We start from the raw sequence: 121,268 nt of genomic DNA on the forward strand, positions 1-121,268 counted from the left end.
AGCTGCTTCAGATACTGTTGCAGAAAGCTGCTTGGAAGGGGAGAGGGAGAAAGGGGAGATAATCATGAATAGTCTAATGCTGGCAAATGCACAGGCACTGGGAAGATGCTTCAGCAGCGAAGGAATGGAGGAGATGCAGAGAACTGCACCCTTTGGTTTGACCACCAGAGGGCTTCCCTGAACCAACATCTCCCGTGACTCAGATGCCACAAAAATTCGATCGTCTGGTTTTAAGTGCCAAAGGACGTCTCTTTGTAGTGTTTGCTACAACAGACTAAGATGGCTACCCCTGTCTTGGAAACTTCCCCAGCGAAAACCTAGAAGAAGATAGGAAGTAAACCTCACAGAGGAGGTAGGTTCTATCAAGACAAGTTGAATTAGCATCCTAGGCAGGATGACCATTGCTTTATCAGCCCTGCTTCTGTGCAGATCCTGCTGCTGCGTTTGAAGTCTCTGTAATCATCCTCAGGACTGGCAGATTAGATGTTTGTCTTGCAAATGTCCAGGAAGGGGGGTCAAAACAAAATACCAACCATCAATAAATCATATTTCAACTATCAGCAGATGAAATATATAAGAAAACTATGTTATGTGGTCTTTCTCCATGGAGTTTTCTTGGCAGGGATACCGGAGTGGCTTGCCAGTTCCTGCTCCAGGTGGATCACATTTGGTCAAAACTCTCCACTGTGACCTGTCCATCTTGGGTGGCCCTGCATGGCATAGCTCATAGCTTCTCTGAGTTATTCAAACCCCTTTGCCACAGCAAGGCAGTGAGACTCTTGAGAGTCCCATGGACTGCAAGAAGATCAAACCGATCCATTCTGAAGGAAATCAGCCCTGAGTGCTCACTGGAAGGACAGATCCTGAAGCTGAGGCTCCAAGACTTTGGCCACCTCATGAGAAGAGAAGACTCCCTGGAAAAGACCCTGATGTTGGGAAAGATTGAGGGCACAAAGAGAAGGGGACAACAGAGGACAAGATGGTTGGACAGTGTTCTCGAAGCTACCAGCATGAGTTTGACCAAACTGCGGGAGGCAGTGGAAGACAGGAATGCCTGGTGTGCTCTGGTCCATGGGGTCACGAAGAGTTGGACACAACTAAATGACTAAACAACAACAACATGTTATGTCATCAACCTCTAAATAGCAGTCATCATGAATTCCTTACCAATTAAGAGACAGGAGGCAGATTGCATCGCAAATGGGGTTTGGGTAGGACAGTGGTTCTCAGTGGCGTAGCGTGGGGGGTGCAGGGGGGGCCGGCCGCACCAGGCGCAACATCTGGGGGGTAGGGTTAGGGGGCGCAAATCCACGGGTTAGGGGGTGCAAATTACTTGCCTTGCCCCGGGTGCTGACAACCCACGCTACGCCACTGGTGGTTCTGCTTCATAACTTGCCTCGCAACAAGCATGCATGGCAGGAAGTCAAAAGAGGGGAAAGGGTTAGTGACCTCTCTTGATTTTTCAAGTGTTGGGGAGTTAACACACCACATACAACATCTAGTTTGGACTTTAGACCGTGACCAATGAAAACTTGTTTTGTACACTATTTGTTTTCGTTTGTTTACAGCATGTTGCCATAGTTAGCATTTCACAGATGTGGAAACTGAGGTACACACAGAGAGAGAGAGACTCAGTGAGTCAGATGCTGAGCACAGTATCGGGATTGCAGGCCTGTCAGCAGTTTCCTTTCATGTTCCTGTAGAAGTATTTATATTCCACCCACTCACATGAAGTATAAAACCAATGCCCAATGATATATGAAATTACAATAAAATCAGAAGAAATTGATGAGTTCGGCCCCAACATGCACCAAGTGTACAGTACATGTACCAAATGTACTTTTTCCCAAGAGTGGCGGCAAAAAGTGGTACAGCCACACTAATTTTATTTTTGCATCCTTGGTGCTTTGCATCAAAGCAGCTTGCACTGGCAATATGACATTTTGAGAATTCTTTGCGGTTGGCCATTATCAAAAAGTTAAGAAGTCCTCAGCCAACAATATTTTTGGGCGTGCCAGTGGAAGTGGGCAGTCAGAAAGGCCTGTGCTCTGTACTAGAGCTGCACTCAAAGAGGGGGCTCTGTCATGAGGCAGGTCCAACCACTGGACCATCACATTATTTAGGGTTGCCATATTTCAAACAGTGAAAATCCGGACAGAAAAGTTGTTGCTGCCAACATCAGCCTGCCTAGGATGTTGGCCTAGAGGGACCTTTTGTGCAATCTAGAACGAAATTCTTTATGAAAGAGAAATAATTGTGTTTTTCTAAAATAAAAAAAGGAATGTGCTGTGAAGCTCCCAATATATGAATCTGCCTTACACCTAGGCAGACCGTTGGTCCACCACGTTCAGTATTATCTACAGCAGGCAGGGACGTACTTAGAGGTTGGGAGCCAAGGGCGCAAGACCAAATGGCACAAAATTGCGCCTCTCCACTCTGGCTCAGAGTAGCTAGGAGCCTGCCCACTGGTGCATTCCCCTGGCCGCTCTTTGCCAAGGGCACAAGGAAATCTTCTGACACCAGGAGTTTCCAGACTGTGGTCCATGACGCGCCAGTGGTCCGTGATCTTCATGCTAGGAGTCCGCAGGATACCGACATTCAGTATAAGCCACCCTGCTTTTGAATGGCACCTTCCTGTTTCTTTCACTTCTCACGTTGTGCTTTCTTGTGCAACATTCACAATAGACTAGATGCCCGTGGTTCCCAACATGGGGTGCACAGGGGGGCAATTTGATTTTTTTGGGGGGGCAATTCGAGAATGAGTTATTCACAGTTAATGGCCTTTTAGGCTTCCTCCACATGAATAGGAGACCACTTTTTAAATCATAAGAATTAAATGTCACAGGCAGAGGAGGAGCTAGCTGCTCTGGCACCCAGAGTGGCGCACATGATGTGCACCTCGGGGTGGGGTGAGCATCCCACGGTGGCGTGTCTGCAAGCACGGGGGCGCCGCCGCCCGTGGCGAGTGTCCCAGGGAGGCAGGGGGCGATGTCAACCCCCCTCGGGGATGACACCCAGGGCAGACTGTACCCCCCACATCTCCCTTGCTCCGCTCAGGATTTTAGAGATGCTTAGGTGGTGCATGGCCAAAAAAACGATTGGAAACCACTGGACTAGAGCATGGGAAGGCAAACTAAGGCCCGGGGGGCAGAACTGGCCCAATCACCTTCTAAATCCGGCCCGTGAATGGTCCAGGAATCAGCATGTTTTTACATGAGTAGAATGTGTCCTTTTATTTAAAATGCATCTCTGGGTTACTTGTGGGGCATAGGAATTCGTTCAATTCCCCACCCCCCCAAAAAATATAGTGCGGGCCCCCCACAAGCTCTGAGGGACAGTGGACCGGCCCCCTGCTGAAAACGTTTGCTGACCCCTGGACTAGAGGATGCAATAAAAACACAATGAAGGGGAATGCACCAGTGGGCAGGCTCCTAGCTACTTTTGTGCCATTTGGGCTTGAGCCCTTGGCTCCCAAACTCTAGGTACGTCCCTGCCTGCTGTAGATAACACTGAACATGGTGGACCAATGGTCTGCCTAGGTGTAAGGCACAGCATCGGAAGGAAATCATTAAGCGGATGCCAAGACCCTTAGAAATTGGTTTTGGGAGTCTTCCCACGCTGGCAGCGACCTTGCCTGGGATCGAACCCGCGCAAAGCAGACGCTCTCTGCCACTGAGTCGAGGGGAGAGCGCGAGGTCCTTTCCGCTGTCCTTTAGCCGTTCCCATGCCCGGCGGCGCACACATGAAGGCTGGGGGGGGGGGGAATTCAGCCCCCCAACACCCGCCGCGTCCCCGCGCCTGCCAGCCTGGCTCTCCCGGAGGAAAGAGCCGTCCCCGCTCGCGCGCTCTGCCCGGACGGACTCGGTCACGAGCCCTCCGCCGAAGGGGCTTCCTGGCGCCAATGGCTCCTCCAGCCCCGTCGAGGGAAAGCGCCTTTCTCCCCGAGGCGCCTCCCGTCCCCCTCAGTTTCTCGCGCGCACCTTTTGGGGCAGGCGCCTCCGAGCGCGCGCGCGCGCGGCGGGCCAAAACGGGGTTGAGGGGAGCTGGGGAGGCCGCCTCGCGCCCCCCGCCGCCCGCGCACCCGTCCCCATTGCACAGAGGCGCACGTCCCCACTCCACCCACCCCTCTCGCCAGCGAATGGTCGCTTCCAACCGGGTGGCCATGTTTGCCGCTTATAATCGCGAGCGCAGGCGAAGCCAGAGGCTGCTTTTCATGCGAGCGGGGAGGGCGCTCGGGAGGAGGGGCAGCGGCAGCAGCAGCAGCCGCGTCAGGCGCCGGGGAAGAAGGCGAGCAGCAGCAGCGGCCGGAGCCTCGTCGTCGTCGCCCTCGCCCCCCTCAGCAGCAGCAGCATGGCCGTGGCGGTGGGGAGACCCTCGGTGAGTGAGGAGGGGAGAGGAGCCTTTCCCGCTGGAGCGGCCGCGGGGTGTGTGGAGCTCCCCGGTTGGGCGGGCGTGCAGCCCATGTGCGCAGCGCCCAGGCTCTGATAACGGGGATGGGGAAGAGCGCGCCCGAGCCTCCCTTCCCGGCGGCTGAGGCGGGAGAGCTAGCGAGGCGGCGGCGGCGGCCGCTTGTTGCTTCCCGGGAAGGCGAGCCAGAGAGATCCCGCCTGGGGTCCGCGGCATTCCCCCCGCCTTCCCGCCTTTCTTCCATCTCTCTCCTTCTCCATTCATTGCAAAGGGGATCGCCGGAGGTGGGCGCCTAGGGGGTGAGAGGCTGAGTGTGGGTCGGGTTGGCGGGGGATGGGACGCGTTCAGACGTTACGTGCCCGGAGGAGGGCCCGGACCCCGGTTTCTTTTCCCGTGTACCAAGCTTCTAAAAAAAGAGCGGCGGGGGGGGGGGAGAGAGAATTAAAGAAAAGAAAGCTGGGAAAGGGGTGTGTTTGTTTGTGTGTGGTAGCAAAATATGGAGCTGGTTGTCTTCTTATCTAAAAATAGGGCACACCAGACGAAAATCGGAGGGAGTGGGCAGTGGAGACGGAAACACGAATAGGCCGCCCTCCCTGGCGATTCTGAAAAGGTGCCCGGGATCAGTGTCAGTCAATGGAAGGAAGGTGTGTGGCTTCAGGGGAAAGAAATAAAGGAAAGGAAACGTGCCTGAGGTTGCGGGTGGGGAAGGCGGCAAAGTTGTCCTCTAGGGCAGAGGCGCATGCTTGTGTTGTGGGGAAGGCATGGGGAGCATAACGGGATGGCCGCCTCCCCAAACCCTTGTGAGATTTTGTTAGCTGGCTGAGCAGCCCGGTGATATACAGTTGCAACCCCACAACCTCTCGGAGCAGCGCATCTCTCCAGGCCAAGGCATCATTCATCTTCTAGGACATGCAAGCATGCACCAGCCCTCGCCAACGTGGTGCCCGCCTCCAGATGTGCTGGACAACAATTCCCACCAGCCCAAGTCAGCACATCTAGGCGAAGACTAGCATATGCAATTTTTTAAGATTGCAATTCTATACATGTCTGCTTGGGAGGAAATCCTCTTTCAGGGGACTTGCTGTGACGTGGCCGAGTAGGGTTGCAGCTCTGCTGTTGATCTCAGGGTCTTGAGTTTGAGCCCCACTTTGGGTAAAATATCCCTTGTGGTCTCTTCCAACTCTACAGTTCTATGATTCTAAGACTCTCTTTGCTTTTCCATGATGCAGAAAGGGGTGGTGTTAGAGCTGTCACTTTGAATCTTTTCATACGATAGACCAGAAAAAAATATGGGGCATCCTTCCTTCCTCCCAAAGCCTGCCTTTTACCTTCTCTATCTTTCTGGCTTTTCGTCTTACCTTCTTTTGCATCTTCTCCCCCACCCCCTCTTTCATTGGGGACAACAACAGCACCCCAGAACAAAAGAGAGAGACACATGTGATTCTATGAAGTTGCAAGCCCTGAGTTGGAATCTCACCTCTGCCATGGCAAACCCTTTGGCGTGCTGCATGGGAGAGCATCTGTGGGGCAAGCAGAAGGTTGCAGGACCATAGCTCAGTGCATCTGCATCCTGAAGATCCTGGGTTCAACCCCTGGCTGCTCCCAAGTAGGGCTGCTGAACACCCCTGCTGGAAACCCTGCAGACTGCTGCCAACCAGTGTACACAACACTGAGCTAGATGGAACAGTGGTTTGATTCAGTTCGAGGCAGCTTCCTAATGTTTCATCTTCTGCAAGGGGACAGTGGTAGTGATCTACCTTACAGGCTTGTTGTAAGTGTGCAAAACACCTCAAGCACTTTAAAAGTCAAGCCACAAGTGCGTACGTTGCTAGTATTTATATTAGTAGATTGGGGTGTGACTTTCCCTGCAGATCATGACCCAAGAATAGAAAATTAAAGTGCTATAAAGAATGCAGGCTTGCAACACCCGTGTGTGGTTTCCGATTAGAGAACTTCATCTTTTAGTCAGCATTGGAAAGGGAAACAAGCTGTAGGTATATAGGGTTGTATATATTGTATCCTGGTGGCCTGTTAACCGCATTTCAAACAGGGCAAGGCAAACGGGCTGCGTATAGTAGGATGTCTGTCTTTCAGTACTGCATTCTTGGGAGGTTTTCAAACATCCTCTGTTCAAGCAGCAGCAGTGGTAATGGGAGTACTGGATAGAGATGCCTTAACTTAGCCTTCGCCTTCCTTTCCCAACTCCCCGCACCCCCAGGAAAAAAAATCACTTGGGCAAAGAGTTGCAGTATCCTCTGGGATCAGAAGCAGAGCTGTGTGGAAAAGCAATAGAGGCAACTAGAAGTTTGGCATTTGTATAAACTTTAACTCGCTTAGCATCCCCTCTGTCTTCTCTCTCTCTGTCTCTCTGGTTCCCCAAAGAATAGACACAGAAATGATGCTGGCGACTCAGTTTATTTGTTTGACTCTTAATGGCTTCTCAAGCAGTTTCCCACACGCTGAAGCATCCAGCTGCTGCCCCTCCACTGTACAATTCTGTTTTTTGTTAAGGTGGGGAGTTGAGAAATGTCAACTCGATCGGACGCAGTAGTTTGCCACAAGAAACCTCTGCAAGGCCTATAGCACCTTAAGGGTTTCTCATACATCCTGTGGCAAAAGCCCGAAGCAGATAAGAGAAGGTGTCAGTTTGTATACACCTATAGGTGTGCGTTGGGGTTGTGAACGAAAGATTTATACAAATGGAGGCTAAAAAAATATTAAGGGACATATGCTTTCAAGGTTGAAGATTTAGGCTTGAGGATCTTCTTAGCCATTAAAAATAGGAAGAATACCCTGGAGAGATGTTGGGATGAAATTAGATCTCTGAAGGAGTCTCTCCTCCTTGGTAGGGGTTCTTTCCTTTTTGATAAACCCATAATGTCTGAGAAACTTTGTTTCACAGACTTGCCAGGCAGCTTCACATAAAGAGATCCTTACCGAAAGAGAGACACAGAGATCCTTTTTATTATGTCTATAACTTAGAGAGATGTTGGTGAAAGTAAATGCTGGCCATATGAAAGGACTCTTATACATCTTGAGGAGGTGGGGAGGGGAGGAAGGTGGGGGGAGGGAGGGAGAAGGGGACTTGATTGACTTTTTCCTGTTCGATGTTTTTTTTTTTTTAAGTGCATGCCAGTAAAACAGATGTTGCGAGTGAGCAAATGACTTCAGTGTGGCTACTTTCAGAATGTGAAAAATGGTGTCTGCATTCAAGATGTGACCTGGCTCCCTTGCTTAGTTTCTGTTACCGTTTTATAATACAATTTGTGGCTCCAGTAGGGTAACGGGACTGCATTGTGTTTTGGCAATTGCATCATGCCCCACCCCACTTTTTTTTTTTTTAAAAAAAAGCACATTGTTCATGTAAATGGTGTTTTTTTAATCATTTTAAATGAACAAAAATTACACTCTTCCCACCATTTCCTCAGTGTGACTGGTAACAATTACGTTTCAGTTTGGATTTGGATTTGTTGCTTTCTGAAAGGGTCCAGGGCAAAATGGGTGCTGCCACACGGGAGCCCAAATAAAAGGTATTGTGGTCGATTCACAGGGCCCCAGCATGAGGCAGTGAGATATACGAGCTGAGAGTAGCTTTGTGAAAAAGCCACTCTCCTATGGTGAGTTGAAATAACCTCCAGGCAATTGAGCAGGTAAGCTTCTGTAAGATGGAAGAGAATGATGGTGTTTTCCCTTTCCTTTCAAGGTAACAAGAGTGCCACATATGACTGACATGTACTTGTGGGCAGACACATTAGTAACATTTGTGTACTTGTTTTTGAGGCTGGTGTTGTGGACGGCAATGAGAGTTTTAGCACTAAAATTCCAGCTTCTACATCAAACAATGGCGTAAAGTATCTCAACTATCTTCCCCATAATGGTCCAGTTTGCATGTCATGTCTACTGAGTAGGATTATACCAAGACAGGCCATTGGTCCATCTAGTCTAGTATGGTCTACACCAGGGGTAGTCAACCTTTTTATACCTACCACCCACTAATGCATATTTTTGGTGGTAAAATTTCCTTCTCACCCACCATTGCTCCATGGAAGGAGGATTCAACTTGTGCCATAGAACCCCTTACCACCCACTTAGAATCCTGAAACGCCCACTAGTGGGCAGTAGGGACCAGGTTGACAACCCCTGGTCTATACTGATGGGCAGTGGATCTCTGCAGGGTTTCAGACAGGGTCCTTTTCCAGCTCCACCTGGAGATGCCAGAGTCTGAAACTCTTCATTGATGATTACCTCCTCTCTTGAGTTTTTTTCTCCGTGCATGCGGAATAGAAAGGGGGGGGGGTGGATATCCCTGAGCATGTACAGAGTATAATGTCATTAACTCATCCCAGCAAACCATCACATCTCTGGAAATGGGGACTATTCAAAAAGCACGTTAGACTTTAAAAACTCCTTTTAGCGCGCACACACACCCAAGTCATACTTGTGCCTCCTTTCCAACCTATCCCAAATCCTTTTCTTGCAGCTCCTCTATTCTTCCCATGAAGTGTGACGTATTTAATGGATGGTCTCTAGAGAGCATGGAGTCTTAGGCACAGAGCCCCCCCCCCCCTCTTGTTTTAGCATGACAGCAAATGGCATAGCTGTCAACTTTCCCCTTTTCTTGCGAGGAATCCTATTCGGAATAAGGGAATTTCCCTTTTAAAAAGGGAAACGTTGACAGCTATGCAACTGTGGCCTTGCATAAACTCTGGGGGTCCAGTTTCCTATTACCTAACACTTCCTTTCCATATCTTTGCAGGAATCTGCCTATTGTACTACTGCTCTGATGAGCAGGTTAATTGGGTTAATCATTAATAAAACTGCTGGGCATGGAGAGAGAAAGAGGGCACATTTGGCTTGTGTGTAGGATGTGGGGAGAGGAACTGAAAGAAAGATCAGTCTGGCTTGATTTAACAGAACCAAGATAGCATTATTGAGTCACGGAATTTGCCCACTGAGATGTACTGGGGAAATGACACCGCGCCGATTATAAAATAATGCACATAAAGTAACAAGGGCAGACGTTATCGTGCAAACCACTCTGTTTGGTGGTTTGCTCTAGCTACTTGTATGAGTAACATTATCTAAAGTATAAAGTATATCCACATTTGTAACAGAACAGCTACTGTCAGACTCCAGCCTGCAGCAGGGATCTATCTATGAAGACAAAAGTTTCACTATTATTAATTAAAGCTTTAGTCTTCTACCTTTACAGACCCAAGACCCGCCTTTAATCTTAGCCTGCAACAGGGCACCCAGTTAATATTTTTGCCATATTGTCTATCTTTCTCCCTCACACCTGGTATCTGCTTCTTTCATCCCTCTTCTCCTAATTTTATTCCTCCCCTCCTTTCCCCCTCCTAAGCATTCCTTGGCTTCACATTACTGATCTTGAGAGCTTCAACTTCCACCGATGTTATAAACAGGTTTCTAGATCTCATGTCTCTCGGAATTCTTGGGAATGCAAATGCAATAGGTCCGAACGGACTGCTGTCCCCAGAAGGCAAGTGAGGAGCTTTCCATTTTTATTATAGTTCAATTCATCATAATTTGAATAATTTGGAACTGGCACCAGGACCTTGCTTACCACTGCTGTTTATTCAGACTCTGGTTGTTAGTACCTGATTTGCCCGTTGCCAATAGTTCCTCCTTTAAAAGTGTGCCAGTTCCATGCAAGCTGCTAGTTATGTAAAAATAGGCTATGCAAAGCAGCTGCTTCAGCAGTGAGGTGCTTTGCAGAAGCTGTTAGCATAAGATTGTAAGAAAAGCTCTTGTGCACCATAGGGGAGGCTTCCATCCAATCCCACATGAAATTTAAACATGAAATTTATTACGGTCAGAGACCAGCTTGAGAAACACAAATGGAACTACAATCCCAATAGCAAAACAAACATTTAAAACAATATACAACAATGGATTTTAAGTTTAAAAGTGTGATAGGCATATAAACACATAAAAACTTTAAAATAGACTACCTTAGAGGATTCGGGTTTGGGAATTTTCTTAAGCAAACTAGATTGAATCAGGGGATGGTCTGCGCCTACAAATCTGTGCACAGAATCTGGTGACAATCCGGGTCGTCTTGTGGTCTTTACCTAACAGGAGAAGATCAAATTTTTGCTTTACCGGAGGTCAGCAAGCCTCACCAGCAAGCCTCACCAGCAATGGTTTCTCATCTAAAAAATATGTGTTCAGGGCTTTCTATATCCCCCAAAGGACAGGCGCAAATTCTCTGGTCATATGGGACTTTTAAAGGATCCTTCCAAGACCGGCGAGCCGAGCTTCTGGCAAGTGTAAAAGCCCTTCTTGCATTTTTGGATACAAGAAAAAAGAGATATGCTTCTGGTGCAGCTATATCTCTCTCGATTTCTACAATTTTGTACTCGGGGGAATCCCACATCTTATTGTCACTTGTGGGCACTTAAATGCCTCTAGGAAACACACAAGCAGGACATGAGGGCCGTGCCTTCCCCCCACCCCCTCCAATTACCGTACTTATGCACATGGGAAGCTGCTTTATACTGAACCAGACCTTTGGCCCATCTGACTCAGTATTGTCTGCACTGACTGGCAGCAGCCCTCCAGGGTTTCAAGCAGGCAGCACCTCCCAATCCTTCAGCATGCAAGGCATGTGTTCTGCTGCTGAACCACTGAGCTGTATGCATCAGTGTTATACCACCTGTGAACAAAGAGCCATAGAATAGGGAGGCACTTCAGATGTCACGTAGTCCAGCCCTCTGCTGAGGACGGAGACCCTGCTTGCTCTATTTAGATGTCATTGCTAATTTTCTCCGGTGGCTCTTTCCTAAGACCCCTCTAATCCAGTGGCAGAGAGTCCCAACGGTTGTTAAAAATGGCACTTTTGCTCGTTGTGAACTGACAACCTTCTTTGGATTGCAGCTGGCTTCCAGTGTTATATGGAGAACATGTCTGACCGCTTCTCTCTCTGTGTGTGTGTGTGTGTGTGTGTGTGCGCCATTTGTGGAATTGTTTTGTTGTGTATTTGAGTTACGTATTGATTTTGTACTTGTAAGCCGCTTAGGGGCCATTAGTAACTCTGTAGGCTTCTGTTGAGTCCCTGCCACTTTAAAAAGAAATCCACTAAACAGTCACAAATGTTTTAGTCTTTCCATGTAGATGCCACGAGTCCTATGGTGGTGTCATACATGGTCTGATCCTGAGTAGTAATGGGAGGAGCTCTCAACAAGTTTGAGCTGGCGACCCTTGGGAAGGCCCAAGTGAGATGGGGGGAGTTGGTATGATCCAGAGTCCAGGGAAGGGCTGAGAGCGTGGAGGATGGACTACTGGAGGTCTTTGGTCTGCTTTGGATTTCACCATGCTGAATGTCAATGGGGGTTATGGGAAGAAATACTGTAATTTTTGCTCTATAAGACTCACTTTTTCCCTCCTAAAAGGTAAGGGAAAATGTGTGTGCGTCTTATGGAGCGAATGCAGGCTGCGCAGCTATCCCAGAAGCCAGAACAGCAAGAGGGATTGCTGCTTTCACTGTGCAGTGATCCCTCTTGCTGTTCTGGCTTCTGAGATTCAGAATATTTTCTTTTCTTGTTTTCCTCCTCCAAAGACTAGGTGCGTCTTGTAGTCTGGTGCGTCTTATAGAGCGAAAAATACGGTAGTTTCTCCCCCCCCCTGTGATATTTCTTTCATTTACTTATTTCCCGACTTCCCCAAACCTCCCTCCACTGTATTCCAAATCATATATTCAATCAGCAAATCCCTACCTTCTATCTTAATTAATCCTTGTCTTAATTTTAATATCTTAATATAACCTAGTCTCCTTAATATCTTAAAATATTAAATCTTTTAGTTTTACAACTTTTTTACTAAAGACCTTTTAGATTCAATCTGATGTCATTTTAACATTCATTAATCTTATAATATTTCTGTAAATAATCTTTAAATTTCTTCCAGTCTTCCTCCACCGTCTCTTCTCTCTGGTCTCTGATTCTGCCAGTCATTTCGGCCAATTCCATATAGTCCATCACTTTCATCTGCCATTCTTCCAGCGTAGGTAGCTCTTGTGTCTTCCAATACTGTGCAATGAGTATTCTTGCTGCTGTTGTGGTGTACATAAAGAAAGTTCTATCCTTCTTTCGCACCTGTTGGCCAACCATGCCAAGAAATAGTTTCTGCCCAAGCATCCCTCTCCCATGGCAACATCAAAACAAACTTATGGGGTAGGTGAGGCTGAGACAGAGCCTTCAGTGACCACTCTGGCTGACTGAAGATTTGAACCTGGGTTTCTCTTGGGTAAGAGTCCTCCATTATAATACTCTGCCTTTTTGTAGTTAAAAGGCACAGAAAGAGTCGGCAGCCCTATTCGTGGCAAATTAGCAGTGACAACAGTGTTGGTTCCATGCAGAGAAGGTCCTCATTTTAGTACAGTCATACATCAGGTTACAGCTGCTTCAGGTTGTGTTTTTTCGGGTTACGGACTGCCGAAACCTGGAAGTACGGGTTACTTCCGGGTTTCAGCGGCCGCGCATGCGCAGAAGCACTAAATTGCAACCCGCGCAGACGTGGGTTGCGAATGCTGTGGGTTGCAAATGTGCATCCTGCACGGATCACGTGCGCAACGTGAGCGTCCACTGTAGAGTCTCATTGCCCTTGTTCAGAGCAATTCCACGGGCGGGTTCAGACATGCATTACTTGGTGGCTTAGTGACTTGGAAAGCTTTCGATGTGACCTGAAGTTCTGCCTTTTGAGGGCATGTTCATACATGCTAGCATTGCTGGATGGACATGCCTATGTGAACCAGTGATATAGGTGCACCCAGATAACCGTATTCCCAAGAGCCTTGAGTTCAGTGCTTGTAAGAGGAAATGTCAATGTAGGAATCAAAACTGCACCACCTTTTAGGGGGTGGTGGTCTTGTGGACTCATTCTGAAATCACTGCCTTTGGCAGTCTGATTTTGCTCCCAGATTAGCCGCTCATGCTAGTCTTTGATGAAATGGTGCAGGATGAGGGCAAGGGGACTGACAGCCTTCTATCCCCTCTCCCCCAAAGACTAGGAAGCATTGCCATAAGTAAGGAATGCCCTGTGTCATAATCACAGTGAGTATTGCCTTAAGAAACAAAAGGGGGCAGAGCTGAAAACTGTTGACCGGCTGCCCTCATGCCCTCCTCATGTGTTTCCCCAAATCATCTGGATGCTAAGCAAAACTGGGGACTTCTATTCTGACCTTACACAAGTCTTCGTTCCTCATAGTGCATCTTCACTAGCACTTTTCAGTATGGCTGCAAATTGGTGAAATAAATGTTAGTTGACGAAAACTAACTTAGAAATTGATTTTTAAATTCACATAGTGGTGAAAACAATGGTTTTGAAGCAAGAAGCTTACATGTTGTTGTCTTTAGGTGATGCACACGTGTGTTGTAGTGGTTGAAAGTTATTTTCAGTTCTCCATCAAACCTTGCAGCCTGTTTTTTTTAGATGGAGAATTTTAGTTGGTTCCTGAGTACACAAGTTGCTGCTTCTCCTTCTATCAGACGATATCTTTTTGTGTGGCTATTACCAAAGAGCACAGATTGGGAATATGATATGCTTTGTTCTTACTTGCAAAAAAAAGAAAAATAAAGACTCCTGTTCTGTAACAGCTTTCTCCCAATATGCACCGGACTTGCAATGTATGCTGCCCTTTTAGAATAAAATGGCTGGTATCTGGTTTCTAGCAAGCCTGTGGCTTTGCTGATTTCTTTCAGTTGCTAACCCCAGAGAAGCTGTGTGAGTGTCAAGGAGCGTGGGAAGTTCTTGAACATCTTCCTTAGCACAAGCTGGGGGAAATGCCAGAGAGCCTGAATTACTAAGACCCTTTAAATGCTGAGAGTTTCTGAGCTGCCTGGCTCTTCGCAAACAAGCATACCTTTAATTTCAACAGCAATTTAGTCTCTTCCTGGGTTTGTAAGCCTTTTCTTCTCCAGAGCAAGATTTTCCTGGCTCAGGGCCTGCACCTGAAGGAATGTGGTGGGTTTTGTATTCCTGTTTTGTTTTGTTTTCTTCGCCTCACTCGCTGCAATTTCTTTTCCTTCCCTTTTTTAGAAGTTGCAAGTTCAGGAGGGTCTCTTTTGGAAGTGGGTGGGCAAAGAACACACAGTCTGAGGATTGCAGGGAACCCGGAACCCTACACTGTCTCTTGTGAATCTGCAAATAATTTGGTAGTACTAGATTATTATTAGGAATGCTGCTGTTAGCTTTTACTGTTGGGCCAGGCCCTGGGCTCCAATAATTGAGCTCTCGCGCCTCTGAGCTATGGAGGCCAGTGGTTCTCAAAGGGTGTGGCAGGAGAGGATGACAAATGTGGCAGGAAGATTCAAGGATAATCAAACGTTTAAACATTTCAGTGCAGTATAGTATAGCATAGTATCGAAATATATTTTAATATATACATCCAGAAAAACAGTATCTTCGCCTCTCTTCAAGAACACTGGCTGCAGTTCTGCACCCCATATTGTTGTCAACCGGGATTTTCAATTCTGAGAAATAAGAAAGATCAGAAAAGAGAACGTCTTGCGTTGATGAGGAAATGAGAATTTGTTTGTCTCAAATCAGACCTAATATAATTGAGATTACCCAGCAAAAGCAAGCTCACACCTCTCATTGAGTTTGTAGGCATACTAAAGGTACATATGTAAAAGGCTCGCTTAGAATTATATTTTGGGAATGAGTCATGATCTTATGTAGCTGCGTTGTTTTATACTTCCTGGGTGCCCCATGATCAAAGTAGTTGTGTTCCGTGTTATGAACCAAGCACTGCTAGGAGTTCTTTCCTTTTGTTTTCCAATGTATTTTTTGTCAATAAAAAATTCGGTTCGGTGCAAGCAAATTTTTATTCTGAAACCGTGGCCCAGAGAAAAAAGTTTGAGGGCTGCTGCCTTAGGCTTTCATGTAGAGATTGAGTTGATCCTTATCCTTCGACCCTCTGCCCAACACATTTTACTAAACTCTTAGAATTTCTCCTAGCTGGTTTATTTCTCCTCTGCTCTCTCCTAACATGCTTTTATTTAAAAAAAACAAAAGCAGACATTTTGGGGACTTCATTTGCTTCTCTGTGATTGGGGCAGGTCCCCTTTCACATCATTCTGGCCATTGTGACTTGATCTGCCTAGCGGGCTATGGGTTTAAATGATGAGAGGGGGAATTGAATGAAGCAGGAGTGCCTGCACATATTGGCTTGGCTGCTAACTAGCCAGCCATTCTTTGTGATTGCTGCAGGTCCACACCTCGCCTCTTGAGTCCTGTGGCATGTGCAGAGAGCTAGGTGGGATGGAGGGGCATTTTTTTCTCTGGCCTCGCAGAGCACTTTTGCAGGCAGCGCAATGGATGTCTTGGCTTCTCTCACCTCCTGCAAACAAGCACCCAAGAGCAAGGGCAAGAAGCCAGGCTACTTCGCTCTCCCAAGTTCTGCAGACTTGGTGTGTTGTGGCTGTGTGTTCTCCTTTGCCTTCTCCTTCCCTTCCCGTGAGTCCAGTGCAGGGCATGAACGCTCAGAAGAGAAGGGATCTTCTATTTATTTCCTCATTTATAAACGTTCACTTTACAGCCCTCTCCTAAACTTGTCAGTGAAGCGTACACCAATGTGTATTCAATAAAACAAGGCCCCATTAAAAACAACACAGCACAAAACCATCATTAAAATGACTGGATAATCAAGAAAGTTTTGAACAGCTGCATCGGCCTGCCAGCACAAAAACGGGTCCTGAAAGTTGGAAGCGAGAAGGATGTCATGCTGAATCTCTGCTGGAAGAGTGTTCTGCAGCCTGGGATCAGCAGCACTAAATGCCTGACATCTAGCTGGGGCTAGCTGGGCCTCTGTAAGATGGTGTGCAAGTCACAGGGCTTCTCTGTCCCGTGCAAGGCTGGACCAAGACATTTTGCTGCCTGAGGCAATGAACAAGATGCATCCCTGCCCCCTATTCCATGCACAAGGCACCAACTAAACTGGCAGTAGACTCTCACTTTGATACTAGCAACAGGATAGCACTCTGTGGCACACTTGGAAGAGGCAGCAGCCTTATTTAGGGGGTCCAGAACAATTTGTGTGGCATACACAGCGATATCCGCTAGCAGAGGGCAAATGGCCTGGGGCTGAGGAAGATTAGTCAGGGGGCTGTTGCCTCACTCTGCCCAATGGTAGGGCCAGCCCCAGTCCTGGGTATGTGGCATGAGGCACTCGCCAGCGGTACATGGATACTGGCCAGTGATGACATTTATAGACTCCTGATCAGATTGCTTGGAAACTTCCCGCCAACTTCTGGTCTGCACGCCATGGTCGAAATTCAAAGTTCAAAATTCAGCTACTGGAAAAAGCGGGGGGCAGTGATCACTTTTGCTGTTCCACTTGGAGCACACAGTGTATTGCCATAGAGTTTCCAGCAGTTGGAGTTATTACAGGGAGACACTTATCTGCAAATCCAAATGGATGATGGGATGATTCTCTTTTGGCTATATATGGACCAGCACTCGAGCGTAAACTTGGGAAGCTGCCTCATTCAGAACACTGAGCCATCTAACTCTGTGCTGTCTGCACTGACTGGCAGCATCTCTCCAGGATTTTAGGCAGGCCTCTCCCAGCCCTGCCTGGAGATGCCAGGAGTTGGACCTGGAACTTTATGCATGCAGAGCAGATGCTGAGTATGAGTTTGCTGTGATGGTGCCAGAACACCCCACTGAACTTACCAGTATAATTGTTCTGTATGTGCCAACCACTAACTCCTCATCCTGCTTTCTGTGCTCATGTCCCTTGCTTGCTTAGGGCTGAGAAGGGAAAAAGCACCAGAGAGTTCGGCTGGGAGTGGATCCAAACCATTGACCTTTCACTAAAGCAGTTACTGCAGTCTTTCAACTGGGCGGAAGTTGGTCGGCCCTGAGATTTTCTGCGTTTGGTGAACTTGTTTTTAAAAATGAAATAAACCCAAGAGACTCAGGCCACGATCCCAAAACTGCTGCTGCACCATCTTAAATTACATTCACTTTAGTGGAATGCAATATTTAGCAGAATATTTAGCAGGTGTCTTGATTTCTTTTCTGTAAGTTTTCATATTCTGGGACTAGCCGCATGCAAACTTTCATTAATCAAACTTATGGAACTGTTTGCCACAGGAATTTGTGACAGTCAGCAACTCAGTTGTCTTAAAATGTGGGTTAGAGGGGAATTCTGTTCAGGAGCTGTCAGCTTGGCTGGGTGGGACCTCTGTGTTCAAAGACTGGGCGTAGCAGAGGCTGGGGAGAAAGCCAGAAACTTGTCTCCACTGTGCCTTGCTCATAACCTTCCTAGAGGCCTCTGGCTGGCCACTGTTAAGCCTTGGACTGGAGACAGAATTTTGTTCCTGTCCAATATGGCAGTTGCAATGTTTGATTTGATGGAAGAGTTCATTTCAGTTTGCTTTAAAAAAGAAAGAAAGAAAGCTTTTCTCAAGAGCCGGAGGGTGAAGAGCTGTGTTTCCCCATTTGGTATCATCCATATGTTGTTGTGATACAAGTTCCACCACCTTGGACCATTGGCTGTGCTGCCTGGGACTGATAGGAGCTGGAGTCCAAACAAATCGGGAGGACACCATGTTTGGGAAGAGATCTTTATTAGGCAGATCACTGACAGAAGGAACGGGGGTTGTTCTGGACTGAAGAACCTGACTCAGATGCCTCCTGGTTTTTAGAGAATTGCTCATACTCCCAATATTATTATTGCCTACTCTAGTGAGAGGAGGCCATATTTCAAGGATACTTATTGAGGTACCTTCCAGAGGTTATGGATAAGAACTCCCGTTAGACCTAGCCAGCATGGCCAGTGGTCAGGGATGATGGGAGCTGTAGTCCAGCAGCATCTGAACTAGTGAAACGGTCTCCTTGGGAATTGGTGGTGGACTCTCCTTCCTTGGAGGTTTTTAAGCAGAGGTTGAACTCTGTCATGGATGCATTAGCTGAGATTCCTGCATTGCAGGGGGTTGGACTAGATGATCATTGGGTCCCTTCCAACTCTACACTTCTATGGTTCTAAGATGCCATGTTGCCCTCTCACTGGCCCAGTGGGCTTTGTGGTTGTTATACCGAAGAATTGAAGCTTTTGAATTATGGTGCTGGAGGAGACTCTTGAGCAACCTTTTTCAGACACATTCTACTCATGTAAAAACATGCTGATTCCCGGACTGTCTGCAGGCCGGATTGAGAAGGCAGTTGGGCCGCATCCGGCCCCCAGGTCTTAGGTTGCCTACCCCTGCTCTTGAGAGTCCCATGGACTACAAGAAGATCAAACCTATCCATTCAGAAGGACATCAGCCCTGAGTGCTCACTGGAAGGACAGATCCTGAAGCTGAGGCTCCAATACTTTGGCCACCTCATGAGAAGAGAAGACTCCCTGGAAAAGACCCTGATGTTGGGAAAGATGGAGGGCACAAGGAGAAGGGACAACATAGGACGAGATGGTTGGACAGTGTTCTCGAAGCTACCAGCATGAGTTTGACCAAACTGCGGGAGGCAGTGGAAGACAGGAGTGCCTGGCATGCTTTGGTCCATGGGGTCATGAAGAGTTGGACACAACTAAACAAACAACAAAATACCTTCTTTGATTCACTGAATCATAGAAGAGTTAGAAGGGACCACGAGGGTCATTTAGTCCCAACCCCCATGCAATGCTAGAATCTTTCATCCAACCTGGGGCTTGAAGCCATGACCATGAGATTAAGAGTCTCATGCTCTACTGACTGAGCTTCATTGGATGCCTGCTAGTGTTATAAGAGAAGGAGAAGAAGTTTTCTCTGCCCACTTTATCCATGCCATGTGTAATTTTATAAACTTTTATTAGGTCGCCTTTTCTCTAAACTAAAAAGTCTCAAATGCTGCAGCCATTGCTCCATCCCCTTGGTCACTTTGGTTGCCCTTTTCTGAACCTTCTCCAACTCTACAGTACCCTTTTGGAGGTTAGGCCACCAGAACTCTACAAAGTATTCACTTAGAGCAGGCATGGCCAAACTTGGTCATCCAGATGTTTTTTGGGACTACAACTCCCATCATCCCTAGCTAACAGGACCAATGGTCAGGGATGATGGGAATTGTAGTCCCAAAAACTTCTGGATGGCCAAGTTTGACCATGCCCTGACTTTAGAGCACTGGGCGTCTCTCTACACTGGAGCCCAATGTTCCTCCCAACTTAGGGTTGCCAGTGCATATTTGTCCCGCTTCCCCCAATTTAGAATTGGAGTTTTATTTTCAGAATGTGTTAGAATTACACACCTTCAGAAGAGCTCAGCCCACTGCATTTCTATTGTGAGTCTCTTGTGAGTCACAGGTCCTCCAAGGACTGGGAGTTCTGCCTTGGAAGCCATGGAATCATCCCTTGAATCATTGCTGGGATAGCTCAGTCGGTAGAGCATGAGACTTATCTCAGGGTCATGGGTTTGAGCCCCCCACGTTGGGGGTTGGACTAGGAGACCCTGGTGGGCCATTCCAACTCTACGATTCTGTGCGTCTACGGTTTTAAGGCAGAAATGCCTACTTAACCCCAGCAGAGGCTGAATGAAAGACCAGAACAGGAACTCATGCACAGATGCTGCAAATAGCTTCATATCCAGCTCTTGGGGACTTTTGAAATACTTCTATTTCTTGTGGCATAGTAACAGTTCTTTCACCCTGGCCCACAATTTGGGCATTGCTGCTGTAGAGGAACTGAACTCCTAGAGGTTCCCAGCATCCTCCCTGCTCTCTCTCTCTATAAATATGGGCTACTGTGGTCACACCGCATCCCCTCTCTTGCTGCAAAGTGTTGTTATTGCAGCAGAAACAATAGTGTGAGTTTTGAAGCGGGGGGTGGACGGACGTTGTTCATTCTTGAGCAATGAGTAAACCACATCCTGTGCAGATCTGCAGTGGTCAGTTGCTCTAACCTAGAGATTTCCTTGCTTTGCCTCCTTTACACCAAAAAAAAAAAAAAAGTTGGGGTGTGTCTCCAAGGGCAACTCACTGATAGCAAAAGTAAAGACGAGACTGCTTTAGGCACATAAGAAGCTTCCTCATACTGAGTCAGTCCAATGACACATCGAGCTCAGTATTGTCTACGTCCCATGTCTCAAACTCGGATCCCCAGCTGTTGTTGAACTTCTTCTTTGGCGATCACTCGTAGCCAAGTAAGATTGTCTTCCATAAACATGGTTTTAACAATGAGTCCGTAAGTGACTGTGGAGGCCAATTCTGGATCCACATGTCCTTCCACAGTGGGGACATTGGTTTCCAGGCGGGAGTTGATCACGGTGTGGATTTGGCAAGCGTGCCTTCCTCTTAGCACTTTTCTCCCTTACGTCCTGAGTTCGAGTGTCCTCAAAGCTTATGACACCTTTGGTAAAGGCTGTTCTCCAACTGGAGCGCTCACAGGCCAGTGTTTCCCAGTTGTTGGTGTTTATACTACATTTTTTATATTTGCCTTGAGACCATCTTTAAACCTCTTTTGTTGACTACAGCGCCCATCATCCTTGGTCACTGGTCCTTCTAGCTAGGAATGATGGGAGTTGTAGTTCAACAACAGCTGGGGACCCAAGTTTGGGAAACCCTATCTATCTACCTAGAGATGCCAGGGATTGAACCTGCGACCTTCTGAACACAGAACAGATGCTCTACCACTGAGCTACAGCCCGACTCAGAGCAGTGTTGTTATTTGAACTTGACCAATGGAACTTGGTATGAAAAGTCCTCCTTGGCTTATAATTGATTGGGCAATCTTGAGTCAGCAGTTCAACCTATCCCTTCACAGGATTGCTGTGAGGGCACCATGAATGGAAAACAACCTATGCTGTCCTGAGATCCTTTGAGTCTCTTTTTGACCACGATACATGGATCCAATATATACGCAGCAGTTGCTGACCAGTTTGCGTAGGAACAGGGAAGAGGAATCGTTGGCTCTTCACGTGTAGCTGGACTACATCTCCCATCATCTATTGGCTTGGGATGATGGGAGCTGGAGTCGAACATCAAGCTTTCCTAGCCCTGGCATACAGGCTGCAGCTTGGCCAACTAGTCAAGAATGCTATATTCATGTATTGAGTGATGCATGTCTTTTAAAAGGGAGCCTCCCACATGATAGTGCTGAATTAGAATTTACCGAGAAGTGTGATAGCTTTCCTTTAGCAATGCAGGTGTAAATTAACTTTAACAGAGTTAAGACCAATTGTGTTATCGGCAATTACTACTGTTTTGATGGCTCACAATGCTTCTTTCCCAAGGCCTTTGAATGAGTTGAGTTGTCTTGGTTTTAACCAGTGTCAGGTTTTTAGTCCGGAGGTTCCATCTGCTCTTGTTTGCTGTTTGATATCATATTACATCAACTTACTTTAAACTGTTAGTGTTTTGATGTATTGCAGTTCACTTTTGTTACATGTTGGAAGCCACTCTGGAATTACAGTGTAGTGAAAGGTGGTTTATAGAATCGGCAAATAAATAAAACAAATGCATTTAATTGATCTCTCACAAGCTATCCATTTCTCCACCATTTCATTCCATTTCTCCACCATTTCATTCTTCTTTGACCACACTGTCCTCACCCATCCTGCCAACCGGTCTTGCCAACCATCCATGGGTAACACTTAACACATTTGATGAACTGGGCTTTAGCCCATGAAGACTTGTGCTATCATAAAACTTGTTTGTCTGGTGCCACAAAACACTTTAGGCCGGCTAGCCTGTAACATTTAACTATAGTTAAAGAATAACCATGGTTTAATTAAAATGAGCAGCATGCTTGTACATGCAGCTCAAAAGTCCCAATTTCGACTTGTCTCCGACTTCTGGTTTTGCTGCACCAGGGAGGAAAACAAACCAGCGCTTGTTGTTTCTCTTCAAATACCATTAATATATGAAGCAAAAGTTTGTTCTCTGCTTACCACTTGTGGTTTCTTTTGGGGGAAGCTAACCGCTTTGCTTAGGGGACGCGGGTGGCGCTGTGGGTAAAAGCCTCAGCGCCTAGGGCTTGCCGATCGAAAGGTCAGCGGTTCGAATCCCCACGGCGGGGTGCACTCCCGTTGCTCATTCCCAGCGCCTGCCAACCTAGCAGTTCGAAAGCACCTCCGGGTGCAAGTAGATAAATAGGGACCGCTTACTGGCGGGAAGGTAAACGGCGTTTCCGTGTGCTGCGCTGGATCACCAGATGCGGCTTTGTCACGCTGGCCACATGACCCGGAAGTGTCTCCGGACAGCGCTGGCCCCTGGCCTCTTAAGTGAGATGGGCGCACAACCCTAGAGTCTGTCAAGACTAGCCCGTACGGGCAGGGGTACCTTTACCTTTACCTAACCTCTTTGCTAACCACATAATGCAAAGCCAGACTCTGGCTTGTTCCCTCCCTGGTGCAGCAAAGTCAGAGTGAGGAAAACGGAGCAATGTTGAACAGTGCACATCAGCACTGTTTGCGTTCAGCCATAGTTTAATTTTTAAACTAGGGTTTGGTATTATGTGCGAACGGGGCCTTTGTGTTTCTCATCCTTTGTTTAGTATTTGAAATAGAGGTTCATCTGTATGTCAGGCAAAATGAATTACAGAATCGTAGAGTTGGAAAGGGACCACAGGGGCCATCTAGTCCAACCCCCTGCAATGCAGGAATTTTCTGCCCAATGTGCGGCTTGAATCCACGATCCTAAAATTAGTCCTGATCCTGAAATGGTAGTCGCATCCTCTACCAATTGACCTATCTCCTTTCTTCCAAGCCCAATGATGAGAAGCTTAGGTAAAGGTAAAGGTACCCCTGCCCGTACGGGCCAGTCTTGACAGACTCTAGGGTTGTGCGCCCATCTCACTCAAAGAGGCCAAGGGCCAGCGCTGTCCAAAGACACTTCCGGGGCACGTGGCCAGCGTGACATCGCTGCTCTGGCGAGCCAGAGCCGCACATGGAAACGCCGTTTACCTTCCCGCTAGTAAGCGGTCCCTATTTATCTACTTGCACCCAGGGGTGCTTTCGAACTGCTAGGTTGGCAGGCGCTGGGACCGAACAGCGGGAGCGCACCCCGCTGCGGGGATTCGAACCGCCGACCTTTCGATTGGCAAGCCCTAGGCGCTGAGGCTTTTACCCACAGCACCACCCGCGTCCCTTGTCACTTATTATGGGCTTCTTTACTCAACTTTTTTCTTTAAAACAAACCCAGTGGTGGTATTACTGTTATTATTATCCTATCCTGAGGTCCCAGGGTGGGTTGCAACAATTAAAACAATATTAAAAACAGTTTAAAACAACTCAGAATCACAGAAATAAGGTGGGTCCTGAAAGTACACATTGCAAGTTTCAAAAGCCAGGGCAAAAAAAGGGGAAAACCCCTGTAGACCTACCTGGAGCTTCCTCAAGTCTGGATTTGGGCGTGCTCATTTGCAAAATCGAATAATAAGCTATTCAGTCACATAATATTGGAAATGGCTCTTAAAATGCCTTGAGTTAAGAACCATAAATTCCCTACCTACACCCACTCTTTAACAATCCAAAATACCATGGTGTCTTTGAAATTTGGCATTCTTCACACAGCCTTTCCTCTGCTTACGTATACTTTCAAGATAATTTCCAAAATATTGTATGCAATGTGAAACCAAGAAAAGGCTGCCAACATTGTGCATGTTAAAGGATGTCGTGTTTTTGCCACAGAGTGACTTTCCACATTTTTCCGTGTATCAGACGAGGTGTTGTTTTTTTACCAAAAAATTAGGTTTTAAATTGGGGCTCGTCTTATTATACATGGGTAGTGCTCAGGGGGTGTTTTCTTAATTTGGAGTCCCCCCAAATAGGGGGTGTCTTATACATGGGGGCGTCTTATACACGGAAAAATACAGTATATGATAAGATGCCGGCGAACCCCGCTGTTCTTCTTCAGCCTCATTAATATTGAATACATGTCACTTTCATATGGCAGTTGATGAAAAGCAGGAGTTTTCTGCAAATATCTTGACAACTGTGGGTGTAGAATTACCCATCATTCTGGAGCGAGCAGGCACCATGTATAGAAATAATTGGCATTTTTTCTTGCAAGTGACCTGATTTTCTTTTACCTTTCTTCAGCTGTGTGTTGCTGTTGTTTTAATCGGAGTCTGGGTTATTAGGACAAACAATACATGCAGATTTTATTGTCTGGTTTCTCAAGATGTAGAAAACCAACACGATCCTAAATATGTTTTAAGTGTGCATGGAATCACTGCACTGGTTGCCATTGGTTTTTCGAGCAGGTGTTGTGCACAGGTAAACATCTGCATAACTTTTAACAAGCAATTGCACACTTAACAATTAATTGGTTTCATTGTATGGTGGCCTGAGGACTGGCAGGAATGGTTTATTGCAGATACTTTCAGTAACTGTGTCCTTGGTAACTTGGTATTTACGGTAACTGTATATTTATTTATTTAGTATGATTTATATGTACCGCTTAAACCAACAGAAACCTCCAAGCAGGTTACATAAAGCAATATAAAACGGTCGATTTAAAAATAACCGGTAAAATCAAACATTAAAAACAAAATAGATCAAACAAAAATAAATAATTGCAGCAGTTCTAAAATCAATATACACAATACAATTGCATGTCTGAATAGACTTCAGAAAAAAAATGTTTTAGCAGGCCCTGAAAACAGCACAGCTGCTGCTTAATATCAATGGGCAGGGAGTTCCAAAGAGCAGATACAGTGGTACCTCAGGTTACATACGCTTCAGGTTACAGACTCCGCTAACCCAGAAATAGTACCTCAGGTTAAGAACTTTGCTTCAGGATGAGAACAGAAATCGTGCTCCGGTGGCGCGGCGGCAGCAGGAGGCCCCATTAGCTAAAGCGGTGCTTCAGGTTAAGAACCGTTTCAGGTTAAGAACAGACCTCCAGAACGAATTAAGTTCTTAACCCAAGGTACCACTGTACTGCCATACTGAAGGATCGACTCCTTGTACGTGCGTAACACGGCTCTTGTGGAAATACTAGTTCTGCATATCAAAATGAATGACTTGGCACATACAGGGTAAGGCCGGTACAGTGGTACCTCGGGTTACAGACGCTTCAGGTTACAGACTCCGCTAACCCAGAAATAGTACCTCGGGTTAAAAACTTTGCTTCAGGATGAGAACAGAAATCGTGCTCTGGCAGCGCGGTGGCAGCAGGAGGCCCCCTTAGCTAAAGTGGTACCTCAGGTTAAGAACAGACCTCCAGAATGAATTAAGTTCTTAACCTGAGGTACCACTGTATGTCTCATGCTGCTGAGGGCTTTATATGCTAATAGTAATACCTGAAATTTGGCTCAGCAGCAAATCAGCAGGTGGAGCAGATCTCTCAACACGAATGTGGATTGATGTGCAATTTTGTTACGTGAATGAAATGTTACACATGTCCGATTTAGTTTTATTTTTGCTTTTATACCCCCTGCCTCCAGCAGTCGAGGTAGACCATGACTTACGGCATATTCTTGAATTTGTCTTAGCCTCTTTTACAGCCATCCAGATTGGTGGTCCTCGAAACATCTTGAGGGAGCAAATCCCATAATTTTAACTGTGCGCCATGTGCAAAAGTACTTTATGTTTTTTCAGCCTGTTGTCCCTGATTCCAAGGGCTACACAACTGACTCCAAGGGAGCGTCGGACTTCAGTTTTGTACAGCAGCAGTCCTCTCTCCCACCTCTGTCTGAAGCAGAATGCTTTGGAAATGCAGAGCAGTTCCAAAAGCAATTTGTGGTACAGTGTAGTGGTACATTCAAGTGGATAGAAAAACAAAAACAAATTAAGAATCCTACTTCAAGCAGTGTTTCAAAACTTGGTCTTTGGTGAATTCTTCTGCTTTTGATTCTGGGTCATTCCCAAAGTATGCGGAGGACCTTAAGGTCCATAAATAGCAACACCCTAGAGGTCCCGGGCCCTAAAGAAGTCAGATTAGCCTCAACCAGGGCCAGGGCCTTTTCAGCACTGGCTCCAGCCTGGTGGAACGCTCTGTCTCATGAGATCAGGGCCATGCAAGATCGGATTTCTTTCCGCAGGGCCTGTAAGACAGAGTTGTTCCACCTGGCCTTTGGCTTGGAATCAACTTGATCCCCTCCTCCTCTTTCCTTTTTCCTTCTGTGAGAAGGACTTGTATTTGGGGACTTCCGTGGTTTTTCCTGACCCACGTAGGACCAGTCTGGATAGTTGGCCTTAGTGAAGATTTGACGTTTTCATCCCCAAAAAGTTTTTGATTTGAGTTTCTACTGAAATGAGGCTGCATTTTAATGTTGTATTTTAATCTTGTTTTTAAGTTGTATTTTAATCAATTGTATACTTGGTGTTAGCCGCCCTAAACCCGGCCTTGGCTGGGGAGGGCAGGGTATAAATAAAATTTATTATTATTATTATTATTATTATTATTACTTTCAAATGTGGCTTGTATGTTTTCCCAAACTGCTTGCATGGTTCAAGGATTCGGGGCCCCTGTTCCTCTCAACTGCTAAGTAACCTTCTATATCCTTTTTAACTGCTGTTTCAAAAGCTACTCTTGATTCCTCCCCAAACCTCTTCCACCGCTTCCCATCTGTTCTCATTGCGGGGAGAAGATGGCAGATCAGATGGTGTGGAGGCAGATCAGAGGTGGCTTTGAAAAACAGAGCTGTTTGTGAGCTGCACCTTCTAACAGCAACTGCTCTAGAGCAGACAAAACTCCAGTTGCAAACTGAGTCCCAGGTCCCTTGGTTCCTCTCACTCCTACTAGATGTTGGAAATGTTAGCTGCTGGGAAACTTCCTTTTCTCCAGCAACAGTTAATAAAGCCATTTGGGTTGTAGGGAAAATGCAGCTTCCCAGGAAACTGATATGCTAAGTAATGACAATTACCATAGGAACCCCCACTCACATTTAGGGAAGATAACACATTCCCTGCACATAGACATAGCTGCCCCCAGTTTTTTTGGTGCATGTGTACACTCTTATCCGAGACTATAAGAAGCAATCCAGTGGATTTATTCCCTGGATGCAGTGGCGTAGCGTGGGGGGTGCAGGGGGGGCCGGCCGCACCAGGCGCAACATCTGGGGGGGGGGGGCGCTCGCACTTGCTGCTCTCTGCCCCTACCCGGCTCACTCTCTCTCTCTCACTGCAGTGCTGGCTGTGCGAATCCAATCCGAGCCGCCGGGTCGCCGCCCACTGTGGAGGGGAGGGTGCCAGGCGTGCGGTGCGGTGCGGAGAGAGAGCGAGGGACTATCTGGGGGAGGGACAGTGCAGCGGGGGGGCGCAAATTACTTGCCTTGCCCCGGGTTAGGGGGCGCAAATTACTTGCCTTGCCCCGGGTGCTGACAACCCACGCTACGCCACTGCCTGGATGAGAGCTGGGTTTGAAAATTCTGTGCCAAAGCAACACAGATTCTGCATGCTGGCCATCAGTTCAAATGCGTGCGCATTGCATAATTGGTTTTGGTTCTGCTAGGGAGTGAAAGTCATGCTCAAGCCTTCAAAACATTTGTATTTCTTCTTTCCTCAGAAGAGCTGAAAGTGGCTGTCAATAAGGATTGGAACCAGGTATCTTACCAAGTATTGTCACATTTTTGTCAACCCAGTCATAAGGTCTAGAAACTTGTTTCTGTTTGCTTTTGAAGAGAAAAAAAAGTTCAGGCTTTTTGACTGTTTAATTCTGTGCCAATACCAATTTCACAGTTCAGTTGCGATGTGCATACAGCCCTACCTTAGATGGATGCCATGATTAACGGTAACTTTGCAGCCGTTTTGGTATCTAGGCGCAATCAGAGATTCCTGTTCTGCAAATGGGCCCTGCATACAGAACACAAACAAACCTTTTTAGTTTGATCCTATCCCAAGGATGAAGACCACTGTGGTTCCTGGGCTTGCTTCCCTGCTGAGCCTTGGGGCTGTTCCAGTAAAGGCTTGAATCTTTGGCTTCAAGTGTGCAGTAGCGATTCAATACCACAGCTGTTCTGAATTCAACAGGAAGCATGGATCGAGGGATGAAATAAAACCATTTCCCCTCAGATAATCAGATGCCTTCCAGGACACATGCTGATGGCACACACAGGCTGGAGATGAGCGAGTGGCGGTTATTGATGCATACCTCAGCCAAAAAAAGGTACTGCAGCCCACCTCCAGGAATCCAGATATTGTTTTCCCCTTAGAGCCTCATGTTCAGGTCAGTTGAAGTAACTCTGTGTAATCTGTGTAATGCTTACTGAGAGAATGCATTATGGGAACTTTTCTTTCTTTCTTTCTTTCTTTCTTTCTTTCTTTCTTTCTTTCTTTCTTTCTCTCTCTCTCTCTGTGTGTGTGTGTGTGTGTGTGTGTATTACTAGAGAACATTCTTTATCCTTTTGTTGTATTGTACTGACTTAAGGAATAAGCAAACACTAGGGACCGGGACTTGCCGATCAGAAGGTCGGCGGTTCCTGCGACGGGGTGAGCTCCCGTTGCTCGGTCCGAGCTCCTGCCAACCTAGCAGTTCGAAAGCACGTCAAAGTGCAAGTAGATAAATAGGTACCGCTCCAGCGGGAAGGTAAACAGCGTTTCCGTGCGCTGCTCTGGTTCGCCAGAAGCGGCTTAGTCATGCTGGCCACATGACCCGGAAGCTGTACGCCGGCTCCCTCGGCCAATAAAGCGAGATGAGCGCTGAAACCCCAGAGTCGTCCGCGACTGGACCTAATGGTTAGGGGTCCCTTTACCTTTACCTTAGTTCTATATTGAGCCAATTAGAATTAAACTCTGATTTGGCCTTGGTTCTTGACCTGCTGTAAGCAAGGAGGAACAACAGGTTTCAAAGCACTGAAAGGAAGATTTAGGATAAATATTGGTGGTCTGACAGGTGGGGGTGCCATGCTCTACACAGTCTACAGAACATCTGTAGGGGGCACGAGGTTGGAGACTGAACTGGAGGAACAATTCCTAAAAGCCTCGTTTAAATTACCGCAGGAGCGTTATTTGGAGGAAGTCAAACCTGCCAAACGAATTGTGTGGTTTGCCGTTAAACGAATTGTGAGCGTTTTTGGGATGACACTCACATGCCTGCCTATGTTTTGTGTTATGTAACTTTATTCCTAATCTAATTTAAAATAACAATTATTTGAGCACTGGCAAAACCACATGTTTTCTTCTAAACCAAGTCAGCCAGAAACTTGAAGGGTAAATCCAGGAGGACTAAATTTAATTCCCACTTTAAACACTGGCTTGTTCATAGTTCTTTGTTGCAGGAAAAAATGTCTCTTTCCTTGCACCATTTAAGTTGCTGCATTTAAGTTGCATGGTTTTTTAAAATAGTCTATGAACTGAGAGTGCAGTCCTCAGAAGTAGGTTGAATGGGGTTTACTTCAAAGTCATTGTGTAGGACTGCAGTTGAAACTAAACACAATAGAAGGTGTAGCTTTAACAGGTGCAGTGCTGGCTGTCTTGCAGTCTGAGCCCAAACATTCTTACTCAAAAGTAAGCTGGTTAAGTACAGTGGGATTTGCTTCCCAGTAAGTCTGGACTGTGCTCTGCTTATTCTTTGTACTAGGCTAGGGCCAATTTAATATGTCGTGTGCATCTGACCTCAACAGAGACAGTTAACAGTATTTCTAATTGAGCAAGAATTACTAATTTATGGGTATTTCCTAGTGAAATGAGAAGGACAGGTTGGTTGTGACTTAAGGCCCATTCCACTGCTTTCAACACAAAGTTGGGACTCCCCCCCCCCCAACCCAGATTGCATATTTACTCTCCAGTAGATCCAAGGTGCTTTTTTTGGCATAAATTTTGCTATCAATAATAGTGCAGTGTAGTGTGTTTTTGGCATAGGCGAGGAGTGTTTTAAAGTTAACTCCTTTAGTGTTACAAACCTGCTTTCGACTCTCCTTTTCAAATACCACATATGCAGGCCAAATCAAAGCAGGGAATAGCAGTCACTTGCATGGATGAGGGCTATAATTTAACCTGCGCTGTGTAGCAGCAGATTGTTGGCAGCTGGCGGTGGAGGCCGCAGCAGACTTGGGTGGGTGGGAATGATTTGGTTCTGGAAAGTTGCTGTTTGATAATGCCATGAATACCCGCGGTCTGTAAACCCTCAGCAAATGATTTTTTAAATCCGGCAAACTGTTAACTTCTCAAATAAATTAGTAGGACTAGCAAAGCCTTCTGTGAAGTATTCCCCATGGTCCCAAGCAGTGAGGCATTCCAGGGTGGGTTCTGCTGGGTGGACCCCGGTGCTTCTCTCATATTTGTGTTGTTTCCAAATACACAAGCAGAACACACTGGCGGCAAAAATACGCAGCTGCTCACCCAGGCATGTCCAAAGTCCGTTTTGGGGGCCTGTGGCAGTATATGTCCTGGGGTAAAATCCTAAAAAAAGCTGAGCAACTTCAATCCTGAAAAAAGCTCAGCAGCTTTGGAGCTAAATCCTTCATCAAATCTGGACCACTTTGGAAAAAGGTTTGGGCACCCCTGTGCTAACGTATCTCATATTGGACAAACAGGCCGAACCCTGTGCCAAAGGATAAATGGACATAAATCTGATATCGGGAATCACAAGACAGAGAAACCAGTAGGAGAACACTTCAATCTCCCAGGACATTCTATACAAGATGTCAAAGTAGCTGTCTTATTACAAAAGAATTTCAGAAATAGACTGGAAAGAGAAGTTGCTGAATTGCAACTTATTACCAAACTTAAAACCATGGCGAGACCTGGTCAATAGAGACATTGGATTCTTATCTCATTATATATAATAGCTATTTTTAGCCATCTCACCCCTTGCTTTTTCCTGTAAGACCAATTGCAGCTGTTAACAGGTTTACCACACCTATCAGCCAATCACCCATCCCCACCACCCTTCTGAGTAGTACCCCTCCCCACCCTCTCACTATATATTGTATAAGGGTCTGTATACAGTCTTATACTGTATAAGACTTCTGTTTCAGTGTATCTGAAGAAGTGTGCATGCACACGAAAGCTCATACCAATAACGAACTTAGTAAAAGGTAAAGGTACCCCTGCCCATACGGGCCAGTCGTGTCCGACTCTAGGGTTGTGCGCCCATCTCACTTAAGAGGCCTTAAGTACCTATTTATCTACTTGCACTTAAGGGTGCTTTCGAACTGCTAGGTGGGCAGGAGCTGGGACCGAACGACGGGAGCTCACCCCGCCGCGGGGATTCGAACCGCTGACCATACGATCGGCAAGTCCTAGGCGCTAACAAACTTAGTTGGTCCCTAAGATGCTACTGGAAGGATTTTGTTTATTTTGCATCTCATTGGGTTGCCTAAAGCTCAGCCAGCCCTATCAGTAGGCAGAGTGGGGGCTGGCAGATCCTGGGTGGAGGGGCAGCCCTGGGAATCCTCTGCCCATTCCTCTCTGTTGGAGATCAGGGCCACGTGTGACGCACATTCTAAACTAGAGTGCAGTGGAGAAGACTATCCCACTGCTATTGCTGATGGGAGATGCAACTTCCAGAGTGGTCAATTTCTGTAGGTGAATTTGGAGGAGTGCTTATTTGCTTTGGGCAGCAAAAATTCTTGGGATAGCCCTGCTCATAACTTGTACTTCAAAGTTCTTCCAATTTAAAGCGCAAATGGCCCTCTTTTTCTGCCCTCCCAGCCCCCCACCCTTTGTACCGCACTGGCTTCAGTCCCTACCCCCTGCAGTTAGATTGCTCTGTAAAGGGGAGAAACACCCCCTAAAACCATTAGCCTCCACTATCAGCTTGTCCTTTCTGTCTATTAGCTAGTTAATCAGCATTACAAAGTCTGGCCTCTCCCCCACAGTGATCAAGGCTGCCAAACTTAACAGCAGTGCTTTCACCAAGGCTTATAGCTACTTCCTTGGGGTTGTGCAGGGCACAAACTGGGACGTTGACAGCAGCAGGCCCTACTGCTCTTCCTGTTTCCCTGCAGCCCGAGCTGCTGGAGGTTCAGTCACAGAATCTTAGAACCTTAGAGCTGGGGAAGGAACTTGAGCACTTGTCCCTCTAAGGAACTTACATGCGGGATGAGAAATCGGCAATTTGAATGCACTTCCTCTTGATCAGTTCGACTGACTGAATGGATCCCGGGATATACCTTCACTAAGATTCCAACCCACCCGCTTGACATCATTCTCCAGATTACATTTGGATATTCATTCCATGAACTTGTGATATGAGCCCTCCTAACCGCGTGATTTCACATTGATTGGATTTTTGCATACTTTGAGGTTAAGCTATAACCGAGGTATGATTCTGTTTTGCTATGATTTCATTGTATGCAGGCTCTGTGTGTGTGTGTGCATTTAAAAATAAAACCCAATCACGTTGTCTTATCTGTAGGGGCACACCTGGCTCTAATTTAAGTGTGGCTGCAGTCCTGGGATCAACCGTCTGAATGCATGGATAGATTTTTCCAAGCAGGGAAGCAATCCTGCTATCTTGTGCATGATGGGGCCCCAATTCTTTGGCCCAATGGGTGATTGCCCAGTGATGCAGATGCCCAGCCCTTACCTTGCCAGATGTGAAAAAACTCTTAGATGTGTCAGGCAGCATCTTCATCTCTGCCTCTTAGCTTTTCCTGCCTTTGTTTTCTTTTACTCGCACCCCCCAATATATCTCAAGCCTGCTATTTTTTGCTGATACTTAGCTATTGGGGCTTTTCACAACACAAGGGTAGTACATTATGTGCAGGATGCAGAATACATAGGACTTGGCTTTCTCTGCAATATATTGAAAAAATAAACATTGCAAACAATAGTAGTTTGGGCTTTTTGTTGCTGCTTGGGCCCTGTACAATGCCACATTAATTGCATAGCTGTCAGGCAAAAGCCTCTGCTAGCTTTCTGACATTTGCAAGGCAGTTCAGTGAGCAGCTGTTTCGAGGCCTCTCGTATTCATGTCACTTGAGGGCATCTGTAAGGTAGCCTCCATCAGTGCTTCGGTGTGTAGCAATTTAAAGCATAGTGCTTTGCGTCAACAAATGCCTTTTAGGATAACAGTTCCAGGGTGAGTGGTTGTTTTGGGATTACTGTGTGTGTTTTAAAGTCTCAAGCCTACTATCTTTAAAGCCATTCATTCCAGATTGCTCCCGTTAAATTCAGGGTGGTGCTGTGGGTTAAATCTCAGAGCCTAGGACTTGCCAATCAGAAGGTACGCGGTTCATATCCCCACAATGGGGTGAACTGCCGTTGCTCGGTCCCTGCTCCTGCCAACCTAGCAGTTTGAAAGCACGTCAAAGTGCAAGTATATAAATAGGTACTGCTCTGGCGGGAAGGTAAACAGCGTTTCCATGCGCTGCTCTGGTTCACCAGAAGTGGCTTAGTCATGCTGGCCACATGACCCAAAAGCTGTATGCCGGCTCCCTCAGCCAATAAAGCGAGATGAGTGCCGCAACCCCAGAGTCGGTCACGACTGGAACTAATGGTTACCTTTACCTTTACTCCATAGTAATCACAGTTCCGTGGATTCAAAACAACTCTTTTGAATTGCAAGAGGGGTGTCATCAAAACTAGAGGCTGCTGTGCAGGTATCGGGGCTGGAATCAGGCATAGCTCAGCAGCAAAAGCAATAAATCACTAGAGGCCAGTGAAGTTAAATTTTTATTCAAGGAAACAAACCACAACTCAGGCCTAGTGCTTTCAGCAATATTTCCAGGAGGAAAGTGAGGACTAAATTGCAATTAGCTGGCCTTGCCTGTCATTGACTCTGCAGATCATTGGCTCTGGGGCTTCGCTTGTCATCAACCTCTCTTTTTCCCATCCTGACAGTCCCAAAAGGCACCAGCCCAGGTGGGTCATGTTCATTGGTTGGCAATGCAAGATAAAAGAGCCTTGTCTGTGGTGGCACCCTTTTGAGGCAGCTCCCAGTCTATTACAATGTGTCAGGATTCATCTGCAGTTCAGTTTTGTCATCTACTTAAGACGCACCTGTACATCTGAGTGTTCAGAACCTCCTGTATGAACTTTTTGGGTGAGCAGCCCGTGGCATATACCAAATGTATATCCACTAACTGCTATATTGATCACAGGTTGCATTGTTTGGGCTTTAATGGATCCACTTTAAATCGTTTGGTCGTCGTCGTATTTCGCTCATTCGTTGTGTGAACCACTCTTGATTGACGCAAGACCAAGTAATCACAACTTTGAAATCTGCCAAGCTTGTATTGACATTCGTTCATTGCTCCCAATGATCTGAGTCAAACAACACATATTTAGGAACAGGCAATTTTCCACGGAAAACACAAAGCACAGGACTCTTCTCCCACCCCCCCCAAAGGAAAATGTCCTGCCCCACCTCACTCTTGTAGGTGTGGAGCAGGTGTTCCAAGATCCTTGAAGCCTGGATATCACAGATAGCTAGTTACCCAGGTTTTAGAGCAGAGTGTTTGTTTATTTGAGGAGCAATGAAAACAAATTCACAGCAAACTGAAGTCTGGGATGAATAGGATTAGAACTAGTAATCCCCATCTAAACCATTCCCACCCAGCTAATCCCCTCCACTCTCAGCTCTCTTCCAACTGCACACAGACCAAATTTCTACCCCACCCCACAAGTGCCATTCCTTCAAACCCCTGGCTTTTACTTGCCTGTGTTCCTCATACTCCCAACCTCTTTCCTCCCCACATGAGGTCTGCATGATTGAATTCTGGACTTAAACCAGAGTTTAAACTCCACATCAGCCATGAATTTACTACCTCTGTGTGGAAAAGGAGATAGGAATGCTCACATTTCCTTATGTTTGGCTTTCGTGTGTGTGTGTGTGTGTGTGTGTGTGTGTGTGTGTGTGTGTCAGAATTGGGATGTACAAATGTCTGATAGTGAAGGGTAGAAATATCTTTGGATCCTTCCTTTTGTCTTTAATAATAATAATAATAATAATAATAATTTGTATTTATACCCCACCCTCCCCAGCCAAGACCGGGCTCAGGGCGGCTAACACCAAGTATAAAAACAATTGATTAAAATACAACTTAAAAACAAGATTAAAATACAACATTAAAATGCAGCCTCGTATCAGTAGAAACTCAAATTGAAAACTTTTTGGGGATGAAAACGTCAAATCTTTACAAGGCAAGAGTTTATTGACTTTGGAATAAAAAGTCCCAGTTCTTTTCAAATGCAGAAATTGTTGATGTAGTGTTTTTTTTAAACACATGGATATGTTTTTAAAAGGCCTAAGCAGCTTAGATGTACAAATTACCTTGTTACTTGGGAGCAGTGAAATTTGAAGCCACTTGTAAGTAGAAATGAGAAGAGGTGTGTGGGGTGAAGACAGTGTTGGGGAGAAGTGGAGGAAGTCTGTAAAACCCATGGACAAAGATGCTATTTTGGGGGTGGCCCCCCCCATTAAAAGAAAAACTCCATGCAAGAAGAAAGCTAGCATGTCAGGGGGTAAGATTCAGGAACAGCCCTTTCCCTGCTGTGCTCATTTTCTCCATCCAGGGTCCCTTAAAAAAAATGTAGAGGAGCATTAAAATGTGATTTTCCCGTCCTCTCCACCCTGCCTTGCTGTTTGTGCAGCTAATTCTACCACCTTGTTTCTGTGGCATGTGTTGATAAGGCCAAAGGATTCAATTTTGCCTCTGCTGTAGATGTTTAATTATCAGCCTCATTATAATTCCTTTATGAGCCTCTTAACACTCTGGGATGTCTCATGAGCTTCTATACAGCTGATTTTGGAAAGTTGTTTATGACCTAAAATATTGATGTGGTACTTAAGAGTAGAATAATCAGATGCATGCATGCATGTTGTAGTCCCCTGTGGGCACAGAATGCGAAGGAACTGTGAGAACATTCCTTTCTCTGTTCGCCTATGTAAAGAATGTTTGGGTTTTATGTTATTTGGTGTGGGTTTTTTCTACGTAGACTTAGATTAATGCAGCAGCAAGGGGAGGAGTCGTCCCCTCGCCACCACTGCTTAAGTATTTATTATGACTCTGCATCACACATGAGTGAGATCCACAGCTGGGAGAGCTCTCTGAGGCACAGCTAATATATTTTTCTCCCTCTGTCTGCAAAAAGAAAGAAGAAAAAAAGCTGAGCGTTTTGGCTTCAAAACCTTAAACACAATTTGGTGCTCAATCAAAGATTTTAGCTAAGGCTGACAGATTGCTCCAGCACATAATAGCATTTTGCATATACATACATACATACATACATACATAAGATGTCACTGTGATTATGGCAGGAGTTTTTAAAATAGCCACTCGCCCAGGATGAATATGAAATGCCTGCAGGCGATCAAGCTTCCTTTGTAAGCTGGAAGACGGCTGGAGTTATTTTGTGTGTGTGTCTCCCAAGTCACTGAAATAACACAAGAGTCTTATCCGGCAGCTTTTCTCAACCTGTGGGTCCCCAGATGTTGTTGAACTACAACTCCCATCACCCCTAGCTAGCGAGGCCAGAGCTCAGGGATGATGGGAGTTGTAGTCCAACAACATCTGGGGACCCACAGGTTGAGAACCACTGGTTATGGCACCTTAAAAGATGGACAGGTATGCTCTTTTTTCATGTCGTCAGCATAAAATGAATTATGAATTATGGTGCTGGAGGAGACTCTTGAGAGTCCCATGGACTGCAAGAAGATCAAACGTATCCATTCTGAAGGAAAGCAGCCCTGAGTGCTCACTGGAAGGACAGATCGTGAAGCTGAGGCGCCAATGCTTTGGCCACCTCATGAGAAGAGAAGACTCCCTGGAAAAGACCCTGATGCTGGGAAAGATTGAGGGCACAAGGAGAAGGGGATGACAGAGGACGAGATGGTTGGACAGTGTTCTCGAAGCTACAAACATGAATTTGACCAAACTGCGGGAGTCAGTGGAAGACAGGAGTGCCTGGCGTGCTCTGGTCCATGGGGTCACAGAAAGTCGGACATGACTAAACGACTAAACAACAACAACAACAGCGTAAAATCACTGGCATGGGCATGGTGGCTGCCACACCTGGGCAAAGGTGATTTACCTCTGTCACACCTGTCCATACACAACCTTGATGTAGTACAGGCATGCCAAACTCTCACCTTTTTGCACTATGCAGAATGGCATTCTCTCTCTCTCTCTCTCTCTCTCTCTCTCTGCCTTCCTCCTCAGAGGGAAGGAAGCTAGCATGGACTCTGCAGCAGCCTCAAGCTGAAAGCTCTCTTCCTGTCAAAGCACAGGTCATGCAGATCGCCTTGCGCCCTGTGGGTGGCGCATGCATGGCAACTGGGAACGTCCATAGCTCAGTGAGAGAGCATCTGTTTTGCATGCAGAAGGTCCCACTTTCAGTCCCCAGCATCTCCAGGTAGGGCTGGGAGAGACTCGTAGTGTAGTCCATCAGTGCAGACAATACTGAGCTAAATGGACCAGTGGTCTGTTTCAGTATAAGACAGTGTTCGAAATTAGCCAGGCGCCAGGCGCATTTTGCACCTGGCTTTTGACCGCTTGCGACCAAGCGTGGATGCCAGGAGGGCACCTGACATTTCCACCACCTGGAGGTGGAATTCTATCTGTTATATTTTATCTGCACAATCAGAACAAATTTCTGGAACCAAAATGCTTTTGCTGTGCAGCCTGAGCAGGAGCAGCCAACTTTAAGAAAAAGAGGTCGGAATAGGCCAATATATATGTGGACCGTCCCTGGATCAAGTGGATTTAATTCTTTTTAAGTTCTCAAGGCTCTTATCCCAGCTCAGGGTTGTCATCTGAACCAGCCAGGTGTTTAACTGAGAATCAATCACAGTCAGCCCATCATTTGAAAAATAGGACTTGAGAGCCATCTAGCCCCAAAATGGCAAAAGGTTTTGACAACTGTAACTTTGATTTAAGGAGGAATTTGGTGACATATCTGAGTTTCTCACTGCCTTTACCCATTCAGCTACATCTGAACTCAATGGACTGTGGGCATGCTATCTGTGCTTCGATTTTTCAAACCGGCTTCTAACTTTTTCAGCCAGGGCCCTTAACAGGGTTAACTGGAAGCCTGGGGAATATTTAATATTTCCAAGCACCCTCAGCTCTCTGCTTCCATTTATGCTTTTGAGAGCTTCCAAGGAGGTGGCAAGTGGGACAAGGAACAGGGACTTCTTGGTGGCTTCTCTCTTGTTACGAGACTCATTCCCTGGGAAAACCCACCAAACCCATAGGAGACTGGCTATGGGACCTGGCTTTTAACTGGGCAACTGCTGCTTAGCTGTGCTGCTGAAGAGGCGAAGGAGTGGGTTTCTGCTGTCTTCTTGTTTTGTTTTACTAGGATTGCTGCATGGATGTGATTTCTTTCTTTTTTTTAATTGTCTCCTTCAACCTGTAAGCCACTTAGGAGCCTTCGCATGATGTTTATTATTTGTTTGTTGTATTCACGTCTCACCCTTTTCCCGAAGAAGCTCAAGGTACATGGCTTGGCACCCTTCCACATTTAACCCTCACAACAACCCTGTGAGGTAGGTTAGGCTGGGAGGTCATGAGTGGCCCAAGGTCACCCACTGATCTTCGTGGCCGAGTGAGGATTCAAACCCTGGTCTCCCAGGTCCTAGTCCGACACTCTAACCACTGTGCCACACTGCCTGTCAATGTGATAAAATGGAGTAGGTTTTAAATGTAGGTGTGGTTCTCGAAGGTTGTTTTTCCCCTTTTCTTTTAGAGGAAAGTTGTAACAGTCAAATGACAACATTTTGGAGGTCCCAAGTCGCAAGGTGGTTAGATTGGTCTCAACTAGGGCCAGGGCTTTTTCAGTACTGGCCCCGACTTGGTGGAACGCTCTGCCACAAGAAACTAGGGCCCTGTGGGACTTGACATCCTTCCGCAGGGCCTGCAAGACAGAGCTGTTCCGCCTGGTCTTTGGTTTGGACTCAGTCTGAGCCTTATGTTTCTCTCCGCTTATGGTTTTGATCTATGGGCTACTTTTAAAATGAGTCTGCATTTTAAATTGCATTTTAACCTGTATTTTAAATTGGGGTTTCTTTTCTTTTCTTTTTCCCCCTATTATGTTTTTACTGTACTTTTACTGGTGTTAACCACCCTTAGCCTGGCTCTGGCCTGGGAGGGCGGGGTATAATAATAATAATAATAATAATAATAATAATAATAAATGGGCTTCTAAATAGCTTTACAATTCAAGCCGTCCCAATACACATACAAATCAAGGCATCCTTTGCCCTGGAAAAAAACTTGGCTTTTATTTCCTTATTCCAAAGGGGGTGAAGAAAGCAGGATGTGAGCAGCCCCACAGGCCAAGAGGCACTCATCCAGTTGCGACTCAAGAGATTGTGCTCTGGGCTTCCTCTGGTTTCCTTTGGGAAAGCCACATTGGGTTGTCTCCAGTACCAGCCCTACTCAAGAGTAGACCCATTGAAGTTGATGGGCATGCATGTCTGTGGTTCTGCACCGAGCAGAACCTAGTTGGATGCAGCCCATTGCATTTGCCCTCAATCTTGCTCTCCTTTCTTAGCTGTATAGTAATGGCAGTAATGTGCCGTTTCTACCTAAAAGTTTCGGGAAACGACCGATATACACTCTGCCCTTATTGGCTTAAATGCAGCAGTTCAGATTGGCAGCTCAAGACTAGGCATGTGGAGAAGCGGGAGGGAAGAGCATCTGTTTTTGATTGGACTTTGTCGTTGGAAATTCTTCATATTTGTTTGTCACATGGTGCCGTGTGTGTGTGTGTGTGTTTCTTTCCCCCTTTCCCTTTCCTCCCCACTTCACAAGACTTGCAGGAATGTGCACACATGGTTCTTATCTTCCCCCCCACCCCACCAGGAAAGGGGAAAGAAGAAAGAAAAAAAAACACCCTTCAGCTTTTTCTGCTGGTTAGTAATTTGTGACATGAGAACTGGTAGATGCATTAGTCACTTCTACTCCAAATAGAAATCTTAGCGGTTTGGAGGAAAAACCCTAAGGAAGGGAAATGGCCTTTTATGTCGTTTCTTGGCAGAAGTGGTGCTGTTACTGCTTGGAGTTTGAACTGACCTTTCTAGCCAAACAGTTCTGCCTTGGAGATCAGAGTTTGCTCTCCCTGCAGTGAGCGAGGTCGGATTGTCATGTTTGTGTCGGGGCTCTTTCGAAAAAACGAAGATGTGGGGGCAGGGGGCGGGGGACACATCCCCAAAGCTCCAGGCACTAAATGCTAAAGTGGAATCTCCTCTGTAGGATCCTTAAGTGGGAGAAGGGAATTTAAACACGTCTCCCTCTGAAGCTCACCAAGGGTGTTCTGGTAGACTACAAAATAAAATAAAAAGATTCCTTCCAGTAGCACCTTAGAGACCAACTAAGTTTGTTATTGGTATGAGCTTTTGTGTGCATGCACACTTCTTCAGATAGACCGTTGTTGTTTAGTTGTTTAGTCATGTCCAACTCTTCGTGACCTCATGGACCAGAGCACGCCAGGCACTCCTGTCTTCCACTGCCTCCCCCAGTTTGGTCAGACTCATGCTGGTAGCTTCGAGAACACTGTCCAACCGTCTCGTCCTCTGTCGTCCCCTTCTCGTTGTGCCCTCCATCTTTCCCAACATCAGGGTCTTTTCCAGGGAGTCTTCTCTTCTCATGAGGTGGCCAAAGTATTGGAGCCTCAGCTTCAGGATCTGTCCTTCCAGTGAGCACTCAGGGCTGATTTCCTTCAGAATGGATACAGACTACATACATAGACCTCCTTTTCCCTCTGTATTTGGAAATCAAAATGCTTGCTTATCTGAATGCAATTCCAGCGAGTTAAATAAGCATCTTTTGAACCAGGGGTGTTGTTAACACTGGATTGTAGCTGATGTTCTCTCTACTCAGAGTAGACCCATCGAAATTTATGGGCATGGCTAACATAGGTCCATTTGTTTTACGTGGGTTTCACGCTGAGCTGGGCTTAATTAGGCACAACCCTCTGTTTCCCTTTTGCCGTATTTTCAGGCTCAGTCCTGCCTTCTGTTACAGTGCTTTCTGCCTCCCCACAAACTGGTGTTATGTGTTCAAGGCACTGATTTGGGGGGGGGAGCAGACATATGGTTTCCCTTTCAAGATCACAGACAACGGCACAGGTGTGAGTCACTGGGGCACATTTCGTTCAAATAACAAGCTTACCTGTGCATCATGCCCCCCATATAAAAGCACACTCATCTATACAAACAATTGCATATCTATTCTAAGATGTTCCTCGTGAACAGCTTTCACAGCGTAAGCCTCCTCTGTTGGGGGAGCAGCGTTGTCTGATGACGATACTCATAAACACTTACAGTGGTACCTCGGGTTAAGTACTTAATTCGTTCTGGAGGTCCGTTCTTAACCTGAAACTGTTCTTAAGCTGAAGCACCACTTTAGCTAATGGGGCCTCCTGCTGCCGCCACACCACCAGAGCCCGATTTCTGTTCTTATCCTGAAGCAAAGTTCTTAAGCTGAAGCACTGTTTCTGGGTGAGCGGCATATGTAACCTGAAGCGTATGTAACCTGAAGCATATGTAACCCGAGGTACCACTGTATTCTGAATTTAGTAAAGGTAAAGGTACCCCTGCCCGTACGGGCCAGTCTTGCCAGACTCTAGGGTTGTGGGCTCATCTCACTCTATAGGCCGGGAGCCAGCGCTGTCCGAAGACACTTCCGGGTCATGTGGCCAGCGTGACAAGCTGCATCTGGCGAGCCAGCGCAGCACACGGAACGCCGTTTACCTTCCCGCTGGTAAGCGGTCCCTATTTATCTACTTGCACTTAAGAGTGCTTTCAAACTGCTAGGTTGGCAGGCGCTGGGACCGAACGACGGGAGCGCACCCCGCCGCAGGGATTCGAACCGCCGACCATGCGATCGGCAAGTCCTAGGCGCTGAGGTTTTACCCACAGCGCCACCCGCGTCTCCCTAGTGAAAGCACAGCCGCTTTGCTGAAATGTTTTTCAAAAGCAAGCACACCTCTCTGAATTCTGTTTCAAGAGTGGTTCTATCACTTACAGATGGGAGGATGTCCATACACTGTACAATCCCCACTTCGCTTCCCGCCAACAGCAGTTGGCTCACGACATTTGCCATGAGCGAGTAAATTGTTCTAGCAGGTTTTCTTTAAGCTGCATGTCTTAAAAGGAGAAGAATAAGCCTACCGCTTTCAAGATTTGTTTGGCAGGGGGAAAAGCTTTGGAGGAAGAGAAAGGGTTCCTTGGAGAGGAGAACTTAAATCAAATCGTGAGCTTGCCGTTTTGGTTGATACTTATTGTGCTCCCTGGCTGGCTTGGTAAACTTTGTCTATGTGGCGTCTTTTAAAATTAGTACAAGCCAGAGAGGGATCCAGGAAAAGCAGCGTCGCTTGACAAGCAGACAAACCCAGCGTGGAGGTATTTCGGGGTGGAAAAAGAGTCTTGAAAACTGACCAGCACATCTGCCATAAGAACATAAGAGGAGTTTGCAGGATCAGGCCAGTTCAGCATCCTATTCTCACAGTGGCTATGCCGATGCCCCAGTGGGAAGCCTGAAAGCAGGACTTGAGTGTTGCAGCTGCCCTCTCCCCTGCCTTCAAGGGTCCACTGCCTCTGACAGATGAAGTAAAACATAACCATTGTGGGTAGTAGCCATTAGTAGTCATATCCTCCATAAAGCAGAGGTTCCATTACAAAGTTCCCTGAGGCAACTGTCTCGCTGAGCCTCAGTGGAGCAAGGAATTCCTGAAGAAGGCTGTTACTGAGGAGGCAAGGCTTCCCTGTACAGAAGCCGTGCCAAGCTTTCCTCAGCAAGGCTTGTTCTTCTGTTAAAGCCTCGAAATGCTTCCCACCTTGAGCAGAAGCAACTTCTCTTACAGTACTGTTTCTTGTTTGATGAAAACCTGGGATTGGGAAATCCCCTGAGCTCCTTGGCTGTGAACCCAGTATCCTCAAACACATCCAAGATTGATATGTGATTTCATCCTGTTTGAAATGCTGCCAGTGATATAAAGCTCTGCTGCAATCGTTCGAATAAGAAATAAGATCTCATTTCAATTCTGGATGATAATGCAAGCTCTGGCTTTGACTAGTCCACAGGAGAACGGTATTTTCCAAGGGAGGGGCAATTGATACAAACACCCATCTGCAAGCACTTGTACTAATTCAGTAAACTTGCTTGTAAATAGCCACTTGCATAGTCATCTGTGATGAGCTGGAATTTCCTCCAGGGGAGTAGGCAGGGGCTGGTTGTGTAAATTGGAAGGCACATGAGTCTTTGGTTTCAAACTGTTTGGTTACTCCACAAATGACTTGTGTGTAAATAGTAAAAAAGAAAGGAAAGGGGGGGGAAGGTTTCTGAGTTGGTAGCTTGTGTAGACATTTTTGGAAGGCAGACCAATAATGTCCTCCTAAGGCTCCATCGTGACCTTTAAGATTGACTTAAGTGGAGCTGAGGCCAGAATTTTATTTATTTGATTTGATTTCTGTACAACCCAAGGAGCCCCGGGCAATCAACACATCCATAAAATATTTCATTTCATTATTTCTTTCTAAATTCTAAATGTTAGACGTGAAGGACAGCGTTAACATTAATGGCGGTCATTAACAAGACTACAGTTTGCACCAGTTGCTCCGAATAATTGTATCTCGCCAGAGAGAAAAGTGTGAGTCAAGCTAATGGGTTTCCCCCCTTTACTTTTTCCTGAGACTGGAAATAGTCTTCTGTGTTGCTTCCCTGCCATGCTTTGGATCTGAGCCTTGGGGCTGTGTGGGAAGGGGGGGAGGAGGAAAATCCTCTTTTCTCTTTGAGCCAGAAGAATTCTGCGCTCTCCTCCTTCTCCTCCTCCAAGGCCTGCTGAAGGACAGCGGATGACTTAGGGCACAGTTGCGGCGCTTCAATTTTATTAGCTCCGGTTAGCAGAGCCCCGCTTGGTTTATAAATAGCAGCCCACAGTGGAGATGGCAATTCCAGAAGTGGCTGCCCATCACATGGCAAACTTTCCTTCTGTGCTTTTTGGATGGTTGCGAGGGAAATGCTTATTCTTGGGCCTCTCACTTTTATTCTCCTGGAATGACGTTCTTTCTGTTGTGTTTCCACCCCACGCCCTGTTCATTCCTCTCTATATTTTCTTCTGTGAACTGCCCTGAGACCCCCGGGTATAGAGTGGTATATAAATCCAATTAATAATAATAATATATATGTATGTATAATAGATAGGTAGAAAACGCAGTGCCCGATTTAGGGTGTTGTGGAGGGTTTTCCTATACAGTCGTACCTCTGGTTACGAACGGGATCCGTTCCGGAGGCCCGTTCGCAACATGAAAAGAACGCAGCGCAGGTTGAAATCCGCCTCTTCTGCACATGCGTGTGACATCATTTTGTGTGTCTGAGCATGTGCGAGCGGCAAAACCCGGAAGTAACCCTTTCCAATACTTCCGGGTCGCCGCGGGACGTAACGTGAAAGAACGTAACATGAAGCGGATGTAACATGAGGTATGACTGTACAGGGCACTTGAGCCAAAGCGCCACAAAATTGAGAAGATCCATGATAGAAAAGATCCATTTGGGGGTGCCAGTTTTTCACCTCCCCCAGAGCACCATATTACCAAAGATTACCAAAGTCCGCCCCCAAACAAACATACAGTGGTGCCTCGCAAGATGAAATTAATTCGTTCCGCGAGTTTTTTCATTGTACGAGTTTTTTCGTCTTGCGAAGCACCACTGCATTTAAACACTGACAACGGCGGGGAGGGGCAGGGAGAAGCAGGACAGCTGCCGCAGCCGGTACCTCAGACTCACCCGCGCGTTGTGGCCACCGTGCGACGTGGCTGCTGGAGGGCGGCGGGGCTCAGGAGCGCAACTAGGCAGAACCGCCACCAGGGAGAGAGAGGCGCTGGCAGCAACGGCTCTCTGAAGGGAACGCGCGAGGGGGGTGGGCAGCGGCGCGAGGCACCAACCGTCAGCGGGAAGGTGGGAGGGAGCCGGAGGAGCGGGCAAGCGAGTGTGCGTGCGTGCAGTGCGCGTCGCCATGACACAAGAGGCAGGGCCATTTCGTCTAGCGAAGCAAGCCCTTAGGGAAATCCGTCTTGCGAAGCACCTCAGAAAATGAAAAACTCTTTCGTCTTGCGAGTTTTTCGTGTTCCGAGGCATTCGTCTTGCGGGGTACCAGTGTATATAGGCACACACACTGTGAATGGGAAAGGAATCCACGCATTGGACTGTAGTGTGCCCTCAATATCAATGGGGCTGCCCCAAATTTCAAAATGGATAGTACAGACCCCTGATAGTTTAGATCAACCTTCTTCAACCTGCTGCCCTCCAGATGTTTTGGGATTAAAGCTCCCTTAAACAGTGCAATGCAGCTAATTACAACTAGTTGGGCCCAAATGGCTACTAGCCATCCCTCCCCGCCCCCGGACAGTCTTTTGTCAAAAGAAGTTGGTATAACATAACATATTATGTGAAGAGTGCTGGAACTTAAGCTTTTACAAGCCCCATATGTGACATGTTCTGCATAAGTTTTATTGAATTTTTTATCTCTGTTTGATCGATTTTCAGTTGTGCTTTATGTGTATTTGTGTTTTCAATTTTACCTGTATCTTACTGATAATTTCAGAAATGCACACAGCTTGGAGAATTTGGAGATTTACACAGCTTGCACATCTTTCTAAATAAATAAAATTAAACGTGCCAATTTTGGCCAAACCAGTTGTTTGGAGACCCCTCTCTCATTCGCAGAGTTCCAATTCCCAGAGTGGTTTAACAGTCAATCCCTCTTCCCATGGAACTCTGGGAATTGTAGCTCAGTGAGGGGAATAGGTGTCTCCTAACAAGTCTCAGCACCCTTAACAAACTACACTTCCCAGAATTCATTGGAGTAAGCCATGGCTGTATAAAGTAGTATGATAGTTATTTAAATGCAAAGAGGAGATGGGGCCCTAGACAGGCCCGTGCATCTCTAGGCTGACTCTGTGTAAGGAAACTTTTTCTCTTTCCGTACAGCTTTATCTTTTTATTCCTGAGAAGCAGGGTGCTAATCAGTATTTTTAAAAGGTGATTATTATTTTTTTTTAAAGATTTACTTATGTTTGCCCTCCATGAAACAGAGTATTTCAGAACCTAGAAGCTGCCTGTTCTTGCTGTTTATTGCAGACAAATCTCATCTTTCTTCCAAAGAACTCTAGTTTCTGCATCTAAATGTATTTGAAAGAAATGTATTTGAAAGAAAGCTAGATATGTTTATTTCAATGGAGGATGCATTTACGTGATGTGACATGATGGTGTGATATCGGTGGCCATGGTTGCTTCTCATTGATAAGCAATGATAAAGCCAACTCTATAAAAACCTTGACATGTTTCTTCTTTGCAATTTCAGAACGATGATCTCCGAAACCTGTCCCTCTCGGGCCATGTTGGTTTTGACAGCCTCCCTGATCAGCTGGTCAACAAGTCAACCTCGCAGGGTTTCTGCTTCAACATCCTTTGTGTTGGTAAGTGATGATAATGGGCTTCTGAACAAAGAGATTATCTGCATGTCCTTCCCGGATGCAACATGCAGGGCAAACAATATAAAATCCCTCCTGCCTGGTGGTACCTAGCGTGTAAGACACGAAGCATCACAGGGAATCTTTTAAATGGAAATGTTCAGCTTTTTGTGCAGGTTTCTCCCCCCCCCCCCAAAAAAAAAAAACATTCTGAAAACCAGCAAAGCATTTGGAACCTCGCGTGTTTAAAACTGAAACTAAACTGGGAAGTGATGTTGGAAGCTTAGCTGGTGTTTCCTGGATTTTGGAAATCTGGGCAAAAGTTTGTTCTCCCTCAATTAAAATTGCAAATGTACCAGATGTCAATGTGAAAATTACACGGATGCATAGACACTGGGGAGCTATAGCCTAGTTGCCACTGAGCATTGCATCCTGTACATAAGAACATCCAGTACTGGCATTTAGGTGTCTGCTTAAGCACCTGGTGTCAGGACACAAGAAGAACAGTGTCCTGTTCTTAATTGTTGGGCTGCCATGTGCCTCTGGGAATTCTGCAAGCAGAACCTGAGTGCAACAGCTCTCTACCCACATCTGAATCCAAGTGACTGGTATACAGAGGCATAACACTTCGAACAGTGGTGGCAGATTATAGCCATAGTGGCTTGTAGCTACTTCTCCATGACAGATCTACACTTTCCCCGGTCATTCAGGGCTAAGGAATGGGACAATGCCATCCACACGAGGTGTGTAAATGTGGAGCTCCCACACTCTGCCCTGTAAAAAGCAAGCGATTGTTGACACAAATGCGAATACACCTTCTGAAACATGGAGAATTATGTAGCTAACATTGGGGGGGGGGGGGAAATATGAGTGGGAAGTACAAAATACTCTGCGTTGACACAACCGTTTCAAACGCCCAGACTTTATAAGGGAACACCACTGTACCCTTCCGTGTCCACGCACTGAATTACGCCATTGCTCATATATTGGCAAAGAAAGTGCAGAAGTTTTTTAAAAATAAATAGTATTTTCTAGTACCTTAGGTAAATTTATTTATCTCTAAATAAATTTAGAGATTTTTTTTTCATTATTAAGTGGTCTATAAATTTAGTAAGAAAAATAAACAAGCCAATGCTGTGAGGCAAGTTGATAGAACTGGAAATATACATATGCCAAATTGTGCCTCTTCCCCACCCCGGTGAATTCCTCACAAACTTATGTAGCACCAAACTGCAGCCCTAGGGAAACTCTCAAGCAAATGTCCCCAAAGACTGGAAGCCTCGCTCAGCCGCCCCTCTGGCTCCTGAGATTTCAGCAGGGAATTCCCTCGCACTCCCATCTCTTTGTAAACATGAGGGCTAGAAACTTGAGTTTCTTTTCCTCTTTTTTTTTTAACAAAAAGGAAGCTCAGCAGGCTGATAGCTGCAGTTTGCATCCGTTCGCATTGCTTTGCTTTCTCCGCGATCTAGTGGGAATTGTGGCATGCACACATAGCCTCTCTACTGAGGCTGCATACAGGGTGAACTGTCCTCAAGGTTGCGGCCAAAGTCATCCAGAGTCAAATTTTATCCGTGGAATGCAAAAGGCCGCTGCCTCTTCTTTGCTCTCCCATGAGGATTAGTGTTTTCCTATCCATCAAATTAAAACAACGGCGAAAAGAGATGTCGTCAAAACCGCAGCAAGCTGTTGAACAAAGTGGTTTGAGCTTCTAGAGGCTGGAGCAATGTTGTTTCCCCGAGACCTTTCCTATTTGCATCCCCTGAAAGGCATTTCTGTGCGTCCGCAAAACGAAACCATTGATCTCTGCACTTCGCTTGGCAGGGCTCAGCTATTCCCGTTGCTGCCTGTTTATATGAAATCCGGTTTTGTTTTTACAATGAAACTTTAGCAGGCAGCTTCGCTGTTCCTTTAAAAGACAAAATATTGACTGGGGTTTTATTGCACCGTTGTTGTTTTTTAAAAAGAAAAGGAACATGACTTGCATCCACAGCTGGTTTAAGAACATAAGGAAAGCTTGCTGAGTCAGGCCAGCATCCTTCTCTCACAGTGGACAACCAGATGCCTTATGGGAATATCTCAAGCAGCACCTGAATGGAACAGCCCTCCACAAGTGGAATACATCAGGCAGAAAAATACAAGAGAAGATGAAGAAATTAGAAAAGCATGGACTACGGCACTGACAAAATAGGATTTGTATTTCATAGAATCATAGAGTTGGAAGAGACCAAAAGGGCCATCGAGTCCAACCCCCTGCCAAGCAGGAAACACCATCAGAGCACTCCTGACATATGGTTGTCAAGCCTCTGCTTAAAGACCTCCAAAGAAGGAGACTCCACCACACTCTTTGGCAGCAAATTCCACTGTCGAACAGCTCTTACTGTCAGGAAGTTCTTCCTAATGTTTAGGTGGAATCTTCTTTCTTGTAGTTTGGATCCATTGCTCCGTGTCCGCTTCTCTGGAGCAGCAGAAAACAACCTTTCTCCCTCCTCTATGTGACATCCTTTTATATATTTGAACATGGCTATCATATCACCCCTTAACCTCCTCTTCTCCAGGCTAAACATGCCCAGCTCCCTTAGCCGTTCCTCATAAGGCATCGTTTCCAGGCCTTTGACCATTTTGGTTGCCCTCCTCTGGACACGTTCCAGTTTGTCAATGTCCTTCTTGAACTGTGGTGCCCAGAACTGGACACAGTACTCCAGGTGAGGTCTGACCAGAGCAGAATACAGTGGCACTATAACTTCCCTTGATCTAGACGCTATACTCCTATTGATGCAGCCCAGAATTGCATTGGCTTTTTTAGCTGCTGCGTCACACTGTTGACTCATGTCAAGTTTGTGGTCAACCAAGACTCCTAGATCCTTTTCACATGTACTGCTCTCAAGCCAGGTGTCACCCATCTTGTATTTGTGCCTCTCATTTTTTTTGCCCAAGTGCAATACTTTACATTTCTCCCTGTTAAAATTCATCTTGTTTGTTTTGGCCCAGTTCTCTAATCTGTCAAGGTCGTTTTGAAGTGTGATCCTGTCCTCTGGGGTGTTAGCCACCCCTCCCAGTTTGGTGTCATCTGCAAATTTGATCAGGATGCCCTTGAGTCCATCATCCAAGTCGTTGATAAAGATGTTGAATAAGACCGGGCCCAAGACAGAACCCTGTGGCACCCCACTAGTCACTCTTCTCCAGGATGAAGAGGAACCATTGATGAGCACCCTTTGCATCCGGTCAGTCAGCCAGTTACAAATCCACTGAGTGGTAGCATAGTCAAGACCGCATTTTACCAGCTTCTTTACAAGAATATCATGGGGCACCTTGTCAAATGCCTTGCTGAAATCAAGGTAGGCTACATCCACTGCGTTCCCTTCATCTACCAGGCTTGTAATTCTGTCATAAAACGAGATCAGGTTAGTCTGACATGACTTATTTTTCAGAAATCCATGCTGACTATTGGTGATCACAGCATTCCTTTCTAGGTGCTCACAGACTGTTTGCTTAATGATCTGCTCCAGAATCTTCCCTGGTATTGATGTCAGACTGACTGGGCGGTAATTATTTGGGTCCTCTCTTTTCCCCTTTTTGAAAATAGGGACAACATTTGCCCTCCTCCAGTCTGCCGGGACTTCGCCTGTTCTCCAGGAATTCTCAAAGATGATTGCAAGTGGTTCTGAGATCACATTTGCCAGTTCTTTTAATACTCTTGGATGCAGTTCATCTGGCCCTGGAGACTTGAATACATCTAAACTAGCCAAGTATTCTTGTACTATCTCCTTAGTTATTCTGGGCTGTGTTTTCTCTGCTGAATCATTTGCTCCAAATTCTTCAGGTCGGGCATTGTTTTCTTTATCGGAGAAGACTGAGGCAAAGAAGGCATTGAGGAGTTCAGCCCTTTCTGTGTCCCCTGTTTGCATTTCACCATCTTCTCCTCTGAGTGACCCCACTGTTTCTTTGTTCTTCCTTTTGCTATGAACATACCCATAAAAGCCTTTTTTGTTGCTTTTAACCTCTCTAGCAAGCCTGAGTTCATTCTGTGCTTTAGCTTTTCTGACTTTGTGTCTACACGTGCTGGCTATTTGTTTGAATTCCTCTTTGGTGGTTTCCCCCCTTTTCCATTTTTTGTACACATCCTTTTTTAATCTTAACTCAGTTAAAAGTTCTTTAGATAGCCACCCTGGCTTCTTTAGGCACCTTCCATGTTTCCGTCTCATTGGTATTGCCTGAAGTTGTGCTTTTACTATCTCCCTCTTAACAAACTCCCAGCCATCATGAACTCCCTTTCCTTTTAGTATTACTGTCCATGGGATCTCACCCAGCACTTCCCTAAGTTTTATGAAGTCGGCTTTCTTAAAGTCAAGTATATTAAAGTCAGTATATTTGTATATACTGGACTTGGTGATCAACTGAAAAGCCGCTTTTTAATATATCATGTCACAAAGTTGATTTCGACATTATGAGAAGCTCTCCTCAATCCCAGCAATTGGCAGTCAAAAGCCCTGGAGATAGTATATGCTTGGCCATGATGGCTGGTAGCCATTGGCAGCCTTCTCCTCTATGAGATGTATGGTCTTACGCAGTTGAGCTTTTTGTGCCCTTGCCAAAACCTCTGTGCTGATGCCTTTTTTGCAGGAAATGTGCGGCAGTTTATAATTTAACCAGTGGAAGGTCCCACTTGCCACAAAAAGGAAAGGCCAACCCCAGTTGTGTTGCTTCTCTTTGCTTCCTGTTAGAGTAACAGACCCAAACCAAAATGACCTCAAAAATATATGAGTAAATGTGCCCATAAACTCCCAGCCCTGCCAATTTAAATTTTGTTGTTGTTGTTGTTTAGTTGTGTCCGACTCTTCGTGACCCCATGGAGCAGAGCACGCCAGGCACTCCTGTCTTCCACTGCCTCCCACAGTTTAGTCAAACTCATGCTGGTAGCTTCGAAAACACTGTCCAACCATCTCATCCTCTGTCGTCCCCTTCTCCTTGTGCCCTCCATCTTTCCCAACATCAGGGTCTTTTCCAGGGAGTCTTCTCTTCTCATGAGGTGGCCAAAGTATTGGAGCCTCAGCTTCAGGATCTGTCCTTCCAGTGAGCACTCAGGGCTGATTTCCTTAAGATTGGTTTGATCTTCTTGCAGTCCATGGGACTCTCAAGAGTCTCCTCCAGCACCATAATTCAAAAGCATCCATTCTTTAGCGATCAGCCTTCTTTATGGTCCAGCTCTCACTTCCATACATCACTACTGGGAAAACCATTGCTTTAACTATATGAATTTAAATTTAGCCTTTCTTTATTAAATTCTGGGCCCTCCCACCCATTTCCAGCTAAACGGATAAAGGTTGAAACCCAGTGCTAATTGGCACACATATTTTTTTCCTGCTAAAGGAAAATAAGAAATAGCATGCTAATTGATTCCTCTGTCCAACAACGTGTATCTCTCAAAGGAAAGACAAAATGCAACAGTGTGGGCTGCATCAGACATTTCTGGAGCACTTCCTGGGCTGCAGAGTACAGTGGCCAGGGATGACTTAGCAGTTTCCAATCAAAGAGTGCTGCAGGGCAGGGCAAGTGAGAGCTACTTGTAGTCCTCCAGATTTTATTGGACTAAAGTTCCCATCGCTCCTGCCAATCACCCATGCTGGCTGCAGCTGATGGGGTCCAAAAACATCTGGAGGGCCATAGTTTCCCCTTCCCTGCTAAAGGTTTGATGGTGGTGGGACGCTCAGTGTGCATTGCAGGCTATGTTCTCAGTATAATAACAGTTATCATGGCCCGAGCAATGCATCCTACTGGTTTCGTAGTTCTGTTATTAATGGAGATGGTTTGCACCCATGACTGAAAGAAGAAGAAGAGGAGGAGGAACGAGAAGAAGAAGAAGAACAAAAACAAAAACAAACTGGGATTTTACGCTGCCCTTTGCTTCTTTGCTCTGGCCAAAGGGAAAGTTGTCAACAACAAAAACAACAAAAACAACAACAAACTGGGATTTTACGCTGCTCTTTGCTTCTTTGCTCTGGCCAAAGGAAGAGTTCTCAGCTGAAAGCAGGCATGGGAGAAAAACCTGTGGGAGGAAAGTGAAATCAAGGTAGTAACTAAAGGAATATAGTTGGAAGCTAGCTGCCTCTTTCTGCACCAGCAATGAGGATGGAAAGAAAGAATCCTTGGCAGATGACCATCCAACCTCTGCTTAAAAACCACTAAAGAAGGTGAATCTGCCACCTTCCAAGGGAGTCCATTCCACTGTTGAACAGCTCTTGCAATCAGAAAGTTCTTCCTAATGTTTAGCCGGAATCACCTTTCCTGTAATTTGAATCTACTGGTTTGGGTCCTAGCCTCTGGAACAGCAGAAAACAAACCTGCTCCACGTGGCAGCGCTTCAGGTATTTGAAGATGGCTATCCTTTCTCTTCTCCAGGCTAAGCACACCTAACTCCTCATATGGTCTTGGTTTCCAGACCTTCGTCATCTTGGTTCTCTTCCTCTGCACAGGTTCCTGCTTGTCAATAGCTTTCTTAAATTGTGGTGCCCAGAACTAGACACAGAACTCCAGGTTCAGTCTGAGGAAGGCTGAACAGAGCAGTACTATTGCTTCTCTTGATCTGAACACAATACTTCTTTTGCTGCAGCCTAATAATTGCATTAGCTTTTTTTTTTTTCTTTTTTTTTTGGCTGCTGCATCACACTGTTGATTCATGTTAAGAGTGTGTTCTGCTGAGACCCCCTAGATCCTTTTTAACGTGCTGAGTTTTGTAAGTGCTGCAAAAACAATGTTGGCATGTTGTTCTTAATAGATTTCTCAAAGTACTCTCTCTCTCTCTCTCTCTCTCTCTCTCTCTCTCTCTCTTTCTCTGTCTGTCCCTCTCTCTCTCTCTCTCTTTCTCTCTCTCTCTCTCTCTCTGTGTGTGTGTGTGTCATTGCTGGTCCAGGACTAGCTTCTAGCAGTTGTAGACTTCTGATCTGATGTAACTTTTGGCTGCAATTTTAATTGAGAACTGATGAAATAGGTCTTGCAGATTTTTGAAGCAATGCAAACCTGTGTATAGCTCACAAATAGCAACCTCTCTTTAAAAAAGAAACAACTGTGTCTGTCCAGGCAATAATAAACCTCTTCCCAGTTACTGTTAGCCAGGCAAAAGTAAGTCCCACAAGTGAACATAAAAAATAAAAATAAAAATACAGCATATCTGGTGCAGGTCCAGAAAGATTCTCCTGCCATATTTAAAAATGAATGGATGTCTTATGATTTGAGTTGCAAGGTGGTTAAGGGTAGTTTCGAAAATAAAAATAAAATCAGCTGATGAGAGGCAAGTAGATACATACACGCCTGTAATAAATCACTTTAAATAGCTAAGTAAATATTTTAAACCTTTATAAAATCCACACACACATAATAAAACTTAATATTGATAATTTATTATCTCATCTGTGAGAAGGTGTGAAATAATACCACATCAAACTTTTTGTTATCCCGCACTCTCCAGTGTATTTTCCCCTCACTTTCCTTACCGCAGAAAGTCTAGTTTGTTGCACAGGAGTGCCAAATGCACTTTAACTGTGTGACTTGAACGTGCTGGTTTATAAACTAAAGCAGCCTCCGTCCCAAGGAATTCTGACTCTCACTTGTTTTAACAATAGCAGCAACAAAATGCCAGGTCTAGTATTTGAAACAAGCTCCTGAGCTCAGAATCCCGTAACTTTGAGTGTACATGCTGCCTTCAGTGTTAGCCCTACTCAGAGTAGACCCAGTGAAGTTCAAAAACATGAATAGCTTCATGTCCATTAATTTCACTGGGTCTGCTCCAATTAGGACTCAAACCTACGACTTTTGCTCTTTACTCCCGTTGGTCAACGTAAGAGTCCTGGTAAAAAAATGAAGTAGCTTCTGCAAGCCTGAAGTTTGCCCAGCTTTGACCAATTTGCAAAGTTAGGATTTGATCTATAAATTACTTAATCTAGCAGACCATGGAGTCTCATTCCTAAGCAATGCTTGCCTTGCCCCATTCCTGTAACTTTGGATTCTAATGTCTCATTTAAGCAGAATATCCTTGATTTGGACGCCAGGAAGAAAGTCATTGGTAGGCTAAAGGTAGTGGCTGTGGGCTTCTCAGACTCCTAACTTGAATGTGGTCCTTTTCAGGGGAAACGGGCATTGGCAAATCGACGCTCATGGACACCCTGTTCAACACAAAGTTTGAAAGTGACCCAGCCACTCACAACGAGCCTGGCGTGCGGTTGAAAGCAAGGAGTTACGAACTTCAGGAGAGCAACGTCCGCCTGAAGCTGACGATCGTTGACACGGTGGGATTTGGAGACCAGATCAACAAAGATGACAGGTTAGCATCAAGGCTGCTCCAGACTATTCTTTGAAGGGCCAAGCGCTTTGCAGAGTAGAGAGAAATCGCACGTGTAAGCTTTCCTCGTGCTGGAAGGTTTCGGTGGAAAGTTTACATGTTCAATTTGCCTCTTGATCTGCAGGGTGAAATGTGCTATGCTTTTCAAACATGCGATTTCTCCCCAAGTGCCTTTTGAGGTGGGAAAAGCGCTCTGTGAGAAAGATGAGTCCCCCACTCATCCATTTGGGGAAGTGGCAGACTCAGATTTAAGTGGAACAATGGATGTGATGTGCTTTGCCTTTGCACATTAGACTTTGAAACTCCCTCCGTGGAGAAGCTGGACTGGCAGGTGAAGCCTTTATCGTCCAAGCAGGCTTTTGGCCATTGACTGCTTTTTACTTAAAAGGGTTGGTGCCGTGTTTTCATTGTAACTATTGGTATGTTTTAAAACAGATCTTATATGTGTGTATAATTTCGATTCTATCCATTTTGGGTTTTTTGACTATTGGTTTTTCTATGTTTTCAGCTGTTCTTATCTGTAAGCCAACTTGAGTCCTGTCAGGGAAAATGGTGTGCTATCAGTAAATATATAGTAATATCAGTGCCCCATTCACACTATACATTTAAAAGACAGGCATGACTTTATTAAGACCACTCCGGCGGGAAGCTAAACGGCGTTTCCGTGCACTGCTCTGGTTCGCCAGAAATGACTTAGTCATGCTGGCCACATGACCTGGAAGCTGCACGCCGGCTCCCTCGGCCAATAAAGCGAGATGAGCGCCGCAACCCCAGAGTCAGCCATGACTGGACCTAATGGTCAGGGGTCCCTTTACCTTTACTAGTTTATGAAGGGTGCTGAGACTTATTAGCAGACCCCTCTTCGCCCACTACAACTCCCAGAGCAGTTTAACCAGTGCTATTTTTCTAGAAAAAGAGGGGCTGGAACTCACCACGAATTCCTCCCTTGATCTCCTATACCGGCAATGGTGCCTACCTGAGAGGTGCTGGAACTAAGTTCTGGCTTTGGGGGGGGGGGGAAAGCCCTGAGTTTAGAAATCAATCCTCCTTCCCAGGGAACTCTGGGAATTGTAGCTCTCTGAGGGAAAATAAGGGTCCCCTAACAACTCTCTGTTGGACGCGGGTGGCGCTGTGGGTTAAAGCCTCAGCGCCTAGGGCTTGCCGATCGAAAGGTCGGCGGTTCGAATCCCCGCGGCGGGGTGCGCTCCCGCTGTTCGGTCCCAGCGCCTGCCAACCTAGCAGTTTGAAAGCACTCCCGGGTGCAAGTAGATAAATAGGGACCACTTATTAGCGGGAAGGTAAACGGCGTTTCCGTGTGCGGCTCTGGCTCGCCAGAGCAGCGATGTCACGCTGGCCACGTGACCCAGAAGTGTCTTCGGACAGCGCTGGCCCTTGGCCTCTTTGAGTGAGATGGGCGCACAACCCTAGAGTCTGTCAAGACTGGCCCGTACGGGCAGGGGTACCTTTACCTTTACCTTTTAACAACTCTCTTGTGTTTTTAGAAAACTACAGTTCCCAGGATTCTTTGGGAGGAAGCCATGTCTGCTTAAAGTGGTATGATACTGCTTTAAATGTGCAGATGGGGCCTTAGGTTTCAAACCTTGCTGGGAATCTCAGCCCTCCTTGCTGAACTCTCCTCTCCCTTCATCAAGCCTGGATGTGTGTTGTGTGTGTGTGTGTGTGTGTGTACACAGACGCACTGAAACAGCTCTTATTTCTTGAAGTGGCACATATGTGCGCAAACCAAGGGGGAAAGGACTTCTAAAATGAAAAGCCCGCCCCCCCCCTCCCAGGAGCAGGTGTTCCATATGGAAATGTGTTGCCACTTTGTCTCCTGAACCGCTTTGCATCTGATTTAATTCAGCAAGAGCCAGAAGCATTGTCTCCCCTCATCTGTCAAGACCTCCTTTGTTCAAGGGTGTACAGCAGAGCTCACGCTATGACCCGCGACGTGAATGGGAGAGCCGTTACCACCTCTGCGCCTTGCCACAATCGGGCGCTTGTCCCAAACGATCGCAAGCTAAGCATCGCGGCTGCAATTAGTCTCCTGCCCTGGCCTGGCTCGTTTTAGTGATTCACAAGGGGGTTCTTCTCTCTAAGCCCAGAGCAGGAAGAGCTCTAAGACGTCAACGCTGATTGCTTACAATGCACACTGTTGACGGAGACCACTTGTGGAGCATATGCGTTGTCTCCGGTTTCTGAAGAAGGCAGGTCTGGGAGGAAAAGATCAGGATCACAAGATGCATCTCGTTTCAAGACTTTCCTTTCTCTTTTCCAGTTTTATGCATGCTGGTGGGTCTTCTGTGGCCATGCAGCTTGATTATCCAGGGCTGCGTTCAGTACCCGTGTTTGTCACAAGGTCAGCCATCGATGGGTTTCTCTTTCAGGAAGCACAAGACATTCCCATCAGTGTTGTCAGGGCTAGCAATATTTTAGAGCGGAGCTTTCCAAACTGGTGACACGCTTTTTAGACATGCATCATTTTACGACACAGTCATTCAGTTTTACTAGCAAATTGGACCTTTAAAGCCCTAAACGGCCTCGGCCCAGTATACCCCACCCATCGTTCAGCCCATACACTGAGGTCCAGCTCTGAGGGCCTTCTGGCAGTTCCCTCCCTGCGAGAAGTGAGGTTACAGGGAACCAAGCAGAGGGCCTTCTAGGTAGTGGCATCCGCCCTGTGGAACGCCCTCCCACCAGATGTCAAACAACTATCTGAGGCTGCATGTTTGATATGGATCAGGGACTGGATAAAACTGGAAAAGGAAGAAGCATTGGAATTAGAAGGCCACGATAAGAGATTTGGATGGCATGCATATTTATGGTATGGGAAAGGGAAAGTGTTCGATATTATTATTATTATTATTATTATTCTGTTGGGAGCTGCCCAGAGTGGCTGGGGAAACCCAGCCAGATGGGTGGGGTATAAATAAATAATTTAGGGCGATCTGGCTGCGACATCTGCCACCCCATTGATCGCCAGGGTTGATTTGGCTGATCTGGCTGGCTAGGTGGGTGTCCCCTTCCTCCCTCACCGCTCCATGTGCGTCCCTCCCGAAGCTGCGCGCTCGGTGGAAGAGGACGACCGTCCCAGATAGAAGGAGTGTACCGTTCTTCGGTCAAGGGTATACGATAGCTGCGCTGCCCTGCTAGAACCTCCAAACAAGCTCAAGGTCCATTTGTAGGAAAACGTAGGGTAGTCAAGCTTCCAATTTTTTTTTTAAAAAAAACCTAACTCCCCGGGAGGAGCTCGGGAAGTATTTGCGTGACACACCTACACACTGCAGCCGACATACTTAATGGGTTGTGACACACAGTTTGGAAAGCTCTCATTTAGAGGATTTGTATCTCAGTTGGAGAGGGCTTGAAATGTAAGGTGCTGATGGGAACCTATGCATAACAAGCTTTCTTAACCTGCATAGAGCATAATGCAGCGCTACTGACCTAATTATATGTCAACGTTTCCCCTTTTTTAAGGGAAATTCCCTTATTCCGAATAGGATTCCTTGCAAGAAAAGGGAAAAGTTGACAGCTACACTCCTAATATGTGACCAATACAGTGGTGCCTCGCAAGACGAAAAGAATCCGTTCCGCGAGTCTTTTCGTCTTGCGGTTTTTTCGTCTTGCGAAGCAAGCCCATTGGCGGATTAGCGCTATTAGCGCTATTGACAGTTTAAGGGCTAAAAACGGCTTTTTAAGGCTTAAGGGATTAGCGGTTTTGCTGCTAAAATGCTTTTAGCAGCTTAGCGCTTCAGAAAAAGGGGTTTTGGAGCGGGAAAAAAATTCAAAATTTTTCATCAATTTTCGTCTTGTGAAGCAAGCCCATAGGGAAATTCGTCTTGCGAAGCGCCTCTGCAAACGGAAAACCCTTTCGTCTTGCGGGTTTTCCGTCTTGCGAGGCATTCGTCTTGCGGGGCACCACTGTACAGTATATGGAACCTGTGAAGAGAAGCAAAATAATCAGACTAAACACTGACTTTTGTTTTGTCTTTTGTTCATTTTTACAATTCTGGGGATTTCTCTCCTGGTGTTTGTTATTTATGATGCGTAGCCTTACCTTCTACGAAATCAATATATACATTTTAAAAACATAGTCAAGTAAACGAGCAAGGGGATTTTCAGCTGCATAGTAGTCACAAGTGAAATGGGCGTGCCACTCCCATAGGCGGTGAGCCTCGCCAAATCATTTCTTGAAACAATTCGTTTCAGTGTTTGCATGTTACCTGAAACCCGGAATATGTTGTTTGAATGGCTATGTCTCTTATTATCTCCTTTTAAAAACCAGTTTAGCTGGCAGTTTAGCTATTTCCACACAGGAAACCCAAGAATGCTTCAGTTCGTTTTAAACTAGTTTTGGGAACGCATGTTGTAGCTGAACTTTAAAAGCCTTCAGTTTGCTGACTGCGCTTTATCTGGCGGCAAAGCTATTTTAATGACTTCATCTAAACTTTCCTAAATAGGAAATAAGCTTTAGTGAGGAATTCTTGGAATGTGCGGCTTGTGGGGAAGAATTTCAAAGATGCCTGTTTTTTAACCCGTTCTGAAAGTGAGGCATCTTGGCTTCCATAAAGGCGGTTGAGATACCACAGCTGCCACAGCACATGGAAGGAGAGAAGAGTATAGCACAGTCCCTGGCACCATTGCCACGGTTGCATATTGAGGCCTCCATTCACCCACACGGTTTCTTATCCTCACAACCATCCTGTGAGGTTGGTTAGGCTGAAAACCCAGCGGCTGGCCCAGAGGTCACAGCGGCTGGCTTCAAGTGTCACACAGCTCACCCCACTCCTAATCTGTGAGGAACCTCAGGCCCAAATGTGACCCTCCAGGACTATGTATCTGGCCTTCAAGACTCGTCTCAGTCCAAAACCCTCCCCAGGCCTGCACTGTACCCTGCCTGGGTTTTTCTGCCTGGTTTAATTGCGTCCTTCAATTCCCAAAGATGCTCCTTGCTTCCTGGGATGCAGGACACAGTGTGTGCGCATAAAACAGGGGTCGGCAAAGTTTTTGCAGCTTGGGCCGATTCACGGTCCCGCGGACACCATGGTGGGCCGAAACGCACACACATTCACAAATGCTCCTTCCAGCACTGAGGAGGTGTGTGCAGCTTCCTGTAGCCAATGGGAGGCCGCCCAGCGTTGCAGAAGGCGGTCCCTGCTCCGCTCCGCGCAGGTTTAGTGTGGTGCACAGGAGGCTACCGAGCGGGCGGCAGGAGTCCATGGGCCGCTTAAACGACCCCCGTGAGCCGCTTGTGGCCCATGGGCCTTCGGTTGCTGACCCCTGGCATAAAACTAGACAGCTGTATAAAGGGGTGTGGGTGTATGTATGTGTATGTGTATATATAGATATAGGTACAGAGGTACCTTGGGTTAAGAACTTAATTCGTTCCGGAGGTCTGTTCTTAACCTGAGGAACCACTTTAACTAATGGGGCCTCCCACTGTCGCCGCGTGATTTCTGTTCCCATCCTGAAGCAAAGTTCTTAACCCGAGGTACTATTTCTGGGTTAGCGGAGTCTGTAACCTGAAGCGTATGTAACCTGAAGCGTATGTAACCCGAGGTACCACTGTATTAATAGTAATAATAATAATAATAGTAATAATAATAATAATAATAATAATAATAATAATAATAGAGCATTGTGACTCAGGCACTCACTGTCTGCTTCCTCCTCGTTCTGTTTAGATGCACTTGTGCAGTTTACATACTGATGGTCCATAGCACAAGCCAGCGCTGACACGTCCTAGGGAGTGGGGAGCAGGTTGAATGGAAGGAAGTCGAGATTCTCCGCACCCCATTTTATTAGCTTTCACTAAAGGAGGAAGGAAAAGGGGACTTTAAAAAGGAAGCCTGGCTCTAGTCCAGATTATAATAATAATTTATTATTTATACCCCGCCCATCTGGCTGGGCTTCCCCAGCCACTCTGGGCAGCTTCCAACAAAATATTAAAATACCGTAATATATCAAACATTAAAAGCTTCCCTAAACAGGGCTGCCTTCAGATGTCTTCTAAAAGTCTGGTAGTTGTCGTTCTCTTTGACATCTGGTGGGAGGGCATTCCGCAGGGCGGGTGCCACCACCGAGAAGGCCCTCTGCCTGGTTCCCTGTAACTTGGCTTCTCTCAGTGAGGGAACCACCAGAAGGCCCTCGGCGCTGGACCTCAGTGTCCGGGCAGAATGATGGGGGTGGAGACGCTCCTTCAGATAGATAGATATTCATTGCTCCACCCATTTATGCCTCTGGCCCCACCACGGGCAAAGCCACCCAGAAGGGAATGTGTCACTTGTTCCGAAAAAGCTCCCCCCACCCACCCACTTGCTGCAATGACTGCACCATGCTGTCTCCCTCTGGAAAGGATATCTGGTTGCAGAGCTAGGGAAAAAACCCAGGAGAGTTGCAGCAAGCAAACCTAGGCTATGTTCAAGTCTGAGGTGCTGGCAGTAAGAGCACCGACAAGGAGAGAGATTGTGCTCATGGCTGCAGGAACTTTGAAGCGCCGCCTTTATGCCATGGAAACAAAGCAATACAGTTATCTCTAGAACATGTGGGCAAAGGGACAAAGAACTGGAGTGTCGGGGAACAAACCGCAGAGTTTCTGAGACGTCATGGCTTCGGCATACCAGTTGCTGCGATTCACAGGTGGGCAGAGGGCTGTTGCGCTCATGTTCAGCTTGCAAGCTTCCCACAGGCATCTGGTCGGCAGTGTCAGAAACTGAGATATGAAGGCTTGGAGCTAAAGGGCGCCTTAAACCCGGGTTATGGGCGCAGCAACAGAATATCTAGGCATGCTTTTTCTATAACAAGAATGCAAAGCTGAAAACGAATGGACTCCTGCTAAAATATTACGTTCATTTTTCATATGGTCTAGTCCAGGGGTCTGCAACCCGCGGCTCTGGAGCCACATGTGGCTCTTTTACACCTTTGCCGCGGCTCCGGGGCGTATACTAGCAAGGGGAGGAGGCGCATTGTGCGCCCCGACACTCCCCACTGTGGCGGGCGCTGTACTGGCTGTGACGTCGCATGGGGGCGGTGCGTGCGTTAGTCACACATTGTCCCGACGTCACCTGCCCGCCCGCCCACTACATTGTAAGGGGCATGTACGCTGGTCACTGCATTGAAAGGGGGCATGTACGCTGGTCACTGTTTTGAAGGGGAGTGAAGAACACACACACACAAAAAGGTAACTTGTTAATTTAACGTTTATTTCTATGAGGAGGAGTAATTCTGAGGGGTCAAACAAAGAAATAATTTTAAAAAGTGACAAAAAAGTTATTTTTATAATGACGAGTTTTGCGGCTCCCAGTTTTTTTTCCTTCAGAAACGGGTCCAAGCGGCTCTTTTTGTCTTAAAGGTTGCAGACCCCTGGTCTAGTCCTTCCCCTGCCCACCCTCCTAATATTCTTAAGAGGGCCTTTTTTCCAGTCTTCAGAGAGTAGCTGGAAGTGGGGAGGCAGAAGAAGGTCCCACAGTCATACCTCGGGTTACAGACGCTTCAGGTTGCGTTTTTTCGGGTTGCAGACTGCCGAAAACTGGAAGTACTGGAACGGGTTACTTCTGGGTTTCAGCGGTCGCACATGCGCAGAAGCGCTGAATCGCACTTTGCGCATGCGCAGATGCACCGAATCACAACCCGCGCGTGCGCAGATGCGAGTTACGGATGCTGCGGGTTGCGAATGTGCATCCTGCACAGATCACATTTGCAACCCGAGCATCCACTGTACTTTCCACCCACTCTCCCAATCTGAAATATTAGGCGCAGTAATCTGAAATATTAGGCCCAGAGCTCAGAAACTGCTCAGAAATTCCCTGTTGCAAAATGCGCCTTAGAACAATGGGAGTTTTGAACGCTGCTGGTCAGCCACTGTGAGAACTAGATGGGACATTGGCCAGCAGGCTCACCTTATATTTTTGCCTGTTATTTGCAGGCCACCTGTCTTCTGTAGCTTCCTTTGGCTGCTGCGATTTCTGCAGCAAGCCTTTGTCCGAAGTAGGAATCCTGATGTTGTGTAGAAGTATTTTCTTTTGTGTGTGAACTACTGTCTGTGCCCATGGCTCAGTTCTGTGGGAGTGTAGAAGGGGCGTGGAATGTTATGTTCAGTGTTAGAAACTCGGGTATATAAGCTAGGCTCCAAATGACACCTTGAATCCAGGTTCCGATCGCCACAACAGCATGTCTGTTCACCTGGGGGTTGGACTAAATAATCCTCTGTGTCCCTTTTAACCCTGCAGTTTTATGATTCTATGATCTCAGCTACAATGCTTGACTGTAGCTTGCTCTTACAACAGTTCGCTTGTCCCAGTGCAGAAAGGAGAAACACACACAGCGGAAATGGAAATGGTATTAATGATGGACTAAGGCAGAGGCTTTTAAACTGCAGTCACCAACCTGGTGCCTAGAAATCTCCATGTAGTCCCAACTTGACCTACGCCAGTAGCTAAACGCTCCTGGCGCCTGGCTAATTTCAAACACAGGTTACATTGCACGCACAATTCAGTTTTTCTTGAGAATCTATTTCCATGTACTGAATTGAGCAAGTTCCTAGTCCCTAACGTCTGTAGATAGAGGCTTGAAAGTGCATGTATGGGCAATGCATGCCTTAGGAGCCAGAAGTGTGGCTGAGGAACATCTCCAGTGATGGTGGTTGGGACCTGAGTGCCATACCTCCACAAAGCTCCTTAACCCCTTCTCATGACCAGCATAAATTATATTTAAAAATGCAGGTACATTATGAGTTGGGTTCATTTGCAGTATCAGCACTTCTTGATTCAGGTTTTGGATTGCCTGGCTGCAGAATCTTTAGTTATTCAAAGTGCAGAGGGCCCTCAACCTTCTCTGCCACATTGTGGGTGTTGCTTTTTCTCTGCCTGCCTCTTTTTATAGCCCTTTTGCTTCGCTCCCCTTTGCTTGCCTCCGGCTTCCCCCAGCCACCAGCTGCTCCTTCGCTCTTCCCCCTTCTTTTCCCAGTTTCCCACTCCCCCTTCCACGCTTCTCCTTAGCTCAGTATTCACATTCCACAGCGGCCACAGACACAGGCGTTTCAGTCCTCTGCATCATGCCCTCATGCTATGAGGCCCTGTCAGAAATTTGGCTGTGGGTCTTCTGCACAACTGCCCAGCATGAAGTATGGAATCTGGAGCAGAGTTTGGCCTCCTGAGAATCTCCGTTTATGTGGCAGGAAAGGTCAAATTCCTACAACTGCATATCAAAGCCATCTTGGGGCTAACATCTGAAGGGAACCCCCGTCCATTAACCCTCTTCACTTTCTCCTACTTTTTACATGTTCATAGCCCTCTGCCCTGTTAACACATTATGGGCTGTCAGCATACATGAGTGTCTTTGGTGCGGGAGAGCACTCTCTCATGTACTATGACTATTTTTAATTCTTACTTATTAAATTAGTGTTCTGCCCTTCAACACGAAGGTTCCCACGGTGTTCCCTTGCAATATATTAAAAGGCACACCACAAAACCAACAATATTACATATAATACAAGAACTGTCAACCAACAATACGAGACATAAATCAAAACAAAACATCAAAATACCAAGAAACCGGGATTCAAACAACCCAGCACCAAAGTTTATCTCCTCAAGCAATTAACAAGCCCAGACCTCTGACCCTACAGCTGAAGAATATCTTGCTTTGGCTTACATGGGGCTTGAGGTTGGTCGTTCATACAATCTTGTCAACCACAGTGTTATCCTACTTGACCCCGAATGTTTTTTGCACTTAGGCACAAAACTGCAGCTCAGAGCCTTCTCCCCAGAATGCATTTGGTTGTCTAACTGCCTCTCATTACACTCTAGCAAAAATAAATAAATTTTGGCAATCCCAGTAGCACAAGTTTTCAGTTTTTAATCACTAAATCTCTCTTTTTAAGATTGAGATTTGCTGTAGGCTGTCGTTCTCCTTACATAAAACCTCCTCTCCCCTTTAAAACCGAGGAACAGGACCTTGGGAACAGCTGTGGGGGGAATTAGCAGGTTTTTAATTTAGCTCCCAGCGTACAAACGGGATGTCCTGATAGCCGGACACTCGATCACAGCAGCTCCCAGCTCATTACAAACTGTTTTGACAAAGAAGGTTCATCTTCAGTTGAACAGCCAGCTGTGGGCAGTATCTCTGTAAAAGCACAGAATTCAGGTCCCAGTCAGCACGTAATCAGGTTCCCTTGCCCAAAGTTGATCTGCTATAAAAGGCTATTCAAAGGTCGGGGGGTACACAATGTTGCCACATAATTTAGACCCCCTTGGGTGGATGAATAAGGGTTCATGCAGACTTCTTTTTGTGCCAAATTTCTAGGGACAGATCCATATTTCAAAGCTGTGTCTGAACCCTTTTCCCCTGCAAAACACCACAGAATCGTATTTTTAATCGTATTATCTTGTATTTTTATGCTGCGAACCTCCCTGAGATCTTTGGATGAAGGATGGTCGTCTTCTACTACTACTACTACTACTAGATCAATGGAGGACTGCACCTTTGGGGGATGAAGTCAAACTGTTGGCAGGTTGCAGCAGGCTGTAGAGACTCATATGGGAAAATCATGGGGAATGGGACTCTTGGGAACAAGGGACCCTGAGGGTCATCTAGTCAAACCCCTTGCAATGCAGGGAGAGACATGTTTTGTTGCAGCTGGGGCAGGTTAAGGTGTCAGGTTGTGCTGCTGTAGATGCACCATGGCGTTTCTTCCCTTTCTTCTCCTCCCAGCGGTCATTCCTCCTCTGGTCGCTGCTATTGGCGCACGACGTGATTGTCTTGTCTCCAGACAGTCAATAAATAATAAAACAAACCAACAAATAAAATAATAATCAGACCCAACGACAGTCTGCAGAAAACCCGAATTGCCATTTGTTCCGATTCAGCCGGGTTTTTTCCTGGGGAAAGCAGTGGGGCAAAAGGGAAGCCCTCAGACACAGCACTTTGAAGCATGGACCTAGAAAGCAAAGGGCAAAAATGGTAAGGCTTGTATTCACAGTGTACCTTTGAAGTACATCATTTCCTTCCAAGAATCCTGGGTGCTGTAGTTTATCCATCAGAGAGTTATGATTCCCAGCAAGCTTTAGCAAACCACAGTGCCCAGAATTCTTTGAAGGGGTAAATGTGCTTCAAATGTGCTTTATAAAGTTATATATAGCATGAGTGCAGTCCAAGTGCGCAGGCTGGGTCACATTTTTCAAACATGGCAATACCTACCTGCCCTGTGTAGGGTGCCAGCCAGCAGCCTACTATGTGAAACTTAAACAAACTCTTGCCAGCCTTCCACCATCTTGACCTGTAAAGGTAAAGGTAATTAGGTCCAGTCATGACCGACTCTGGGGTTGCGGCGCTCATCTCGCTTTATTGGCTGAGGGAGCCAGCGTACAGCTTCTGGGTCATGTGGCCAGCATGACTAAGCTGCTTCTGGCGAACCAGAGCAGCGCACGGAAACGCCGTTTACCTTCTCGCCAGAGTGGTACCTATTTATCTACTTGCACTTTGACGTGCTTTTGAACTGCTAGGTTGGCAGGAGCAGGGACGAAGCAACAGGATCTCACCCTGTTGCAGGGATTTGAACCGCTGACCTTCTGATCAGCAAGTCCTAGGCTCTGTGGTTTAACCCATAGCGCCGCCCGCTTCCCTCATCTGGACTTGTACTTGCCATTATTTACACAAGATGGTGGACAGGGGGTGGTTGAAGGACTTGGAAAGAAACCTAATCCTCTTCCTCTCCCGTTGATACCTTGGCTTTTGGTTTGAGGGGAAGACTGGTCTTATAACTGCACTGGAAGTCACCTTGACGAAAACCCTATAATGGCATTTGCATCCGGGTTTGAAATGTGATTCTTCTGTTTTCAGCTACAAGCCAATTGTGGAATACATAGATGCCCAGTTTGAAGCCTACCTGCAGGAGGAACTGAAGATCAAGCGCTCCCTCTTTAACTACCACGACACCAGGATTCACGCTTGCTTATACTTCATCGCACCTACCGGCCACTCGCTGAAATCTCTTGATCTGGTCACCATGAAGAAGCTCGACAGTAAGGTACTCCACTTCTCACCTTGATGAGACCTTGCCTTGCTAGTCGCACAACTATAACAGTGAAGCAGATTTCTGTTGCGGAGAATTGTGGTGCGAAATAAAAATGCCATGCTAATTCACTTAATGGTAAGAAGCTTTGAGAGCGAGAGGTGGCGTTTTGATGGAGGGGCAGGATTCTGAAACTGTGGCTGATGCCACTTAATGTGTTGTTTCAGCCTCAATGTGCTTCCTTCCCACCCTCACCCCCAAAATTGTGCTTATTCAAATTCAGGCAGTTTTACTTAAAACCTGCAGTTAATCAACTGAAATGCTCCTTTAAAAAGTAATTTCAAAAATGATTCTGGATTCTGCCCCCTGCCAGAATAGACATTTGCTGAAAATAAGGCCTTTAATTTTGGCACAAGTTTGTTGGGTTTTTCCCCCCCCCCCCCTTTTCTTCCAAATAATGATTAGCGGCACCCACAGGAAGTGAGTTTATATAATATAAGAGGATTGTCAAGCACTGTCTGTAGTTAAAAAGCTCTTGATTTCTGGGTCAATATTAACATCATCTCTACCAGGGTTGTTGTTTTTGTAAAAAAATAAATCCTCTGGTTTTATGGAAGGAAATTGCACCGAAGCAGTCCTTAACCTTGTTGCTTATGTGTGGTTCCTTCTTTTCCCTTACAAACGATTGACCTCATAAAGCAAGAGAGAAACCTAGTTTGTGGCCCTGGAAGCATATTGTGAATCACTTAAGGTAAAGGTAAAGGTACCCCTGCCCGTACGGGCCAGTCTTGACAGACTCTAGGGTTGTGTGCCCATCTCACTCTATAGGCCGGGAGCCAGCGCTGTCCGAAGACACTTCCGGGTCACGTGGCCAGCGTGACGAAGCTGCATCTGGCGAGCCAGAGCCGCACACGGAAACACCGTTTACCTTCCCGCCAGTAAGCGGTCCCTATTTATCTACTTGCACCCGGGGGTGCTTTCGAACTGCTAGGTTGGCAGGCACTGGGACCGAGTGACGGGAGCGCACCCCGCCGTGGGGATTCGAACCGCCGACCTTTCGATCGGCAAGCCCTAGGCGCTGAGGCTTTTACCCACAGCACCACCCGCGTCCCTATGAATCACTTACATAGCACTAAAGAAAGTCCTCAAGATGCTTTACCTTTTGCACAACCCTGTGTATTTATATAGCAGAAAGTCTCATAGGACCCAGTAGGACTTTCTGCTAAGTGCGTAGGTGTTGCAGCCACAGCCCTGATCTGCTCTTGTTTCCCAGCAACCCTGTGACTATTGTTCCCACTTTGTGCATAGGAAAGTAATCTGAAAAACAAGTGATATTTCCTAAGGCTGTTTAGTGGCCTTGCTTGACTGTCACGGTAAACTGTGGTTTGTTGTAATGCACACGAGCCTGTGCAAGCCTTCGACTTTCCCCTCCCTTCTTCCAGCACCTTTCTCTTCCATTTTTAGCTGTTCTCGTTTTAGCATCATGCCTGAACGCAGAAGAAACTGTGGTTTGCCTTAACTGTGGCTTACTGACGTGTGCCAACTTCAAACTTTGCTTTACCGAAGTAGGATTGTTTCAGCAAACCGTTGTTATGATATGACAATGGTAATGATCATTACAATGTAATGATAAAGCTAATAAAAAATGAGTGGAATGCAAGCTTCTGATCTCCTTGCAGTTGTGTCTGTGGACGGGGACCGCATGAACTTGAGATGTGCACAGGTTTATTCACTTAAATTCTCTCAGAACGAGACCACTGAGCCTCTGGCAGATTTCAAACAGGTTTCCATATGCAGCCAAACTATCTTCTTTCCAGCTCACATTCAGAATATTCATGTGTGTGCGCACAGATAGCAGCACCCAAGGAGCTCAAAGGCTCTTAGAATTCAAATTGGTGGCACACAGCATTTCCTGTTCACCACCTCTGTAGAAAGCAGAGAGGAAACAGCTACTTGTGTGTGACTTCTATTTATGGCCAACTCCTTTGCTCCGTAATGCAAATTGGTGGATCTTATCTGTTTCACTGCCGGTGTAGCTAATTAAGAAAAGAAAAAGAAGGAAATGAGAAGATAGGCTGCACAAAGGTTTGCAATTCACATTCAATGAAGATAAGGTCTTCATTCACCAAAACTTCATAACCTGAATTCCATCACCTGGAAAGCTTGGCTTGGCTTTGCATTGAACAAAATAGACAGTACACGTGAAATGAAAGAAGCATAGTTAGATGTGCCAGCCTGGCATTTTTATGGGTGATAGCTGTGTGAAGAGAATAGCTTGGGGCAGGTTTAAATGCTAAAGCCACCATCGAGGGCAGCGGCAATCGGCCTTGTGGGATGATAGTTCCTTTGCAAGCAGGGCTCCCTGATGGTGCCGATCAGCTGATTGGTGCTGACAGCAAGCCCCCCTGGAATTGCTTGTGTTGTAAACAAAAATCTGCCCCGTTTTCCCTTATGGGGTATCCAGGAGCCCATATAGAGTCCTTACGTAGGTTCCCTAATGGTAGGAGAAAATAACAGAGGCCAACCAAAGAATATTGAGAAGCAAAGCAGCTAATAAGCCTGATCTTTATTGATCTGTTGCAACAGGGTCCTCACTCACCACACACAGGAGGAAGGAGGAACCCAGAACCAAGGTGTGCCTGCCCTTATATAGACATTTTAAATTCCCTGCCCTGGAGCTCAAGACCCACCCCTCCATACATCATACATACATCACAGAAGGGGTGTAACCTAAGACCACCCCCCGGATACATCATACCTACATCACAGAAAAGGTGGTCTACAGCAGAAATCTGAGTGTGTTGTTTATCTCTTCTGACAGGTTACCTGTTTAATGGTCACTTGATTGGATTGGCTGGGGAGCCTGGACAGTCTTTTGTACTTAGTTGCTGAGCCAGGTCACAGGCTCACACCCTATTCATATCTTAAATGTGCCCTTAAGACAGGATTTGCGAAGGAAAAGACAATGGGGAGGCCTTTCCATTTTCCTTTGACCTTGCAGAGAAAACATTTGGTTAGTTTGAGAATCAAAAATGGTTTCCAGTCAATCTTCCTGTGCTGATCCATGTACGTGCTTGGTTGGTACATTTATGAACATTTAATATATATCTAAGCCCTCAAAATTCCTATCACACTTGCACTGAGGAGTTCCCCATATAGGGGGCTCCCTTGTGCAGCTGCAGGGCCTTGCTGTCAGTGAGGACTGATAGGTATCTGCCAAACCTGGTCTGCAGGGTGTGGGGAATTAAGAAATTGGCCACACCCCTGCCGTGATTGGCAGGAAGCAGCTTCAGTTCTTCCTTGTCAAATAATCAGAGCTCAGGGTTCAAGGGCAAGGGGCCTCTCTGTCCTGGGAGCTTCTCTGTTCTAACTCAGCGGAGCTGGACTTGCTTTCATATTCAGTCAGTTATAGAATCATAGAATCATAGAGTTGGAAGAGACCACAAGGGCCATCGAGTCCAACCCCCTGCCAAGCAGGAAACCCCATCAGAGCACTCCTGACATATGGTTGTCAAGCCTCTGCTTAAAGACCTCCAAAGAAGGAGACTCCACCACACTCCTTGGCAGCAAATTCCACTGTCAAACAGCTCTTACTGTCAGGAAGTTCTTCCTAATGTTTAGGTGGAATCTTCTTTCTTGTAGTTTGGATCCATTGCTCTGTGTCCGCTTCTCTGGAGCAGCAGAAAACAACCTTTCTCCCTCCTCTATGCGACATCCTTTTATATATTTGAACATGGCTATCATATCACCCCTTAACCTCCTCTTCTCCAGGCTAAACATGCCCAGCTCCCTTAGCCGTTCCTCATAAGGCATCGTTTCCAGGCCTTTGACCATTTTGGTTGCCCTCCTCTGGACACGTTCCAGTTTGTCAGTGTCCTTCTTGAACTGTGGTGCCCAGAACTGGACACAGTACTCCAGGTGAGGTCTGACCAGAGCAGAATACAGTGGCACTATTACTTCCCTTGATCTAGATGCTATACTCCTATTGATGCAGCCCAGAATTGCATTGGCTTTTTTAGCTGCCGCGTCACACTGTTGGCTCATGTCAAGTTTGTGGTCAACCAAGACTCCTAGATCCTTTTCACATGTACTGCTCTCAAGCCAGGTGTCACCCATCTTGTATTTGTGCCTCTCATTTTATAGTGGGAGATATTCCAGCACATAATAAGGGTGAATATTGTCCAGGCAAAAGAAAAGGGAAAACTGTATGAGTTTGGTTTCGTACAAAAGGGTTGGGCATCCTTTTGATTTGCTGCCATTCTTCTCCTCCTGCTTGCCATTGGAGAGTCCCTCACCAGCCACTGGTTCAGTATGACTGATTGCTCTCTGTTTGCATTGCAGGTGAACATCATCCCCATAATCGCCAAAGCTGACACCATTGCGAAAAACGAGCTGCATAAATTCAAGAGCAAAATCATGAGCGAGCTGGTCAGCAACGGAGTCCAGATCTACCAGTTCCCGACGGACGAAGAGACAGTGGCCGAGATTAATGCCACAATGAGTGTAAGCCTTGTTTTCCTTGTGTCCTCCATCCCTGCTCTTGAAAGACATGGGAATATAGGAAGTTGCCTTATACAGAGTCAGGCCAGTGGCCCATCTAACTCAGTACGGTCTACACTGACTGGCAACATTTCTCCAGGGTTTCACATCAAGGTCTCTCTCTCAGACCGACCTGGAGATGCTGGGGATTGAACCTAGAACCTTCTGCATTCAAAGCAGATGCTCTAACCTCTGGGCTATGTCAAGGTTGTGTCACTCTTTGGCTTTCTAAGTCAACTACACCTTGGATGCAGCTTAGGGCTTATCCACACTTAAGCTTTCCTCCACTCTTTCCAAGTCCACAATTTAAAACTCATTGTCCGAGCCCCATCCCACCCCCCCACCCCCATCCTTTTTTTTTTGCTCCAGAGCTTCCTCCACAAAAACTGCTCCTTAAAGCTCAATAGGTGCAAACATCACCCAGTTGGCATTTGTTCCAGTTCAGATTTAAAGAGTGGTTTCCACTGCGAAAGCTCAGAGCCAATAAAAACACCCAAAACCGCTTTGGCATGAGGCATTAAAGCGCTGGTCTCTACCTGGAAAGAGCGGAGCAAAAGGATGATAATAATAATAATAATAATAATACAGTGGTAACTCAGTTCTCATATGTAATCAATTCCGAAAGACCGTTCGAGTTCCAAAACATTCGAAAACTGAGGCGCAAAGGGCTGTCTGCAAATTCAACTGAGAAAATTGAAAAACACGCAGTGGAAGCTGTTCAACTTTCAAGGCGTGTTTGAAAATGGAAGCATTTACTTCTGGGTTTTCGGCGTTCAGGTTCCGAAACGTTAGTCAGCGGAGACGTTTGAGAACCGGAGTAGAACTGTAGTAATAATAATAATAATAATAATAATAATAATAAATTATTTTTACCCCGCCCATCTGGCTGGGTTTTCCCAGCCACTCTGGGCAGCTTCCAACAAAACACTAAAATACAATAACCTATTAAACATTAAAAGCTTCCCTAAACCGGGCTGCCTTCAGATGTCTTCTAAAAGTCTGGTGGTTGTTTTTCTCTTTGACATCTGGTGGGAGGACGTTCCACAGGGTGGGTGCCACTACCGAGAAGGCCCTCTGCCTGTTTCCCTGTAACTTGGTTTCTTTCAGTGAGAGAACTGCCAGAAGGCCCTCTGCGCTGGACCTATCTAGCGAAACAGGAATTGTTGGTTTGACTGCATTTTAAATATCCCACCCCAGATGTTTCTGGGATGCCGACAAGCAGGACTTGAGTGTAACATTGGCAGCTCCCAGCAACTGGTACGCAGAGGCACTCTGCCTCTGACAATGTAGGTGGAGCAGAACCCTTGTGGCTAGTAGCTACGGAGAGCCTTCTCCTCCATGAGTTAGACTCCTCATTTTGCCATTGCAATGCAAGTAAATGGGGGACACTTCTTTTCCTGGCTCTTCAATTCTACTGATGGTGAGAGAGACAGAAGAGCACAAATGCGTGAGAAGAAGTAGGTGGAGCTGGAGGCTGCCCCAGGGCAGTGCTGCTTGGCCATAGCCGCAGCGTGGAGTAGAAGCTGCCCCAGTGTGGGTGCTTGTGAAAAGGCGACAGGGAGCAGGGAGGAGAGACAGTTATTTCAGCCACAGAAATGTCCAAGCGGCAGCTGTCCCTCACAGCATGTAAGCGAGAGCCTTTCTCCACCCATCTGCCCAGCTCTTGGTTCTTCTCCCGCCCCAGACTGGGCATGGCCCCTGGCCTTCCCCCAAAATGCAAGCCAGCCCTTCAGAATTGCACACAGCGTAATGAAAACACCACCTGGACGAGTCCCGAGAGACCGAAAACAGACCCAGCTTCCTCTTGGCTTTGGCTCTCATTTCTAAACACACAATATCCTGGACGGGGAAGAAGGCCAAGTGCATCTTTTATGGCTAAGCGGGCTGGGCTAGGCGCGTCTTTTTTCGGCACAAGCTCAGCTGCTGTTTACTGGCAGATTCCAAGAGCTCCAGTGTGGTTTTGAGGTTTTTTGGTTTGGAGCTTAGGAAATGCAGGAGGAAATGAAGTGCGCCGTTCTGGCCAGGCCAGGGGGCCGTGTGTCTTGTCTGTCTTAATGCATTACATGGTTAAGAAGCTCAGTGAAGTGTTGGCCATATGCAAAAGTGCTCAGTGCATAGGCCAAATGCTTTGCGCTTTCTACCCTTCTGACTCCAGAGACAGAAGTGGGTACGGTGGGTGGATGAGCAGTAAAACAGTACTTTTCCAAGCACAATTCAGAGTGTTGGTGCTGACCTTTAAAGCCCTAAACGGCCTCGGTCCAGTATACCTGAAGGAGCGTCTCCACCCCCATTGTTCTGCCCGGACACTGAGGTCCAGCACCAAGGGCCTTCTGGCAGTTCCCTCACTGCGAGAAGCCAAGTTACAGGGAACCAGGCAAAGGGCCTTCTCGGTGGTGGCGCCCACCCTATGGAACTCCCTAACGTCAGATGTCAAAGAGAACAACAACTACCAGACTTTTAGAAGACATCTGAAGGCAGCCCTGTTTAGGGAAGCTTTTAATGTTTGATATATTATGGTATTTTAATATTTTGTTGGAAGCCGCCCAGAGTGGCTGGGGAAACCCAGCCAGATGGGTGGGGTATAAATAATAAATTATTATTATTATTATTATTATTATTATTATTATTATTATTATCTAACACTGGGACATGATAGCAGGCCATGCAATGTGGGATGGCTCATTGGAAAGGCTGTGTTCTTCCATCCCACATCCTCTCCTCCAAAGGGGTCCTCCAGCAAAACAAACTGCTGAGCAAAGGACACAGAAACTTCATCTTTACGTATCTGAAAGAACAATTTCAGTTCAGACATCACCCCAAACCATGTTTTCTCCAGCCATTTAGAAGCCAGACGATGGTTGGACCCTTACAATCGCATGAGGGGACACAATCCTGTTTTCTGTGGTCCACCTTCCTCTCGAGTCAGAGATACAATTCAGCGGTTGCTTGTCCAGTCAATACATCAATTCATTCATGAAGTGCTTCCTGTGAAATATCTCGGAAGAGAGTCAACAATAAAAACATCGGTAAAACAATTTCGTCTGTAAAAAACCCCCAATTAAGGCGATGTCACTTTGAAAACAAGTATAAATGGATTGTGCCCAACCACACAACGCTATTGCATGGAGGTTTTGCTTGTAGGCTTCCTATAGGCATCTGGTTGGCTACTGCAACAACAACAACAACAACAACAACAATAATAATAATAAATTTATTTGTACCCTGCCCATCTGACTAGGTCTCCCCAGCCACTCTAGGCGGCTTCCAACAAAGATTAAAAATACATTAAAATGTCACACATTAAAAACTTCCCTGAACAGGGCTGCCTTCAGATGTCTTCTAAATGTTGGGTAGTTGTTTATCTCGTTGACATCTGATGGGAGGGCCTTCCACAGGGCAGGTGCCACTACCGAGAAGGCCCTCTGCCTGGTTCCCTGTAGCTTTGCTTCTCGCAATGAGGAAACTGCCAGAAGGCCCTCGGCGCTGGACCTCAGTGTCCGGGCAGAACGATGGGGGTGGAGATGCTCCTTCAGGTATACTGGGAACAGGATGCTAGGCTGGAAAAACTCTTCTTATGTTCTTAGTCTGTTTTACCATTGAGATGGAGAAGAACACTGGTGTCTGTCCCCTACCTTGATTGGTAGGAATGTAAATGTATGCATGCTTCTGCCATTTCCACTAAGTCAGGGGTGCCCAAACTTTTTTCAAAGAGGGCCAGATTGGATGACGTGAACATGCGTGAGGGCCGACCTTTTTTTTTTTTACGATTTCCCCCCAAGGTTGTTGAGCTTATTTTTTAGGAGTGAACTTGTTTTTTTTGGATTAGACACCAATACATTAACTGCCACAGGGGCTGGATAAAACCATGGGGTCGGATTAGGCCCCCAAAATGGACTTTGGACGTGCCTGCACTGAGTGACTTTGTTGCATCCTGAACCAGGCTTCAAATATTTGTTATAAAACTGTGCCATTAGTGGTGATTATTAATTCCACGCCAAACTTTTAATGGTGCGGAGGGAGAACGTACATTTCCCTGAAATATTCTCCCAGATATTTTTGTATCACAACACGCTTTTAAAATTCTTTTTATCGTAGCTGCTTCTTATACTGTAATTATATCTGTCGAGCAATGGATCCAAACTACAAGAAAGAAGATTCCACCTAAACATTAGGAAGAACTTCCTGACAGTAAGAGCTGTTCGACAGTGGAATTTGCTGCCAAGGAGTGTGGTGGAGTCTCCTTCTTTGGAGGTCTTTAAGCAGAGGCTTGACAACCATATGTCAGGAGTGCTCTGATGGTGTTTCCTGCTTGGCAGGGGGTTGGACTCGATGGCCCTTGTGGTCTCTTCCAGCTCTATGACTCTATGATTCTATGATTCTAACCATTCTTTAATCGCTGCTATGTTCGCTGCTTTATAGTATCCTCACTTACTGCTGCATTGCCTCCAATAACTACTGCTGGCCCTTTTGAAACAAGCATCTATGCATCCTCCTTCCACAGGCTGCCTTGGCTGCCTGGCTAGTTTAGGCGTCTTGGACTAGAGCCAGGCTTCCTTTTTAAAGTCCCCTTTTCCTTCCTCCTTTAGTGAAAGCTAATAAAACGGGGTGGGGAGAATCTCGACTTCCTTCCATTCACCCTGCTCCCCACTCCCTAGGAAGTGTCAGCGCCGGCTTGTGCTATGGACCATCAGTATGTAAACTGCACAAGCGCATCTAAACAGAACGAGGAGGAAGCAGACAGTGAGTGCCTGAGTCACAATGCTCTCCCCTGACTACTCCTTTCCCAGGTCAATTGATGATTCCGTCAGCCCATTTATTGCTGTCATATCTGTTTGTCTGGCAATCCCAAGAAGGAAAGCACATCATCCAGCTGCTGTGTGTTTTGGGAGGTGCTGTGCATCCTCAGGCCCCATCCATTTTTTAAAAAACAAAGTAAATAAATAAAAAATTTGCTAAAAACAATGAAAATAAAGAAAGGGTGGCTAAGTATTGGAAAGGGAATCAGTTACCTACTAGGGGAGAATGGTTATGTAAGCTTTCAGAATGTTTAGAATTAGCCAAATTGGCAGATATAATAAGACAGAAACTGAAAAGTGAAGTGAAAAAGGAATGGGAGTGACTAAATGAATACCTTAAAAGTCAAGGCTCGAGGACAGAAATCTGGCTGAGTCTGGAATAACCTTGTGAAGTGAAAGGATAAGAAAGAGGAATTTATATCTAGATGCTAGGATAGAGATGATAAGGAAAACAGGAAGACACAATGAGAGATAAAGGAGGTGTTGTGGGATTGGTGGAAGTCAATGTTTGTTTTTCTTTTTAGTGCTTATATTATTAACTTGTAAGATAGGGATTTGGGTTTTTTTGTATGTTGGGTTTTGTGTATTGTTATTTTTCGATATTTTTCATGTTGTTGTGTGGAAAATACTAATAAAATTTTAAAAATTTAAAAAAGAAAAGAAAGAAAGGAAGGAAGGGAATAATGCCAGCTGATACTGACAATAAAAACATTCCATCAAACCTAATTTGAAGGTATAAGCATTCAGGCCCCTTTCAGATGTTGTTTCTGCTGCGTTTGGGGGTGGGGGAAGGCAGGTATGAGATATGATTGACCCCTCTGCCTTACTCACGCTGCTTGCATGTGACTCATCCAAAGTCAGACCCTCCTGCTCTTTGGCAATATTTATCAAACGTGCATCAGGTTTAAGGAGTGATTTATGGGTCGAACTGCATGTGCTGATGTGAAGTTCAGGTGAGGTTCGTAACTCAGTGGTGGGGCATCTGTTCTGCATGCAAAAGGTTCTAGGTTCAATCCCCTGGCCTCTCCAGGTGGGGCTGGGAAGGACTCTCATTCGGAAACCTTGGAGAGCTACTGCCAGTCAGTGTGGGCAGCACTGAGTTTGATGGACCCAAGGGGTGCACTCTTCTCTAGGAAGACTATGTACGTGGCTAGAATTCTGCAGGACCACAGAAGAAAGTGGTCCCAAGATTCAACGTCCTGAGAATCCCTGCTTCCATTTTTAAAAAGCGAGCAGTGATGTACATGAAAGTGTTGCCCATACAACCAACTAAACCTCAGAAGTGAGAGGAGAGGCTGAGTAAGGTTCCCAGTGATTAGGGACATGCTTTCAGTACTCCACCTAGTTGCTTAATGCTCTCCATGTCAGGAATGTGGGATACTGATGAGTACTGATTCATACGTTTCTGAGCACAATTCAAAGTGTTGGTGCTGACCTTTAAAGCCCTAAAGGGCCTCGGCCCAGTATACCTGAAGGAGCATCTCCACCCCCATTGTTCAGCCTGGACACTGAGGTCCAGCTCCGGGGGCCTTCTGGCAGTTCCCTCACTGCGAGAAGCGAAGCTACAGGGAACCAGGCAGAGGGCCTTCTCAGTAGTGGCTTCCTGTGAAATGCCCTCTCATCAGATTTCAAGGAAATATACAACTATCTGACTTTTAGAAGACATCTGAAGGCAACCCTATTTAGGGAAGTTTTAAATGTTTGGTGTTTATCGTGTTTTTAATATTCTGTTGGGAGCTGCCCAGAGTGGCTGGGGAGACCCAGCCAGATGGGCGGGATACAAATAATAACTTCTTCTTCTTATTATTATTATTATTATTATCATCATCATCATCATCATTATCATTATTATTAACTGTATCTAAATACTGCCCAATGAAAATGCTAAGGTTGTGTTTAATTCCTAGGGAAGGAAGCTGTTTCTTTGGGTGTTTATTAAGACTGTTTATTAAGATCTTCTATGATCAAATGAAAGCCAGCAAAGAAACACTAAAAACTTGGGAGCATATACAGTGGATGCGAACGTGATCCGTGTGGGATGCATGTTTGCAACCCGCAGCATTCTCAACCCACGTCTGTGCATGCGCGGGTTGCAATTCAGCGCTTCTGCGCATGCGCGACCGCCAGAACCCGGAAGTAACCCATTCCGGTACTTCCAGGTCCGCAACCCCCAAAAAAGCACAACCTAAAGCGGCTGTAACCCGAGGTAGGACTGTACCCCTATACATTTGGTCTCAACAAACCTAAGAGCAAAACAAGCGGACAACAGAAAATCTCCCGCCAATATGCAATTCTAAACTAAGGTTACCAGATGTCCCTGTTTCCTGGGGACAGTCCCTGGATTTACAAATCAGTCCCCATACAAAATCCATTGAAGTTGAAAAGTGTCCTGAGATTCATTGAAAGAAATCCGGTAACCTTATTCTAAACACACAAACAAGTAAAAGGGAACCAGAGAATCAGGCCACCAAAGAAGAAGAAACCAGCTCACTCGGCCTATAATACCACTCAGATATTAGGAGACTGTTTTGATCTGCTGCTTGCTGTCCTTGATTCCCACCAACCCCGTTCTTCGAAAAGTTAGGCTGTGTTCCAGAAACGCTTGGACAACTCCTAAATCGGTGAAAGCCAGCGCAGTTGTCTATTGAAGTGTCTTCTTCCCACTGCTTTTACTTCGCTTTTTGTTTTTCATTTAAGGAAAATATGTCTGGCAAAGCAACTGAAGGCTCCCATAGTCTTCCTCTGCCTCTTGCCTTGCAGGTCCACCTCCCGTTTGCTGTGGTTGGCAGCACCGAAGAAGTGAAAATTGGCAATAAGATGGCCAAGGCCAGGCAATACCCATGGGGAGTCGTGCAAGGTATGTCGGCTGCAGAGGTGGGGTCGGGTGGCAGATCTGCTTGCTCAGCTTCGCTTTAGTGAAATGCAAGGTGGCACCATAAAACCTAATTTCTTTGAGCAACAGAAAAAGAGAGAGTGAGAAAGAAAATGTGAAGAGCATATCAAGATGGTAGCTGGGACCCCGAAAGCTGTGTCAGATGCAGAAACCTTCTCTTTCCCCAGAAGCATCTTTTACCAGCTGCACCTGATATGTTCCTGGACTGGGAGAGTTTTAACCACAGTATTTTAGACACTTCAGGATTTAGATTACTGCAGTGCAGTTTCTGTGGGGCTGCCCTTGTGCTTGGCCTGGAGATTGCAGTTTCTGGGTCTGCTGTTTGCACAAGGAGTTCTTGTACTGGGTATCTGGCTAGAGTTTCTGACTTTGAAGGCTTGAGTTCAAATCCATACTCATGCATTTGCCTCGGTTAAGTTGTGTACTGTGCTATTTTCAGGTGCACTATACAGTGGTACCTCTGGTTACGAACTTAATTCGTTCCGGAGGTTCGTTCTTAACCTGAAACCGTTCTTAACCTGAGGTACCGCTTTAGCTAATGGGGCCTCCTGCTGCCACGCGATTTCTGTTCTCATCCTGAAGCAAAGTTCTTAACCCCAGGTACTACTTCCGGATTAGCGGAGTCTGTAACCCAAAGTAATTGTAACCTGAGCTACCACTGTACTACACATTATCAGACGCTAAAATGTTTGCAACCTTAACGCCATGCGATAGGAATCCAGAGGGCGCCCATTGCTGAAGAATGGAGGTCGAATCTCCTTTCTCTATAAGCTGTAACAGTCAACTGGCAAAAGGGATCATTCACTGGGGGCTCAGAGTGAGGCCTTCTGGTTGGGACACATGGGAGACTGCAATACTATGAAAGCGAAGGCCAGAAATGACAGCTGGGAACAACTGCTGTTTGGAAAGCTATGGCTTGTTTAATATATACGCTCCGTTTCTTGTGTCTCTTGCAAAGAAATATAAGCTGGTGCCTTTCAGAGCAGCTGTAGCATGATGATTTAAGGGCCTGATTCATGAAAACTCATCCATGAACTAACTGGAGCAAGCCATTAGCTCTCCAACTTGGCTTCCCATCTGTAAAGAATTCTAGCCTACTTTACAGGATTGTTGTAGCTATTGCTGGAGTATTGCACTTGAAGTGCCTTAAACTCATAGGAAAATCCTTTGGAGTGATGGAACAGGTCTGATGACTAGTATCTTCCCGGGGGAAATCAGGGCTTTTGTGTGTAGAAAAGGAATTGGGGCGAGGGGAGGGTGAAGATGGGAGAACCTTAATAAGTTTTAGATTGCTAAAGGAGCCCTTTTATTTTGTAGTTGAAAATGAAAACCACTGTGACTTTGTGAAGCTGCGTGAAATGCTCATAAGAGTGAACATGGAGGACTTGAGGGAACAGACTCACAGCCGACATTACGAGCTCTATCGCCGCTGCAAGCTGGAAGAGATGGGGTTCAAAGACACAGACCCTGACAGCAAACCATTCAGGTAAGGCAGCTGCAACACCCAAAGCGGAGTATATTTCTGGAGCAGTTGCCCGAGGCATTCTGCTGTAAGAATTTCAGAAGTGATGGGCATAGTGGTACAGCTCGTTTTGAACATTGCCATGTTCCCAAGCTTCCCTTTAGGCAAGCCAGTTACCAACTGCAATTTTGGGATAACATATTGACCTACCTTCCAGGGCTATTGCGAGGATTACAACAAACACACAAAGCACTTTGAGTGCTTAAAAGATCAGTGATGATGATGATGAGTTCATACCTGCTTTCCAGGCAAGAATGGCTCCCATAGCAGCTCTTAATTAAATCCACACCAAGGTTCAATATACCGTATTTTTTGCTCTATAAGACTCACTTTTTCCCTCCTAAAAAGTAAGGGGAAATGTGTGTGCGTCTTATGGAACGAATGCAGGCTGCGCAGCTATCCCAGAAGCCAGAACAGCAAGAGGGATTGCTGCTTTCACTGCACAGAGATCCCTCTTGTTGTTCTAGCTTCTGAGATTCAGAATATTTTTTTTCTTGTTTTCCTCCTCCAAAAACTAGGTGCGTCTTGTGGTCTGGTGCGTCTTATAGAGCGAAAAATACGGTAATTATGGATTTGTAGGTGTGTGTTTTTGTGTGTGTGTGTGAGAGAGAGAGGGAGAGAGAGAGAGAGAGGGAGAGAGATTTGGGAGACTGTTTTTCCCTGGCAGTTAGTCATAACAGTTCAGGTTCCAGGTTATTCCTTTCATAGGAAAGGGGACAGTGGCTGCTAATGGTCATTGTGGCAGAAGGCAAGGAGACCAGAGTAAATGGCAAGCAATTCTCCCACCCCACCCGAACTGGTCGTAGGTAAGGAGGCTAACTGTGGACAGGCTGAAGTTGAGAAGGTAATGCCCCATTTGCCCCTAATAAGAAGGGGCTGGACTCATCAGCTGGTTGAATAGTAACTATGTCGACCAACAGAACCAGCCCTTCCACTGATCTGCTATGCAGACCAAAGACATTATCCTATGGCTGGCTTTATAGCTATTAAATAATGATTAACAACTTCCTGACAATGGTTCCCAGCCTCTTGTTGCTTCTGAGATGAAGCCACACCATAATCCTCCCCATATGCTTTCAAATTTTATCTCCTTGGCTGTAAATGGAAAGACGGCTGAGATGTGCAAGATGGTGGACTCTGTACCAAAGGTCAAATTCTATGCTAGCTTGGCAATCCCCATAGATGCAAGGAATGCATAAGGCCCTGGATATATTTTATTAGTGATATGTGTGCATGTCAGCACGGCGAAGAAGTCTACAGAACTTACCAGGTGGCTAGTTTGCCTGTAAACACATTCCTTGGTAATCCATCCATGGCCTAAAAGAGATAATTGATAAAAACTTCCCTTTCCTTTATGGGTAAGCCTTACTCTTTGCTGGGCGACAGGATGAGTGGCTATTTGAGTCGGTATCTCTTTTGTCAGTGTATAAAATAGTTCAGATTTATAAAGCAGCCCTGGTTTATCTCTGAGCAACAACAAGCGTTCTGTTCAATTACGCAAGCGTAGGAGCAAAGCGTTGGGTCTCATCTTCCCACCCAGTTCACTGTTTTCCCCCTAACATGATGGTTTCTTGGTCTAATATGCCAAAGGCAGGCTTGGCTCCCTCTGCCAGAGTTGTACGCTAGCGACTGGCAGATGATGTCGGGTTTTCGTTCCCCACCTACCTTCTCCTGTTTTCCTCCCCATCCATGTGGCTAAGCAGGTTCTCCTCACAGCCTGCCAAGCTTTTGTCTGGTCTGGATCCAGATTCTGCTTCCAGCTTATCTGCTACTGCATCAGTCTGCATCTTAAATCAGTTTCATACAGAAATAGTCTATGAACACGGTTATGTTATTTAATTGGGGGAAGAAGCATCCACACTGTTTCCTGGGAATGGTAATTGGATTCATTTGCTGGCACAGAGAGCTAGAGATGGGTGTGTAGCTATAATTGTGTGTACCTCAGTTTTCAAATATTTCCGTTGACGAACATTTCGGTTTTCGAACGCCGTAAACCTGGAAGTAAATACTTCCATTTTCGAACCTACCTCAGAAGTCAAACGGCTTCTGCTGAGTGTATATATTATTTTTCTCAATTTTCCCTATTAAATTTGCAGACTGCCCTTTGCGCCTCAGTTTTCAAACGTTTCGGAACTCAGAGCAATCTTCTGGAAAGGATTATGTTTGGAAACCGAGGTACCACAGTATATGTGTGTGCTGTGGAAACAGGATGCTGGAGTAGATGAACAACTGACCTGATCTATCAAGCTTTTTGTAGGTTCTTATGACTCACTGTCAGCATCACGGCTAAGAAGGGATTTTAATCCAGGTCTTCCTGTTGCAAAATCCAACACTATAGCTCAGCAGTCTCCAACATGGTGCCTGTGGATGTATTGATAACTGCAAAGCCTTCTTAAGTGTGTTTACCTTTGTATCCCTTGAAAATACAGACATGAAGCAGAAGGTAGTGAAGCTCTTCCTCTCTTCCTCTTTCTGTTCTACAGTGGACGCTCGTGTTGCGAACATGAGCCATGCGAGATGCACGTTCGCAACCTGCAGTGTTCACAATCCGCGTCTGTGCATGTGTGGATTGCGATTCGGCGCTTCTACGCATGTGCAAAGCGCGATTTAGTGCTTCTGTGCATGCGCAACCGCCAAAACCCAACCAAACGCAACCAACCAAAATGGTCAAAGGCCTGGAAACGATGCCTTATGAGGAACGGCTAAGGGAGCTGGGCATGTTTAGCCTGGAGAAGAGGAGGTTAAGGGGTGGTATGATAGCCATGTTCAAATATATAAAAGGATGTCACATAGAGAAGGGAGAAAGGTTGTTTTCTGCTGCTCCAGAGAAGCGGACACGGAGCAATGGATCCAAACTACAAGAAAGAAGATTCCACCTAAACATGAGGAAGAACTTCCTGACAGTAAGAGCTGTTTGACAGTGGAATATGCTGCCAAGGAGTGTGGTGGAGTCTCCTTCTTTGGAGGTCTTTAAGCAGAGGCTTGACAACCATATGTCAGGAGTGCTCTGATGGTGTTTCCTGCTTGGCAGGGGGTTGGACTCGATGGCCCCTGTGGTCTCTTCCAACTCTAGGATTCTATGAAACCCAGAAGTAACCTGTTCCGGTACTTCCTGGTTTCAGTGGTCTGTAGCCCGAAAAAACACAACCTGAAGCGGCTGTAACCCGAGGTATGACTGTATTTGCATTTCATGGCTCAGGTTAGTTCTGACTCTTGCCCAGATCCCTTGGAGAAGCGAAGCACACTTTATTTCTTTCATTCTTTTATAGGGCAGGGGGATGATCTGGTCTGGGAGGAGGAGGAGCGAGACAAGACCAGAGAAGTTATCACCTACACCACTCCCTCAAAAATCCAAATGTGCCCACAGGCCTAAAAATGTTGGCAAGACCTGTAGATGCTGTCTTGTTAATGGCAGCAATAGCCAAATGCTGTGGTTTTGTAACCAGGGTGCCTTGAATGATGGTCAGGGGTGCCGTGGGCAACACTGGCCTCTGTCCTTCTTTCCTTCCCTCCCACCTCTAATGCCCTCTTGGGTCTCTGCCTCCCAAAGGCTTGCACAGCTGTTTGTTGCAGCAGCCATGGCTATAAGCTCTACAGGCGAATGATGCCTCTGGGGCTGGCCAGGGGATGCTGGTTGCCTGGAGCTGAGGTGGCCTCGGAGTGAGTAAGCAAGCAGGTGAGAGAGCCCAGCCAGCCAGCCAGCCAGTCCACCAGTCCTTGCTGTTTGGAATGGAGAGACAAGTCCCAGGCTAGTGCTAGACTTATGTTCATCTTTGGCCAGTCTGTTGGGCCACTAAGGCTGGGGGCATCCTCTTCCCAGGTCCCTGTGGGGCAAACCTCACTTTTGGACCCGGGGGGGGCACAGATCAGAGACTAGGGTGGCAGCAGCAGCAGCAGCTACCCAGAAGACTCCCAAAAAGAGGGGAGAAGAGGCTGAGGGAATCCTCCACCAGAGAGGGCGTTTTTAAAAGGGTGAGAGATTGCCAGCTCTGCAGGCAAGCAAGGGGTGACATAACTGGGCTCCTGAGCCCCACAGGGATGCTGCAGAAAGAATGTAGTTGGTCAAGGGAGCCGTGGGCTCAAAAAAGTTGAAAACCTCCAGCCAAATGGATCCAAAATGGCTTCCGCTTGGCGGTTGCAATGAGATAATTGCAGGGGTAGGACAGAGCCAAGAGTAGCAATTTATTTATTTTCAAGTTCAGATAGCAAAGGGGAAGTGGAGAAAGAGAGGAGACAGAGGACTACAGATAAGGGTACTTTCTTCTTGTCTCATAGCGCAAGTCGGAGAATAGATGTGAAGTGCAGGCACTTTTAATCTTTTCAAACCAGCCTGGACTCTTCAGCAAGCCAGCCTTGCTTCCTGACAGGGAGCAGAAAGCATTCCAGGAACTCTTGAAACCAAGCTGGATAAAGAAGTGGTGACAAACCGTTTACTTCACGAAGGACCCAGCGCGTAAGGGGCGAGAGGAACTAGATGCTTCCCCGTTATCAGGCAGACTTCATCAAGCTCCTTGGCAAGTGATGCCCTGGTGTAGTTCTAAGAAAGGGGGAAGGTGAGACAGGGTCTGTGCCCAGCACAGCATGAGTGTCGTATTTTGCTCTGCTGAGGGTGAAGCAAAAGAAGGGAAGAAGTGTTTTGCACCACACAGAAGAAGCATAGGTAATGGTGCCTTCTCCAGGTGCTTCATCCAAGGGAGTGGACTTTTCAGTAGTGGCCCCCACTGTTTGTGGAATGCTTTCCCCTGGCACCATCAATGTTGGTTTTTAGCCACTAGGCCAAGATATTTTTAAATTCACTCAGGATTTTTGGACTGTAGTAGTAGTAGTAGTAATATAGAAGTTACTCAGGCCTCCTTAGTTTTCATCCAGTTTTGTGCTTCTTTTTAAAAACACTTTTCAGCTGAAGAGGACTTGATGTTTCCACGCCAGAAAAATCCTGGTTGAAAGTAAATATTGTTGGGATGAACATTTATTCAGTTTATCCCATTTTTGTCCTGTCCTTCCTTCAAATAGCTCTGAACTGTGTATAAGATGGCAAGGCTTGTTTTTTGTGGGTTTTTTTTTTTGTTTTTTTTGGTACATTATAATCTTATTATTTATATGCCACCCATCTGACTGGGTTGCCCCATCTGCTCTGGGCAGCTTCTGGCAAAATATATAAAAAAAACAATAAAACATTAAGCATTGAAAACTTCCCTATACAGTGGTACCTCGTGTTGTGTAATCTCCAGGTTATGGACTCTTCGGGTTACGGCTGCTGCAAACCCGTAAGTGTATACTTCCGGGTTTCGCCGCTCGCTCGTGCGCAGAAGCACTCTATCGCGCCACGCATGTGTGCAGAAGCGGGGCCTCTAGTTACGGATTTTTGGCACCCTGAAACGAATTAAATCTGTAACTAGAGGGACAACTGTACATTGCTGCCTTCAGATGTCTTCTAAAAACCATATAGTTGGTTATATTGGACATCTGATGGGAGGGCGCCACTGCCTAGAAGGCCCTCTGCCTGGTTCTGGGTGTGTTCCAAGTTCAGTCACCAACTGCGTCTCCCAGATCTCTGGTAATGGGCCTGGGAAGACATACACACTCACTCACACATGACCTGGGGTGTTGCTTCTGCCAATAACGCATTAGATGGACTCATGGGAGGGTTTGGTGTAAAAGCAACCTCCCATGCTCATACCACCTTTATTAATTTTTTAAAATAATATTTATTAGAAGTTTAATAGTTACAGAAAAAAGGAAAAAAGACAATAAAAAGTTTATTTTTTATAAACAATACATCGAAAATAAAAATAAAAAAGACAATACATCAAAACAACAAGAAAAACAAAAACATTTAAAAACACATCCAATATTTCCATATCTTTACCTTTCATTTACTTGTTTCATCGACCTCCTCACACCTCCCTTTTTTGTATTCTAGTTCAATTAGCTATTTCAGCAAATCCTTTCCATCTTTCTCAATTTTTTGTTCTATAATTTATCTTAACACAATCTAACTTTAAATTTTCCACTTTGGCCCATTAACAATCAGTTTTTGCTTAATTCTTTATAACATTTCTGCTAAAACCATATAACTTCATTCCAGCATTCTTCTAACATTCATTAATTTTGCAGTATTTCTGTAAATATACTTTGAATTTTTTCCAATCTTCTTCCACTGACTCTTCTCCCTGGTCTCGGATTCTGCCAGTCATTTCCGCCAATTCCATGTAGTCCATCAGCTTCATCTGCCATTCTTCCCGGGTGGGTAGATCTTGTGTCTTCCAATACTTTGCAATGAGTATTCTTGCTGCTGTTGTGGCATACATAAAAAAAGTTCTGTCCTTCTTTGGCACCAATTGGCCGACCATGCCCAGGAGAAAGGCCTCTGGTTTCTTCAGGAAGGTATATTTAAATACCTTTTTCATTTCATTATAAATCATCTCCCAGAAGGTCTTAATCCTTGGGCACGTCCACCAAAGGTGAAAGAATGTACCTTCAGTCTCATTACATTTCCAGCATTTATTAATCCTCTCAATAACCCTGCAAGGTATTTTGCAGGCTCATGTACAACCTTACGTGATTTACCAGGAGCTGCTGATTGACTGATTTTGTTCTTCCTTCGATGTTACTCATCCTTGATACTAATGAGGTTTGGCTTTCTTTCTATCTGCCCACGACCACCACGTCCTCTCTCTCTTTTTTAACGGGGTGCTTCCATAACAAGTCTGCAAGAGACCTATGAAGCCAAGAGGAATGAGTTCCTGGGTGAGCTCCAGAAAAAGGAGGAGGAAATGCGGCAAATGTTCGTCATGCGGGTAAAGGAAAAAGAAGCCGAGTTGAAAGAAGCAGAAAAGGATGTAAGTGGACTCCTCCCCTCACTCTTAATACAGGATCCCACCCCTGAATCTCTGAATGATTCAGCTTGGAATCGTCAGGGGGTCCATATGGGAGCACTTGTGTGAAGCAGAAAACACAAACCAGTGTTATTTGGGGCTGGATCATGTATAGGGTCCCTCCAGACTGGTGTTTTTTTGTGTGGGTGGGTGGGTGCATTCAGCAACAAGTCATTGTCGCAGTAATAGTGCATTTGTGGTGGATTTATGCTGGACACCCTGCCACTATATGAGTTGAATGAATGCATTTTATTATTTCGGTCACAGACCAGTTCCAGCCCACATACAGTATCAAGGAAGTCATAGAACACAATAGGGATACATTTGAATTTGCAATTACAGTGGTGCCTCGCAAGACGAAATTAATTGCAAGCCCATAGGGAAATCCGTCTTGCGAAGCAACTCAGAAAACGAAAAACCCTTTCGTCTTGCGAGTTTTTCGTCTTGCGAGGCATTCGTCTTGTGGGGTACCACTGTAGGTATAACAGGGACAATACAGATATAGCAACAGTTAAAAAATATATAAATTAAAACTTAGTGTATATTAGTTGTTCCGCAGGGCTTCCCAAGAGTTACCACGTTACTGGATTCTCGTGCTGCGTAGTGCAGCAAAAACAGGACAAAAAATAAAGCCCCAAATAAAACGCAGAACATAAAAAGAAAAACCAGGACATCTGTGGTATTAAAAAATTACAGGACTTCTGTACTGCATGCCCCATAGCTTCTGAAGGAAGCTATGGGGCATGTGCTGACTTGGAAGCAAAGCAGTATGTCGATCCTGAAAGTGTTGCAGGCATGAACCCTATTGAAAGTGGGATCACATAGAACCCCCTCCAGTGTTGTTGTTTTTTTTAAAAAAAAAGATTTCTGGAGGGGCCCATAGTCAACCCTGACCAGAGTCACCTAGGTCACTTGTGGGGCTAGAGAGGGAGATAGAAAAGGGCTGTTCCCAGTCTGGAGTTTAACGTTCATCAGGTAGAAGGCACTGCTACCACTCAACCACAGCCCAATTCCTGGTGTTTATGTTAGAGCAAATCAATCCACAGGCTTCAAATTGCTTCCCAAACAAGGGGGCTGAACACACCCTGTTCCCTTCTCTGCTTGAAGAGGGTGCTAAGACCTCGCTCAGTTGGTAGAGCAGGAGACCCTTAATCTTAGGCAGTGGCGTAGCGTGGGGGGTGCAGGGGGGGCCGGCTGCACCAGGCGCAACATCTGGGGGGTAGGGTTAGGGAGCGCAAATCCACGGGTTAGGGGGCGCAAATCCACGGGTTAGGGGGTGCAAATTACTTGCCTTGCCCCGGGTGCTGACAACCCACGCTACGCCACTGATCATAGGGACCCACATGTGGGCGAAAGATTCCTGCAGGGTTGGACTAGATGGCCCTGGTGACCCCTTCCAAGTCTACAATTCTATGATGCTTTGATCTCTGGCCATAGGCCATGAGTCTGCTTCTTCAAGCCCCTTCCATCCTTTGAGCCTGTGCGTCAGGTTTGGACTATTACAATTTTTTCCTGCACTTAACGCTTCTTTTCTCTGTCTCTCTCTGCCTCTCTCTGTGTCCACAACCTCCCTCTTTCTTTCTGGTTGGGCAGCTTCACGAGAAGTTCGACCACCTAAAGCGGACTCACCAGGAAGAGAAGAAGAAAGTGGACGACAAGAAGAAGGAGCTCGAGGAGGAGCTGGGCAACTTCCAGAAGAAGAAAGCGGCAGCCCAGCTGCTACAGTCACAAGGGCAGCAGGCTGGCTCTCAGCAAACCAAGAAAGACAAGGACAAGAAAAAGTAAGCCATTGTCTCCGGTCGAGCTCTGTGGGCTTCTGTTCCAGTGTGCTGTCTTCCGTTGCATGTCTGTATTCGCTTCTTCCCATTATCAGACTGGAAACTGGGCTTCCCTCCCTCTCTCCCCGCCCCCACTTTAAAACAAAAAACAACCCCAGACTGAATTATTTTTTATATAAAAGAAAATACAGGTTTGTTTGCTTTTTCCTTAAAAGAGGAGCGGGGAGGGAATATGACCGGCTTTATTTTTTTATACAGAGGGTACCTAAATAATATTTTGTAAAAGCTTGACTAGCTGGTTCAAAGAAGCAAGAGAGCAGTTGGAGAGCAGAGACTGAAAGCCAGCCCACCCAGCGATCAGCTGAACCGACTTTGCAATAAGTCTTGGATTTTCTGTTGTCGAAGCAAAACACATAGCGCTCCGTCTCTCACTGTCTTTCCCAGTGATGCTTCAAAAGGTCTGTGCTTAATTCATTGTGTAAAAGCCTTGCCACAATGGGCCAGTGTAGAGATGACAGTTTTCCTGAGTGTTAGCTGCGTGGTTAAGTGATTGTGCTGGGCCGCAGGATCATGTCGCTGGGTTCCCTTGCCTCGCCTCTGGGTTTTGCAGGCAGCCGGGAGGATGTGATCCTGTGGCCCCAAACCCCCTTAACTGTACGCAACGACTCGGCTCATATTGCATTCCTAACCAGCCAGAGGTATATTCAGCTCGGAGTCGTTTAGTGCCAAAAGCGACTATTTGCAAAAGCGCTGTTAGAGCGTGCAAGTAACTCTAGTTACAGTATAAACTTCTATATCTGGTGCCAGTTCTGCCCCTCTGCTAGCCAAACAAATTAACAGTGCTGGGTATGCTATGATTGCAGTACAATGCTTCTTACTGTAAAAGTAAAAAATGAAATAAAACCAGCAGTCTGGCATCGTTGGAGCAAGTCAGACCCGCATATTTGCAGTCAGACCTTTAGCCACTGCTTGGCTGTAGAAATGAAGTAAAGTTTTGCAGGCATGTAATGGTACTTAACTGCACCAGCAATGGGAGTGCCATGCATGGATGGGGCTCTGGAGCTATGCTCATGGGTCTCCCAAGTGCTTCTTGAAGGAGCACTAGCCCATGCAAAGGCAGTATGTTTCCTCTTGATAAATACCTTTCCGGGGGAATTTCGAAGCATTGTTGCAGTGTCTCTTGAGAAAGAGAGAAGCATACTAGGCATGAACCTTAACAGGTGTCTACAGCAGGACCGTTAAGCCCTTTCCCCTCCTCTGTCGTTGTTCTCCAGACCTTTCTCTGCTAATCCTGGTGGGTGCCAGGGCTGCAGCGGGTTTCCTTTCGGTTCCGCACCTGTGCATATGGCTCTGCAAGCATGGCACCCATAGGAGATTTGGGTGACCTTTGCCACTTCCGTAACTTCCCTGGTTGCATTTTTATAACACTGGAGTGCTCCTGCAGATCACTTACAAGGTCTCAAGGTACTGAAAAGGGCGAAGTGCAAAAGATGGAGCCGTTTACTGGCTTCAGGATAATGTACTTGCAATGTAGGTATACAGATTTGCCTTTTTCGTGTTGACCTTTTTTTTAAAGGCGTTGCAACCACTGGAGAGAGTTACAGGAGCAATCTCGCTCCACAAGAATGTAACCAGGGATGTGCAACCCCAAAGGTCTTTCCTTACCTTCTTTGCAAGTTTAGAGCCACCATGGCCAGTTCTGTCTTCCAGGCTGATGCTGCAAGTCCCATCTGGGAGAAGGGCAGTCAGCACAGGGACCTGATCCCTTCCCTGCACACGTCTGTTTGTGAGTGACCAGCGCTCTGCTTCAGAGTGCCGGTCACCCACAAAAACTTTGGTGTGGAAACTCCTTTTGGTTGCACTTCTGCCAGCAGAAGTTGACCCACCAAAGAGCTTTGTATCCATTCCGTCTTTCTTTCTAGTCCTAAATACTGGCTAAGCTTAGTTTCTGCAGTAGCTAAAACAACAGACACCTTAAAGACATGATCCCTCTTAAAAGCAGGATCTGCAACACACTGTTGCTCTTTGCAGCTCTTCAAAACTTCTAGTTACTTCGTCCTTCCTTCCACCCAACATTTTGTGGCCATTGACCACACTCTGTCCTCGCTGAACTGCTTTTAAATTTCCCTCCCTTAGGATCCTTAGGGAAGGTTTATTTTTAACTTGTGCAAAATTTGGGGTCTGTCCCTCAATCTTGCTGATGATCTCCTCCCGCTTCTTTTGTGTGTGGATTGATGCAATTTTGGCTAGACAATCAACAACAGTCACATGACATAAGTATCATGTAACGCAGGGGCGAAACTAATTTCCATACACGGTGTTGCCAAATGTCATGGGCTGCAAAGGACTTCGGTAGATCCATTAAATTTTTGTGCAGTGTATATCCCTGCCACTTCCTGCATCTGATGAATTGGGCTCATGTTCATGACAGCTCACGCCACAAATTGAGTGCTGGTCTTTAAGGTGCTACAAGACTCTTAGTTGCTTTTGCTATGGCAGACTAACACGGCTACCTCTCTGCTATAACCGAAGTCCTATTCTGCAGTTTGTAAAAATGAGCAGAGCTAGGTCCGTTCTGACTGTTCTGGCTTCTGACTGTGCTTCCCTTGTGGGGGTGGGGAATCAATATGTAGGTTATATTTTTTTAAATGAAGGATTCTTTGAAAGAGTAATTATTTTTGAAGCTGTCTTTACATGGAAGAAACTATTTTTTGTATATCTTATAAGCATCTGTAATGGTGATTGCTTGACCCAGTCGAGGAGGTCTGTCTCTGGACTCAGTCGAATTTGCAAATTACAGGAGGGCGTTCCGTCTTTGGAAAATTGTACATTTTCGGCATGGGCTGGCTATCTCACCTCAACTTGTGCCCCTTTGGCCTCGTTCACAATGCACCTTTATTGTAGAGCAGTTAAGGAGCTTGGGTGCAATTCAGTCAGACATTCTGCTGTGCAGAACCCAGATTGGGGAGCTGTGAAGGAGTATTCTATTGATTGCAGACAAACTTCAGGACGAGTTTAGACCAGGACTGGGAAGCTTGTAGACCTCTATATATGGCTGGCTCACAGCTCCCATTGTCCTGAGCTCTGCCCATGCTGGTCAGGGCCTCAGGTTCCTCATCCATGCCTGGTTCATTTAGTCCCATGTTCAGTTTCCCAAGCTCAGTTTCTAAAATGGGAGGAGGTGGAAATGAGCTTCACTTGGAGATAATTTTTCTCCACCCTTCTCCAACACCAGATAATGTGTGGCTGGCTGCGGTTCTTCAGTGGTGAAGGAAAAGCACTCTATACGAGAGGGATTTCCCTAACGTTACTATAATATCACATCTTCCAGGGCTGAACCTGGCAATAGGAAGTTTCTGGTACTGATCCCTAGCTCAGAGAAAGCTGTAGATGCTGCATAGACCATTGCTGTCTATATAAGCACAATCTCTTCTATGATAATATTTTATGAGGCAGCACCTTTCTGTTTATCAAAACTAAAGCCTTCGACTATAAATTAGGTTGACATTTTTACTTCCTTGTTTGAGCGTCTGGGATGCGGCAGTGAATTCTGTAAAAAAGAGAGAGAAATGAAGTAAACCGTAACATCTTGACTTGGGTTTCAAACTTGCAATCCCAAACAGACCCCTTGCCCCTCACTCACTATAAAGAGCGATAAGTTAGGGAAAGTGCAGATGTTACATTAAGGAAAATTTAGGAGGGATGGGGAGGAAGGGCAAGGCCTGGACGTGCCATTTTCTCAGAGGTGTAATGTTTAGAGCTAACGGAAGGGCGAAGCCTGAAAACGGCAACTCTGGCATCCCTGCAGAAACCAACCCTTTTTTGAGAAGCATCCCAAAAAGCTTTCCAGGAGATAAGGCTGAGCCTGCTGAATGGGGGCTACAGGAACTTAATATTTTTTTATCAGGCTCTATGGACACATTCCAGGTTTTGTTTCATTTCACCTTTTTTTGCTGCAAAGATAAGGGCCTAAAGTATTAACTTTTGGAGAGAGAGAGAGAGAGAGAGAGAGAGAGAGAGAAGAGGGGAGGAAAGATGGAATTCTCAAGGTTATTTTTGCAGAGGATCCATTTGGTTGTTATTTCTTTTTACGTGTCTGGAGTTCCCCCACGTGGCGTCAGACTGTCACTGCAGTTGTCAAGCCAGAGGAGCAGTTGCTGGGTTTGCAGATAATACTATTAAGGGCTGCTGGGGCCAGATTCTGTTTGGCTTAGACTGGCTGTTCACGGTTATAATGTTTGTTTCACTACATGTGCTAGGAAGCTGTGGTTTGGCTCAGCTTTCCTGCGCATGTGCGCTATTCATACATGCAGCAACACACACATGTAGCACATGCACAGGGCTGCATATCAAAATCATGACCTGTGATAGGTATTTCCCAACCCCGGTTCTCACTGTCATTTGCCAGAAGCGGAGTTGTGGTGCTGGAGCCTGAAATGCAGTGGGCAGGACACGATCCAGCCTCCTGATAGTTAGGCCGCACCCGGCCAACCCAGATGCTGCGTGCTGTCTGCCGTTATAGGGTCGGGTGCCCTTGGTGGTTTGAGAGGCCCCCCCAGTTACAGCTGGCAAGGTTTCAGCGCAGATATAAACCCCTGCACATTGACACAGAATGCTAAGCCAGGGGCCACACCGTGTGAGCACAATGCACACTTGGAAGCCACACACACTCTCATGCGCCGCGACCACACACAGACATGCGCATTAACTCCATGCAGTCGCCAGCAATTGGACTTGGGGGGAGTTTCCACTTTCCCCCCTCAAGGCCGATGGGGTCATATTCTTGGAGGCTGTATCTGGCGAGAGAAGGCTAACTGTAGCTTCTTTCAAGGTGGGGCCCTCTGGCAAACTGTGGTTTGTCAAGATGCAAGCATATGTGCTAAGCTACAGAGGGTGGTTTATTATGCAGCCCAAGTGCTCCTACTTTTCTCCTTCCTTCTGCAAGCAGGTAAACAAACGATGAGCTGGTTAGCTTTGCATCCAAACCTTTGTTTTGCCCAAACCACAGTTACCTGTTTTTTACCTAAGCTATTGTGATTTGCCTGGGTGGAACAAACCATGACCTCAGGCGTCACTTAGCTTTACTTGACATGCTCCGTATTGGGTATATTTGTATTCTGATGTCTTCTTGAATGTTTACTGTAAGGCACACTGGGCACAGCTTATTGTGGGAAAGCAGCATATAAGTAAACTCAATCCATCAGTCATAAAACTTTCACTGTGTACCTGCATGCAGAAGGGAGGCATGTGGCCTAAGGGCTTGAACTGCATGAACACTATGCTTTAAGAAACTATACTTTGTGACTTGGCACTGCATGCAAATGCAGCCTGTTTCTGATGGCCACATTTAACAATTCACAATGGGCTGCATGCTCTGCAGAGAGTTGGTCTAGAATGACCCCCTAGATGTCCCTTCAAGCTCTACAGTTCTAGGATTCTAGGATTTTCTTCTGCAGAGAATCACTTTCTATGCAGGTAGCGCTTTTCCACTTTTAGAAGCTGTTGTGTGCTCAGATGTGCAGTTTAGTGCTTGCACTTGCTGTTGAATGCTTTAAATGGAAAAGTGAGAGTATGTCACCGTTATTACAATATATATGCATATATATTTATCACACACACACACAGATGTTGCAACCTAGCCTGGATTTCTGCTTTTTAAAGGTTTTTAAGTTTTCTCTTGCCCTTGAATTCAGGGCTCCACTTTGCCTAGGAAAGGGTTTGGACTTTTCTTGGTAACAGAACCCATAGTGGCACGACTGCGGTGCTGTTGAAGTCCATTGACTGGTGGCAGATCAACCTGCTCGCTGCTGCCAGCATGACTTCCCTCTGAAACCCAGCACATTGGAATGCTCCTTTTTAATCCAGAGCAAGAACTGTGCAGCTGAGGTTTTTACACCGTATGTTTGTGGCAAGGAAAAATATATAGTATCTAGCATTTTTGTAACACTTCCGGGAGACAATGTGCTAATCTGGAGCAGAACTTCCAGATCAGCTTCTCCAGTTAAATGATTTCAGGAAGCAGGAGTGGGGGGGGGGGACCCTCATCCTAAAACAGCCATTGCCAGCCTTCCTCAATCTGATTCCATAACTCCTATCAGCGCCATTGTGTGCTGACTTCGGCTCTTGTCTTGCACTGCTTTTTTGATGGGGAGAGAATTTGCTAGTGGGAGTCCCTCCATCCCCCCCAGCATTCAAACAAGAATGGTGCAGTCCAGGAATTTCTGTACCCCCCTGACTCCTGCATGTAACATGCACTCTTGCAGCATGCATGCAATTTTCAAACATGCTAGCTTGTTAATTCTGGGAGATGTACAGCTTTGTTTGCTTCATCAAGATTACTAAAGATCTTTTCCAAGGCACTTATTTTGCCCAGTGTTTTGTGGTGGGTGTCTGTTCCTTTGCTCAATTAAGGGTTGTTGGGGTTTTTTTTTAGTGCAAAGTACAGTATGCTACTCAAGGATAGTGATTTGCCAATTAACTGGTATATGCTTTCTAAATCTGCAATTAAATTGCTGTGTTCCAATCTGTCCCAAGGCATGCACAGGCTCCCACTGCTTGCAGAAACCTTTGCATTCATTCCAGTGGAGGGAGCCCACCTGCACATGTGTTTCTTTGCACACGAGGCACTGAATCAATGGCGCATCCCATGCACATCTAAGGAGGGCATTGGAGGGAATGTGTGTGCTTGCACGAAGAAGGGCCCCATATTCAAGTACTGGCATGCCCAGTTGAAAGCCTCTCCAGTAGCAAAGCTGGGGAAAGGCCTCTGCCTGAGCACTTGGAGGTACGCAGAAAACTGCCTTGTATGGATTATAGGTCCATTTAACTCGGTCCTGTCTACATTGATTGACAGTAGCTTTCCAGGGTTTCAGGCAGGAGTCTTTCCCCACCCAACCTGGAGACACAGAGGATTGAGCCTGGGAACCTCTTGCACACATCCTGTGGCTGAGCTATGCCCCTTTTCCAAACTACTCAAAGGACACTAACCTTCTGCAGGCTGGAACTGCCCATATGTTGTTGGGCTCCAAGCTCCCATCAGCTACAGCTGGCATGGCCAGTGCTCAGGAACGGACATCCAAAACATATGGAGAGTACCAGCTTTGGGAAGGCTGGAACAGACAGGTAGCTGGACCAGTGAAGCCACCTGGTGGTGCAGCAATAAAACTGCTGGCACACTTGCAAAGATAAGCAGGGTCCGGTATGGTTCCAAGTTGGATGGGAGACCATGTGTTGAGAATCCTGCATTGCAGGGGGTTGGAATAGATGACTCTCAGGGTCCCTTCCAACACTATAACTTTATGAGAGGCAGCTGCTTGTGTCTGTCGCTGGAACCGGAACATTAACTGGGGAAATGGATAAATTAACCGACCAGACCATCCTGTTTTTGCCACACATGGCCCTAAATTTAAAAATGCTGTGTGGCTTTTGGGTCTGTGTTTTATGTCTTTGCTACTAGGCTTCCACACAAAAAGAACTTAGCATGGATTTTAAAGGTTAAGGGTTGGTTGGTTTTCATTCCTTCCCATTCCATAATAATCCCTTTTGCAGAACCCTCTGCCATGAAGCAAGAAGCTGTCGCCAGCTTCCTTGTCATTTCCCACTGTTTTTTGCCCCCCAATTTAATTTCCCCCCCTTTTTGAGTTGCTATTATTTCTAACATTTCTGTTCTCGTGTTTGTTTTTTGATTTGCAGTTCAAGCTTCACATAAAGCCTGCCAAGTCAAAGGATGTTCCTGCAATCACCTGCTTTTGCAGTAATGAGTTTCAGCCATCTTTGTTTTTGTTTTTTCTCTCTTCCCTTTTAAACACAAATCCTTACTATATTAATAATACTGTGGTGGGTGGGTGTTGGAGCAAAGGGCTACCTGGCCTTGGGCTTTATTGGGGATATTCCTTCTTCCTCTGAAGAACAGAAACTGTAAAATTGATTGGAACGGGAGCTGGAACTAGATTGTAACAATTTTAAACTTGGGTCTTGTTCATTGCACTTGGGTCCACCTTTTGGCCGTGGTCCTCTTGAGATCCTCTTGAGGTGTCTGAAACTTGGGTTGCTTTCGTACAACGGGCTGATGCTTCTTTTTTCCCCATTTTGAATGGCAAACTCCTACCCTCCCACCTCCTGCACCAATGCACCTCTTTGCGAGAACATCATCCAGCCACCATAAAACCCTTTAAAGTCCATGGGTTTCTTTTATGGAAGGTTTAAGTACATGTTTACATTTTCCACCCATTGAAATCAATGGGACTTTTGTGGGTCTCAGGGCGGTGCCTTGATTTTCCTTCAGAAGAAGATTTAATACAAAGGGGATATTGTTTAGGGTTTAAAAAAGAAGAAAGAATTAAAGTCCCACTACACATGCAAATTGCTCTGTGGTCATCTGCACCAGGGCCATGATATTTTGAAAAACTGCATCACTTGTCGGAGCGAAGGAGGATTATAAGCCATGCTCAGGAATTTTGGCTATGTATAGCACATTCCATTTATACTGAACTGGCTCACTGTGGTTAGCTTTTCACACAAACCCTCCCCAACCCCCCAATTACAACCCATTTCTGCAACTAGCAAAGCCAGTCCAGCACTGAACACGATGATGGGAGTTGTAGTTCAAAAACAGCTGAAACACTGTCTTAGAGCAGTAGCCTGAGGAGTCCTGTGGGACTACCTCTGAAGCAAACTGCTGATATAGAGTAAGGCCCCGCTTGCCTTATGCATTTAAAACATTACACTTTGAACAATCATGGCTTCCTCCCAAAGAATCCTGGGAAGTGGAGTTTAAGTGTGGCGAGGCTGTTAGGAGAGGCCCCTGTTCCTTTCACAGAACTACAATTCCCAGAGTTCCCTGGGAAGAACAATTGATTATTAAACCACTCTAGGAATTGTAGGTCTGTGAGGGGAATCGCGACCTCCTAACAACTCTGAGCAATTTTAAACTACCATTCCCAGAATTACTTAGGGGGTGGGGAGCCATGGCTGTTTAAAGTGGTATGATACTGCTTTAAATGTTGAGTGCAGATGGGTCCTAAGGCTCTTTCATCCACTCTAAGACTTCTTCTGGAAATAGCTTGCAAGTTTGCAGAAGAAGCCCCAGGCCCAGGATTTGTGACATGTCTCTTACTGACATTGCATGACTTCGCACACGCATGATGCCTTTTGTAACCTCTTGGATGCTTTTCACTTTTGGCGTGTCCTTTTTAACAGGCTTCCCCAGTAAGTTTTGATCTTGCTTTTAACCAAACCTCGCTGCAAACATGAGATAACTAACAAACGCAGCACCAGAGCTCCACATTATTATTATTGTTAATTGATGGAGGATAACCTACTACAAATGCCTGGACGCAGAGGAGCCACAAGGGCGTTAGATAGCACAGGGGAAACATCCCTGGAATGTTAATAATCTTTACAGCATCAAGGATTTACTGAAAGAATTAGTGGTCTGTTTTATTCTGAAATGAAGAAATTAAACCTACTCCCTTAGGGCTCAGTCTTATGGGTGATGGGTGTTGTTCTTGTCATCTGATTTTAAATGAATAGGAATATCTTCCTAAATTTGTGTAAGTATATGAGCTCAATGTAAAAGATTCATCTTTCATTTCTCAGTTCTTAGAAGTGAATAGCAGTTCCAAATAGCCTGCAGGTCTTACCATCACAGTGCGCCCATGTGATCTCTCCTGTTTTTAACATTGTTGAAGTGTGGTATGGATGCAGCCGGTGCTTTTTTTCTTTAAAAAATATGTTGAGGGGTACTCTCATTTTGACCCAAGAAAATCGCAATTTTATAGTTCAAATTGGGAGAAATAAATACAGTAAATGGACAAAAAGTACAAAGATTCACAAAATGTTTAGGGCTATGCGTTACCCCCAGGAAAAAAGCACTGGATGCAGCCATAGGAGAGAGAGACAACCATGTTTATCCTACAACGTAAGAACCATCCCTCGGGCTTCACGCCATTTGTTAAACCATGGTTAGCTGCTGGTTGTTGTCAAAGCTCTGCTTGGGCCAGGACTTCAGAATTGCTGCTGCAAGGACAAGATAGGCTGAGCAAGAAAGGCATTGCCAGAGTACAGTCATAGGCACCTGCTCAAGGGCTTATTCGCACAAGTTTAGATGTGCACCCAAATCCCCTTTGCTTCGTTTCTGAGCGTGCACCCAAAGTTTTAAGTTGTGGTGTTGAAAAATAGGTGTTTGGGAGCACAGGCATGCTCATCAGAGTGCCAGGAATGGGTGTTGATTGTGTGCATGAGTTAATGGCTAGCAGGATTTACAGAACAAAAACTGGCAAGTAGGTAGAGCGTAAGAGTATTGTGGGAATGTGAGGGTTTTGGAATGTACAGAGCGTAGAGCAGCCTTAACCAACCTCCTGATGTTTTTGACTACTTCTCCCATAAGAGCCCAGCCAGAACATGATGGGGGCTGATGGGAGTTGTAGCCAGACATTGGAGGAGGTGGAAGACCTGTTTGTCAAAGGCTGGGCCCACAGGAGGCAGAAATGGCTACAGCACCCTGACTTTCTGCAGAGGGAATAGGCCGCATGTATTTTTAAAAATAGGTTTCAGTAACACCTTGCCTGCAGCCAATGTACTTGTCCATCCGAAGTTGAGCCAAGCAGGGATAGAAGGAAAGCCTTTGAATTCCACTGACTTTCAGAACAATTTCTATCTCATTATCTTTATGAAGCTGGTCTAATCACCACAACTTCCCAGGGAACTGTGGAAGACATAGCTTTTGATCTCGGCACCCTTGTTTAAAACCAGCATTTGCCAGGTTTCTTGAGCAGAACGTGAAGCCATGTGGCAGCCCAACAAATTTCTAAACTTGCTCGAACTCACAGTGTCAATGTCGAGCTGTGAGGGAAGACAAGCCTCTCCTGTCCAGATTACTTTTACTGTTTCCACTTTGAAATTGTATGTTCCAGCCAAGGCAAATATTGGAATGAAATCTCACCCCGTACCCAACCTCCTCTTCCCCCTTTGCTTTCCCTCGCTCTCACTTTAACTGTTGTGAAGCTGACTCTGAAGTATTTAACTGTTTGTATTTTTCTGTGCTGGACAGAACATTTTCCTTTCTGACACTTTCCAAGAGATGGCGAGTCCTGTTTACCTTCCGCTTCCCTCAACATTTTCTCTACTGCTGACGTGCAGCCAATTGCCCCTCTGCTTCCAGCTAGGTAGTCTCCTGTTTCTTACCTTTTTTAAAAAAGCACTCTTTGAAATTACGCTCGTCACCAAAGCCACCACCTTCCCTTTGCTTTCCAACTTTGCTTGCTTCTCTGCCAAACCGCCACGGTGTCTTTTTTTCCTTTTTCCTCTTCCCTTGCTCTTAAGCAGCAAAAAAGGCTAATCTGTTTGCTAAGGACATAGTTCTTAGCAAAAGCCAGAAGGCTGGTTCACACATCACACTAAACACAGGTTCAAGCTGCCTCTGCAGATGAAGAAGTCTTCGTGTGGCGGAGTGTAAACGTGCCGATTTGTGGAGCCCAGAGGTTGTGCAAACGGACTGCGCTTATTGAAACATTACATCAACTGTTCAAGTCTCCATCTCGGCTGTCTGCATGCACAGGTTGTACCTTTGTGGAATATGATGTGTGAACACCCTTAGCAGGATGGCTGAAAACCTGCCCAAAGGGAGGCAGATCAGCAAAAGATAGGACCAGTTTTGCGCTATACCATAATGCAGCATTTGCCAACCTAGTGCCCTCCAAATGCTTCAGAACTTGCAGTCCAAAGCACCTGTAGGGCTCCAGGGTGGCTAAAGCTGCTTCAGTGCAAGCTTGGCGGCCGAAAGAAGGGCTCGCCAGCTAAGCAAGCTGGATGAAAAGTAGTGATCCAAACAACTGCTTCTCTCTTGGCCTTGAACAGAAGGAGCCAGTTTCCTAACCATGCAATGCAGCAGCTTCGTTGTGCAACTATATGTTCAAGTTTCCCGAAGCTTGAATGCTTGTGTGCCGTGTTTGCACCAGCCATGTCTGTGTGTGTCCTGATTCCTAATCGGCTTTTGTGCCTGCTCAGTTTGTTTAAAGTATTTTATTTGTTCCGCCTGCTTAGTTTAAGAGAATCCCTCTGAGAAATAAGGTGGTTTTTTCCCATCTATAGCAACCTACCAAGCAGTAAAGAGAACTTGACCAGAAGTTTCTTCCCAGAAATCAGAACAGGAGGGTAATAAAATTCTCTGCCCAGCTTGGTGAGGAGGCCATACAGGCACATGACTTACCAGGCTCTTGACAGACTTGCAGATAAGCCAGCCTGCCCATGCATGTGAGTGCCAGCCCTTGTGGCACCTAGGCCACCTCCTGTTCCCTCCCCCCGCAGGCCCCTTTCAGTTTTCAAAAGCCTCCTTATCTGATCACCTGGAAGCAGGACTTAGTCACCACAGGTGAGTAGGCAAGTGGCTAATGTGCCAGGTTAGAAGACCGATAGATCCATCCTTGCTAAAGCAAGCATTTTGTCTTGTCAATTTCCAGCAGTCAGTATAGCTCAGAGGTCAGCAAACTTTTTCAGCAGGGGGCCGGTCCACTGTCCCTCAGACCTTGTGGGGGGCCGGACTATATAAGTGCAGGCACCCAGATCCTGGAGATTCTGCTATTTGCAGCCTAGGTCTAGCTGCCTCTACTGATCTCCCGTTGCAAACCCCTTTGCCAAATGTATTCTGGCTTTTGTCCGCCTTTCTTTTTTAAACTCCGCAGGTTTCTTTCCTTCCTTCCTAGCCCACTAATCCAGAGAATGAAATTCATTCTTGGTGGAGGGGGATTTCTTTCCGATTGCTCTGATCTCCCTCCCCTTCAGAAACCCCCATAACATAAAGTTATTTGTTGATGTATGCTCCAATCTGACTCTTCAACGCCCTTTTCGAAACCCACCTTTTAAATGTTTCAAAACATGGCGTCTTTATGGCACCTTAGAGTGGACTGCAGTCCACCTCTTGTCAGTTGGTTGCTCACGACTAGGTGCACCAGAATTTTAATGCGTGTGCAGTCAAAAGCACCTCCGGGTATAGGGCGGCATATAAATTCAGTTAATAATATCATAATAATCCGTTCAGTACAGATAAGCAGCAGCCACACTCAGATGCAGATCCCAGCGTATATTTGGAGACACACCAGATTTGTCTGCTCCTGATCCAACGAGAGACGCATGGGAGCTGGCTTACCTGCATGGGTCGCCTTAGCTCAGAAAGGTGAAGCACCTGTGGCCTTTTGGATATTGCTGGTCCCAACCATTATGGCCGGTGCTTAAAGAAGATGGCAGTACAACATTTGGAGGGCCACGAGTTCCCTGGGAGCTAATTAACTGCCAGAGAGCCAGGGTCTTGCCCTACCTTAGCCACTCCCCGGACCATGTTTAGCTTGCTAAATATTGCACTTGCTTCTCCTTTCTGTATCTATGCCTTTCTTCACAGCAGTCCTTGGCTCTGCACGGAATAATGTCTCTCCTCAAAAGCTTTTTGGATGTGCTTTCTCCTTTGCATGTAAGTATAGCTGCACAAGACCATTCTGCCCACCTTTCAGGAACTACCCAAAAGGGCTGGGTTTTTGTTTTTTTTTTTGCAAACGGGTGTGCCCGTGATCTGCAGGGGTGCAGAGATGTTCCAATATTACTTCGGCTAAATTGCAACTCGGTAGCACAGTCGGAAGGGGCAAACCAGCAAGTGGCCAAACACAGCGACTCCAGCCCAGCAACAGTTGGTAGAACTTGGCTTTCCTTTTGATCAGTGGCGCAGTTTGGTCACAAATAATGTTCAAAGGGCTTTGCTGCTGGAACCTGTGCATGTTGAACCAGAAATTATATTCAGTTCAGTTGAAGTTACTTCCAAGTAAAGGTGCTGTACTGTACATATTGAATTCAGGGCGGTCATCTAAGTAAAGACGTTTAGGATTGTTCTGTTGATCTGATATCCAGAAAGTTTCGTTGAGAGAGCGTTGGAACATACTGCCAAGTAAAAATGCTTAATATCCAAGTGGTGAACGTTTAGTTCACTTTCAGCAGTGGTGGTTATCCAGGAAGGAGTTACTCCTCCCCCACGATTGGGAGGTAGGGCTATGCAATTTGTACTTATTTTATTTTATTGCCTGGCCCTTCACTGACAGGAGCCTCCCGCAATTCCAGCAACAGCGCTTTCATGGTGCTCCCATTTTTATTTTTTGTGCTAGGAAAAAAGCCCACTTCACCGTTTTGTGTGATCTCCCAGCTTAACCGCCCTAAATACCCAGGTTTTACTGGTAGTCCTAGAAAAAACACAGCTTAGAGACACAAGCTCCATTTTTAATATGCATGCTTATGTGTTTATTTTCTATTTTATACGTGTTTTAATGTATGGGACAGCTGCCCATTCCTGCATTGCAGGGGGTTGGAATAGATGATCCTTAGGGTCCCTTCCGACTCTACAATTCTGTGATTCTATGAATACCTGCCATGAGACAGCCGAGTTTCTCTCTCCCCTCCCCCCCAATAACTTCGTGGAGCCAGATTAGTATTCTGCCACTCAAACCAATAAGTAGAGAAATGATGACCAGCCCTTGAGTAAATCCTCACTCTTGTATTTGGCCAGCTCCGGTAGTGTTTAGTCAGGAAGGTCAAGTGATCGAGAAGTTTACCATTCGCTTATTTTTATTTTTGAAGAAGTGCTTGCTATAAAAAGGAACAGGAAAACAAGACCCTAACTTTTATCTAATTTGGTTGTTTTTTTGTTTTGTTTTTTCACTGAACACAAGAAATGTCCACAGTGTCTTTTTCCAAGTGCCAAAGGCTATAACAGCTGCAGCTGTATATATATTTGCACTTGAATAAAAACCATACCCCTTTGCTGTGCCCTGGGAGGGTTGGTGTTGGGGGGTGAGGGGTTTTTGTTTCTTACAAAAATGTTTGGTGCAATGGCTTCACGTTGCTTCATACTAAGACCAGTCTTGGTCTGCATCCCTGGAAGGTGTGATGGATATTAATACAGAGTTTTGTTTTGGAAATCGCTCAGCCCTGGCCTGCCCACTTCTGTTGCAGCCAGTGGGGAAATGCGAATGGGAGAAAGAGTGGCTCTGGAATAGCATAGCAACAATGCGCCCCACCCATTGCAACTTGAACTTGCTTGCTTCTTTCCCATGTGTAATTTCATATCCTAAGCACCATACAATGGCTGATTCCTAGACAGTTGATTGGTTTTACCCACCACCACCAACACACACAGGGTTGATGGAGTTAGTTGAGATTCAATAAGGCTAGAGCTTTGCTATTGCCTGTCACAACCAGGGCCGTCTTAAGCATATCCGGCGCCGTGGTGCAAAGATCCCTCCAGCACCACTCCCTTTCCCAGAGTTGTCAACCCCTTTTTTTAGGGCTGGAGGAGGGGGCAGCGGCTGGAGGGCTGTTCCTCCGGCAGTTAAGAGGCGGAGGCTGGACGCAGCGCCTCCTGGCTCACCTATCTGCTTCGTGCCACGGTGGCCATGGCAGGCAGCACGCTGAGCAAGGGCGCATGCGCCACTCCCACCGGGCGTCGGCTCGGTTTTTCCCCTTTTAGCCTGCAGGCGCCTTGCGGAATTCAGCACCTACAGGCTAAAAGGGAAAAAACCGAGCCGATGCATGCACCCTCGCTCACTCAGCGCGCTCATTTGGTGTTCCCCGGACTCTCACCTGCCGCCCTCCAGAACTTGGCGCCCCGCACCACTAGCCTCTATGGGTAAGACGGGCCTAGTCACAACAGACAACTGATTTCCTATTTGACAGTGAGATTATAGGTGTTTGCCACACATGGTAGATGAATTGCTATCTGAAACTGCCCAGTGATTCCCATATTAAGAATGAGTCTAAGCAAATGATGGCCTTGGTTGCTTGAAGCTCTGCCACCTTGCAGCCTTCCTCCAAAATCCCTGTCTAAAAGGGCATCAACGTGCCATCTCAGCCATACCCACCCACCCACACCCCCGGGTGCTAAAATGTCAAACGCTAATCACCAAACAGGGAGCTATTCTATGAGGGCAACCCCTCAAAATCACATCCCCTTTCACACACCAGCTGCATTCGGAGGCATTTGCTTCTTGGTCAGGGAATGTGTGTCCAGGTCACTTCCATTACGCACTCTGTCTCCCGTCTTCCCAATTGGAACTATGGAGGGTCCAATTGAGGGAAAGTAGGGCTCCTAAAAATAATAACAAACGGGGAAAGGCTAGACTCCAAACTTGAGGGAACAAAGAACAAAGTCTGGACGGAGCACCAAAGTTCTAAAAAATATATATTGTGCGTTTAGTGTTGACGTTGAATGTGATGTTAGTGGCAACTGGTAAGCCAGTAACAAGAGCTATGAGCTCCTAGACATTAACATATGAATGGGATCCCATGAACACCCAAGATGGGTGAGATGCAGCTACTTCTGTGATATCAAAATGAGCAAATAAACACTTGGGGCAAGCTATACCAGAAGTCAGTGTCAAGCAAGAATGCCAATGTTAATGATGATAGTGCATTGTTATTTGGGACAGCTGCAACCACACTGGTTTACACATTAACCTTAACATAGACTCTTCACTATCTGCGTACTGCACCGTCAAAACTCCAACATGCTCTTTCCGCTGCCTAGACTGCTTGCATTGTTACCAGGTAGATGCATACACGATTTTTGTTTTCAAGTGAGCCCCGTTTAATAGGCAGCCAACACTCACAAACACAGCCAGAGTTTGCAGATTAAAGCCATTTAATCCCATTCGCACCAAATCATGGGTTTTCTATGCAGCATGAACATGGGGCTCCCGGCTTCAAGAGCTGCCCTATTTGTTTTACTAGGGATGATGCTTACAAATGTCTTGCTTTGCTATGTGACAAACTGAGACGCGTGTTGTGAACATTTATTATACCTTAAGAGGTTTGTATCTTTCTGACTTGCCATTCGTGGACGCCAACCTGTAACCTTGCCATATCTTTGCACCGAAAGGGGGTGAAAAACCACGGTTGCATTTACGGTAAAGTAGTCCTTACATCTGTGTAGCTGGAGTCTGGCAGTGTAGCCTTGAAACATATATGAAGGGTTCTGTTTTATCTCCTCCTTTCCCCCAATTTTATCGATATTGAACTGTGAACAGCCGTAGGAATATGTCGTTTGTATACTTCTGTTTTGTGGGATTTTGTGTTGTTGTTTTTTAAGGGGGGGGGGGAGTTTGCTGACTGCCTTAAAACTTTTTAGGTGTAGTTTCTTCTATTCGTTTCCTATTTTGAAAGTATCCTATGTTTTTACCAGAATGACTTTGTAACCGACTTACAGTGTTAATATAGCGCTATATATATATGTTATGTATCCGTCCATTAGACTTTTGTTAACACTTTTCAATGTCAAAAAATGGTTTTTCCAAGCACACCAACAATCGGCATCTTTGTGCATTTGACAGACACGGGGTTTGGGGTTTTCTTTTGGTTTTGTATATTTCCTTGGATGTTCATTCCTGAAGAGTCCGAACACACAAAAGCGGGAAGGAGAAAATACATTTTAAAAAAGCAAAAGCAAAACTTAACATGCATTATTCTTTCTTTTTTTTTTTTTTTTGCGGCCTTCATTTTTAAAATACTTTGATTTGCCACTTAAACTTTCTGGGAGTGATGAGGAGGGAAGAATTGGGAACGGGAGCCACTTGAGCCCAGCTGGTTTGCAGCCTTTAGGGGTATCTTCTATCATTTGTACACACTCTCCATCCCCTTTTTTCTTTTGCTCTCCCCTTTTCGGTCACAGATCATTGGGCACAGTCACTGCCATTTTAAATTGTCCATTCTGTGCTCTTTCGTTCCCCCCCCCCACAGCATCTTGGCAAGGTCCAGACATCTTTGTGCTTCATTCTTGCATGTTCCAGCCTCTTTATACTCGGGTCTGTTTTTGGCATTCCTGCATTCATTTGCAAAGGGCAGGAGGGCTGCCAGTATCTGGCATGGACTTGACCCCCAGAATCCTTTGCATCAGTTTAGAAAGGGAGGGTGGCACGGGGGGAGGGCAGGTGCCTTGCAAAATTTGGGCAGCTGGGGTTTTGACTCTGGCTGGGGTGGGACTGCAGGGCAACATCCACTGCAGTGCCATAGATTCCAGCGTATTAGGCGACTGGGCGTATAAGGACCCTGACCATTAGGTCCAGTCGTGACCGACTCTGGGGTTGCAGCGCTCATCTCGCTTTACTGGCCGAGGGATCCGGCGTACAGCTTCCGGGTCATGTGGCCACCATGACTAAGCCGCTTCTGGCGAACCAGAGCAGCACACGGAAACGCCGTTTACCTTCCCGCCAGAGCGGTACCTATTTATCTACTTGCACTTTGACGTGCTTTCAAACTGCTAGGTTGGCAGGAGCAGGGACCGAGCAATGGGAGCTCACCCCATCGTGGGGATTCGAGCCGCCGACCTTCTGATCAGCAAGTCCTAGGCTCTGTGGTTTAACCCACAGTGCCACCTGCGTCCCTTGGCGTATAAGACGACCCCCCAAATTGGCAGCTGCCAGTTGGGGGGGGGTCGACTTATACACCCAGTCTTATACGCGGCAGCTTCGCTGGGCAGCAGCAGTGGACAGCGGGCTCCGCTCCGCGCCAGGAGGAAGCCGCCCAGCGAAGCCGGCTTAGCATCGCTGGGCAGCTTCGCCGGGCGGCTTCCTACCGGCGCGGAGCCCACTGCCACCGCCCAGCGAACCCATACCTGGCGTATAAGACAACCCCCGACTTTTTAGAGGATTTTCCGGGGTTAAAACATCACCTTATACGCCGGAATCTATGGTATTTTGCAGATTTGCACAGATTTTGACTGTGCAGCAGAACAGCTCCTCCTTTCCCTCTCCCCGTGCACCTCTTAAATTTGTTTGGAGTACTTTTCGAACCCTCTGGAACAGATTTGGGGCAGGGGGAGGCAAATAATGTTGGAAACCCCCCTTGAGGGTCGAGATTTGCCCCCCTCTCTCCCCACCATGTGGAACAGAACGAAATGTTTTCAAAACAGGCAGAATAAGCATCATTAGATTGATTCAGATTGCCAAATTGTGCTTCTTTTGGGAAGGTGCCTGCCAGCCCCGACTATATGAATCCCACCCTAACCTCCCTCCTCACTTTCCCCTCACAGTTTCCTTTTTTTAACAAACAGCTGTTGTTGGGTTTTTTGTTTTCCTTTTCGCTTTTATTTTTTGCTTCCCCCTTTTTGGATTCTGAACCTTTTCTTTCTTTCTCTCTCTCTCTCTTTTCCGTAGCTTCTTCTTTATGTAGCTGTCAGTCACCTTGCCAAGGTCCACTTCCCTCTCTCCTAATGGACAGTAGCGCATTAGAGGAGCCAGCATGGCGTATTGCCAGACACGCCCATTGGGAGACAAGTTACCTCATTCTTCCACCACCTCTGCCTTTCTGTCTTTTTCGAAAACTGTGACTCACCGCGGTGTGTGTGTGCGTCTGTGCGTATGTGTGCGTGTCTTTCCCGAGTTGTCAGTCCACTCGCCGCTGGCGACCGACTTTTCACACTGCCCAGACTGAGAGACACAAAAGGTGGCGGAGAAAACTTGGGTGGCACCCAAGACATTGCACTGGGAATTTTCTTCTTCCTTTCCTTTTGATACAACGGGCACCTGCCGCTCGACATGAGAACAAGGAAATTGTGGACTGCAAAGGAGTGTGTGTGTGTGTGTTTGCATGAAAGAGGGAAAGGTGTGTGTGTGTGTGTGTGTGTGTGTGTGTGTGTGTAAAAGCCAGAGATGGTTGCTCAAGTGTTAAAACCCTACGCAGCTCTAGCACTAAATTTAATCCTCTCCAAGAGACACCGCAAAAAAATGGTTGCTATGAAAGCCATATGAACTCTCAAGGGTTCCCAGTATTTGTCTTCATAACACTCCCTAAACTGAGGGTGGGGGAAGTAACAACGACACCGGTTTGGACTTAAGGAAGGAGCCATCCATGTTTCAGATTGCAACCTGCTTTTAATCAGGTTTCATTTGTGTAGGTTGTCCCACATAAACTCAGGATTGGCCCTGCAGGTACACTTGGCAGGAAGCAGTCACCGATCCCGACTCTTTTTGTGTGTGGTGCTCATATTTATCTCGTTCACGCATTGTATTCTCAGGTGTATGCTTGATTATTATTTCTCAAGAATATACTTAAAATGCAATGGGTGAAAGTGGTCTGAGAAGAAATATTCCCATTTTCTTTCTTTCTTTCCCTCATCTGGGGTGTAAGGGCTGATTTCTTGGATTTTCAAACTGGCCCACATTTAAGAAATGAAGACAATTGTCCCGGTTCAAGACTAGACAGACTAGACACTTGTAGGTCTCAACACCTCTGGCTTGGGTTCAGAGGAGCCCTGAACTTCCATTGAGTCTCATGGTCTGCTCTGTTAAGGCTGTTGAATATTGGAACGGGATGGGATGAAACTCTGGGCACTATTCTCAGATCACCACCAAAGCCACATGAGACCAAGGACATGAGCACACTGACTTCAGTATTAGGTGAAAAATTCAGCAGCCTGAGGCACTTTGGAAAGAGAAGAAATTAAACAGGTTTCTTGTCTTCATGGCTACAACTAGGTTAGGGTTGAAAGCATATGTAAAATCTCTAAAGACAGAGGGGTGTTAAGGAGGGTTTGCACTTCCCAGTGACTAGCAGAAGGGGAATAAGGTAACTTGCATCAATCACAGGACTTTTGATTTCTGCAGTGCAGCCCATATTGAAGTCCACAGTACACAAAGCTGTGCTTAAGCCACATGTAAATTAGAGCAGGGCTTCCCAATCTTCGGTCTCCATCTGTTTTGGGACTACAACTCCCATCATCCCTAGCTAGCAGGACCAGTGGTCAGAGGTGATGGGAATTGTGGTCCAAAAACAGATGGATACTCAAGATTGGGAAACCCTGAATTAGAGCTTCAACGCTCAGTAGATAAATAAATTCCAGCGGGGTGTAGCAATTAAAAATGTGCCCCCTTGTTGATTGGGCACTTTGTCCCCGAGTCACGTTTGAGAACGTTCAGCGGCATGCTGCAAAAAGTCCCACAAAATCAAAACGTGTAAGGTGACAGCAACATACAGAAACAATACAAGAGACTGTTCTTCTTTGTACAACTGACAGGCTGCACTGCTGGGGTTGTCCCTCCAGGAAGTCTTTATATACCAACACCAAAACCTTAAACTTGACCAGGTAGCATGTCACCTTGAGAAGGCCAGTTAGCAAACTAGCTGCCACATTTTTCACTAGCCTCTACTTCCAGGCCACCTTAAGGTGCATTGCAGGAGTCAGATCTCCAGATTTAACAAGGCAGGCGCAACTGTGGTCGGGCTAGCCCTGTCCAGGAAGAGCTGAAGCTGTCTTGCCAGTGGAATCTGGCAAGCGTAGCCACTAAGGACACCTGGAACACAATGGACGGAAGATGGATCCTGGAGTACCTGGAGTACCCCCCAGACTATGTACCTGCTCCTTCAGAGGGAGTGCTGCACTGCCTAGAAAAAGGTAATGGATGAGAACCACTCAAGTATAGCACCTCTATCTTGTCAGGATTCAGACTCAGTTCATTGGCCAGCATCCAGCCCACCACTGCAAGCCAACACGGATCCAGGTATTGCACAGCTACTCCCATTTCAGATGTCACAGAGGAACCGAGTTGGGTATGATCAGCATCATTTATAATCAGCTAAAACTTGCATGGTTACTGAGCTGAGATTTCTTTTATCAGGTGACTGCCCTATAATTAAAAACAGGGCAGAAAAAAACCACGTCTGAACATTATGCCAAACCATTGTTTAGTGTGACATGCATGAGAAGAACCACCTTAAGCAAATGCGGGTTTCTGGCCAAATGCTAAGGAAGAGTTTGGCACTGATGCCTTTCCTTTAAACTTTGCTTCTTGCATGGGAACCAGTGGCAGTGGTTGACATTAACTATGGTTAGTTTAAACGGACCAACTTGATAAACCATGGTTTGAAGTTGGCTTGCTTTGAAACTGAGTTAGTTATACAAAACACAACCCTCGGTTCACACAATGGGAAGCTGAGTTCCAGGTCAACTTAAGTAAACACTTGTGCAGGTAGTGCTAAACCATTGTTTTACATGATGTATGAGCACAGCCAGAGTCTGTTAAACCTTTTAATCTCGTTGATTTCGTTGGGAGTTAAGTCCTTTAATTACAGTGTCCAGTGGAAACATCACGCTGAGAAACTTCCATCTTTCAAGAGACATCTGAACGTTATAAACTGTCTTGGGTGCTATTTTGGTGAAGCAGCTGTGTAGAAATGTAAGATTAACCACAGCCCAAAATCCCCACCCCCCAAAAAAATCCCTGCCAAGTTTGTAAGGATTCCTTGCAGATTATGTCACTGCTGTGACTTGGGGAAGTGTAAAGTCAGGGGAGGAACTCAGCAGAGCAAAGTCAGGGCCTTCAGAACATCCCAGGTTCAAATCTCCAGTTAAAATAACCAGGAATCAGGGCATGTAACTTTTATTCCTTCAGACCCCAGAGAAGCACGCATGGCAAGAGTCGACTACACTGGGCTATAGGCACAAAAAGCAGAGTGTCTGTTCCTTGTGCCAGTCCCAAGGTAGAGATGCCCTTGGCACAAACATTTATCAAGCTACTTCTAGGGTATAATCCAGAGAAGCACAATAGCAACTCTTTATGGGGGTAAGGGGTAGATAGCTCAGCGATAGACTGTCTTGCTGGGAGAGTCCCTACCTGAAACCCTGGAGTGCTTCTGCCAGCCAGTGTAGGCAGTATGGAGCTACATGGACTAATGATTTGTTTAAGGCACCTTCTCAAGTTCCACAGTGGGCTTCAACTCCCCCACCCACCAAAGCAGCACCCTCACCTGCTCTGTTGCAAGAACGGACCCTTTGATCTCACGCTTTGAAATGCTGCATTTTAACGGGGGGGGGAGGGGTTTAAAAGGTAGGTCCTGGGTTTTTTGGAAAGTAGCGGTTCGAATCCCCGCGACGGGTTGAGCTCCCGTTGCTCAGTCCCAGCTCCTGCCAACCTAGCAGTTGGAAAGTGCATCAAAGTGCAAGTAGATAAATAGGTACCACTCCGGCGGGAAGGTAAACAGTTTCTGTGCGCTGCTCTGGTTTCGGTGTTCCATTGTGCCAGAAGCAGCTTAGTCATGCTGGCCACATGACCTGGAAAACTGACTGCAGACAAACCCAGGCTCCCTCGGCCTGTAAAGTGAGATGAGTGCTGCAACCCCCGAGTGGTCTGCGACTGGACTTAACTGTCAGGGGTCCTTTACCTTTAGCAAAATGTTGCATTCACCGAAATCTCTTGCCAACCTCCACCGTTTGATACGATCTCATTCTGAGATGCCCCTTTCACACGTCAGCCTGTGGCAAAGGAGTTTGCAACTGTAAATATCCGTAAGGAAGCTGAAAACACAGCCAATCTCAATATCCTAAACAGTTAAGTGTTTGTGATGCACATATCTGTAGACACAAGTTGTTCCTGTTCGTTGTTCGTATTTTACAAACATCTTGGGTAAGGGTCCTTTAAAAAAAAGAAACCTTTGGTACAAGTCTTTTTTAAAAAATACAACAACCACATGCCCACATCTGCCCATGTTTCCCAAGTAGTCCTGCTGGGTTTTACGTGCAAACTCTGATATTTTGCATTGCCATTGGAAGAGTATTTCCTACCCTCCTTTTTACTTTGTTTGTGGGGGCGAAGCCTCCTATCCCTTCCATGTCTTTATTTTTTGCTTAATAGCTTACTATGGCCTCTGTATGGAACATATGCAAAAACAAATTAACTGTAAAAGTGACTGGAATAAAGCCCGGAACGTGCCAAAAATCTTGCTAGCAAGGTAAGCATGGAACGATGATGTATTAGCGTGGTTTTAGTGGGTCTGTTAAGTGTGATCTGCTTCTTGTTTGTGTTAGAGGAGTTCCTTCGTCTTGGAAGATGTACATTCTCCCACCCCCTATAGTGATCAACTTATCTCAAATCTTTGCCTAACTAAATATATAAAACACACTGCCATGTTCCTGCAACTGTAGTGCCCTCTCCATGGACCAGTTCACACATTACATTTTTAGGGGCACACATGCAAATACCAGGGACGTGGGTAGCGCTGTGGTCTAAACCACTGAGCCTAGGGCTTTCCGATCGGAAGGTCACGGTTCAAATCCCCGCGACGGGGTGAGCTCCCGTTGCTCGGTCCCAGCTCCTGCCAACCTAACAGTTCGAAAGCACGCCAAGAAAGTGCAAGTAGATAAATAGGTACCACTCTGGCGGGAAGGTAAACAGCGTTTCCGTGCGCTGCTCTGGTTTCGCCAGAAGCAGCTAAGTCATGCTGGCCATATGACCCAGAAAAACTGTCTGCAGACAAATGTCGGCTCCCTCGGCCAGTAAAGCGAAATGAGCACCGCAACCCCAGTTGTTTGTGACTGGACTTAACTGCCAGGGGTCCTTTACCTTTTATGCAAATACCATGCCATCCTACAGGTGCATTTGTTGGGGAGCTATGAGTGACTGCAGCCCCCTGCATGGTGTACACCTATTAAACCCAGAGTCCTCTCTGCAATGTGTGAACAGGCCCCAAACCCCCTTCTCTCTCTCTCTGGAGCACGAGTTGACGCAGCTACCTTTTGAACCTACTCTAAAAACAGAATTTAGGGGCTCGGCAGTGCCCACGTCATCGTTCAAGGATTCCTAAACTGATCTATTGAGTTTGTGCAAAGTTTTTTTTTTTGTGCAAGTCGTATGCAAATAAAACACAAACTGGCCTTGCAAACTTGTGATGGAGCGGTCTCCGTGTTTGTCTCTGCGTTCAGCCGTCGTTTATACAGAAGCACGGACACAACTGGAATGGCACGAAGTCTTGCTCCAATGAAACAAAGATCTTGTTGCGAGACAAAACACCATCCCCTCTTCAAGCCATGGAAAGGCCTTTAGTGTGCTTCCACTGCACTAAAGGAGAGTGCTATCCACAGGGGCATTTTGAATGCCTGATAACAGAAGCCGTGCTTAGTGAAAGGCAGGCTTGCGTACTGAAGGAGAATGGCTGGGTTTGCCCTCCTAGCATCCTTTCCTGTGTTCTGACTTAGAAATACTCTGCAAGAGGAAGATCTCACACCTACCATACTCTAAGCTTGTTCTGCCGAGTCAAGGAGGGGCATTGTTCAGACCGGGGGTCATGTTCCCTCCAATGACCGTGGTGGGCAGAGCACAGAGGCAACTGTGGGTGCAACAAGAAATGCAGATTTTAGCTGTATACAGGATAGTTTCTACACAGATCCACGCACACCTGGGCAAGCAGGAGCTGTTGTCAAGAGTGCAAGGGCACCTTCCTGATGGGCATGAACCTTTGAGGGTGATGGAAAGCAGGATTGGTGAGAGGGGAGCCTGGGAAGGGCTCACAGACCAGGGAATACACCCGGCCCCTTAGAGAAGAGTTTTCCCATCTCTGCCAAGCGATGACTTGCAGGTGAGACGTCGGCAACCACCACAGACCATCTGGCAGAAACCAAAACTACTTCATGTGGAAGCTGGATGAGGAACTGAGCATGCAAACAGGTGCGGCAAGCAAGCACAAAGCCTACCCAATTTGCCCTCTCAACCCATGGGCTGACAAGGGTTCCCACTCCAGGTTAAAAAATGAGTAGAGGCACAGGCAGGCAAACCCCACAACCAATATATCCTCCAGCCAATATATCCTTTCCTGCCTTTTTCACTGTAAAAAAGCAGCGTTTTCTCACGCTGGGTGTTAGTTATGCGAGATACTATATATGACAGGTGTTCTGCAGCTGAGTTATTCTATGCAGTAGCTTTCTTTAGGTGAGTTGGAAGGGAGATGCAGCTGTCTTAGATATCCACACACCACCACCCACAAAAAGGCCCGAGACGATACAGCAAGCTATTTTTTGCATGTGCTAATTTTGCTGACGTGAAAATAGCTTCTCGTGCTCCCGTCTTATTAGGCCTAGGATAATTTTTGGGGGGGAAAGGTAGCAATTGCAAGACAGCAAGGCTGCAGTTCTAATTTGAGTTGGTGGTGCTTCAAAAAAAAAGAGAGTGAGAGCGAGCACTGGGGGGGGGGGGCAGTTGTTCAGGGATAATTTAATATGGTATACAACTGTCATGGATGGGCTAGATGCAGAGGAGCAGTGGGAGGCACGAGCCGGGGAAGAAAGCTCAGTGCCAGGAGATTGGGAAGACAATGAGTGGGCAGACAGAAAACTCGAAGCAAGAGAGGTAACTGCTTAGTACAGGGGTCAGCAAACTTTTTCAGCAGGGGGCTGGTCCACTGTCCCTCAGACCTTGTGGGGGGCCGGACTATATTTTGGAGAAAAAAATGAACAAATTCCTGTGCCCCACAAATAACCCAGAGATGCATTCTAAATAAAAGGACACATTCTACTCATGTAAAAACACGCTGATTCCCGGATTGTACGTGGGCCAGATTTAGAAGGTGATTGGGCCGCATCCAGCCCCCGGGCCTTAGTTTGCCTACCCATGCACTAAGCCTACCCAACATGCCCTCTCACAGCTGCATGCCATGGGCTGACAAGGGTTCCCACTCCGTTAAAAAATGAGTGAAGGCACAGGCAGGCAAACCAACAACCAACATATACTCCAGTCACATTTGCTCTGGATTCCTCTTGTGTGTGGAGGTAAGACTTGATGTGTGGTTAAGACCTTTTACCTTTTTTAAGCCTTCCAATGGCAATCCTGGATTTCATAGAATCATAGAGTTGGAAGAGACCACAGGGGCCATTGAGTCCAACCCCCTGCCAAGCAGGAAACACCATCAGAGCACTCCTGACATATGGTTGTCAAGCCTCTGCTTAAAGACCTCCAAAGAAGGAGACTCCACCACACTCCTTGGCAGCAAATTCCACTGTCGAACAGCTCTTACTGTCAGGAAGTTCTTCCTAATGTCTAGGTGGAATCTTCTTTCTTGTAGTTTGGATCCATTGCTCCGTGTCCGCTTCTCTGGAGCAGCAGAAAACAACCTTTCTCCCTCCTCTATGTGACATCCTTTTATATATTTGAACATGGCTATCATATCACCCCTTAACCTCCTCTTCTCCAGGCTAAACTTGCCCAGCTCCCTTAGGATGCTCCTCATAAGGCATCGTTTCCAGGCCTTTGACCATTTTGGATTTCTTAACACTTGGTAGCTGCTTTGAGACGCAGAGTTCAGTGCATGTTTAATACTAGGTTAAATGGGAGGAACCAGCTGGGAACCCCCCCAAGGGAAGGCGGCTCAATGCCAGGGGATTGGGAAGACAAAGAGTGGGCGGAGAGAAAACTCTGAGCCGGAGAGGTAACAGCTTAGTGAGTGGGGAGAATCTGGCAGAGAAGACTGGAATCGGAGGCAGAGATGAGGCAGGCTGCTGAAGAGGCAGGGGTGTCTCCCTCTCCTGCGGCAATGGGCTCCCCTCCTCTCTGGTCTTCCAGAACCAGAAGCGGTGTGAAGAGGAAGGATCACAGGCAGGTGTATCTGCAGAGTCTCCGATTACTTGGGAAGGACCCAGGAGAGGAGGCTTAAGCAGCTACAGGAAGGCGGGGACCTTCAATCTCATAGGGGCAAGATCCACAGTGGTGCCTCGCAAGACGAAAAGAATCCGTTCCACGAGTCTCTTCGTCTTGAGGTTTTTTTCATCTTGCGAAGCAAGCCCATTAGTGGATTAGAGCTATTAGCGGTTTAGCGGCTATTAAAGGCTTAAGGGATTAGCGGATTAGCTGCTAAAAGGCTATTAGCGGCTATTAAAGGCTTAAGGGATTAGCGGATTAGCTGCTAAAAGGCTATTAGTGGCTTAGATCAGCTGATAAGCGGTTTAGGGGCTTGGGAAAAAGGGGGGGAGGGGGAAAAAACCCCAGGAATCGCAAGACATTTTCGTCTTGTGAAGCAAGCCCATAGCAAATTCGTCCTGCGAAGCACCTCCAAAACGGAAAACCCTTTCGTCTAGCGGGTTTTCCGTCTTGCGAGGCATTCGTCTTGCGGGGCACCACTGTACTAGGAAGAGTCACTGTCCTCATTAGGCCAATCATACCAATCAGTCTTGTTTCTTCTAATAAAGAGTTAACTTCACTCACTCCGTGTGATTTATTGCTGACCTGCCCCTGACAATAACCATGCGAGATTGTATGTGTAGCATCTGAACCCATCTTCCAGCTCAGGCCAAGAAACGCAGCCTTGTCATTCCAGGCATCGCCGTTTGTTCCATGCCCCTACCCCAAATCTCTCGCTTCCTTATCTATACCACCATTGCAAAATCAAAGCCCAGACACAGCTGTCTCAGCCGCCCCTCATTAAAGAAAGCAATCGTCCACCCAGGCTGCAAGGGCTTGGCAGAAGAGTCTCAGGATTGCAAAAGCAATCGCCGTATTGACCTATCCAAGCAAAATCACTATCTGGACAGCCCACTGCCCCTCCGACTGTTTTGGTCTAAAGGACACCCATCAGGGACGTGGCCAAAAGAGCTGGAGGATCCCCAGATTGTCAAAAGCTGATCTGAACCAGCACTTCAACATCTACCAGCATTAAACAAGCCTTCTGGGGAGTTGTATGCCAACTATGAATGCAATTGCTTCTTCCCATCCTTTGGTATCCAGAGATATACAAACTGATAATCAAAAGTCACTGGGTAGGTCTTTTATCAGCTGAAGAACAGCCTAAGAAGGCTTTGAACAAACACAGTGGTGCCTCGCAAGACGAAAAGAATCCGTTCCGCGAGTCTCTTCGTCTTGCGGTTTTTTCATCTTGCGAAGCAACCCTATTAGCGGATTAGCGCTATTAGCGGTTTAGCGGCTATTAAAGGCTTAAGGGATTAGCGGATTAGCTGCTAAAAGGCTATTAGCAGCTTAGTGCCTTAGAAAAAGGGGGTGGGGAGCGGAAAAGAATCGCAAGACATTTTCGTCTTGCGAAGCAAGCCCATAGAGAAATTCATCCTGCGAAGCGCATTGAAAAACGGAAAACCCTTTCGCCTAGCGGGTTTTCCGTCTTGCGAGGCATTCGTCTTGCGAAGATTCTGTGATAGCAGATTTAAAAATCTACTACCTGCAACTATGCTGAATCCTAAACTACTGGCCATAACTCCCATCTTCTGATAGTGATGAGGTAGGAGAAGTTTGTAAATGAATTGAGACACTCCAAAACTTTAAAATAAGGTTGAAATGGCACTGCTGCTTCTCATAGAACTGTAAGGTTGGAAGGGTTAACTAGGTTAACTAGTCCAACTGGCTTGCAATGGAGGAATCTTTCCCCCAACATGGGGCTTGAACCCACAACCCCCAGATGAAGGATCTACCAACTGAGCTAACCCAGCAGAATTGACATATTATGGTTTTTGCCCCCCCCCCCCCTTCTTACAAAGCTGAATTTATTTCTCTGCCTGAAATAATTAGGAAGACAGGAGTGACTGAGGCCACAGGAGGGAGCTAGAGACTACATTCAAAGCACCAGGGCCTGGGAGCGCATAGTTGGCAGTTTTAAGTTGAAGGTTACCAGACGTCCCCCTTTGCGGGGACAGTCCTCGAATTTGAAATGCTTTATTGTCACTTGTACAACTTGTATACAGTGAGGTTACACGAGCACCCCCCACTCAGCTCTCTTAGTCTTAATTCCCCTCGTTTACCGACGCACACCCACCAAACCCGAAAGTCAGTTGCCCTGTTGTTATCTTTTCATTCAGCAGCCTAACAGCCCACGGATAGAAGCTGTTCTTTACCCTGTTGGTGCAACTAATCATGCTTCTATATCTTCTGCCTGAGGGCAGGAGATCAAGAAAGTGCCGGCCAGGGTGTGAATCATCCCTGAGAATTCTCCTCACTCTCCTGAGGCAACGTTCTTCCGCTATTTCATCCAGCGGATTCATGGGACATCCCATAATATCTTGTGCTGTATTCACCACCCTCTGTAGGCACTTCCTATCAGTTGATGTCAAACCAGCGTACCACACCGTGATGCAGTTTGAAAGGACACTTTCTATTGTGGAAAGGTAGAAGGAGATCATCAAATGTTGATTGAATACTCTGAGGAGATGGAGTCTCTGTTAGGCTTTCTTAACTACCTGGGTTGTATTGATTTTCCAAGTAAGGTCTTCACTGAGATAAACTCCTAGGAATTTAAAGGAAGAGTCTCTCTCCACACTGATTTACCAATCAGTCCCCATACAAAAGCCACTGAAGTCGAAAAGTGTCCCCGGATTCATTGAAAAAAATCTTGGGAACCTTATTTTAAGTGTTACTCGCAGAACAATGGGGACTTGCAGAGACAAGAGACACATACAATCCTGTATGTTTCTATTCGAAAGCCTGTCCTATTGAGCTCAAGGGTGCTAGTGCTGAGACAGCCACTTACAGGATTGCAGCCTCTGGTGGCAATCCTCTACTCAAGTTCCTAGGCTGCAATCCTATGCCCACTTACTTGAGAGTAAGCCCCACTTAGCTCAAAGACCTGCCATAAAAAAGATTGTATAGAACATGCTGAATTTATCTGCATCACCACCAAAAAAAAGGGATGTAGGATCTGAAAACTGTTGGGTTCGTTGCAGGATCACAGAGTTGGAAGGGACACTCCCAATGGAGAGCCAGTGTGGTGTAGTGGTTAAGAGCGGTAGTCTCATAATCTGGGGAACCGGGTTTGATTCCCCGCTCCTCCACATGCAGCTGCTGGGTGACCTTGGGCCAGTCAGACTTCTTTGAAGTCTCTCAGCCCCACTCACCTCACAGAGTGTTTGTTGTGGGGGAGGAAGGGAAAGGAGAATGTGAGCCGCTTTGAGACTCCTGAAGGGGAGTGAAAGGCGGGATATCAAATCCAAACTCCTCCTCCTCTTCTTATCCAATCCAACCTCCCTACAATACAGCAATCTCAGCTAAAGCATCCCCAGGAGATGGTCATCAAGGCACAAGAGTCTACCACCTTCCAAGGGAGACCTTTCTACTGCAACATCTCTGTGAACTAGGAGCTAGCCAGCTTTAGGATCTCAATACCAGACTTGGGATTTGACCGGTTCCATTGGGGATGGGCGAGCAAAGACCTCATTTGGCTCTTTTCGCTTTCAGAAAACACAAATAGGTTCAAGAGGGCTAGGCACTTGGCTCTCCCTTATGGGCAGGGGAGAAAAGCTTTAAATAAATAAAACTGGAGCCCCCAAGCTGAAGGGCTCCATTGGTAGGGAAGAAAGAGACCTCTAAGGACTTCCGGGTGCGTGAAATGGGAGGAAATTGCTTCCATCTATCCAGGTTCACAACTGGGGGAGGGGGGCTTTTATTGCAATGCAGTCCCGGGTTCAAATCTCTGACAACCTAGCTGTCAACCTTCCCTTTTTTCGGGAAATTCCCTTATTCCAGCGCCATTTCATAGAATCATAGAGTTGGAAGAGACCACAAGGGCCATTGAGTCCAAACCCCTGCCAAGCAGGAAACACCATCAGAGCACTCCTGACATATGGTTGTCAAGCCTCTGCTTAAAGACCTCCAAAGAAGGAGACTCCACCACACTCCTTGGCAGCAAATTCCACTGTCAAACAGCTCTTACTGTCAGGAAGTTATTCCTAATGTTTAGGTGGAATCTTCTTTCTTGTAGTTTGGATCCATTGCTCCGTGTCCGCTTCTCTGGAGCAGCAGAAAACAACCTTTCTCCCTCCTCTATATGACATCCTTTTATATATTTCAACATGGCTATCATGGCTATTTCCCGCTGCTATCCCGGATTGTTAGATATCCCGTAGACTGTCCCCGGGGACAGGTGAGGCTGCTGATCCATTATTTTCAAGGCTGCTGATCCCTTATTTTCAAATCTGAACATTGACAGCTATTCTCCAGTGAAAGTATCTGAGTGCTTCTCATTGTTTTGTGCCATAAACGATGCTGCTGATTAGCAGATCAGTGAAGATCTCTACCAGTGATCATTGTGAGCTACATCATCATCTGGTGCACCAAGCAGCTCCTTCCGCAGCTCGTTAAGAGGTAGGAAATTA

General features: G+C 46.3%; 1 protein-coding gene across 10 annotated transcripts; it reads left to right on the forward strand.

Moving 5' to 3' along the window:
* The first annotated feature begins 4,005 nt into the window (after positions 1-4,005).
* Positions 4,006-114,073, forward strand: SEPTIN11 (septin 11). Of its 10 annotated transcripts, XR_014501833.1 has the most exons (12): positions 4,128-4,377; positions 46,536-46,650; positions 54,763-54,958; positions 66,815-67,001; positions 71,328-71,489; positions 79,082-79,178; positions 80,532-80,700; positions 87,446-87,578; positions 89,208-89,395; positions 102,786-102,854; positions 108,574-109,984; positions 110,206-114,073. XR_014501833.1 is itself a non-coding variant. In XM_083398504.1 (11 exons), the coding sequence occupies exons 1-10, from the start codon at positions 4,351-4,353 to the stop codon at positions 102,808-102,810; spliced, it is 1,362 nt and encodes a 453-aa protein (XP_083254630.1). In that variant the 5' UTR covers positions 4,123-4,350; the 3' UTR covers positions 102,811-102,854; positions 108,574-114,073. The 10 variants fall into 10 exon arrangements, 7 of the variants coding, with proteins under 7 accessions (XP_083254636.1, XP_083254630.1, XP_083254633.1 ...); XM_083398504.1 differs by having other exon boundaries at positions 4,123-4,377; positions 79,019-79,178; positions 108,574-114,073; XR_014501832.1 differs by lacking the exon at positions 102,786-102,854 and having other exon boundaries at positions 4,124-4,377; positions 79,019-79,178.
* Positions 114,074-121,268: the final 7,195 nt, after the last annotated feature.

The sequence above is a fragment of the Podarcis tiliguerta genome (assembly GCF_965153285.1).
Source record: "Podarcis tiliguerta genome assembly, chromosome: 9".
NCBI classification, from domain to species: domain Eukaryota; kingdom Metazoa; phylum Chordata; class Lepidosauria; order Squamata; family Lacertidae; genus Podarcis; species Podarcis tiliguerta.

Coding starts and splice junctions, on each gene's coding strand:
- SEPTIN11 (XM_083398504.1), top strand. CDS start 4,351: ATGGCCGTGGCGGTGGGGAGACCCTCG. Junction 46,651..54,762: donor CTTCAACATCCTTTGTGTTG/GTAAGTGATGAT, acceptor GGTCCTTTTCAG/GGGAAACGGGCATTGGCAAA. Junction 71,490..79,018: donor AGATTAATGCCACAATGAGT/GTAAGCCTTGTT, acceptor TTTTCATTTAAG/GAAAATATGTCTGGCAAAGC.